Source organism: Macaca fascicularis, chromosome 9, assembly GCF_037993035.2.
Source record: "Macaca fascicularis isolate 582-1 chromosome 9, T2T-MFA8v1.1".
Classification (NCBI taxonomy): Eukaryota; Metazoa; Chordata; class Mammalia; order Primates; family Cercopithecidae; genus Macaca; species Macaca fascicularis.
Genome location: NC_088383.1, coordinates 23,101,953 through 23,246,131, shown reverse-complemented (window position 1 = coordinate 23,246,131; position 144,179 = coordinate 23,101,953). Strand labels below are relative to the sequence as shown.

Genomic DNA, 144,179 nt, shown 5'->3' with positions numbered 1-144,179 from the left:
TATTGGTCAAGATAAGGATGGGAGTGCTAATTTGGAATTTGCAATGTGCTGTTTAAAGCTTGAAACTTCTGGGGCTAGGCCCTGGGGCCAGCTTGTCTACACTGCTTAAGGATGTACAGATAGATGGCTTATACCAAATTTAAACAGTTATGTAACCTGGTTTTAGCTATGTAACCAGTGCACAGAATTTGTGCAAACTCTTTCCCAAATTCCCCTGAAATAAAGATACTTCTCACCTAGCATGCTGGTTCATGATTTAAAAAAAAAAAAAAAAAAAAGATTTCTATATGACACTCCATAGTCAAAGTGAAGTGCTGAGGATAATGACTAGTTTAAGCCCAGTCAGTATAAAGCCACTGGGAATAAGGTTTAGCCTCTTGACCGTAGTAGCCTGTGCTTCTCATGCTGGAGTCTTGCACATTACAACCTCCATATGCATCCAATTGAAGAAGAGAGAACATTTTGCCAAAACCCTCCACGTGGAAAGCCAGTGTGACTAGACAGACTATCTTTGATTTCATTATGGTCTGAGGTTTAGTCACCAAGCAGAGCAGCCAGCACAGGACCTGAGGGGGGATGAAAAGGTCTCCAGTGTATTTTCTGCCTCAAGAAATAGGGACTGTTCACTTTTGGGGACTTAACTGTTTTCTTCCGTGCTCCTAAAACTGGACACCACTCTAGTGAGGGAAGGGTATGAAGAGCCAGGATGGCACAAAGAAAAGGATAATTAATCAGGTCATTCCTTGGCACTCAGCCATAGGTTCCTTGGCAACATGGATCCTTCAGCTGTCGGCAATCAGCCTACAGGCATCTTTCAATTATCAACGCTATTGGAGGGGGCACTGATGTGGGTAATCCCAAACAGCAGATAATCCCTCCAAATCATTTAATTTATCTTTTGAATGATTTTCACATGTACACACATGATTTCTTCCTTCCTATTTATGTTTTGCTTAGGCCAAAAATAAAACTGATGTGCATTCTTTGAGCATACACCAATGAATGAGAAGGTTGGCTGAAGGACACTGGTTCTCAGATTAGACAATTTCCTTGGATCATCCACTCCTGGATAATCCAGGGTTTCATATATTGATTTCATAGACTCATAGCACTGGAAGGAACCAAGAGATCATTTCTTATTTCAAACCCTTTGTTTTGCAGATGAAGAAACTGAGTCACTGGCCTAAGACCATGTGGCTAAATATGTATCCAGCTGTCATTATTTTATCCACAAAACTTCTGCCATTGACTCTTCCTTTAACCAGTTGTTCCCAATGAGGGAAAACTCATAAGAACCCAGCTGTAGCTTCTGTTCAATCGCTTCTCATGGGCTGCATAGTAGGATGCTACAAAGCCAGGCCCCAGGCCAGTGGCCCCCACTCTGGCAGCTTATTAGAATCACCCAAGGAGCATTTTAAAATCCCTGGTCAATTAAATTAGAATCTGGAATGGGGGTTGGGTGATTAGTGGGTGAGACCCAGGTATTCAAAGTGCAATCTGCTGGGCACAGTGGCTCACGCCTGTAATCACAACACTTTGGGAGGCCGAGGTGGGAGGATTGCTTGAGCCCAGGAGTTTGAGACCAACCTGGGCAACATAACAAGACCCTGTCTTTACACACAAAAAATTTTTTTTTCTCTTTTTTTGAGACAGAGTCTCACTCTGTCGCCCTGGCTGGAGTGCAGTGGCGCGATCTTGGCTCACTGCAAGCTCTGCCTCTTGGGTTCACGCCATTCTTCTGCCTCAGCCTCCCAAGTAGCTGGGACTACAGGTGCCCGCCACCACAGCTGGCTAATTTTTTGTATTTTTAGTAGAGATGGGGTTTCACCATGTGAGCCAGGATGGTCTCGATCTCCTGACCTCGTGATCCACCCGCCTCGGCCTCCCAAAGTGCTGGGATTACAGGCGTGAGCCACCACGCCCGGCCACAAAAAAATTTTTTTAAGTAGCCAGGCATGGTGGTGTGTGCCTGTGGTCCCAGCTACTTGGGAGGCTAAGAGAGGAGGATCACTTGAGCCCAGGAGGTTGAAGCTGCTGTGAGCCATGATTGCACCACTGCACTCCAGTCTGGGTGACAAAGGGAGACCCTGTCTCAAAAACAAACAAACAAAAATACCAAAGTGCAAGCAAAGTCAAGAATCATTACCCTAAAGGCTGACTCCTTCCCCTACCAGCTGTATAGCCTCAGACAAATCCCCTTACCTCTCTGGGCCTCAGTTTTCTCTATAAAATGGGATAATGAGGGTGGTAGTTTAATATTTGCCTTACTGAGTTGTTGGGAGGATTAAATGGTTTTGTATATATATAGAAAACACTAAAACAGTTCCTAATACATAGAAGGTGTTATACGAATTTAGCTGTTATAATTAGTACCACTACTACTGCCAGGACTATTACATGAGGACCCTGTAGAAGAAGGAACATGCTGAGGGTTCTTGTTGAGACACTGGGCTAAATGGGGAATCATTTTTGGAAAGTTGGCTTGGGGCCTTGAGTTTTAAGTTGACTTCTCCACTCAACAAAATATCCTAGGAGAGGTGGAAAGAAATAAATCAGCTCCTGAAAACAGACTTACCCTTCAACTTGGTGAGGAAGGAGGAGTATTTTAGTGGGTTATATTTGAGTGATATCTGTGTTTTTTAAACATACTTTGTTATTTTTGTTTTTATTTTTTGTAAAGATGGGGTCTTGCCATATTGCCCAGGCTGGCCTCAAACCCATAGGCTGAAGTGAGCCTCCCACCCTGGCCTGCCAGAGTGCTGGGATTATAAGCAGTAGCCACCAGGCCCGACTGGATATCTGTGTCTTTTAAATTACCATAGCATTTGGCTATTGTTCACTTAATACTTACATCCATATTGATTATAAGCATGCAACCACTACCAACAGAGTCTGAATTTAAAGCATTGTCAATCTCCCCTTTGCATTATAGCACAGCCCCCTTTGAGCCTCTGTGACACACCTTACATTGGGATGAATGTAGATTCCTAGGCCCACTGTGGTGGGGAACACTTTTGATATCCGTTTACTTGTGGTTTTAAGGACTTTTGTATTATAACTTCACTGTGATGCCAGAAATTTTTTGATTCCCCATTGTTACGAACTAAATGCCTGTGTCCCCAACCCCACATTCATATGTTGAAATCCTAATCCCCAAGGTGATGATATTAGGTGGTGGGACTCTTAGGAGAAATTAGGTCATGAGGGTAGAGTCCTTATGAATGGGATTAGTGCCCTCATAAAAGGGACAGGAGAGCACTCTCTGCTCTGTACCATGTAAAAATATGATAAGAAAATATGATAAGAAAATGCCACCTGCAACCTGGAAGAGGCTTTCACCAGAACCCAACCATGCTGGCACCCTGATCGTGGATGTCCAGCCTCCAGAGCTGTGAGAAGTCAATTTCTGCTGTTTGTAAGTCACCCAGTCTATGGTATTCTGTTACTGCAGCCCAACTGAGACCCCCAATTTTATTTTATTAGCAATCTAATGAATTATAAATGATCCGTTACTGGCCTTCAGAAATTGACCTATTTACTATTGCTTAACAAAGTGGCAACCAATTTTGTTCTAAGGAAGCAGACACACTATACAATTAGTTTCAGGCTAAATAAAACAAACTCACATGCTTCTCACTAAACACTTATTAAAAAGATGCTAGCAAATGGGCTTCTTTCTAAATAGACAACTATCATTTTACAAAAAAAATGTTGAGACTAGTTATATTTAATAACACATAAGGCACGTTTGTATGCTATAAGATTTCAGAATTTACTTTATTTCTACTGGTAAAGAAATGATGTAGAAGTCAACTCGTGATTTTTATTTTTATTTATTTTTATTTTTTACTTTTTGACACAGGGTCTACTCTGTTGCCCAGGCTGGAGTACAGTCATGTGAACGTGGCTCACTGCAGCCTCAACCTCCTGGGCTCAGATGATTCTCTCACCTCAGCCTCCTGAGTAGCTGGGACTACAGGTGTGTGCTACCATGCCTGGCCAAATTTTTGTGTTTTTTCGTAGAGATGGAGATTCACCATGTTGCCCAGGCTGGTCTTGAATTCCTGGGCTCAAGTGATCTGCCTGCCTTGGCCTCCCAAAGTACTGGGATTACAGGCATGAGCCACTGTGTCTGGCCTGCAACTCATGATTTTAAATACCTCTTTTAACAGATAGGTTCCAAAGACCTCACTGTATATTTTTTTGTAAATTGTATTGAAGTATAACACACATATAGAAAAGTGAACCAATCATGAGTACACAGCTTGATGAATTTTCACAAAATGACAAATCCATGTAACGAATAACTTTATCAAAAAGCAGAGCATTACCAGAACCCCAGAATCGTATAATGCCTAGTCACTGCTCCCACATAATTATGATCCTGATTTCTAACACCATAGATGAGTTTACCTTCAAAAATTGTTTTTTATACTTTAATATAAACATCTTGATTTTATGTAAGTAGAATCATACACTATGGACTCTATTGTGTCCGGATTCTTTGCTCAGCATTGTAAGATCCATGTATATTATTGCATGTAGTTGTAGTTTTTTCATGTCATTACTGTGTCCCACATATAAATATGCCACAATTTATTCATTCTACTATAGATGAACTTATTGTTTCCAGTTTGAGGTTAATATGAATAGTGTTGCTATGAACATTCTAGTACATGTGTACATCTCTCCGTTGGCTATACACCTGGGAGTGGAATTGCTGGGCTTTGGGGTATATACATGTTCAGCTTTAGCAGATTCTCCCAGGTTTCCAAAGTGGTTGTACTACTTTTCCCTTCTATCAGCTGAGTGCAGTCATTCCAGTTGCTCCACATCCTCACCAGCCTTTGATATTATATACCTTTTTCACTGTAGACACTCTCCCACCGAACATTTTAAGAAAATAAAAAATAGACATTACATATCATGATACTGGAAAATGCTAAGCCTGTCCTCAGGACAGGACAGTCTTTCAGTCTGCAATAAAAGTGAGAAAAGGACCTGACTGGCATGACCACAGAGTTACTGTCTCCATAGCTTTTCCACGTTCCATGGCTGAGCTCCTTAGGCAGTAGGGAAAAGACGACCAGGAAAGAACATGGCCCTGGTTCTTGCCCAGGGTTCTCTCTTGACAACAGGAACTTGGTGATCCCTGGAACAGTTCATAGATATTTACTGAGCAGCTCCCATACTGGAATCTTGTCAGTAACCAAGCCTCTGCCCTCAAAGAGCTTACAGTAACCTCAATGCTTTGGAGGGGTGACTCTGGAAGCCAGGCTGGGCATGTCAAACTAGAATAGGGAGGAACTGAGGCCAGGAGGTGCTACAAAGTCCAGACACACAGAAGCAGGTGCCAGAAACAACAGGGCAAATTCCCAATGATCTCACCTACTCAACACCTCCCTGGAAGTGTTTCCTTTATTGAAAATTCAGACATCTTAAAGTTAGTTTACCTTTGGCTTTTTACCCTGGCTTCTAAATGCTGAGTTTCTGCTAAAGAGGTCCTTGGGGGTCTTGGGCCAGCAATCCTCCAACTCCTTGGCCTGTCACCTTCTTAGTTGTCTCTAGATATTTCTAGAGCATGGCTCCTCAGAAACAGTCTAAATGCTTACAAACTTTTGTCATTGGGGCTTGTTAAACAAAAATTCACCTTCCTAACACTACTAGTCACCCTCAGCTACCATAATCCCTGCCAGAATATGCCTGGGCTTTAGAGTCCAAGAGAAAGATCTTTTAGCTGCAAAATCCCAACTTCTCTAAGCCTCAGTTTCTTTGTTTGGTTCTGGAAGGATTAGATAACTTATGTAAAACACTTATTAGTGCCCCTGGCATATATTGGGCATGCAACAAATGGCAGATAATATTTTTAGCTATTACTTAACGTCTCACCTGTCAAGTCACATGGCAGCTTGAGTGGGGAGCGTCATCTCTGCTGAGATTGCACTGACACCATGAATATGGTCACATCAGGAAAACGTTCCTTCATTACTATAGGAATCAGGCAGGCACCCATGGCCTGGGGAAGGGGTGCAGAAAGTCATCTGGTTGTGTTTTTCTCTCTGAAAATTCTGTCCTCTAAAACCATCAGGTGTTTTGACTTGATCCCAGTATTATATGAATTTTCTTCCATGGGTTGTTAGTTTCTCCACTTGTTCTGCAGCAAGATCACATAGTAAAACCCCGAATACATAAACTTTTCTGGTTAATTTATCATTTTCCAAATTTAAATCTCATTTTTTTTAACCTTGACCCCAGTCTTTGGCATCATTCCTTTTCTCCCGTTTTTTTATGTAGTTTGAAGCCTGCAAATGTGTTCTCAAACATTTTTCTTAAATGGTTATTCAATAATCACATATGGTCAGTCCCAAAAGTGAGTTTAAAATATGCTGGCAAAGAGCTTTCAACTCCTGTCCTGAGCTGACACTTGAATGATTTGCTGAGATTTTCTAACAAATATTTATTAAATATCCACTTTAGTTAAGGAGTTGTGAAATCCCCAAAGATTAATGGAAGGCTGCTCTTTAAGGGTTCACACAGGCTCGCATCTGTGATCACAGCACTTGGGAAGGCTGAGAGGCAGAAAGATCTCTTGAGCCCAGGAGTTCAAGACTAGCCTGGACTAGATGGCAAAACCCAATCTCTCTACAAAAAAAATTTTTTTTTTTGAGACGGCGTCTCGCTCTGTCGCCCAGGCTGGAGTGCAGTGGCGCGATCTCGGCTCGCTGCAAGCTCCGCCTCCCGGGTTCACGCCATTCTCCTGACTCAGCCTCCCGAGTAGCTAGGACTACAGGCGCCCGCCATCACACCCAGCTAATTTTTCTATTTTTAGTAGAGACGGAGTTTCACCGTGTTAGCCAGGATGATCTCGACCTTGTGATCCGACCGCCTCGGCCTCCCAAAGTGCTGGGATTACAGGCGTGAGCCACCGCGCCCGGCCAAAAAAAATTTTTAAAATTAGCTGGGTGTGGTGGCACACACCTGTAGTACCAGCTACTTGGGAGGCTGAGGTGGGAGGATTGCTTGAGCCTAGGAATTTGAGGCAGCAGTGAGCTGTGCTAGTGCCACTGCACTCCAGCATGAATAACAAAGCAAGGCCCCATCTCTTTTTTAAGAAAAACAAAAACAAAAAAAAGGGGGAGGAGTGAGGTGTTCACAGTCTTGAGGAGAAAATGATTAATCAGAGTACAAGGGGGGAAATGGTATAAACCAGGGTAATAGGCATCCAACTCCCTGCTCCCCCTGCTTACAAGCTGTGTGACCTTGGGCAAGTGTCTTATTTTCTCTGAGCCCTTCTTTAATATTTCGTACAAATTGGAAATAGTAAAATTCTTCATGACTGTGTGTCAGGAAGGTTAAATGAAGCAACACCTGAAAAGCACTTAGCACATTAGCTGACAGAATAGCCATTCAATAAAGGTTGGGTCTTAACCTTCTACACCTGCTTCCCAGTTATACAGCAACATACACGTAGACATACATACACCTGAAAAATTCAGATATATTTAGAACTAAGAAATATTTTTAATTAATCTAAAAACTTAAAACGTTTACATATGACATTACTATTTCAACTAAATACACATTTAATGACAACCATCAATTACAAGGACTAAGGGACTCAGAACATTCATACTCTTGGGGGTAGGGGAGGCAGGGTACTGAGCCCACATCCTCAGACTCTACTGGACAAGTCTAAAAAAGAAAAACAAGTTTTGACACACAATCTTTAGGTTTGGGAAAATATTTATCATAAAAAAAGTAATGTTAAATTGAAAATACAAATGATAAAACATTTAATATTCTTTCTAAGTAACCCATGTTGTGTAAAGTGATTCAACGAAGCTTTTTTTTTCCCCCCCCAAAAGCACTGCCCATGTCAGTATCACCATACCTTGTTTAACCACACTGATAAGAACCCTTGGAAACCCACTGTTTAACTTACAGAACTTTGGACTTTGTGGAAGTGAACAAACTTCAAAATCTACTTATTGCTGACATTGTTGGTGATGGTTCTTAGAAACTATTTTTCCAAATTTGCTTTGCACCTAAGAACAACCTGCAATCAGTAATAATAATAAAATAAAGTAGCTTGCTAGTTGATATATTATTATATAGATATCACTTTGAAAAACAGATGTTCCTAATTGGATTTACTCGTATTTTTCTAAATTATGTCCCTTTGGGGAATATTTTAGCACATATATAAATACATTTTTAAAATTGCAGATAACCATACGTTCAACTTAAAAACTTTTTCACATTGAGGTGAGGAGTAATCATTTTAACTCTGTTATTAAAATACTATCAGAAAATGATTATTTTTTGTTTTTAAACAACACAAGAAAAATTTCAAGCACACATAACAATATTTATATAGTGACTCTTTGTATGCCCATCACTCAGCTGCAACAACCACCAATCCCAAAGCCAACCTTGCCTCATTCACACTGTTGTCCATTTCCTCCCTCCCTTATTATTTTGAAGCAAATTCTAGATATTGTATCATTTCACCTGTAAACATTTCATTACTTAACACTGAAATATGGCTACTCTCCTGTCAAAATAAGTATAACATCATCATCATGCTTAAAATAACTAATAGTCCTTCATGTTATCAAATATCCAGTCAATGTTTAAATTTCTCATTGTCTCATAATGTCATAATTTAATTTCTTAAAAATTAGATCCAAATAAAGTACATGCTTTGCAATTGATTGTTATGTCTTCTAAGTCTCTTTTTAATTAGATGCCATCTTCCATCTCTCTCTCTTCCCTCTTTGTAATTTATTTTTCAGAAAATTAGGTTGTTTGTCCTAATGAATTTCCCCTCTTCGGGTTCTGCTGATTGCATTTTGGGGTAGTGTTTAACATCTTTCTCTGCAGTCTATTTTCTGCAAACTGATCGTTGGAAGTTTTATATATATGTAAGATTTTTAAGGGTTTTTTCTTTGGCTTTTATCTCCTTTCATTCATTCAACTTTTACTGAATACCTACTATGTGTCTGTTACTGTGGGTTGCTATAAAAACAAAAATGCCTCAGAAGCTTAGATGAGTGAAGGAAATGCATGCAAACAGAATTATAATCAATGTGTTTGAAGTTTAAAATAGCTGCTAAAAGAGCCCTGAGAGGTAGCAACTAGCTTGCCTGAGGGAGTCAAGGGAGCCTTCACTGAAGAAGTGATTTTGAATTAGGCTTTGAAAAATAATGGGTAGGAGTTTTCCAGATGAGAACATAGGGAGAGAGGAAGAGAGGAAGTGCAGGCAATTTCCAGTCCAAGGGATCAGCACATGTGAAGGCAGAAAATCATGTAAGAAAATAAATACAGCTCACTGATCTAAGTAGAAACATTGACGGCAGTGCCCCTGGACTGGATGAAAAGAGCTTAAACTCTTTGGTTCCTGCCTCCTCAGTCTCTAGAGAAGTTTAAGGCTTTTAGAAAGAGTTGATCATCTCGTTCAAGGGGAGGAGGAGCAGTGTATGGAGAGGATTCCAAGAGCAGCAGAGAATGATAGCAGATGAGTGGTCAGGGAATCTGAGTACTCCATAACAGAGCTTCGGACAGAGCCCAGCTGGCCTGTTCCAGGACTGGGGTCTTTGGTATATCCAGTGACTGGCAAGTTTTACACATGCACTCAAAGGCAGCCTTTGGTAAGATGGTCAGGTGAGTAAAGTTCATTCTTGTTATTTCCTCAGCCCCCGCAGCACACTTCTCTCATTTTCCCTGCTCCTGCTCCCATCACCTCCACCCCCAACAGCAATGACCCTGAACAATATGAGGAAAGAATCTGATTCTGCAAATATGAGAAGATACCTGGGGGAAAAAGAAGGACGAAAGGGAAATGCAGGGTGGTGGGGCGGGAGCAGTGAGAGGAGTAGAAAGCTCCTGGAACAGCCCTCCTGGAACAATGCTCCCAACTACTGGTTGCTTCCTGAGATGATGCTCCCATTTCTCTCCTTCTCCAGTTGGCAAACTCCTACTCATCCTTCGAGGCCAGCTCAGGGGCCACTGTCCCTTATCCCTGTGACCTTTCACCTTGCTGGATAAATGCTCCCATCACCGTGCTCTCACTGCACATGTGCAAATCCCAATTCCCACATCCATCACTCTGTATTATAATCATCTACTTGTGCCCTCCCCATCTCCTCCACATGACTCCTTCAAATAAGATTGTGGTCCACTCCTCTCTAAGTCCCTGTGCCTACTCTAGTGATGGCACATCAAGATATTCTGTAAACATTTGTTTGTTTGACAAATTAAAAGTATTTACTAAAAGCGTTTGGCCTGCATCCTTTGCCACACTCCATCTCTTTTTTTTCCTCCCAGTTATAAGAGGGCATAGTAGATGGTGGTCTAGAAATAATGTCCTGACTTTGCTATTGTGGTGTCAGACCTAAAAGTAAGGAGCAGTATTACTTGTCATCTGGGGAAAACCGAGAGGGCCGGCCTCAAATGGCCTAATTGAAAGTCTTCTTCCCTCTCTGTTTCTGCAGATAAGGTCCCCTAGCCAATCTACCCTCCTCATCAGGTGTTCCTGCTTATCCCTGAGCGTTGGGTTTCCGTTCCCTGCCAGCCCATGGAATTGAAACAAGCCAATCACATCATCCTATAGGAAGCAGGGGGCATCCCACCCTCTTGTTACCACAAAGCCTGCCTCCCAAGCCCCTGCTTATTCATTCAGTTCCCGAGGACAACCTTCATTTGCTCTTGTGTGCCCTATCCCTCTCCTCCTGGCTATGAGTATATGTGACTAATAAGCTGCTGTCAATCCCAAGTGTCCAGTGTCAGGTGCTGTGTGTCTGGCCAACAGCATAACCTTAGGGTGAGAATCCCTTCCTCACCAATGTGGTAAATAGGAGGTGACTAAAACCGTTAGTGCCACAGGAATAGTAGTGATGGTGGGAAGTGGGAGCCAGCCCGGCAGGGATGTAAGAGACCTAGAAATTTTGGTTTGTCTCTGTCGTGAGTCTCATTTCGTGCTGGGCTTCTGAGGCCCTAAGGTAGTACTGGTGACCTGTACGTGATTGCCAATGTTGATTGGAAAAAAAAAAAAAAAAAAACTAGCAAAATGTGCATTTACCTAAGTAAAAAGTCTGCATGGGTAATGAATAATATCACATGTTGGGTAGTCCAGATATTTCAAAAAATGGCAGCCCGAGAGTGGAAATATCGCTTTTTTAAAGGTCTTTAATTGAAATATTTGGGCCCAGACTAAGCTAAATTTTGTAGGATTGCTGAGGTTAAACTCTAAGAGAGCCCTAAACTGATTTCTTTACATTCCACATTGTTTTTCCCTCTTTAATCCAACTTAAAGCAAGGGGAATCCGTTCGGTACCAAAGCTAACGGTAGCCAGCTGGGGTTATCCAAATAAGAGTAGATATTTTAGGCTTGAATTATTTCCATAATTGCACCACTTTCCACTTGGTAGTAGAGTTATTCTGCAACTGCATTTCATGTTTGTGAAGGAGCAGACTCCTCCCAGCCTGCAACTATGAGACAAAAGCCACAACTCTAAGATGCAAATCAGTGTCCCAGCCCTCATTTAATAAAATGCTTATTATATAATCGTTTTTAAGATATAGGTATTAGAAAAATGAGGAAGTAACAACAACCAAAACGAAAATGAAGAAAAACCCAATCTTCAGAAATGTATCAGAGCAATGTTCTCTTGAAAAAAACTTTCCCTGCTGAATCATTCATTTTTCAAATATGACTTTGTGTTAGAAAAAATTTCAGATTCCATCCAAAGTTCAAGTCCATTGTTCTCTAGGTAATTGCCACAGATCAGCAGGGTATTACTCTCTGATGTCCCAGCAGCAAATCATTCAGCTGACAGCATTTTAACATCTGTTGTAGACATTTTTTAAAAAGCATCTTTGGCATCCAAAGGAATTAAATACATCTGATAAATGTCTGAGACTTTGGACAAGGTTCAAAGTCATTTTTTCTGAGTGAAGAAAGTACACTAAAAAGAGAGTAAACTGTATTCACTTTTTCAAATTCCCTAAATACTAACATTTGCATTTTACTATGGGTTGCTATACTATTTATTATTTCAACTCTATCTTACTCTATAGAGCACATTACAAAAGCTAGCAATAATTCTTACCTTACAAGTCTGAAAGGTGGGTTTATTAATTTAGTAAAATCTACATAAATAACAACATTTCAATCGTTCCAGATCCCTCCTTGTCTTTTCCCATCAATACCCTCCTAGGACACCCAAGATGGCACTGCTGGCCACAGATGTGTGGCATAGGTGCTCTTTTTTTCCCATGGTTTTCTATTCTGTTTCTAAACATTGTTCCATTCACTTTTATTGTAGACACTGACTCATGGAATAGTTACAGGAATGTGTCCATAGTCTCTCAGAACTAGGAACAGAGCACAGAAATCTCTGTTCTTGACTGTTTGTACTGACCCCTGGAAATTCTGTGTTTCAGTGGGACACAGGCCAGGCATCCTTTTCCCTGATCCTGTTGAGGATGTGGAAGGAGTGACAGGAAGACTGTGGTCAGGAGTCTGGATTCCAATCCTGCTTTTATCACAAACTAGCAGAGTATCCTTTGGCAAGGTCCACTTTCTGAGCCTCACTTTCCTTATCTGTAGAATGAAGACATTGGACCACAGGATCATTTAAGGTCCCTTCAGATCTAACTTTTTATGTGTGGTAGATCATTTCTGATGGTGGTCCTGACAATCCTTCCTACCTCCTATTTCGTACCTTATTTTTAAAGGTATGCTTTACCTAAATAACTGCAATAAAATGCATACATTTTGACAAACATATACATTTGTATATATACTGCCACAATCAAGGTACAAAACACTTCTATCATGCCAAAAAGCTCCCTCATACCCTTTTGCTGGCAATCCCCATCCTCTAGCCTCAGGCCACCAGTGATCTGCTTTCTGTCACTATAGTTTGCCTTATCTAGAATTTCATATAAATAGCATAATATATGTGCTTTTTTGTGTCTGGCTTCTTTTACTTAGCCTAACCACATTCCTTTTGTAATGTGCCTGTACCATCCACCCATCAAGGGTAGAATCTATTTTCCAGTTCTTTGAATCCAGAATGGCCCTCTGACTTGCTTTGACCAACAGAATACAATGAAAGTAATGCTCTGTGATTCCTTCTACCCCTTGGTAAACCATTGCCATGTAAAAATGCCTGAGCTAGACTACTGAATCACTCAAGACCATGTGGAATGAGAGGGAGGCACATGGAGGAGAACCAAGGTCCAGACTTGTGGATTAGGCCAAACTTGGATCCTCCAGCCCCTTGAGATACCCCTAATCAAGACCACATGGAACAGATAAAAAGCCATCCTCCCTGACCCCCGCCTGAATTCCTAACCCAAAGAATTTTCAGCAATAAAATGCTCTTGTTTTAAGCCACTAAATTTTTGGGTGGCTCGTAAGAACCAAAGCTAAAATGATGAGTCTTCTATCCTGTCTTCCTTAAGGTCCAACAGAATCTCTTTCCGGCCCTAAGACTATTAGCTAACTATACAGGTGTTTTCCCTGAAATCTTTTCTACTTCTCTTTCTTTCCTTTTCCTATTTTTCCTCCCTCAGGTGTCATAAATTGCATTCAAATTCTTGTAACTGTTTCATGAACTTGAAAACTGAGCGTGTTTTTCTTCCATTTCACTTTACAGGGTTGAAGAGTATAAAATCTTTTCTCTCTTCCCTTCAGATCCAGTGTTCTGGCATTTGAATTACAGCATGTTCTAGACAAAAGGATAAAGAGTTTGGGAGCCAAGAACTCTCATTTTATACCTAATGAGCTGTAAGGTTCTAGGCAAGTTTGAAAGCTTCCTGCACCTGACTTTCTCCATGTAATCTCATGAGCTGGTAGAGGGAGCATAAACTGCAAAAACGGATGGGAAAATTAGTCAAAAGCAAAGTACTCTCTATTTCCATAACTCGGACAAGTTTTCTGCAATGATATCTGCATGCCCTTCATGTGTCAAGTTCTCTGTCACAGGCTTGAACATGCAAGATAAGGTTTGCCTATCACCAGGAAAACAAGATCAACACTATTTCTGCCTTATGCATTTTTGCTGGAAGTGAGATCTCTCTCTTCCACTCTCACTCGTGTGTGTGTTTTATGTTGCTATTCTCCACAAATGTTTTGTTGTGGGCTACTGTAAGACTCCTTATGGTCAGGCAAAATCTGGGCGAAACATTCTCATGGAGGGTGAAAGATGAGGTTTATATGAAAAAAAAATGCACAGGGCCTAAGACTTCTAGAAACTACCCCAACGTAAAAGAATTATGGTAGTCCTCTTTTCCCAAATACAATTTTAAATTTAAAAATCACACTAAACCATAAAATAAAGGTAAAGAAGCTCATTTCTAATTTGCACCTTTATAACTGCTTCAAAGCTTTGTTTGAAATCCCAAATAAAATATTTCCAATTTTTTCTCTCATTTGTTTCTTGCATGTCTTTGTTTCTGTTGGTCTGAGAACAGAGGATCTCAAAAAATGATCCCTGAACCAGCAGCATCAGTATCACCTGTGAACTTGTTTGAAATGCTAATTTGGGGGCTCTACCCTAAATCTACTGAATCATTAACTCAGCGGGTAGGGTCTAGCAATCTGTGTTGTAACAAGCCTTTCAGGCAATGCTGAAACACTGAAGTTTGAGAATCACTGCCGAGGACAGATACTTGGGCTGCCTGCTGCAGTTTGTCAAACTGGCTGTTCATTAGAATATCCTGGGAAGCTTTATAAAAATATCAGTGTTAGGACTCCAATGCCATAGATGCTAATTTATTTGGTCAGGGGTAGGCCAGGAAACCAGTATTTTTAAAGTCTCCTAAGTGATTCTAGTATGTCCACCAGCATTGAGAATCACTAGCATTTTAAGTAATCTGGCTGTGATTCCTAGGCTTGAGCAACCTGGGGGAAAAGTGAGGAGCTCAGCATGCTTCCTCGGTTTAGGCTGACGAGGATAAGCAGGGAAGTAGGGTTAGTTCACAAGAATGTTTAAGCAAGTCTGAAATAAAACACATTTAAATGTGAAATGTGGAAGGGGAAGAATTATAGTTAAGCCATAGTCTTCAGGGAACATTTGAGGCAGTGAGCATTTTAGACTGAATGACAGGAAATAAGTTTAGAGAAAACCGGTGGAAGAGAGTCAGAGATAATACAACTAAGATAAATTAGGTTTGAATATTCCTTATGGGGCTGTGCTGTGCACTAGAATCCCGTCATACATTTACATTCTAAGCCTCCAAGCTAACATTATTTACTCTTTAAAAAAATCCTGGAAAAGAAACCTCTATTTTTCAAAAAAAAAAAGTGTTTAATTTTGCTATTCTCCACATTTTTTGTTGTATATTACTATAAAATTGGTTATGGTCAACCAAAGTCTTGTGAAGGAAATATTCTCATGGAAGAGTGAAAGCTGATTTGATTATAATAGCTAGTAGTAGGATTTGGGAAGTAATTTTCACTTACACAACAGTCAACTGAAGAAAACCAGCAAGATCATTTTTAGGCTTTTTAAATATTACAGGCATAAAAAAGAAAATTTTAGAAGTGGATTCGTTCTGGTTAAAAGTTTTTTAAAAAAGGATCTGACTTTTAAATTGTATTTCATCATATATTTTTGGTATGTTCGTATCTCAGATGAGTTGAGGGATTGAAGAAATGAGTTTTTAAAAAATTAGTGAAGAAAGGGAACCAACTAGCAAAGAAGGTGGTTGTGGCAAATGCTAAAATAAGGAAAACAACATATTGAAAGGATGAAAGGGCCCTGGGAGTGGAACAATATGAAAGAGGGGATTTTTGTGTTTTGTTCACTGCTGTATCTACAGCATCTAGAACAATGCCTAGCACATGAAAAATGTTCAATAAATACAGTGTACTTGTTGAAAAAATAAATGACCTCCAAGGATACCTCCAGTTTTGTGTACCAGGATGCTATAATTACTGGGTGACTGAGGAATACACGAAATTTTTAACTTGTTTTTTATTTAGAGCTTTCCAACTGTACCGTGACAGGTGTTATAAATTTTCCCAGGCAATATGTGGCCTTTTCCTAACAAAAAGTTCCAAAGGAATGGAGATTGAGACTGGGGTAGTTTCTCAGAGGAGCTGGCTACCCTGATCCCCTTCACTCCAAAACAAAGTGTACTCCTCCCTCTCACTTCCCTCAAAACAAATCCACCACTTATAAATGTGCAACCTGTGGGGCCATTTTTGAAACAGGTAATAGGAGGATGTGGCCAATTTTCATCTGAAACACTCCCCAGATATGTCTCCAAGCACTATGTACACCACCATCTTGTAGGTGTTCTGAATGTCCCCAAGCCCCATGTTTTGCTCACGAGGCATGCCACCCTAACTCCCTGCTGCTGGAAATGAGAATATGTCTGAGGGTAACAGAGGAACAGTAATAAATGGCTTCCATTATATTCATAAATTTTTGATGGGTTGACCTCAGAGAACCAATCCCTCTAATGAAGTGGAAAGCATCCCAGAAGTGAGAGCTCACTTGTTTCACTTTCTTATTTGGAAAATGGAATGCTGGCGTGACTCCTTCTTAGCTAGTCCTAATGTATTACTGCTCCAAAACACAAAGAGCAGGTTCAAAGAGATAACTTTGCCTTGCATCATTCGCCTTTTGGTTTTATGCTTGTCTCACAATAACTTTAGATCATGTGCCCTGTTTCTTTTTTATCCACTGATTCAGCAAATATTTACAAAGCCCCCAGTACACTGCTAGGTACCGTGCTAGGCTCCAGGGAAGAAAAAAATTTCCTGCTCTCCAAAAGGAGATAAAAATCAAGTGGGCAGAGAAGCCAATAAACGTGTAAAATGCGTTATCATACCAGGAGGTTATAAATGCTACAAAGAGAAATAAAACAGGAGTATGGGAGATGGGCAGTAACAAAAAGCTCTAAATCCAAACTTTATTGCGCCGCTGTCAAAAAAAAAAAAAAATACTCTATGCTCCCCCCAACCCTGTTTTGTTTTTTGTTTCGTTTTTTGCCCTTGCAGCTTGCCTGCTCTAACAATAGATGCCTTTTAAATAGCAGTCACCCTGAGGGATGAGAAATGACCTAATGGGTCCAAAGGACACTATTTGGGTGGGGGCAGCACTGAAAGCCCAGACTTCACCGCTCTGCAATACCTGGAAGTAACAAAGCTGCACTTCTACCTCCTGAATCTATGAAAACAAAACTAAAATAAACAATAGAGCTTCACTGCTGACTCCAAGCCCCTTCCTTAGGTTCAGTTGCCTCCCGCTCCTCTGACCAGGCGCTTCCACTGGCTCTGCATTAAAATTCTAAGATTATGGGATCCCCAAACCAGCTTGCAGCCCCACAGCCCTCCCGCCTCCCTCAGGCCGGTGGTGCCGTCAGGGCCCGTGTCTGAGGCGCCCGGTGGATTCAGCAGAACAAACATCGTAAAACGATTATTTGCGAGAGGAGAAGACGATGTTGTGAGAACTTGGTCCCAGACACTGTCTCAAAGCAGCAGAAAAACCGCAGGAAACCTAAGGAGCACGACCCTGACGGCGACGGAGGGGGTGCGCGCGGACAGCACTGTCCCCTCCCGCCGACGCCAGAGCTCAAATCGGAACGAAGACGGAGAGGCCACAAATCCCGGCTTCTCCTTTCTTTCGCTAAGGCGGAGAAATCGCCCCGCGGTCCCTGGCGCGCCTCCCGCGGAAAGCGGGCGGTGACCATTCCGATAGGCCGCCCGCCGCGCTCCTTTTCCGCAGACAAAGCTGCCTCGAGGGCGCTCCACGGCCCCCGAGTCACCACGTTCCGTTCGGCAGAAGAAAGCAAAAGCGGCTGCTCCCTGACAGGCAGCCAGACAATAGCGACTGGCAGGCCGCTCCACGCCAGCATCTTTGTTTCCCTCGCGCCGGGAAACTGTCCCCAGATACCACAGAAACCAGAGACCGCTCTTCCTGCTCGGTCCTTTACAGCAGGCCGGAGCGCGGCGCCCACCTCCGTAGCGGGGAAGCGGCATGCTGAGCCCCGCGCCTCGCTGTGCCCTCTAGAGCGAGCGGAGGAAGCAGGCGAAAAGCCGCTGCGAGCGGTTGCTGCCTTGCCGACGTCTCTGCTCCTCCGGGCCCGGCGGCCTGGTCGCGAGGGAAGTAGCACCGGCCCCGCGCGGAAGGAAACGCGCAGCGTGATGCGGCTCAGCGCGCCTTTATAGAACTGCGCCTCCGGACACGCCGCGGTGGCTGCCGTCTGTCCGGGTAGTGTGTTGTCTGCATGTGGTCCATCGCTGCCCGCTGCGGCCTTGCCCTTGCGCCTCGGAGTAGCCGCCGCGGGCCTCTCTGGTGGGGCAAGGAGACCCAGAGGCCGTCCTGGTGGCGAGGGGATAGCGGCCCCGGCCTCTTGGGCCCTCAGCCTCGCGCCCGCCGAGCCCTCTGCCTGGGCTTGGGCGTGGAGCTTTCGACGCGCCTGCTTCCTGGGCTGTGCGTCTGCCCGAGCCGGTGCCTCTCGTTGACGCCAGGTCCCGTCTGTCCCCTCAGGCTTGACAGCGGGTGCTAGCAGGTCCAGGCCGACTGACCGGCGGAAGTCGGCCTTCAGCCCCGGTTCTCCCTCCCACGCCCACACGCCGGGCGCGCCTCAGTTTCTTCTATTGTGACAATAGAAACGAGATGATGCGGGTTAAAATTACCTAACGGCGCATAATGAGTTCTCCAGCGTCTAGCTTGTCCTACCATAGGATTAATACCCGAAACCACGTGGGTGGAGCTGAAAAACATGATGCTGTGTGGGGGGAAGAACCCAAAAAAGCTATGGTCGGCCTGATGCCATTTATAAGACATTCTAGAAGAAGCAACGGTAGCGATGCAAAGCAGTTACAAAGGAGTGGAACTGGACAGAATGGAATGCACAGGAGCGGGGGAACTTTGGGGCTGTGGTGGGACAATTTCATATCTTGATAGGAGTGGCGTCAACATGACGTATACAGTTGCCCAAGATCATCAAACCGTAGTTTCTAAATGGGTGCGGTTTATTAACATTCAAATTATAAGAAAAATCATTTCCTCAAAAGTTGGGGGGTGGGGGGAAGAGTTAAAGAAGGTCGTGGCTAGGTGATCGTTGAGGAATAAGGGAGAAAATCACCGTTTACAAAATCTGAGAGCTAAATCCGTGCTGTTTCTGAATTGAGAAGCAGTGAACACCAGCAGCAGGAATGGCTTAGGTCCAAGAAGGCTATGCCCTACCAGACCCGGTTGATGTGCCTCCCCGGATTTACTCGGTCCCACCGTCCACCTCCACGCCGGCCTGCAACTGTTGCTTAGGGTAGAGGCCTGGCCTCCAGTGCCATCTCCCGACAGCCTCCCCCAGATGAGGGTCATGCTTCAGCACTGCCTCCCTGACACAGAGGCTGTGATGATAGGATGCTCTCAGACTCAGGTGAGAAATTTGAAGGAACAGAATTCTTCCCTAGCAGTTAACCTGGAGGGATCAGGTGCTGCCCTCAGAAGACTGGGAGAGTTAGAGCCCCGTGAGGCATACTTTCCCCAAAGGGCACAGAAAGAATGAAGTAGCCAGCATAGAAACTCCTTTCCCTGCCATCCACACAGTCCCAAGGTATGCTGGTTCTACATGGTTTGTCTGGAAGCTGTCCTTGCATGTGAAGTTGTTTTCAGCTCAATAATGTACCACCTTGTATTTTTGCCTGCCTTCGCCTTTCCTTTCACCCTTAAAACCCTGGAATTGTACCTCCTAGTAAAATCAGCACTTAAACTTGGCCTCAGGCTCTGCCTTCATGTGAATCATTTAGCAGGCTTGGGCTTTAGATCTGTGCTTTTCTAAAAATTTTGCAACCACAATAACACAAAATTAGGATTTTTTTTTTTCTCTGTTTGGGCTCTGGTTTACTGTCCCATTAAAGTGCTTCTGTAAAAGGCAACCAATTGAGACCAATGCTGAATATATAAATTTTTATACGTGTGCCCCTATTTGAAGTTGCTAGAGATAATAAAAGTTTGGACTTCCATTTATTGGTTCCTAGTGGTGTTTATTCTCAAGAGTAAATTCCTAGATCATTAGGCACTTAAATGCTTTAAAAATTTGGAAACTTAAACCTGAGATGCATGCAAGTGCAAAACAAAATGCTTTCAAATCATGATCATAAAGCTGTTAGTCTGGGGGTCTACTTATGGTTTTGGTCATGTTCTAGCTTTCCTAAAGACATCAGGGGAGGATATGTTAAAGCCTTTTTAAGTGATTTCTGGTTCATAGTGCTTTGCGAAACAATTTTTCTTTGCATTATTTTCTATATTAAATACTTCAGTAAGTGTTTAATGATAACGGCCACTGGCTTTGTGGCCTACTGTTTATTGCAATTTTGTCAGGGCTTATTCTAGGCTTCCCTTCCACCTGGGCTTCCCAACCATCTGTAACTTGATCAACAGTAATTTGAGATGGGACTGGCCAGGGTCATATGTTAAATAGGACAGTTCCACTTTTCTGACCACAAAATCCTCCCCTTCCTGACCACTTAAAAACTGTTACATAATCTACAAATACATGGCTCTAATAAGTTCTGCTGCATACCTTGGCAAAGGTCACACCTGAAATCTACCTTTCTATTGGCACAATACATTTTATTAGAGATTATTTTTATTGCTTATAATTGTGGCCTATCAGAGCACTTAATTATTTTTAATAACACATTCTGCCTTCATCCACATCATCAATCTACTGAATTGGTTTTTGCAAGGAAAACCTGTCATTCTAGCATGTGAACAATTTTTAATATTTGTTTGAAAAATGTTTCATCTGAGGTTAATTTCTATTGGGAGCAAAAATGAAGCCAGACTGTATATATGATGTGTTTAAATACATTTTCACAAAAAGAAAAATATGAAGAATATCTTGGTTTACAGACATGCAATATCAGAAGGCATCCCAATAAACAAAAGTGAAAGCTCCTTTTTAAATCCTAGCACTTGATTATTTCCAAATATATAAGGGCAGATAATGTTCAGCAAACGTGCAGGTTTTACAAATTGGCTCCTTCAGAGTAGGTCATAAGCTTGCTACAATTGCATTCCCATTACTCAAACATTTTTAGAATTCTTTAGAAATTTGCCACAAGAGTCTGAGTCACATTCTTTTAAATGACATCATCAGTGATAGCAAATCTTCCTCCTCTGAGAGCAGATTTTTAGAAAAAATACCCAAGTCATTTGAAACCACACTGAGTTTAGTAACATCATTTGGCAGGGAAAAATTGAACTAGAAAGAGCAAAAATAAGTGAACTGATTAATGCTTTTTAAAAAATTAAACTCCAAGAAATGGAGGATTAGGGGAAAGTTTGGAGCAGAAATTAATGATTAGAAAACAAACAATGTTTTTGATCAATTCCAAAGGTAATTCTTTGGAAAAAGATCAAGAAAATGGAGAAATCGCTGATGAATCTATTAAAAAAAGAAAAGAAAAGAAAGAAAATATAAAGGAAAAAGGAGATATAAAGATATAGAGAACTTTTTTTTTTTTTTTGAGACGGAGTCTCACTCTGTCACCCAGATTGGAGTGCAGTCTCGCTCTGTCACCCAGGCTGGAGTGCAGTGGCATGATCTCGGTTCACAACAAGCTCCGCCTTCTGGGTTCACGCCATTCTCCTGCCTCAGCCTCCCAAGTAGCTGGGACTACAGGCGCCCGCCACCATACCCGGCTAATTTTTTGTATTTTTTAGTAGAGACGGAGTTCAACCGTGTTAGCCAGGATGGTCCCAATCTCCTGACCTCCTGATCCGCCAAAGAGACTTTTTATAAATTATGTGAGACTACTATATGAAATTAGCTATGTTCTAAACATTTTTTTCTGGAAAACCATAAATCACCCAAATTGAATCTAGGAGTAGAAAAAGTAAGTAGATCAAAGCTAGGGGAGAAATTTAAAAAGGCCTAAAGACTGAGAGAGGCTTTAGGCAAATTCTTGCAAATTTTGAAAGACATAAAATCCCCTTTCTAAATGAGTAAAGACACTAAAATTTAATTTTTTTTTTGTGAGTGAAACTCTTTTTTATTATAAAACCTATCAAAAATGGTATATGCCAAACATAACGGCTCATACCTGTAATCCCAGCACTTTGGGAAATTAAGGGGGGAAGATGGCTTGAGCCCAGGAGTTCCAAGAGACCCCATCTATACAAAAAGTAAAAAATTATCTGGGCCTGGTAGTAGGCTCCTGCAGTCCCAACTACTCGAAAAGATGAAGTGGGAGGATCATTTGAGCTCGACAGGTCAAGACTGCAGTGAGCCGTGATCTCATCACTGCACTCCAGCCTGGGTAACAGAGCAAGACCCTATCTCAAAAAAAAAGAAGATAAAGAAAGGACACTCAAAAAATAAAAGTTCACGTAAGAAACTCAATGCCAGAATTCACCCCAAAATACCAAAAAAAAACCCCAGCAAATTATATTCAATAATGTCAGTCATTTTAAACAATCAGGTAGATCTTATCCTAGAAATACCAGGATATTTCAATACTAGGAAAATAGTTTATATAAAAATACATTTAGGTTATATAAGAATAAAAACCTTATTGTCTCGATAAGTGATAAAAATATAGCACCTATTCCCAATTACAACAACTATATTTTTAAAAAACTTTTAGTAAATGTTAAACTGATAGCCAACATCATATCTTTTAATAAAATTTTATAAAAATAATAATGCTACTGGTAAGACAGTCAAATTAAGTTTACACCTTCTCTCCAAAGGCCTCCTGAGTAGCTGGGATTACAGGTGCACGCCACCATGCCCAGCTAATTTTTGTATTTTTAATAGAGATGGGGTTTCGCCATGTTGGCCAGGCTGGTCTTGAACTCCTGACCTCAGGTGATCCACCTGCCTGGCCTCCCAAATTCTGGGATTACAGTGAGCCACCACAGCTGGCCTGCTTTCTATTTTTTAATTTCATAAAGTACCTTGTACATCTTCCTACATCAGCACATACAGACCTTCCAAAATTTTTCATAGTAGTTGAGTACAGTTATATGAATGAACCATATTTTTCACTCACCTGTTAGGGACCATTTAGATGATTTTCTCATTTTCTGCGATTACATACAGTTAGAGCATCCTTGAATGTCTTTGTCTATTGATGCAGGTGTACTTGTTGGATTAATGCCTAGCAATGGAATTGCAGATCAATATTTGGATAGATACTTCCAAATTAATATTCGAAAGACTGGATTAATTTATAATTCCACTAAAAGTGTCTGCAAAAATGTTGATAATTGTTGAGGCTAGGTGAGAGGCACATTAGACTTTCATTTACTTTTGTGTGTATTTTTAAATTTCCATACTCAATGACAGACAGGCATTTTCATTAAAAGCAGGTATAAATATGCCTGCTTTCACCACTATTATTTAAAATTATGCGAAGTCATTCTGTAATAAGACAAACAGAAATACTAAGTAAAATATTGCAAAGCAGTAGACAAATTGCCTTTATTTGCAGATACTTTTTGCCTAGAAAACTTAAGAAACTTGATTGAAAATCTCTTATAAAATAATTATTAAAATCAATAACTTTCTACTGATCTAGCAATAACTTATTGGGAAATATAACTTTTTTGGGGTGTTGAAACCTGGGAACAAATATATTTCTTAAAAAGATTCTATTCACATATAAATAATATTGGCAAGAACTGAAAGGGATTTATACAAAGAAAAAGAGAAAAAATGAAATAAAAAAGGTTTGAATAGATTGAGAAATATGTTATGCTCCTAGACAAAGATATCTATCCCTTAATTTGCAATTGTAACTAAAATTCCAACAGGACATTTTTAGAAGTTGAAAAAATGTATTTCCATCTGGAGGAAAAAACAGAGTAGCAAGAATACTTCAAAAAGGAAGAATAATAACATGAGATTTACTCTACCACATGTTAATACATATTATAAAGCCATAATAATTACAGTAATATTGAACTACTGAAGAAAGATTGACAAATATTTCAGAACAGATAGCCCTGAAAGAAAACTCAATATTCCAATAAATGAAGCGTCACTAATGGGGAAGACATGGATTATTCAATAACTGGCACTAGGAAAACTGGCCAACCATTTGGAGAAAAAAAATCAGATTAAATGTTCACTTCATGCATTCTCCTGAAATACATTCCAGATAAAGAAATAAATGTGAAAACTGAACTAGAAAAGAACTAAAAAAACCAAAATCTAAATGGACAGCTAATTGATTTTTGGATGGAAAAGAACCACAAAACAATGGAAGAACTCACAGATTTATCTGAAATAATTATTTAAAGCATCTGTATACCAAAAATTATAACAATATCAAATAAGAAGTTGTGAAGTAGGAAGATATTTGTCATGACTATCGTAAAGTGGAGGAGTTAGTATTTACATCCAGGTCCTTAACAACCCTTCTGAAAGAAGAAATCCCAAAACATTTTGGGCAACAACAGCATCATTGAGCTTAAATTCAGAGAACCACTCTGAGAGGAGAGTTCATTTGGAAGAATCACTAACTTACTGAAGTTTTAGAATATTAGGTTTTTATTGTATATTTTGTTTCTTCTCACCTCATTTTCTGTGTTCAAAGTAACATTTGGAAATGCTATTTTCTCCAGTTTATTTTTCAAAAGCTTCCTAGAATATTATACTTCCTTATATCTTTTGGAAGAGGTTCAATTGATCTCATGACAACCCCAGGGATAGATACTCTTACTATTACCATTTTCCAGATTAGGAAGGATGTATTTTTGTGGCTTTAAGCATAAATAGGCGGCAAATTGAAAAAATTGACATAAACAAGTCATTCTATATAAAGTCATTAAAGGATAATCCAAGCCAAGTGAACACTATTTAGAGAAAGAGAGACAGCTGTTAAAAGTACCTGGCAATCCTCAAAAGACATGTGCTCAGCCAGGATCCCTACACCCGCCCTTATCCTTAGTTGTGACAGACCACGCCCAAGGGATATAGCCCAGCTTTCGCCTTGGGCTAGAGAGAGATGAACCTGTGAAGAAGTACACCGATATCAAGGGAGAAACACCGTCTGATCCCTGCACTTGTACTAGCACTTACTGGGGGCTTAAAACTGAAACTGTTCTAATCATGTTCTGACCTCATAATATGTATGAATCATCTCATGTCACCATCACCAAACAACCCCAGGATTTAAGTACATTTATGATCCCCATTTTCCACTTTATGAAACTGAAGTTCCACAGAAAAGTTACGTAGCTTGCTGAAGTTCACACGGCTAGCAAATGGTACAAGCTGTATTTGAGGGCTGGAGCGGAAGCTCCTTGGCTACGTGAAGCCAGTAGCTATGTACAAAGCCCTTTCATACACAAGAGCTCATTTGACCTTCACAACTTCTTCATGTTGAGGTCAGGAAATAGTCTCCCCAATTTACACTAAGACAACGGGAAGCTAGAAATGGGTTATTGGAATTAATCACCTTTTAAAACAATATCTGAAAGAGACAGACAGCAGGTCATGGATAGACGTGTGATAAGGAATGACTGGACAGAAAACAAGGCTTAAAAAGCTTGAATCACAGAAAAAAAAGTGCCCTAAACCTTATATAGATTAAACACAAGCTGCATGAAAGGCAAGGGAGCTGGGGAACAGGTAGGGGAAGGTTATCTTGAGCACAGCAAGAATGAAAAGCATACCAGTTCATGAGCCAGCAAGGGGTAGAATGATACTAGATAATAAACATTGAGAGAAATCACACCCATAGCATTTCCATTATTTAGAAGCTATCTAACTTCCTGAAATACTAACTCCTAGTCCATGTCACTGTTTATCTAAGAATCATGCTGTTAATTTATGTCTGTTTATTTACATGACCTTTGTTAGTTTAGATAACAATACCAGAAGTTGTGTACAAACCACTAAGATGAGGTTCCCACTGAACAATAGGATTTTCACCTAGCTTTTAAATACAATCATGGTAATAAAGTTTGTACAAATACTTTTAAAATTTGTTCACATAGAACTAAAACAACATCCGTTAACCTGTGAACTTGTTGCTTGTTTTTTCGATCACATTATTTTTTTATTCTGAAACACTGTGAGTACAAAGGAACTTCACAAGAAACATGCATGTTCTGAGAAACTTATAAAATGATTCATGCTAAATGCACTAGCACTCCATCTGTTTAAAAGTAGGAAAATAATCCTTTTGCTATGACTTATTACCTACTTATTTATCTGATTTTGTTTAAGTCCAGTTTGATGGGTATCAGAACAGATGCATATGTATTCTATACTTAGATGTATTCTATACTTAGTTCACAATGTTTAGTTCTTTGGAATTTAAAATCAATATGCATCATCAACTGTAAGGGAAACTATTTTATCTACAGTAAATTATAGCATTCTCCTCAAGTTTTATGAAATGTTACTTAGTAGCATAGGATTTATCATAAGAACATTGTTTCTGTAGTATTCATATTCAATTCAACATTTTCTAAATAAGTGTCTGTCTAAATCCTTTCTCAAAAGTGACCAAATTCCCTGTAATCAGCCCTTCTTGACCTTTCTTGTATGTGTTCTTTCCTTCTATAATTCCGTTCCATCAAAATCCTTCAGTGACCTGTAGCAACCAAACAGGTTTTCAGTATTTGATCTCAAATAGTTTTTTTAAAAAATCGGAGGATTGTTCAGACTGAAATATTTTGGCTATGCCTCCAGGGTAAAAAGTAAAAGGCACTCTTAATCCATGGTTATAACAACATTGTTCTAATTTTTTTTTTAATTGCCAGTGTTGGCATGAATGAAATATAGGATGACTCATCCAATGAAAATTTGAATGCTGGTGTAAAACCATAGAGAAAATTCAGGTGAGTTGAAGGAAAAAGAGATCAGGGACTTGTGAAGAAAATGCAGTCAGAAAATGAAAAGAGAGTCTCTATGAATGCAGGAAATCAAACTGCAACGCTAAAACTGCATTTTAGAGTTGAAACAGGTTTGAATTCTAATAGTTAAATCCTGCTAAAGGCTACTGACATATGACACCAGAATGGGAGAAAAGCCAAAGGGTGAAAAGTTTCTAAGCTGACTATTAAATAGATGTAACTCACTGACGAGCGTGCCCATGTGGGATTTTAATTACTCAGACATCTGTTTGGCAAAGTGTACTACTAAATAGGGATCAAATACAGAGATCAAATTACGTGGGGCAGGGAGTGGAGATGACATTCATGAGTCAGAAAGGAGAGCTATCGGCCAGGGAAAATCAATCCCAGCTTTACATCTCACCAACAGAGAAGCAATTATTTTAGATGTGGGGCTGGTTAGCATCCTAGGTCATGAATTTAATTAAATAACCCTCGAGTGGCAGAAAACAGAACAAACCACTGTATTTAACTGTCAGTAAGACATGCTGCAAATAAATGGTCCCAATTCCTCCTTTTCTCCTTCCCTCCTCCCACATAGATTTGTTGTAGTTTTTCTTAAATTCACAACTCTCTTCCCTTTCCTAATGTAGCCTTCTCAGTGGCATCCAATAAATTCATTTACATACATGGCTTGAATCAGAGGCAGGGTTTGTCTCCAAAATTCCCACAATGGGACACTTGGGAAGGGGCAGGAGGGGAGAAAGGCACGAATTAAATCACCATTTGAATTCCTTCCTTAGGTTCAATAAAAAGGCTAATAATTCACAGAAATATCCTGGGATCAAAGAGAAGATCCTGTGGCCTCGTTGGACATTAGTTGGTGCCTTGGAAGTTAGCAGAGGCAGGAGACACAAAAGAGTTCAAGTGGTTGGAACAAGAACTGTAGAAGTCATACCTAAGCACAGGAGAGGGGAAAGAGAGCATTCAATTGCTTTTGAAATGAATATTTAAAAACCAGCCTCACTCAGGGTGGCCCCTTGCAGTCTTCTGCTGAGTCAGCTCTCTGCTTGGCAGCCTCTTGTCCATAGCTGACTCAGCGCAGAAAGGTGATTGATTGCCTTAAGAGCCTTCCCCTGACCTCTCCACTCAGCTCTCCTTCCTCCACCCCACCATTCTTCCAGAGCCCAGCTCAGATTCACTGGTTTCCTCCAAAATGCCTTTCTTCCATTTGCAGATAACAAAAAACAGTTGGAAAGAATATAGGTAAAAGTGTAAATTTACTGGAAGGAAGAGTCTTACAAGGAAGAGTTGAACAACTTAACCTCCCTCAGGAAGAAGTGGCCCAGGGCAGTTCCCAGGACCTCAGAGGCTGAAATCTGCAAGTTCCTCCAAAGGGTTGGCTGCCATTAATGATGTAGCTACCAACTCCCAACCACTGTCTCTCTGCAAATCTAAAGTTCCTGGGAGAATCTGATTGGCACATATACACATGCACTCACATACACACACACACATGCACAAGCTGTTAAATAACCTCAGAAAATCATCTTACAATGTGGTTCATTCCTTCTAAACTGGTCTTTTTGCTACCATTTTAAAGTTCTAAGAAGAACTACTTCAGACACCGTTAACCTGAGTTGAGCGGGTGTGGAGGATGGTAGAGCCAGATTCCCATGCCCAATGAAAACAAAGTGGCAGCGGTCCTGACAGAGTAGATCTTGAAAACAGCCTTTTCTTACTTGGGCAAGCTACACTTTTAAAGTGTCTTGGCAAAATTCCTCTCAAGGGTTGCCAGTAACTAGGATGGCTCCTGGAACTTTGAAGCCTCATTCATTTATTCAATAATTATTTCTTGATCTCCTGCTGCACACTAGGCAACTATGCTAAGTGTTGTGCTGGATACAAAGATGAATCAAGCATGGTTCCCGTCCTCATGGTGCATAAACATAGACCTGCATCTCTTGTGTGAGCAACACTCAAGGGCTTCCAATAATAATTTTTCATATGAATACTGATTTTTAAATCCCCCCCTCCTTGGATGAGAAACCTAAAAATTGTGCCTGAACTGTGAGGCAAGGTCATTTGTTAAGGTTAAGATTTCACTCTTGGTATTCAGAGCCTTCATTAGACTACATCAGATGAGAACTGAGATGGCTTCACAATTAACCACAGCCAGGCATCATTTATTTTTACCATGTGACTTGGAGGGTATGATGGTGGTGGATATGGAATTACCTTTTGAAACATCACTGATGTTTCTTTCTCCTCTGAACCAAATAGATAACTGAGCATAAGTTAATTTTTAAAAATTCTAGCCATTTACCTTACCTTCATTTGAGAGCGTAGTTGGAAAGATGCTTGGTAGCTAAGCTCCCAGAGGTAATACAGGAGCTTCTAATTAGCAAGGACTGCTAAGGCCACAGAGAGTCTACCCGGGCTGTATATACTAAGTGTCTGAACTTCTGGTTTGGATTCACATCTGAGAAAATGTGATGTTCTGGTTTGGTTGGATTCCAGTTTGAACCAGTTGCCTATGTGTTCTCAAATTTGGGGTGGGGGTGCTCAAATTAAGGTGTCAATTTTAAGATTTAGCAAATTATTAAGACCATTCTGGTTGTGGGTTGAGGATTTAATTCATTTCATATTTGTGGGTAAGGATATAAAACGTGTGACCAAAAATCACAGCAGTTGGAGGACGGGTTTGTTGGCCCTTGGTCCTAAAAAGGAGACATGGGTGGAGCGCTAGAGTATTGTGGGCCACCCTTTGTGCTGCTCACATACACTTGCCGCTTGGGATAAGTTCATCCACCCAGTACTCGGCAATTCCAGGATTCTCATTGGCCTTTATTACTGGGAAACTTATAAGGTTAATCAGCAAATTATAGTCACTGCAGCTGCAATAGATCTCAAGCCTGAGGTAACTGACATTTCACCCTCTTCTCTACCCTGTCCTCATTCTAGAATTGCCTCAGCCATTGCCAGCAGCCATGCTGGTCTAGGCAGATTGTCTGATGGGGTGACCCAGACCCTTGTCTCCAAGATTGTGAGTCCCTGGTCCCCATGTCTATCCCAGCCATAGCTTCTGTTCTTGTCTGTTTAGTGTTAAAACTAGACATGAGAACATCAGGAAACATCCCATCATATCACCTGTGTGCCAAACATTCTTCCCTCTCTGTGTTCTGTGACAAAGTTCTACCTCCTCCTCATGATCAGGGTCAGTGGTCTTGCTAGTTTAGTGACTCTTTCTTCACTGGTCTCTTGGCATAAGAAGACTGAAGTGACTGAGTGGCAGCTGTAGTGTGAAGTACAATGGGACTGACTTTGTGTCCACTGATAAAGTATTACCCCAGTGAAAGCCAAGACCACTTGACCCACAGAATCTAAAGTTTTGGGGACAGGAAGCACAAACTCCCCAAATGTACCACTAGGAATGACCGTAAGCAGAGCCATGCCTACTTCCCCCTTCTTCCTATAGTTTCTAGACCTATGTATTCTACCTATTGGGGACATAGCACCATATAATGGCATTGATTTAGGGTGGTATCTCAACCTTGTAGGGGTATCTTCTCCAAGCTGGAGCCTCAGTTGCGTCTTTAAGAGGACAGTCCACTATTCTGTCATACCAGTGGCTCAGGAATGATGCAATATGTGTGATAGTACCAGTAGACTCTGATCCAAGGCAGTATCATATGGAATCTAATACCAGTGGATCAAGCATTCTTAAGTCGTTGGGTAGTGGTACTGGCTGATGTCCTATGGATAGGAAAGGCAAATTCATGCCAGAATATACAATAATCCCAATCAAGATGAATTCCTGCCCTTTCCAGGGTGGAAGAAGTTGAAGTCCACTTACCTCCAAATGTTTGGTTGGTCTCTTTGAGGGATACTACGTTGGGGTTTCTGTTATTGACAGGTTAGACATTTGGCAGCAGCAGTGGCAGTAGCTGGATCAGGTTTGGTGAATGAAGTCCATGCTGTTGGATCTATTCATAGCCACCATCCCTGCCAGCATGGCTACTCACTCCATTACTCATTCCATTTATGTGCCCATTGTGCCAGCACTACAGTAGCCAACGAGAGAGGCTGCTGCACGCATGGCTGAGACATGAATGTTGTTTAGTGCCTTTTGGTAGTGGCTGCTTTGATGTGCATTAACGTATGACACAAAGTTCTTCACACCTTATATCCATATCAGTCCTTCTGCTTCTAAGCCCCTGACCAAACAACCACCCCATCCCCCACTGTCCATGAGCCTGCACATATTCTTTACCTTGAACCACTCTTCTTTTCACACAAAGTGGATGACCAAGTGCATCCAGTGGAACTTTGCCCATTGGAAGGATTTCTCCTTCACCACCCTCTTTCAAGATCACCCTAAGTAGGGTTGTAGTGCAGCAGCATCCATTTTTGGCTTGCACTCTTATGCTGAGCCAGCCAGCTATGAATGAAGGTCAGCCCTTTTCCTCCTCCATCAGCTGGCCACAAGGGACACCTCCATGCAGTCATGGTTGTGAGCTGAGATAGTTGTGAACACCATAGTTATAAACACCAGTGCAATAGGAGTGGATGACATGTAGGTCTGGGCCATCAACTGCTACAACTTACTTGTGTCCTCTGACCCAACTTATGCCCAATCCTGTATCTACCACTTCCATTTTGTGATAAATTGCTGTCAGGCCCACCCAACTTTATAACTTGGTGGGTCTGATAGAGCCAGCTCATGATGAATATCTCAGGCTGCATAGTTACTTGATGTCTCATGGTCAGGTGCTTCATTTCAATCAGGGGTCTGCAAGAATTTCCTTTATTTATTTTTTTGAAATAGGGTCTCTCTCTGATGTCCAGACTAGAATGCAGTGGGGTGATCACGGCTTACTGCATCCTTGGCCTCCAGGTCCCAAGTGATCCTCCCACCTCAGCCTCCCAAGTAGCTAGGACTACAGACACACACCACTACACTCAACTATTTTTGTATTTTTTGTAGAGATGAGGTCTCTCTATGTTGCCCAAGCTGGTCTTGAACTCCTGGGCTCAAGCGATTCTCCTGCTTCAGCCTCCCAAAGTGCTGGGATTACAGGTGTGAGCTACCACAACCAGCCAAGAACTTTAGAATCATATATTGTTGTTTACTACAGATAACATGGCCTTCTCCAGCATCCTAGGGGGTCTATGCTGTGATTCTCTTATTGAGATTGATTACCAGCAACTATCCCGAGCATTCTTTCCCACCACAGATTCCTCTAATACGGGGTCTGTTGAGGGATATAGCAGGGCTTCTTGTACTGCTGTCTAGACCTGCCACAGAGCTCTATCATCTGGTAAAAGGGTTGGAACAATATTCTGAAGTGCTGGGGGAATAATTACTAAATATACTTGCTCAGGTGCTTTAGGTTCTGTTGGCATAAGGATCATCCTCTCCTTCAAAGAATGGGTCCCAGATCTGAGATCTGACTCAGGTTTGGAAACTGAGCTAGTGACTGACTTTTTACCTTGACAGCTGCCTTCAGCCTCATATTTATTTTTATTTTATAAATTGATACTTGTTGACTGCCCATTTATCTTGCTTCTAGGAAATTCTATTAAGCATTTTCACAGCTCTCTGTAGATTGGGCCCTGGGTGCCACATCAATCTTACCACTCATTGCAAAAACTGTGCACAGCTTGCTTCTGACAGTTAAGTCTTGCTACTTGGCCTCTGTTATTTCAGGATCCTATCATCCTTATTTCTATTAAGGATCCCAGTTCTGTAGCAGTGTCTCCTCCAATCAACCCTGGCATACAGAAGAGTGCCTCCACTAAGATTCTCAGTAACCCTCTTAACAATGCATTTCTTATCACTTTGGTAAATGGTATGTCCTCCCTGCCTTCACTTAAGAATGCAGTCAGCTAGTGGGTTTTCCATCCCCACACAGGCTATGCACTCCAGCATGCCCACCTCTCTGAGTCACTTGACACCTCTTCCAGTTGGCCCTGGCAATTATGGCATTTCCACTTCACTTACCATGGGCTGTTGCTTTCTCCAAGCTTCCAAGAGTCATCTTATCACCCTTGCCAGAGTGATAAATCCTGTGTCCTGGGAGACTGCTCCCATTATCAATAAACTCTCCTTTATCCAACTTTGGTCAGTCTTCTCCATGACTGTATAGCTATCTATGAAAATGAGCCAAATATTTCCTTTTGTGTGCAAAATGGTACTATAACATCCCTTCATTAAGGACTGTCTGGCTAGAAGAAAGGGACACCTGTTACATCCCAGCCCAGGTTCTGAGATGAAGAAAATGAAGCCCAGAAGTGTTGCTTTCTGGAGATCTGCCATCTTGCAGTGATGATACATGATTAATATAATATTTTTTATTCAATTTTTAAAGTCAAGATGAAAAGGCCATATGGGTTATTCCAAAATGTGCATTGGTTTTGCATATATACAATGTGGCTCCAAATTTGGTCTCGCATACAGTGTTTATAAATGCAAGAATAATGGCTTACTTAGCATCTCTGCTAACTTAGATTGCAGGTTTTATTGTAGAGCACACTTTTCTGTGGGGGAAGGGGGAAGTGAGGGAAGTAGTGGGCACAAATGTTTCCAGGTTTTGCAACAAAATGCTGATTCTTTTTATTGATATTAACTTTGACTCTTTGATTTTTTTAAATAAATTTCTTCATCCAGTAGCATTGTTTATCTGAAACTCTCTTCGAAATTCATTACAAAAGTGAGAAGAAGAGTAGCAAATATGATTTATCAAGCACTTATGTGCACGGTCACACAGGTTGTGTACTTCACAAGGGCACCAGCACTTCTAAGGGGGCACAGTTCACATATTAGACATCATGGATTTGCATATTTATAGAGAATTTTCCAGCAGATGGCAGTAAAGTGTGTTGCTCTAACAAAATAAGACTATTACAATAATTTCTGCCAGATGGAAATAAACTATCTTGAGGACTGGGCACCTTTTATATTTGTACAAAGATATATAGAGTAACAGTGGCACCATTTACTACATGCCGTGCCTTCTGCTTGCTCATCCTCACTTAATCCTCAGAATGTGATGAAGTGGGTGCTATTAGCAAATTGCCAAGGCCACTGACTGGGGTAGTAGTTTTGAGATTCTTATACGGGTCTACTAAGGCCTAGAGACTTGGGGAGACTTGCTGTGGTCAGAGCGAGCGTGACCTAAGGTCAACCAGGAGCCTAGAGGCCCTTACTCTCAGTCCAACCTGCTGCTAGTTCTCCTGTGTGCTCATCACAGTGCTGGGTGACACTGGGGACTGAGAACAGGGCACATTTCACTCATCTAAGTAAAAGGTCATCTTCAGTTAGTGAAGAAAAATATGGGAAAACGTTGACATTCCCTTTGGCACTTTACTCACTTGTTTGTATGACTTAAACTACACATGCAAACAGAAATATAAAAAACAGAACACTCAATATCGGTTACAATAGTTCATAGAGTTGGACTTCTTTATATCCAAAAATACTCTGAGTAAACATTTACTATCCGTAATGCATAAATTTTAGCAAGAGTGGGCCGGGCATGGTGACTCATGCCTGTAATCTCAGCACTTTGGGAGGCCAAGGCGGGCAGATCATGAGGTCAGGAGATCGAGACCATCCTGGCTAACACGGTGAAACCCTGTCTCTACTAAAAATACAAAAAATTAGCCAGGCGTAGTGGCGGGCGCCTGTAGTCCCAGCTACTCGTGAGGCTGAGGCAGGAGAATGGTGTGAACCGGGAAGGCGGAGCTTGCAGTGAGCCGAGATCACACCACTGCACTCCAGCCTGGGTAACAGAGGGAGACTCCGTCTCAAAAAAAATAAAAATAAAAAATAAAAAAACAAAATCAGCAAGACTGTATTACCACAAATTCTATATACGTGAGGAAATTTAGAGGCTTTATTTAATGTATAAATATCTATACCAAATCACTTTGCAATAATGATATATATTGGTATAATGTTCTTTATCCAGCATTCAGTTTAAATCTACTTTATAAAATGTATCAATAATGAATAAAAGAAGCCCATTTGTAAATATTTTGTATTGACCTCTAACTTAATCTCCAAGGAAATATTTTTTTCCTAAACCCATTAAAATTAAAAACACAGTGAAAACTCTTATCTTCCATGAAACAAGCAAACTGCGGTAACTTTTGGGTTTAATTTAAAAATAACATGTGTAGCATGAATACATTTTTCCAGAGTTTTTCTAGCTGTACAAAGGTTTGGAGAGCTATTTGGAATTATCTCACCTTGTTAATGACAATTCTGTTTTGGGTTGTGAGATCTGGAGTCATATTTTTGCTTCTTTATCCATTCATATACTGCCTAATTTTTTAAAAAATATTAACTTATTGATACCTACAAAACAATAAGACCCACCATTCTTTAAAGTAATATTACTGAATATGCATCTAATTTTATGGCCTACCAAGGCCTCATAAAAACAAAACAACATGAGTATTTATGTTACTAGAAAAATAAGAGCATGAACAAATCTAATTTTAAAAGTCAAAAGTATCTTAAACAACTGGTAAATGTAATAATTATAGGACAGCCATTTGATCCTTTTAATCTCCTGAAAGCTACAAATCATTTTTTAAACAGTGAATTCTGTGGCAGAATAAGCCACAGTGTACATAAACCTCAACATTTGGTAGCACCCATCTTAATCAAAGAATTGGCTGTTTGAAAACACAACAGAAAAATTCTTCATTCTTTCAAGGTTAGTTTCTAAACTTGACATCTGGGATGGGAGATGGGCCTCACCCAGGAATTTAAGGTCAGGGTTTATGTTAAGCAGGACTTCAAATCAAGTTTAGAAACAAGCAAACCTTTCATCCTTTCTTTAAGGAATAGGGTTTTCTTTGAGAGGGAAGGGGTTAGAAAAACAGGTCAATATCCTGCAAATATGGGGTTGTCATTTGTTTTTCCATACTACATTAAATATGCCTGTTTTGTGTTCAGTGTCTCGTGCCTATTCCACTGCCTCTGTCTGGGCAAATGTGTTTATATTGGAAAACTCCATGAGGGCAGGAAATGTAGGGGTTTTTTTTAAATCACAAATCATCTGGCTTGAACTACACTTATGTAAGATTGTATGGGACCTGGGGAATACTGCACAATTGCTGGCTAAAATATGTAATCTACCATTGACTATCAGGTTTTCCATTAATCACATGTCGAGTTTGTATAAAATGGGTTTGTTTATAACATTGTTATGTTCACCACTGCAGGTTATTTTCATAAGCTTCTTATGAGTAAGCTGAGCAACTATTATCACCCTTACTATAATACTTAACAGAGAGAGACTAGAACCTATGTTTTCAACATCTCTTTTCAGGTACCACTGATTTCACCTATTTCCACAACACATGAAAGGACTGAATCTATAATAATAAGGTCCCAAGTAATTCTATTCCTGAACTGACGTCCTAAAAATAGTTGTTCATATAAGTTGAGAATTCCTAAGAACAGGGAAATTTTAAATAAACTCCTGGGGTTGGGGGTGGGTAGGGAGCAATGGGACAGGGGTTTGTTTGCACAGGGAATTGAAATTGACAAAATTCACATGGGGGTGGAAAATATCAGTGGATATCATTAATAACAGGCATTATTTTTGCCCTATGACAAAGGAAAAAGATTTTGTTTATATATATATTTTTAAAATCTCACAACATACTTTTCAAAAAGTAAAGCTTCATTTTGTTTAAAGTGTTTTATGTCAAGAAACATTTCATAGCATAAATTTTCCACAATGCATATGGTCAGATTATAACACCCATCTGAACACTATTAAGTATTTTATTACTTATTTGTTTAGTACTATTTGATAAGTATGAAATTATCTATGAAGTGAAAAACTTCAACTAGGAAATTTGACATTCCAACAATATCTGAGGTGGTTTTTACCCAGATAAACTAATTTCTGTCATTACCAACACATCTAAGAATAGCCCTAATGAAGAAAGGTAAAAACTACTTTTATTTTCTCCAATTAAAAGATTCATAAGACAAGCTATGTAGGCATGAAGGAAAGAAAGGAAAGCTATAAAACTGGGAATACAAATTACATTTTCCTATTCAACAGGTCAAAGAAATTGCTGCAAGGAAACAAAATAGGCCCAAGAAAGTATTAAAAAAAATGAAATCACCAACAATCTTAGCCGGATATAAGGCAAAACGAAATGGGGTAATCTTGGGTATTATGAAGTTTTAAAAGATGCAACAAAGTTATGCACTATTAGGAAATAATGATAACAGAGATGAATCCAGAAAATACAAAAAACAAATAGGTAGCTCCTTTTGCATGAAAAATAACAAAAAAAAAAAAAGAAAGAGAGAGTCCAAGAAGGAAACCTGAAAACACAGTCAGACTGGAAACACCGTGGCCTAGGGGCTGTGGGGGTTACCACTCACCTCATCCAGGAGAGAGCAGCAGGAGTAATATCCCTTTAAAGCAAAAGACACACACACAGCAACTAATCAAGACCCATAAATCCAATCACATATTCCCCAAGGTCAGTAACACACTGGATAGGAAAAATGAAAAGGACAATTGTAATGCTGTTTTTATTTAAAATTTTATTGAAACCCTCTTTCACCCGTTTACCGCTTCCTAAGTGAAAATGCATGTTGAAGTCTGAGCCTGATGGTATTATCTTCAAATTATTCCTTAAATACCTGAAAATGTGACTTTTGAAACTCGGGAAAGTGAAGCTAGGACAAGGATCCATTTTACATGCCTGCTTCTTTGTTTATTCATGAGCAGAGCTAGACTAAGAAACCTTTCAATGAGAAGGAGAGCATGTATACAGGAGTATAACTCTTTATTCTGAATTCTACCCTCACTGGCCCCATGAAAGGTAAGGAACACTTTAGATAGGGTGGGGAAGGGATTTTGGAAAACTTGTGATAAAGACGAATAAATTCTTCCTAAACTTGGCAAAACCTAACAGGTTACCCACACAGTCTGTGTCTTAAGTTAATGCACTTATGTAACTAGCATCAGAGTCTCCTTCAAGTGCCCTGTATATGTCATCAGTTTCCTCTTTCAAAGATTTCTCTTCTGTATCCTACTATATAGTTAGCAAGGCCAGCTTTCCTTGCCTATGTCTATGACGAATTGGCTAGAATAATTTAGGGTTTTTGAATGCCATCTCTTATCTATATCTCATTGGAGGTGTCTGCATGTAATAAATGCCTTAAAACCCTTTAACGTGTTTTTAAAATCTACTTTTAGAGCAAGTCCTATGCATGCGAATGACCAGGAATAGTTCTTCATATATTCAAGCTACTAATGTTTAAAGTATTATATAAATTTAGAAAATATTATCTAAAGGTATTTCCCATTAAATAAATCTAGAATATACTTAGTTCAAATATTTAGGAAGATTTAATTACTGTTACTCATAACTACTCTGCTGTGAATTTGAGTATCAAAATATAACTTTGCTTAGTTATTAAGTGGTTGATAGCTGTCCACCCTCTGCAGAAGTGTATCTGAATATCCAGGGGAATAATACCTGAAAAAGAAAATACGCCATTAAATGCTTGTGAAATGATCAACACAGCAGGCACATAAGATGCAGTATAGGGGATTGATCTGAAATAATCCTGTGAGTGAAATCTCAAATACACTCTGAATAATTATGCTCCAGTAACACTTTGTGCATAAAGTTAGAGGCTATCCAGGAAGAGAATACGAATTCATAAAACTGTGTTAGAGAAGTAGCAAAACATTTAAGGGATATAAATGTAATGGCAAATGGGAACATTTTCCAAACAAGAATCTTCAATCCAGTGACAATATTTTATTACAGAAACTTCATTTTAATCATATCAAGTGGCCAATGTTGCTTTAAGGATCATAGCTAATAGACCTTTTTCATAAGTTAGACTACACAGTCTATTGTTACTAATCAACTTCTGCATTCTAACTGCCTTAGAGATCATTCTCAGCATGGGTTTTAATCAGATGTGGTCACCTAGGAAAACAAAAATTTCTGGGAGTATAATTCATATTGAAAAACTATTTAATAAAATATAATTTCATATTGAAAAACTATTTACAAATACTTGTATCATACAAACCTATGAAATTAATCATTTTTACTATCAATAGTTCTTGGGCATCTATAGTACTATACATTTACATTCATAAATTGAACATTTTATACAAGATTTAGTATAAAGTATTAAATATGTGGATCAATCATGAGATGCTTAATATGTCATGGAAATAATTTACATGCAGATAAATGAATGTCAAATAAAATTTAGCAGGCATTCTAGAATAATTTTTTAAAATTTATAAAGTATAATTCAAAAATTCTCAAATCACTCAAAATAGTTAAGCTTCTGAAGGCATTTTCTCCAGATAAAACCTAGTATTAGAGACTTGCTTTGCCTTTTGTTAGTTATCTTTATCTATGCCCAGATGCTTGACCTAAAAACTCATAATTTATATTACACTAAAATTCCTTCCACAATTTATCAAGTTAAGGTGGACCAAAAAAAAAAAAAATACAGCTGTATTTTCTTAGTAGTGTGCTTATAGGCATACATAAACAGATACTTATGTACACACCCAAAAAGCTACCTGAAAGAATGTTTCTCCTCTAACAGTCTCTAACTCTTGAAAAAATTGTCTTTTAACAGTGGGTTTCTTTGAAGTATTCTTACACTGAGAAATTCACAACTGTTTCTTCTCTGAGTTAGTAAACAATTTTAAAGCAGACTTTACCTTCCTAGGCCTTCAAATGTATCAGACACCAGATAATATGAATTCAAGAGGTAGATTTTTAAATATCTTTAAAATTTTAACATTTTAATTTAAATATTAATAATTTTTATATTTTAATGTAATAAATATTTAATTTACCATACTAATATATTAATATTTTATGTATTTAATAATATAGTATTCTTAGTATTGATATAATGATGTTATCATTGATATTAGATTAATAATAATTGTTATTACCATGTTAAATATGGGAGCCACCAACTACATGTAGACTGAATGGGAGCCACTAGCCACTGAGAACTAGAAAAATGGCTCGTATGGGCCGGGCGCAATGGCTCACACCTGTAGTCCCAGCACTTTGGGAGGCTGAGGAGGGTGGAACACCTGAGGTCAGGAGTTCGAGACCAGCCTGACCAACATGGCAAAACCCCATCTGTGCTAAAAATACAAAATTAGCTGGGAATGGTGGTGCATGCCTGTAATCCCAGCTACTCAGGAAACTGAGGCAGGAGAATCGCTTGAACCCCGGAGGTGGCAGTTGCAGTGAGCCGAGATCGCGCCATTGCACTCCAGCCTGGGCAACAAGAGTGAAACTCCATCTCAAAAATATAAATTAATTTTTTTTAAAAAAGGCTAGTATGTCTGTATTTGGATTATATAAAATTTGCAGTTGAAAAAATAGACTCACAAGTTGTTCCAAACATATCTAAAAGTTTTCCAATAACTGAATCAAGTGTCAGTTTTTAAATTTTAAATTCAGTATTAAAAAATCAGTTTAATAGACATACTAGCCATTTTTCTAGTCCTCAGTAGCCACATGTAGCCCTTTGGCTAAGCATTTTCTCATTTAATTCTAACTATATGAAATAGGTAATTATCTTTAATCACCTTGTATAGATGCGGGAACTGTGGCTAAAAGGGTTAACTATTACCTTCAAGGTAATAGTTAGTTATAGTAAGTAGTTATAACTGAGAGAGGAATTAAGGTCTGTTTGACACCTAAGCCTGAGCTCTTAGCATACTCCTTTGGAAAGAAAATGAGCCTCTAGATAAGACCAGGAAATTCCTTCCCTCTGGCCAGCAAACACGGCTATCCCAACTTACCTCTAAATGGCCTTTAAGAATGTAAGCGAATTGACCTTATCCTAGACCCACAGAGAATTGGGGTTATTATTATATTGTTATGATACCAGAAATATGCTGAATGGCAGACTGTGTCCATATCTCCCTCCCCAAATTAGATGTTGCCCCAAAGCTGCTTCCCCATCCCAGCTGAGGCAGAAATTTTGAAGAAAAATGAGTTCAAAAACACCCTATGGCTGTGGAGTGAGCCAGGCCCAGAACTTAGGTCTTCTAATGTCTAGTCCAGACCCCTTTCCTCTCATTTACCTACCTTTCTGTATTAAAAAAATTTAAAGATTACTAAATCAGAAGGCAATATGAAACAAATGTTTAGGTTAGTAACTGATGAATGTAAATGTACCAGTTGATAAACTGTCTTACAAAGGATAATTAATTCTAAAATAGTTGTCACCAAGTGATTCTCGAGAATTATGTAATTGTAAAAATAAAACTATTTTGAGATTATATTTGTCTATTTTCATAGAAGGACAACATTTCCAAGATGTCTATAAAATACCATTTTATAGAACCTAATGCTTTAAGACATAACTGAGGTTTTCCTACTTGCCCTGTGTGGGTAAAATATATATATATCAGAAATTTGAAAACATTAGTCAGGTAACCAAAGTTCTTTGTGATAATTAGCCAATTTTAAAAATAAAATCTCAGCCCACAGAACTGGAGCAGTTAAAAATTTACAATGGTATTTTGACAAGGCACTAGATTAATTTCTAATGTGATGGAGTTGGCTGTTTTTCCTGGTGCTCAATTAAAATATGCCTTCAAAAAAGTGGGAAAAAAACTTCTCTTCAACAAAGCACCTTACCATTGGTTGATTCTAATAGGTCATTCATTCTGGGGATGCTTTAGTTTTTTTTTTTTTTTTTTTTTCGCGTCTTTCTATAACTTTGTGACAAAATTGCATTGAAAATTACCTTAAACTTATATAAAATACCATTCTTCCTGAAGGGACATATATTCCATGTATAAAAATTAATTTTATTTTCTTCATAAAAGATTTTAATATTTCCTTCATTTAATGGTTTTACATTAAATGAATGTTATATAAACTTTTAAAATATATATTTGTGGCCAGGTACGGTATGGTGGCTCACGCCTATAATCCCAGCACTTTGGGAGACCAAGGTGGGTGGATCACAAGGTCAAAAGAGCTAGACCATCCTGGCCAACATGGTGAAACCCTGTTTCTACTAAAACTACAAAAAATTAGCTGGGAGTGGTGGCGCACACCTGTAGTCCCAGCTACTTGGGAGGCTGAGGCAGGAGAATAGCTTGAACCCAGGAGGCGGAGATCTCAGTGAGCCAAGATTGTGCTACTGCACTCCAGTTTGGAGACAGAGCGAGACTCCATCTCAAAAAAATAAATAAAAATAAATTTATATATTTAGACAAATTATACATGTTATGATATATCACTGCTTTGATGTATCATATATATTAATATTTCAAAACTGACTTATTGGAACTCTTTTGGTCAAGGAGTTCTCATAAACTTTCTAAAAGTGCATAAACTTGCAACTCTGGAAAGAATTTACTGGGTAAAAATATGTGGATAGAAAACAAATGTTAATCTTAAAATTGCTTTTGTGCTTTTAAAATTAATGTTACCATATGTATTAAACACTATTGATATTAAATAGGAAGAATTAACAGACATGTTACAACTTACGTAAGTATATGTTACAGCATGTAAGTTTTAAAAATTAGAATTTATATTTTCCAATATTAATCAAAGAAAATAAGAAATAAATGTAGGATTAGAAAACACAGATAAATATGTCTTTATCCTGCATGCGTTGGGGGCATTTTTAAAGATTCAGTTGTTTAAATCATTCTATCTTTTTTTGGTAACTTTGCTTTTATTTATTTTGAGTTTAGTGGAATAGTTCTCCTTTAGTTTTACAAGGACTGAGGCTTAGGCTGAATGCTCTGCAAATCAACTTCATTTAAAAATGAATCTTTTTATGAATCTTGAAAATAGCATCTTGCTATATTACTCTGAAATACCTGCATATCATAAACATTACTTTGGGGTTTTTTTGCATTTAGATAGTAACTTTTTTTTGTTACTCAACATCTGTTTAATATGCAGGGAACTATGAAAATCAGAATCTATAGGCCTTTTATAATCAGATATTCACAATTTAAAAACTGGTTACTTTGAACTCTATATTTGGGTACTCTTTAGTAAAGCATGTGTTAAATTAGTACAAAAATGTATTCGATGACATTCCAGTTTGAATTGGAAATGTGTGTGTCTGTCAGATCATTAATTAATTTGGCAGGGGGAAGAGATCAAGAGAGGAATAAAGGTACATATTGGCCTCACATCATATTTCAAAGTCCACATTTTGACACAGTGGATATAAAACCTAGATTTGAAGACAGAAAAACTATATTCTAATATTGAACATTTCAAAGTCCATTTTCCCTACCTCACTATTTCCTCTGGGTAACAATTGTTAATACTGTTGATGTATTCTTGAAGGAGAGAACCAGGTTCTGCTTTTATCTCTTGAACTTTTTTAAGGCCACCACTTGTTACGAAAAGTCGTCGAGCTTTGCTATCATGCGGCAGCACCTTGCAAAGTGAAGCACATAAAATGTCAGCTTTTCTTTTCCAAGTTAGATTATTACTATTGAGAAGCAATAATGTATGTAAGAAAATGTAAAAGAGAATTTATACCCAATATACCTAAAACATAATGAGCCAAATCTGCTGATGATTTGAAGTGAAATGTGCTCTTTTTAGAATGTGTTAATGTTTAGGCTAAAGAAATGAAATAAAGGCAATGAACATGGGCAAAGGCAACGGAGATCCACTCACAGATGTAAAATACAAAGCTTACACCATTCAAGGTCTCTCTGCTCCCTGAGAATTTAAAGGCAAGCTCCTTAACAAGGCACAAAGGGTCCTCTGGGACCCAGCTCCTAAATACCTCTCCAGCCACCACTACTCTCCGTCCTAAATATTGTTTCAGTAACATCACAGCATGCATGCTGTGCCATCTCTTGCCTTTGCCCATGCTGTTACCTCTTCCCAAAATGGCTTTCCACACTCCACAAACCTCTCCCGTTATGCTTGGTTAGCTCTTAGTCATCTTTTAAGACTTAGCTCAAGTGTCACCTCCTTTAAGAATCCTTCTCTGGAAGCCCCTATCCCCTTATCCCAGGATGAATTGAGTCCTTCTCTTCCGTCAGCATTCTGTCAAACCACCATCGGTGTGCTTACCACATAATACCTAAATACCACACAATATTTTAATTTTAATTTTTAATTATGCATTATATGTCTGTCACAATGTCACTGAAGGCAGAAACTATACTTGACTTCATTCATTCATTTCCCTCTAGCCTGGTACCTAACAGAGGTTTGACAAATGTTTAACAAATGAATAAATATACTAAAGTGTAGGCAGAGAAAGGAGACTGAAATGTTAGAGAGACAGAAGACCAGAAATGTAAGGAATCAATAAATCCAAGAGAAGGTTTCTTAAAGCAACCAATGAAAACTAAAAAACAAGTCATCACTGGATCTGACAGTGAAGAAAGGTGCTGAAGACTTGAGTAAAGGCAGCTGTGTGTGGAGGGGAAGTTGAGGAAGCCAGGTTATCAGCAGCTGAGGAAAGTGTTCCAAGTAAGAAAGTCAAGACGAACTTTAAAGTTTCAGAAAGAGAAAACAGAGGGAATCAGTAGACCAAGGTAGGATAGAACTAAAGGCTAAAGATGTTGCAGGTTTTGATCTTAGGATCAAGAAGACTTGAGCACGTTTGCATGTTGACAGGAAAAAGCCAGTGGAAATGAAGAAATTTATTATGAGAGACAAAAAAAAAAAAAAGACTGACCAGAGTAGGAAGGTCCTGGGGAAGGGGTGGGCTCACAATGTGGGAAGTCCTGCTCTCCTCCTTGGTCACTGCTACTATCCCTCTGACAGAAACACCCTTTTTTCCCATCTTGTTCCTTCTGCAAGGAGACCAGCTCCTTTTACTTGTCCTTCCTCCATTGAAGCCCTATCTAAACATTTCAGACTACATTCACTCATTCCTTCTTTTAAACAAGTTTATCTCCCACTCTAGTACATTGAAATGTTTTCTAATTGTTTTGTCTGCTCTCCTCAGCTACACTATAAAGTTCCCTGAAGAACAACTTAATCTTTTTTGTCTGTTCCCCAGTGCTCAACAGAGAGCTGGGTACATGTAGGCATTTAACAAATAATTAAAACCACAAAAGGATCTTGCTAATAGAACAATAATATAAATCAACGGACAATAAAAGATTGCACTAGTATGTATTTGTAAAAAATGTAATATTCCATAAATATATTGGTTTTACATATTTCATTTGGCCTGGAGAATTTTCATTACTCCCTATCTCTGTCCCTAGCCACTTCAGTACCTCTTCACCTTCTACCTTGCTTTATCATCTCTTTTTAGTGCTTTGGTATCTTTCGATTAAGAAAATATTCCTGAAGGCACATTGATAAGTGTATATGATACAGGTACTGTATTTATTTTATCTTGGGGCTAACTTCCACACATCCCACTGGTTTTACGTATTTTGAACTCTTAATGTAGGTTAGTGTTTACTTTCATAGCTACTTCAATAAAACCAGAATATCTCACTCACTAGCCTAAAAGATTAAACTACAAAATGAAACTTTCAGAAATAATGTCAATTACCCAGTTCAAGAACAGATGACTCTGTCTGTAGATGATCTATGCAGCCCCGACCCCTTATCACTCTTAGATGACCAAATTAGCTGGTCACTTTCTTAGCACCCAAAAGTACAAAAAAAAAAGAAAGAAAGAAAGAAAGAAAGAAAGAAAGAAAGAAAGAAAGAAAGAAAGAAAGAAAGAAAGAAAGAAAGAAAGAAAGAAAGAAAGAAAGAAAGAAAGAAAGTGATCAATTTCCCTTGCGGTAATTTAGTCTTTTCTCTGCATTATTTGGTTATTTAGTTGGTTTGTCAAGAGGGCATGCCATTATATCTCCCACATCCCATATAACTAAGAGGGGGAGGTTATTTTCTTGGAAGGAGGAAGAAAGGACATAGGTGTTTGATACACAGAACTGTATCCTGCCTGGGTGAGTGGCTTCAGCAATGTGAAACTTCTACTTTCCCGTGGCTCTGGCACTTGAGGGCCAGTTATACTGTTGGAGATCATGAACAGAGTTGAGAGAACTGAAGGCTGTTAGCAGACTCTATCTTTCAGATGAAGACCTAAAACTAGACAAACTTATCTGCAGGGACTACTTTAAAAGTTATAACAATACATAGTTTTTGTTCATTATTTGTAGAAACATAGTATATGAATAGTAATTTCTCATTTATATAGCATTATAACTGACTATTCAAATGAATTTGCCACCCCCCATTCATTTTTTTTTTTAATCTTTTAAATTAGCCTGACCTACTTGCACATTTTATTTCTTAAATACAACTCTTTGGTTGTTTTTGTTCTTTTGAGTGTTTAATATGTGCCTGGGATTGAGCTAAATGCTTAACATACGATAATATCTCATTTACTCTTTACAATGACCCTATGAAATAAGTACTCTAATTATTTACATTTTATGGGTAACCAAACTAAGGTTTAGAGAGGTCAATATTTTGTTAAAGAATTATAGAGCTGGTAAGTGGGAACTCCAGATACTCCAGTTCAGAACCTGAGCTCATAACCACCATGGGCTACTACTCGCACAGACCCCATTTTCCTAAGCCAAATTCACTGAGCATAATTTAGCCAGCTCTTGACAGCTTAGGGTCACCATCCTGACTGTCAGTGTCTGTGGTAATAGAGTCATTCTCTTTTATCCTTTGCTATTGGTAATCAGCTCTGCTGGCTGTGCCCACTTCTAGCAGCTTGACCTTTCTACCTTACTACCATTTACTATCATTTAATCTGCAACAATCTAAGAAATATGACAGCTATATTTGTTAAAATTGTTCATAAAATAAGTCAATATGCTCCAAATGACTGTCTGAGAACATCTCCAGTAAAGCACATGAACTTTGTGGAAGATGTTTCAGTGGCTCAGAAACCTTTTTCCTTTTCTCTTTATGATCTTTGCAGTACTCCCAGGTGAGTGAGATGAAAGACACTAGAAAGATTACTAAAAGTCACTTACCAATATAAATTATCTATATTATGAGATTTTTATTTTCTGGGAACAGTTAAAAAGACAGTAGAGGCTTTGAGGAAAATGTGAGGATGAAGAAAGTGTTTTATTTACATGTGAATTTTGTTAAGGTAACTTCCCTGTCCATACAGATTGGTGAGAGTTAAGCAGTAAAACCATGACCCCGTCTTACAGAAAAAGCTACTGACCCAACAGAAAAAAATAATAATAATAAGTTAACAAATCATTTTGATTTTCTTCCTCCCCTTAGAGGCTGGCATTTCTTACCTTACTGAACTGTCCAACCACATGCTTCAGAATATTGGGAGGAGCATCATATAGAAATGGTTCAAGGGCTGGTAAGTAAGTGCATTTTTGCAGGATACTCTTTATGGCTTTTTTACTCTTGAAATACAAAGCAGAATGTATATATAAGTAAGTAATCAATGAAACCTTGGCAAGAATTCAAGTCTCACATTACAGGAATTTGAAAATAAAATCAACTTCCTGGTCTAAGCTGCAGTTGTTTCATTTTTTTAAATTGCTGTCAAAAAAAAAAAAAAAACTCCTGCTTTGATTGGTTTTATCATAGAATATCCTACAAGTTGTCTTTGTGTTGAGCCTTAAAATGTAAAGTGTATTACTGAGCTCTTAAAATGCCTAGAAGAAAATTAAAATTATAAAGCGCAAAGTTACAGACTATAAATTAATATGTACTATATTAGAGTAAAAATTTGTATACAGGAAACAGAAAACTAATACATCCCATTTCTACTTGTCAACAAGTACAAGAAAATCATTTAGTTTTTTGAAGAATGTCATTACAGGCTTTCTATATTCTCCATGATTTCATGGCTTATACATAGGCAGTCAAAATGGCTACAGTGTGCATTATTCAATGAGCATTTGCAGAGGTGCTGCTATAGCTCGTGGGTAGACATTTCCCCATTCACAGAAGCAAAACAGATAGGATCTACTCAACTGCAGAGAAAAGATCTTCTCAACAGTAGGGAGTGTATCACCCACAAGCAGAAGAATACGTACCATATGTACCATTTCTACCCCCTCCTGCACTCCGTATTTCAAGGTGACATCATGTGGTGCTGACCCTTGCCACAAGTGGAGAAGGGCCCTGATGGGGCTGCTGCACATCATGGCAGCCAGCCCTCAGGCCATGGCTAGTTGTGGTTCATTTTCTTTGTCTTAAAGGCTGTCCCCTTCAGTTGGAAAGCTTCACAGTTGGGTTTGTCTCCAGCTATTTTCCACTAGAATTCCACATCTGCTTGACTGAGGTTTTGTGCTTCAGTGCTCCCTTATGGTTTTTCTCTTCACCTATTTTTTCTCTGAGGCCTTACCCAACCTGGTCTTCTGAGATCACCATATTGTTTTGCTGCTGAGTATTTTGCAATGCTCTTGAAATGTCAAGGAGCATTGTGATTTTCACATCATGAACTTTTTAATTGATAAATCGATTCAGCAAAACTTTATCACAGGTTTGTTATTAGTAAAGAATCTCTTGAATTTAAGGTTTCCTGGAGACCCAGGCTAAGTAGTCTTGCACAGCCTCTTATTGCTTGACACATTTATCCTCAAACACTGTTTTACAAATTAGATTAAATAAAACAAGGAATGTAAAATATGCAGCTCAGCTTTTTCCCACAAGTAGTATAATGTAAGTTGGAATTAAACTCTAAATTCCCAATATACTTGGGAACTATCTTAAATCATGGTAATCTTAGCAAGCTAACAAATTTAACTTCATGTTATCAGTGAAAACGTCCTTGAACAGTGTAGCAGAAATCACATACACTGTACAATAAAGACACCCTTATTCTAGTAGTTCTAAGTTGATGTGTTATTATTAATCAAGAACTGTAGAAAAGAGTCCGATGACCCTAGAAATTCACTGAGCTTTACTATCTTTCATGTGGAAGAAATATAATCAGCTTATGATTACATTCTTCTAGATAGAAATGTATATCACAATTCATAATCAGCTGTATTATCCAGCATGATAGAAATCCTAGTTACTTAAGACTTTGTTTACATGTCTATTTGACAATGAAAAGGAATGAAGTACTGACACACGCAACAACATGAACGAACCTCACAAATGTTACCCTTAGTGAAAGACACCAGGCACAAAAGTTCACATACTGCATAATTTCATTTATATGGATTGTCCAGAAAAGTCAAATTTAGAAAGACAGAAAGTAGATTATAGTTGTCTGGAGCTGGTAGGTATAATTGAGAGGAGGAAGAGGGAGTGACTACAAATGGGCATGAGGCTTCCTTCTGGGATGATGAAAATATTCTGAAATTTGATTGTGAAGATGGTTGCACAATTCTGTAAAGTTACTAAAAATCATTTAATTGTGTACCTAAAATGAGTGAATTTATGGTATGTAAATTATATCTCAATAAAGTTGTTAAAAAGACTTAAACTCAGCCGGGCACGGTGGCTCAGGCCTGGAATCCCAGCAGTTTGGGAGGCCAAGGGAGGTGGATCACCTGAGGTCAGGAGTTCGAGACCAGCCTGGCCAACATGGTGAAACCCTGTCTCTACTAAAAATACAAAAATTAGCCCGGTATGGTGGTGGGTGCCTATAGTCCCAGCTACTCAGGAGGCTGAGACTCTGTCTCAAAAAAAAAAAAAAAGACTTAAACTCCTTTCTTGAATTGCAAATGTTTTCTCCAAGTTTGTGTGGCTTGTCTTTTCATTTTCTTAATGTTAACTTTTTCTTTTTTAAAGACAGGATCTCACTTTGTTACCCGGGCTGCAGTGCAGTGTCAGGGTCATAGCTCACTGCAGCCTCAAATTCTTGGGCTCAAGTAATCCTCCTGCCTTAGCCTCCCAAGTAGCTGGGACTCCAGGGATGCACCACCACACTCTGCTAGTTTTGTTGTTTTTTCGTAGAGATAGAGTCTCACTATGTTGCCCATGCTGGTCTCAAAATGCCTCACCTCAAGTGATCCTCTTGCCTTGTCCTCCAAAGTGTTGGGATTATGGGCATAAGTCATGTGCCCAGGCTTAATGGTGTCTTTTGAAGCATAAGAGGTTTTTTTTATTTCAATGAAATATAATTTATCAATTTTTAAAATCACTTGTGTTTAGGTAAAATATCTAAAAAATAATTGCCTAACCTGAGGTCACACAAATTTATTCCTAGGTTTCTTCTAAGAGGTTATAGACTTAACATTTATATTTAGATCTATGATCCATTTTGAGATAACTCTGGTATATGGTATGAGATAGGGGTCCAAATTAATATTTTTACTTGAGAATACAATTGTCCCAGCACTTTTGTTGAAAAGACTATTCTTTCCACGTTAAATTGCCTTGGCATCTTTATGAAAAATCAGATGATAAAAAGGGTTTATTTCAGATTCTCAATTCAATTCCATTGATACATATGTCTTTCTGTAAGCAAGTACCACATTATCTTGATTACTATAAGCTTTGTGGTACATTTTGAAATTGGGCAGTGTTAAGTTCTTCTTTTTCAAGATTGTTTTGCTAGTCTGGGTTCTTTTCATTTCCACATGAATTTTCAGATAAGCTTCTCAATTTCTGGGGGGATAAAAAAGCCAGCTAGGATTTTGATAGATATTATGTTAAATATATAGATCAGTTTAGAGTATCGCCAGTTTAACAATATTGAATCTTCCAGTTCATGAACATGGAATGTCTCATAATTTATTTTTTAAGTTATGTTTTATAGTTTTCAGGGTACTAGTCTTAAACTTGTGTTAATTTGTATGTATTTAATTTTTGATGTTATTATGAATAAAATTATTTTCTTAATTTCATATTTGAATTGTTTGTTACCTGTATATGAAAATAAAATTGAGAGGCCAGCAGCAGTGGCTCACGCCTGTAATCCCATCCACTTTGGGGGGCCAAGGCAGGTGGATCATTTGAGCTCAGGAGTTCAAGACCAGCCTGGCCAACATGGCAAAACCCTGTTTCCACTAAACATACCAAAAAAATTAGCCAGGCATGGTGGTACATGCCTGTAATCCCAACTACTCAGGAGGCTGAGGCACAAGAATCACTTGAACCTGGGAGGTGGAGGTTGCAGTAAGCTGAGATTGCACCAGTGCACTCCAGCCTGGGCAGCAGCCCAGCCTGGGCAACACAGTGAGACCGTCTCAAAAAAGAAAATACAATTGATTTTTGTATATTGATCTTGTATCCCATGACTTTGTTGAACTCTTATTAGTTCTATGATTTGTGTGTGTGTGCACGTGTGTGTGTGTCTGTGTGTGTGAATTCCTTAGGATTTTCTACATACAAGATCATGTCACATGTTGGTTTTAAGATTCGTTATCTTCTAGAAGATACTCATTATGATTGGTTGTTTATGGCTGTGAGCAAAATAAAATAGCTCTTACAACTCCATACTATGAATTATACAGAAATTTTATGGGGCCAAAAAAACTATCCCAGCCAGGTGCGGTGGCTCACGTCTATTCCCAGCACTTTGGGAGGCCGAGGCGGGCGAATCACGAGGTCAGGAGATCGAGACCATCCTGGCTAACATGGTGAAACCCCGTCTCTACTAAAAATACAAAAAATTAGCCGGGCATGGTGGTGGGCACCTGTAGTCCCAGCTACTTGGGAGGCTGAGGCAGAAGAATGGCGTGAACCCAGAAGGCGGAGGTTTCAGTGAGCCAAGATTGCCCCACTGTACTCCAGCCTGGGTGACAGAGCGAGACTGTCTCAAAAACAAAAACAGCAGCAACAAAAAAAACCTCTTCTATTTACCTAACTCAGTAAATCAAGTAATATCTTACCTTGGACTAATGAATAACAGATTATAAATTTTGCTAATTGTCACTGCATTTAGTAGTTAATGTTTATCCTTAGACACAATATATGATGATGTCAGAGAAGGAATCCTGAGCTATATATTGAGGGCATTCTGAGGGTTTGAGCCTGGTTTCCTTATTAACTAGCATAGCATCTACAGTTCTAAATTCATTCATTTTTCTATCATTTCTAAAAACTGACTGTATCCTCCCCGATTCGGGCTATTGGAAAAACCACATAACAACACTATTTTTTACCTCTTAACACTACACATAAAAATAGCAATTAACAAAATAAAATTGACAATACTATGGGAAACCAACACAATTTAAACTGCTTTTCACTGAAAATTGGAAGAATATCAAAAATTACTCATTGTTGCTTTCCTTAATGGATTATTGATGTGGCTTGCTCCCAGTGTTAGAAAGTAAACCTTATCAACAGTATGGCCTGCTCTCTGTATTGGGGCCTGGTGGGTGGTGATTGGATCATGGGGGTGGCTTCTGATGCTTTAGCACCCTCCCCCTAGTGCTGTCTCATGGTAGAGTTTGTATTAGTCTTTTTTCATGCAGCTGATAAAGACATACCCGACATGGGGAAGAAAAAGAGGTTTAACTGGAGTTACAGTTCCACATGGCTGGGGAGGCCTCAGAATCATGGCAGGAGACAAAAGGCACTTCTTACATGGCAGTGGCAAGAGAAAATGAGAAAGATGCAACAGTGGAAACCCCTGATAAAACCATCAGATATCATGAGACTTAATCCCTACCACAAGAACAGTATGGGGGAAACCATCCCCATGATTCAAATTATCTCCCACTGGGTCCCTCCCACAACACATGGGAATTATGGGAGTACAATTCAAAATGAGATTTGGGTGGGGACACAGAGCCAAACCATATCAGAGTTCTCATGAGATCTGCTTGTTTAAAAGTGTGTAGCACCTCCACCTTCACTCCCTCTCTCCTGCTCCATGATGTGAAGACATTCTTATTTCCCCTTTGCCTTCTGCCATGATTATAAGTTTCATGAAGCCTCCCAGCCACGCTTCCTGTACAACATACAGAACTGTGAGTCAATTAAACTTCTTTTCTTTATCAATTACGCAGTCTCAGGTAGTTATTTACAGCAGTGTGAGAACAGGCTAATACAATTATCTTGAAAAACTCTTAAAAATTTTAAAAAATTCTTTTCAGAAAGTTATTTTTATTCTGAAAGCATTGTGGTCCAAAGAGTAACAGCTATTAAAATGAAGAGGAACATAGGAGTAAATCTTTATGACCTTTGGTTAGACAAAGCCTTCTTAGATACAACACAAAAAGCATATGCAACAACAACAAAAATCGATCAACTGAATTTAATTAAAATTTAAAACTTTTGTGCTGCAGACAATATCATCAAGAAAATAAGACAACCCATAGAATGTGAGAAAATACTTGTAAATCATACATCTGATAAGATCTTGCATCCAGAATATACAAAGAACTCTTATAACTCAATAATAAAAAGATAAATAACACAGTTTAAAATGAGCAAAGGGTCTGAATAGACATCTCTCTAAAGAAGATGTATGAACAGCCAATAAGCATATGAAAAGATTTTCAACATCATTAGCCATTTGACAAATGCAAATCAAAACCACAATGAGATACCAATTCAAACCCACTAGGATGGCTACAATCAAAAATAAAGATAATAACAAGAGTTGGCAAAGATGTACTACCTTGCTGGTAGTACACTGGAAAACAGTTGGGCAGTTTCTCCAGATGTTAAACAGAGTTATCCATTGACCCAGCAATTTCATCCCTGGGTAAATACCCAAGAGAAATGAAAACACACATCCACATGAAAACTTGTTACAATAATGTTCATAACAGCATTACTCATAATAGTCAAGAGTAGAAATAATCCAACATCCATCAGCTGGTAAATGGATAAACAAAATGTGACATGTTAATACAACAGAATATTGTATTGGCAATGGAAAGGAACAAAATACTGATATATGCCACAACATGGACGAACTGTGAAACTTCAACTAAGTAGTAAAGAAGCCAGGCACATGGCTAGGTGTGGTGGCTCACACCTCTTATCCCAGTGCTTTGGGAGGCCAAGGGAGGGACTGTTTGAGGCCAGGAGTTTAAGACCAGCCTGGGCAACACAGTGAGACCCTGTCTCTCCAAAAAAAGAAAAAATTAATTAGCCAGATGTGGCAGTACACACTTGTAGTCTTAGCTACTTGGGGGCCTAAGGCAGGAGGATCACTTGGGCCCAGGAGTTCAAGGCTGCAATGAGTTATGATTATGCCACTGCACTCCAGTCTGCAACAGAAAGAAACCCTATCTCTAAAAAGGTTATATATGTTTCCATTAAATGACATGTCCAAAAGAGGAAAATCCATAGAGACAGTAAATTAATGGTTGCCTGGGGCTAGGCAGAGGGGATACAGAATCACAACTAATGTGTAGCATTTCTTTTGTGGGGAATAAAAATATTCTAAAATTAGATAGTGGTGGTGGTTTCACAATTCTGTAAATATACCCAAAACCATTAAATGGTACACTCTAAATGGATAAAGGTAAGGCATGTGAACTATAGCTCAATAACGCTGCTAAAAAATGAAGGAGGAACGACTATTACCATAAGAACACAATAATTAAATAACTATCTTAAACATAGTTTTATAACTAGAATGAGCTGATTCAATGCCAAATTTCAATATGATGCCTCTAAATCCAAACAAATAAAGATATATTTGAATGAAAATTTTCAAAACATGTAGATAAGCTTATTAGAAAAAAAATTATTCTCCATTTTTATTAAGAGATTTGGAATAACATGGGAGCAAATAGTAAGAAAATCTATAGAATGTGAGAAAGTATTTGCAAATCATACATTTTATAAGAACTTGTACCCAGAATATACAAAGAACTCTTACAATTCAATAATAAAAAGATAAGTAACCCAATTTAAAATGAGCAAAGGGTCTTCTGAATAGTTATTTCTCCAAAGAAAACATAAGAGAAATTCCAAAAAACTGCTCGTTGGTTCTCCTGCATGGAAACCAATTAGAGAATGCTTACAGAAGCTGACATGCCTTTGGGACAAAATGAACTTCAACATGGGCTTATAATTTGAAAGCTGCCATAGAGTAACAAATGAGAAATACCATTAGACAGTTCTTGACACTCTTGGATACACTTTTCCCTACTGAGATGGTGTCAAATTGAACAGGCTTGAATGGACGTTTATTCTACACCCTTTAAAATAACAGCTGATAGAATTCAAGAGACCGTGGGGAAAGAAAAAAGAATGACCAAATCTCTACAATAATAAAATATTTGGATGGGCCTGAAGCCTTTAAAAGATTATTGATGGAATAATGATTGGTAACTTTTTAACTTACCACTAAGTGTATTTCCTGACAGTAATACTGTACTAAATATAGGCAGAAGGAAGTTAATTTCTATTAGTTAACCTAAAAATACCACTTGTTAAACAAAATGATATTTATCTTACTTCAAAAAGTGAACTTTTCAAATTTATTTTTCTCCAACGATATGCATACAATATAGTATCATAATAATTTATTAAAAAGCAAGTTATATAAGGTAGTAGCATATAAAAAGTACATACTCTCGCCTAAGGGACTATTTGCAAGGGCTTCTCAAGCTGAAATTACTACTGAGTCCACTATTAATGATTAATGCTCTAGCTCATATATCCCTTTACTTTATTTCCAAATCTTAAGAGGAAACTCAGGAGGGTGGCAGGAGAGGACGGAAGAGGAGAAGGAAAGGAAGAGCAGAAAAACAACAATGATAATGGGTTAAAGAAATACAAAGCCAAAAGAGGACTACATCTGTAGACTAACATTATATACATGTATACATGTATATCAGCTGTGCTTGGACAACTCAAAGCTGGGAATAGAGTTTTGGTTTCTCACCAGAAAGTTAAAGAGACCTGCTAAACTAGAAAAGACTTTATATTGTCAATCTTTCTCTCTTTACCAAGCATTGCCAAAGAATACACATGTGACAGACATATGAGGGAAGTTCTAAATCTATTAAATTATTGTTGGTCTAGAAAGCCTTATAAAAACTGAGAAAAAAATGTTAAATCTTAGAAACCAATTTCCCTCAAGGAATTAGTAGAGAAATAATATGCAAACATGACTAAATACACATAAATTTGCTTTTATAAAATTTACAAGTCAAATAGATAATTTGCTATACATAACTTTCAGAGTCCCTTAAGTGTATAGTTCAAGTAAACTTCCCATCTCATTATGCCATCTAAAGTTTCACCAAATTGTTTTCCTATTTGTTAGTTTACTGTTTTAATTAAAATGTAAATATAATTTAATTTACTGTTAAATTATTGTCTTTTCTGTGAACTTCCCTCAATCTAAGTCAATTTTACAAGCTGCTTTCAAAAACATACATGTTTTCCTAATAGGAACTATGCTGGAAAACATTTTATTTCTTTTTTTTAAATTCTAAAATCATTAAACAATCCATCCTTCTTCATATTCATGTTTTGTGAATCATTTTAGTAGTCAGTAATATTTCAGAAAATCTGCCTTTTAAAATGCATGATTTAAAAATATTTAATTTAGTGAGTCTTACAGACAATTTTTTAAAGAAACAAATACAAGACATATAATTAAAAGGTCAGGTGGCCTTGGAATTAAAGAGGCAAATTATGGGTTCAAAAATACCTGCTGACTAGTCATATGATACATTTGAAAGGTACCTTAAATTCTTTTGGATTCCACTTTTAAAAGTAAAATGAACTAGAGGTCTCTCTTGCAAATTCAAACTAAAAAATTCTATTATTCTTCAATTTCCACTTCATAAGTCAAAAGGAATGTAGAATGCAATAACCATTCATTTTACAAACAACTTTGTACCCACAGAGAACTTTCTCTAAAATATATCACTGATTTTTAGAGACAGGGTAACTCATTTTCAAAGAAGAGTGAAGTCAATTCTGATAAATTTGTATTTCTTGACTCATAAAAACAATATTGTCCATGATGAAAACAAAGAGATTTTAAATGACATATTTTTTAAATGAGCCAAAATCTTCATAAAACAGAATTAAGCACTTACTTTTACTTGGAGATCCTCAGAACTTTCTGTTGACATGTACAAAGAAAGCAGAACTGGCAAAGTATTTGTGACTGCAACAGCCCGTGCGTGTTCAGGAGTGTGTCTTCCGATCTGTCCTAAGGCCCAAGCAGCTGCAGCCTTAATATGATCTTCTGGTTCTTCTGACAAGCAGACTGACAACTGGGGTACACCCTGCAGCGTGGATCAAAAGAGCAAGTGTTATGAATCTACAGCAGGATTAAAGAGTCTTCCATGTCTCTCAAACATGAGAAGAAATCATTTCGGCCTTGATCTTTTTTTTCTTAAACGGTTCAATAAATGAGCACATCACAGGGGCTGTCATTTCTTAAGTCAATAAAATGACTAGAACTAAATTACCTTAATTATCTGTAACAATTCAACTAAACCAAGAATTTCTCTACTAGCTTTTATCCCCCAAATAGAGAGGTATTTAACCAAACAACAGATATCACAGACTAGGAAATACGCAAAGCCAGATTTTACTGTGACAAACTAAAAATGTTTAGAATTTTAAAATCTTTTATTTTCCTTTGTTAAAAAGTTAATTTAGAATCTTCAAAGAAATTCTTTTCACCAAATATAATAAACCTGATATAATAAGCCTGAGAATAAAATAAATCAGTAAGAATCCTATCTAAGTACCTTGTCAACGGAATATATTCACTAACACGTTTCCTGAAACAGTACATAAATAATTTTCCATCAATTATGGCCAACTTTTAAATTATAGTTCTTTCCACTTTAACATGATTGAATGTCAAAACAACAATGATTACTTTTGTTACACAGCTCATGCTTACATTTCGCATCTTAGGCTTCAACTTTATCTAAATAATAAAAACAGAATTAACTAAAGAGCCTCAAATATATTACATTTTGTATACCCAAGGAACAATTTTTAAAAATCAAATTCTAATTCCAAATTCTGTATAGGTGTGATTTGCTCACTAATTTGAGATTATGGTAATCACCTTAAATTTAGTACCACAAAAAAAGATCCCATGGTTATGCTACCATAGCAAAGGCCAGAATCATCATATATACTTTTATTCTTTGCTTTTTAATTTGGTTATTAAGACCAATTTCCTGAAGAGATCAGCTATATTTCTTCATTGGCTTCTTTCCTACAACTAAAAATGTATGTCTGCCAATATTAAAGGTCAGACCTGTCTCCAGAATGAAGCAACTTTCCAGAAAGTCCACATGTCCAGGATGTAACAAGACTGAAGAAGCAGGAGGAAAAGGAGACAGTGCCTCTACTCCATCCCCAAAGCTCTGACTTTTTGGCCTCAGTTGTTATGAATAACAAATAAGATAAGGAATGAAAATTTGCTTTAAAATTACTATTTAAATGTAAGGTATTATTGCTAGTCTTTATAATACCACACAGGAAAAGGAGAGAGTGCTACCATACTATGTGGCTTGCCTGAAACTGCTGGAGTTTCAGCAAGCAACACCTTGATCTCTATCTGAAAAACAAACCAGGTGGGAAAGGCCAGCAGTAACCTTAAACCAAAGAAGGGGAGAGCTTCCTGGTTAGTTTCAGGAAGACATATGGGAAGCAACAGCAATTGCTTCTTCTTTCATCATTCTTCCCATGCATAAGCTTCATGACTATCCACAAAAGAACCAGGGATCAAAATCCTAGTAACATCCTTACTGTGACCCTTCAGAAAGCACCACCATTGCTCTAGTCACTATCACAGTCTGTGGTAATAGAAGAACAAAAGGAAAAGAGCAGGATAAAAGGGAGTAAAGCAAAGAATTACCATGAAATAGGTAGAAAATAAAGATCTGAGGCTCCTTTTTATTCTGAGGATTAATAAGGGATAAAAAAAATCCACATTTCTGTTTAACATACAGCAGCAGGTTTTCTATGCTGATAAGAAACCCACGGCCCAGAGGGTCACCACACACACTGTAAGCACACAGGCTTTGAAGCATTCGTCCAGAGATCAATATTTATTCATTAGCACACATTTCATAAGCACCTACTATGTGCCAGGGCTGCACTAGATGAGGGGTTCTTACAAAGTTGTGAACTGAGATAAAGCAAAATCCCTAGAGCATGGAAACAAAAACACTGCTATCTGACACGTGCTCTGAATTGCCTAAATCTAAGAAGAGAAATAGTTCGTAAAAGCTGAAGAAGAGAAAGTGGATAAAAAGGGATGTCCAAGCCATTGTCATCTCCCACTCAGGTGGCAGGAAATGGAGGGGTATATAGACCTCCCAGAATACTGAAAATGACTACTGGGCATGGCATTTACAAATAGGTGTTTCTAACCAAGGTAAGATTTACATGTTTGTAGATATGTACAATTAATCCTTCAAGGCACAAATAATATTTAAATATAGATAATACTAATGCTCAAAAAAGTTGATATTCTGTTTACTCAGAAACACTGAGTAAAACTTTAAACTTCCCATAACCTTGCTAATAAAACTTGCTAATAAGCATTGAAACAATCAAAAGTTTTTTGCTCCAGTCAGTTATATCTTGCATTCTGTGGGAGAACATTAATCTGTGGTTCTCTCTTAGAATTTCTTACTGCAACTAGAGGAAAATGAAGCAAGAACAAACCTTAGAAATGATGACCGCCATTGCTAGGTTCTCAGAATGAGCTGCTACGTAACCAAGCATCATGATGCCAGGCAGCCGTGTGTTCCCTTTGCAGGACCCAATGCAGTCAATCACGGCAGCAACCCCTCCTGCGTTAACTACCAGCTGTGAAAGCTAAGAGATGGGAACAAGAGTTAGATCACCAGGACCGTACAATGGTCTTTAAATCAGTTTAATATTGCCACACTCTATTTAGTACCTAAAACCAACTGGTGAAATTGAATTATCCTTTAGTGAAATTATTATATTTATTAAAGAAATATACAAGTACACTAATCATGCTAGTTCAAATGCACAAATACACTCACTGTGAGAAGCTTTATTCTGTGGTTCAATTTTTCATGCATCAATGGCACAACTTTTATCCCAATTATAATGGATGTCAAAATTCCTCACCTAGACTCTAAGCCTAGGGCTAGTTCATAACTAACTACTGAAACCCCCAATCACAATGGGTGAGTATGAAGCAGATTAATCACTGAATGCTGAAAGACAATGTCAGACTTGAAATATTCTAACCTAATTATTTCTCCCTTGCTACTAATGATTACTAGCTGAGTGCACTTTAATTTTGAAAAATCTCAATCAAATAAAGATGTTAGATGAAATAAAGAATGAGGACTTAAAGTTTAATGAAATAAAAATTGGTTAGTCAAAATATACACAGAAAAAAGATACTTCAGAATCAATACAGGCCTGCTTTCTCTCTTTCTTTCCCATCTAGAACTCAGAGCAGGAAATCACCACGTAAGAGCAGCTACTGGAGTGGTAACAGTAGGCCAGGGGACCTTTGTGATTTCTCCCAACCTGGAGCTATAATAGTGTTCTCACTACTCCCAGCTGACATAAAATGGTAAGGATGGCAAAGTTCCATAGTCCTGACAATCTAGAAATGGAAAGTTTGAAATGACTAAAAACAGATTTCAAGCTCAAACTCAGCTAATATAACCCAGTGTTCTCGACCGGTGGCAATTTTGCTCCCTGAGGAACATACGGCAAAGTATGGAGACATTTTTTATTGCCACCACTTGTGGGGGAAGGGTGCTTTTGGCATCTAGTGTGCAGAGGCCAGGGATCCTGCTAAACATCCATCCTACAATGTGCAGGACCAGCCCCCCACAACAAGGAACTACCCAGTCCAAAACATCAGCAGTGCAGAAGACAAGAAATCCCAACCCATCTAGATCATGTGCCACAACCCCTAGGCCCTATAAACAAATTGATGTTTTATTTAAAAACTAAAACTATTACATATTATTGTGGCTTGAAGTTTCTTTTCACCTCGGGTGTATGTTTTGCAATCTCTCTAATTAAAGTAGAAGCATTTTTCTTCACGTATTCATCCTTGTCCTTCAGACAGGTAAGTACAACTGGAAAAATCTCTGCTTCAACAACCATTTCTGCCAGATCCACGGAATGTTTCGAAACCTGACTGAGAGCTGAAAGGATCTGATGCTGTGAAGCAAAAAAAAAACCAAAACAAAACACTATATAGCATCCACTACAGAGTTCAGATTTAAACAGTTTTATATATATTCAAATTCTTTTATAAAGGGAAAAAAATATACATGCCTAAACAACCTAAGACTTCTTAGTCTTGAGACATTCACATTCTAGTCTTATACCCAAGTTTTAAAAATTCCTAATTTCCAAATTAGTTCTTAATATTTTGAAACTCTATTACAGATGATTAAATAACATGACCTCTGGATGAATACCATTTCTTAATTATGCAATACTGAAATTGCTAATTTATGAGCAATGTGATCATTTAGTACAAAAATCATCAAGCAGAACAATATCTTTGACATGATGCTGATACAATTTCAAAGAATGTTCCATTGCTTAGTTAACATTAACAATTTTAAAACATTATAGGGTGTAACTATTAGAATATAAAAGTATAATTGGTGACTGTTGACTAAAAATCAGATTTTAGAAAGCTATAAAACAGGCTAAGATAAATATGGCAATTTCCATAAGAAACAATATTATGGTGGAGGGTTAAAAAATCTTTAGATCTTTTCCAAACCAAAGATTTAATCATTATGTGATTCTGTATTTTAATTATTAATGTTAACACTGTTGTTACTTCTGATCTTATACATAGTTTTCCCAATCATATCTTTGTTATCTAATCCTTATGGTATTATTTTCACATATTAAGAGACCAAATACATAATATATTCATATCTGTTTTCAATGATAATTTACTAATTATTTTTAGATGCAAAATATTCATGTGTACGCATTTCCATTTTCTTACATTATAAAAAGGCTGATATGCTTTTCAACCTTATTTTGAAATACCTTCAATTTAGCATCAGGGTTCAGGAGCATCTGGGCTAAGTGAGCAACAGCTCCTGCATCCACTACTGTCTGTGCTAACTCTGGAGAATGCTTTGCAATATCACTGAGGGCGGAAGCAGCAATCCTTTTCAAAGCAATTTCTGGCTCCTGGATACAGAGTACTAAAAGAGGAACAGCTCCCGCATCCACCACAGCTTGTGACAGTTCTGTGGGTCCAAGAAAAGTAATTAAGTGAGTATGGGTGACTGACCCTTGTGCAAGCCATTTTTCACCCTGACAGATACAGCAAAGAAAAAAGGGGAGGGTGTACTTCACTCTCTCGACATCTGCATTTCAAATCAGGCTTCCTGGTTTCATAAACCATGTGGACCAATCCTGAGCTGAAAAGAATACAGGTCAATAGATGGACCTCCATTTACATGAACACATTTGAGGTAGATTAGGCTGAAATGGCTTGTTATTCTTTTTTTTTTTTTTTTTTTAAGAGAGTAAGCAGATGTCAGCTGTTTAAGCTCTGACAATTCTGCACTTCTCAATAGACAAGCATTTTATGCATGGTTTACAATAACAGAGAAAATTTAAGTACCAAAAATTTACCAACCACACTAATTAGGCAATATTTTGTGCTATTTACGTGAGTAAACATTAACATGAATCTTGTGCCAATAATGTCAATTTTTAGATTCCTTTTATCTTGTAGTACTTTTAAAAGATTTTTTAAAACTTTCATACAAAATAGAAAGCTGCCTTTTCATTGTACATGTAAAAATACTTTCAAAAATGAGATCTACTACTAATCAATAAACTTTTATATATAAATGTTAATGTTTAGATACAATAATAAATTTATCTTACTCTTGTCAGAAATCAAGTACATATCTTTTGAATATACATGTTGATTTACTTGTATGTCCAAGAATAATAGCTTACAAAAATAGCACATTTTAAATTACAGATAATGGGAGACAGGCAAGCAGACCCATATAATATCATGGAAAAACTGCCGTTTGAGAAGCATAAAGCACCACATGCAGTTACAGATACTACTCACATTGTATTCATGGCCCCTCTTACTGAATCACAGACACCCATTTCTGGAATCTCTTCCTTTCAAAATATGTTCTTATTTTCCCAGATGTGTAGTGCCTTAGTTATATATAAATGTCTTAACTGTCAAGCTAAGAGCCCTATTTAGCATATCACTTAAAGTATTTAATTTGAAGATAATACAGTGTTTGATTTTTCAAAGTATTGGTAATATCACATCTTCTAAAAGAAAATGTTAGCAAATACAGGTTAGTGTCCAATATTTGCTTCCCTTAAATTATCATAATTATCTTAGAAGTCCCAATATTGTATAAACAGTTCATTCATTCTTTCATTAAACAAGTATTAATGGAGGGCTATTAAGTGACAGGCTCATTCAACTCGATGCCAATGACACACTTCTGCAAATTAACACTACATTCATTGGCAAAGGTATCTTTCAATTTTTAAAATTTGGTGTAAAAGCTAGTATACTATGGGAAGTTCTTAAGTAATCTCAAGAACGAGAGGTAGATGAGAGGAATACGTTTTGTTTTGCTTTGTTTTTAAAAAAGAAGACAATAGCCAACAGACTGCAGTATCAATCTAGCAATGTAACAGGTTCCTCAGAAACAGCCTCTGGGATGCTACTGCAATAGACTGAAGACCATGAAGACAGCAGGTGACATAGGTGATCACTATTTCTCTTCCCACACCACACCCCCACCCCCATCCAAAGGAAATGGGAAAAAAATATAAAATGTTATATTACATATAATTTCTAAATAAAATACTCATTTTCTGGTAATTAACATTCTGCTTAAGAATTCAACTCAATCCAAATTATACAGGTGTCATACAGTAATAATTTATACGTTCCTATTTAAGAACACCTGGAATATATATATAATGGGCTGAATATTTTGTTTTGATATATTTTCACTTTTATACGCAGTTTATAGGAGTAAAGAATATGTAGCAAACTACAACTGTTTAAAAGTACTATTAAAAACTCAAGATGCTTTTTAAAAAACATCTATTATCTACCTTTATAATTCCCATTCATTTGACTTGCTCCTTGAGTAATTCTTGAGTGCAATATCTTCCTTCCTTAGAATAACATAATGTTAATAAGAAAGCAAATTCTGTTCTTCTAACTTGTTACCCAAGTTTTCTATTCTCTCCAGAGTAGCAATGTTAAATGTGGGGACGGCTAAGGATGGCAGTGGAAAAAGATTTGCCATGAAGGTAATGAAGTTTCCAAGGACCTAAAGTGGGCCTAGCAATTTTGTACTTGCAATTTCATATAGTTTACATCCCCAAATGTATATGGTTCTACTGCTCTTGAGTAGCACACTTTTTGCTTAGAAGTATTGTTCTCCTAGCTTCAAACATATGTTAATATTAAATATCAGACAGTGAATGTATATACAGGAAATAATACAATAGGCCTAAATAATGTAGACTCTACATATTACACATCCAACAGGCTATTTCACTCTGCCTCTGTCACTACTCTTTTTCCCATTATTGTTTCCTCTGATGTTTCTATGCCAGCCACTGTTGGCGTCTACCCAATAGCCATTGTCAGCTAGGGCAGAGGCTTGTGAGCAAATCCTAGACCTAAGCAGAAGTCAGCCGGAAGCAACTGTGAAAGCTCCGTAAAAACTGAGATACACAGCAGAAAACACCATCTCTTCTTGTTGGATATGGTCATGCCTGCAAATAACATCTGGAACTCCTACATCCATCTTGCAACTATAATGGAAGAAATCACCAATATGCTGAGGATGGCTGAGTACAAAAATGAAAAACATCCAGGTACTCCATGACACTGTTCAGCTGCAAAACCAGCTTTGGAACTGCCCTTACTCTGAACTTCGTGTCATGTGAATTTAAAAAATGTCCTTATTGCTTAAGCCACTTGTAGTTTACATTCTACAACTTACAGCTAAAAACATCCTGATATAATTCCTTCCTCTCTTATGCTTGGTGTCTGTACATGGTTTTCTCTCCTCTTTCACTCACTGAGTGCTCGTTAAGTGCTTACTATGTGCTGCACATTTGGTTAGATCTTGGGGAAGGGGAATAAAAACATTGTTCTGTTCTAGAAAATCCTGCTCAGAGTGAATACATGAAGAGGCCACTACAAGTATAGAACACAGCCAGGAATCAGGTCTGTGGAGTGTTCAGGGGAAATGTATACAAAAGTATCATTTCAGGAAGTGCTTCCAACCAACCTTCCTTCTCCTCTTTTCTTTTTTTCTGTATTTTCTTTCTTTCTTTCTTTCTTTTTTTGAGATGGAGTCTTGCTCTGTTGCCCAGGCTGGAATGCAGTGGTGCGATCTTGGCTCACTGCAGCCTCCACCTTCTGGGTTCAAGCAATTCTCTGCCTCAGCCTCTTGAGTAGCTGGGATTACAGGCACCTGCCACCATGCCCAGCTAATTTTTTGTATTTTTAGTGGAGACAGGGTTTTGCCATCTTGGCCAGGCTGGTCTTGAACTCCTGACCTCGTGATCCACCTGCCTCGGTCTCCTAAAGTGCTGGGATTACAGGCATGAGCCACTGTGCCGTTTTTTCTGTATTTTCTACTCAAAAAAACCCAGCAGCAACCAAAACACATACAAAACTTCACACACCTAAAAATCACTTCCCATAGGAGAAATCTCATGAAGTTCATTTTAAACTCAAAAGTGGAAATGAGTTTTTAGATGTTCAATTATCACACTTATGAAATCAAAGATTGATGTGTACTGACTTAGATGCTCATAAAAGGTTGACCAAAAAAAGCAGTCAGCCAAGAAATTTATCTTCAGTCCCTGAAAATATCATTGCCTCATTTCAAATTTTAAGTAAATCTTCAAAAAATGTTTATATCTTCCATTATACAATAACATGTGACATATCCTAAACTGTTACATAACAAACAAGATTAAAAAGTGGTTATAACTGTGTCTAAAAATGCAAAGAGAAAAGGCTACATGTTATACCAACATGCTAACAGCATTTATACTGGGTTGATGGTACTATGGGTAGTATATTTTTTCTCTGTTTGCCAAATTTTCTTCAATGTGATTTTTTTAAAAATAAATACAAGCATGTCTCTCACCCATACATATAGCTACTGCTGGGCCTAACTGTACTAGCATCATTATTACAAAGAAAAAACAAATATAAAATTTTTAGCTTATTTTTTAATACAGCTGAAAGTTTTTTATTTTAAAAGATGGTAGAATGTATGTCCTCTTTAATAAGGCACACCTAAATAATACACATCATACATATCACACATCCAACAGGCTAGTTCATCCTGCCTCTATCACTATTTTTTTAAATAAATTATATGAAAAGAGTGTATAATTCTTCTTCTTGAAAGAATTAATAGTATATACTAGAAATAATATTCATTTACTTTTTCACCCTTACCCTGCTGCCTTAATTCATACCCTTATTAAAGTTAAAATATTACATTCTTAAAACATTAGGGGTTATTTACTTTTAACCTTTTTTTTTATATATATATACTTTAAGTTCTAGGGTACATGTGCACAACGTGCAGGTTTGTTACATATGTATACACGTGCCATGTTGGTGTGCTGCACCCATTAACTGGTCATTTACATTAGGTATATCTCCTATTGCTATCCCTCCCCCCTCCCCCCTCCCCACAATAGGACCCAGTGTGTGATGTTCCCCTTCCTGTGTCCAAGTGATCTCATTGTTCAGTTCCCACCTATGAGTGAGAAGATGTGGTATTTGGTTTTCTGTTCTTGCGATAGTTTGCTGAGAATGATGGTTTCCAGCTGTATCCATGTCCCTACAAAGGACATGAACTCATCCTTTTTTATGGCTGCATAGTAGTCCACGGTGTATATGTGCCACATTTTCTTAATCCAATCTGTCACTGATGGACATTTGGGTTGATTCCAAGTCTTTGCTATTGTGAATAGTGCCACAATAAACATATGTGTGCATGTGTCTTTATAGCAGCATGCCTTATAATCCTTTGGATATATCCCCAGTAATGGGATGGCTAGGTCAAATGGTATTTCTAGTTCTAGATCCTTGAGGAATCGCCACACTGTTTTCCACAATAGTTTAACTAAACTTTTTTTTTTTAAATGCTAACTGTCAGAGGAAACTATCCAATAGCACCTTCATTATTCACAAATAATAATTAAAGTTGTTTATTGCATATATGTAGACAAAAATGTACAGTCGCCAAATTTGATGATCAGTTGTTTTTAATAAAGGAATAACTAGTTTTATTTGGCTGAGGAATAGCTCATTTTGAGTGAAGAAACGGAGGCAGCCTCCTCTGTGGTACTGTGACAAGGGAGAAGGAAGTGTCATCTTTTCACACTTCTCTGCCTCCCTCTGTTTTTCCATAATTATTTCCAACAACATTTATGAGGGTTATGTGCATACCATTTTTTGATCAGTAATAACATATAAAAACTTGGGGTGACAAGACTTTGCTTCTCACACAGTTGCATTTTCTTAAGAATTTCATTCTGTGCTGCTCTTGGAATCTGGGTTTTTGGTTTGTTTGTTTTCTAAGCTTGCAGTGATCTGTCAGTAACAGGCACGAGAAGTGTTACAATTTAAGTGGATCAAAATCTTCAACTTAGAATAATCAAAAACCTCAGTATGACTTTAGGTTTAAGTTTAAAACAAAAAGAGAACGTAAATTAAAAGGAGGACTTTTAAGATCAACAACATTCATAAGATTAGCACAGTCTAAAGCTGCATGAGTGGAACATTAGAAATGACTCCATGTTGACTGGAAGGGAAGAGGGCAGACAGGAATGTCCCTTAGCATAGCATAAGTATGGTTGTTACTAGGTAAATCAGGCAAAAGTAATCTTGCTTTAACAGTGCCTCAGTGCCTCCAACCTCTCTCAATTACGTCATGGCTAGTTGTCTGTTTAGATCAGAAGTGGTCAATGCAAATGCCCACAGGGCCCGGGAAAGTAACTATAATAAATAAATGAAGCCAGAGGATGCTTAAAAATAAAAATAAAAATAAGGTCAGGGAACGGCAGAGCAGTAGTGAAGTGCAAAAGTCTAGGTACCATCTACAAGGGGCAGCAGTTTCTGAGTTTCAGCCCAGTGTCGCCATGTAGGAATATAGATATAGGCCTAATGTTGTCAGGCCTTTTTGTTTCGTTTTGTTTTTAGAACACTGTGTGAGACAACATGGTGCTGGCCATATAAAACACATCCCTCTGTGGGCCTGCTGCAGCCTGAACCACCCCATTACAACCACAGGCTTAAATCTTACAGCCTCTAAAACAGTCCGTGCGGGGCTTTCTGGGCATGGAAAGGTGATGTTCTTTCTACTCCTAATTTTTGAAGTCATGTTTGGGGTCACAGAGGAAAAACCACTATTGTGGTTACATAAGAAAATTCAGAGAATTCTGAGAAATTAATAAAAACCTAAAAGTTGACTCATAAGAAAGGATTACTCTAAACATGATACTTGAATAATTTTTCAGCTCATAATGGAGATGTGAGACAGAATTTGAGCAAACAAGTGATCATGAGGACTCATAAAAAGAATTCAAAATGAAGAGGTTCTCCAAAAAGAAAAAAGAAAAAAATAAGTATCCAGCACACTAATTAAAAAACTCCTCTGGAACTCTAATCTCTTTAAACTTTATTGCTTTTTAATTTTTTTCAAACACTGCTTTTAACTGTTTCTAAGCCCTACAAAAGTTATATTTTGTTTCATTAAAAAATACAAGAAAGTTATAAATTAATCATTTATTTGCAGTTAGGTGGCCCTATTTATCAGTTTGAAGATGGGCTGGGTTTTGCCATAAAAATATACAGCTATATCACTTCAAAGGCTTTTTGAAATAAAGCAGGTTAAAAACAAAAACAAAAACAAAAAAAAACCCTACATTTTGCCTGGGTACAGTGACTCACGCCACTTTGGGATCCTAGCACTTTGGGAACCTGAGGCAGGCAGATTGCTTGAAGCCAGGGGTTCAAAACCAGCTTGGGCAACAGCAAAACCCCATCTCTACAAAAAATACAAAAATTAGCCAGGCATGGTGGCAAGCACCTATAGTTCCAGCTACTTGGGAGGCTGAAGTGGAAGGACCCCTTGAACCCAGGAGGCAGAAGTTTCTGTGAGCCAAGATCATATCACTTCACTTCAGCCTGGGCAAAAGAGCAAGACCCTGTCTCAAAAAAAAAAAAAAAAAACCCTACATTTAAAATTGGCTGCCACTTATATGATATTAATGTTATGTTAATAATAATTCCTCATCCCATTCAACCAAATTTTTCATGATTGGGTAAAATTATAATAACAAATATGTTGCTGCAATTATCACAGCTGGTTACTTACTGGTAACTCCAGTATGATTTTGGCAATAGCACTTCCAAAGTAAAAGAAATCTGTTGGCCAGGCACAGTGCCTCACTCCTGTAGTCCCAGCACTTTGGGAGGCCAAGGTGGGAGGACTGCTTGCATCCAGAGGTTCAAGACTAGCACGGGAAACATATAGAGACCCTGTCTCAAAAAAAAAAAAAAATCAAAAATTAGCTGGACATGGTGGCACACGCCTGTAGTCTCAGCTACTCAGGAGCCTGAAGTGGGAGGATTGCTTGAGCCCATGAGGTAGAGGCTGCAGTGAGGTGTGATCATGCCACTGTACTCAGCCTAGGCAACAGAGCAAGACCCTGTCTCAAAAAAAAAGAAAAGAAAAATCTCTTTAGGTTTTGGTCTAACCCAGCTGTTTACAACTGGTTTAGTTATCTACTGCTATGTAACATCACACCAAATTTAGCAGCTTAAAACAGCAAACATTTATTATCTCATAGTTTCTGTAGGTCAAGAATCTAGGAGTGGCTTAGCTGCCAGGTTCAGGCTCAAGACCTATCACTAGGCTACAATCAAGAAGTCAACTGGGGCTGCAGTCAACTGAGGATGTGTGTCCAGGCACACTCGTGGGAAGGTTAAAGGGAATCTTTCCGCACCCTATGGGCCTCTACATAGGCTGCTCTTGATGAGGCTTCCCCCAAAGTGAGTGATTCAAAAGAGAAGACTGAAATGTCTTTTATAATCTAAGCCTGGACGTGGCATAGCATTGCCTCTGCTATAGTGCATTGGTGCAATGGGGGAGGGGACTACACAAGGATGTGAATAAGAGGAGGCAGGCATCATGGAGGCCACTACCACAAAAAGCTTTGTTCTACACCGACACATCTGCGAGACAACATCCCTCCATAGGCAACAGTGACTCACTAGAGCTATCATTCTCAGCTGAGAGATTGACATCTCCAATTGCAGGTGGAAGTGAGAAAAGCATAAAGGGAGAATTTGCATATTACTATGTAAAAGTCTCGAGTGATTTTTATTTTCACACACACACAAATGTCATTTTTCCTACTCTCACCCTTTTTTTTTTTTTTTTTTTTTACTCTCACCATTTCTATCTCGCTTCCCTCCACCCAATCATCGGAGCAATTAGTTTAACCCTAACACATGGATTGAGTGTTTGAGCGCTTAAGGGTTAACATAAATACATACATTTGCTTTAAAGGCAAAATAATTCTGGGTCCTTTAAAAAGTCAAGTGAGTCAAATAAGTCATTGATCTGAAGTTAACAGGGCTTTAGTAGGAAATTACAATCAGCTGGGAGGTAAGGCTGCTCTCAAAGGACTCAAGTAAAAAGCAGCTTCAAAACATGGTAAGAAAAAGTCAAGAAGTTGAGACCAGACAAAAGGAAAGTGAGAAAGAAAAAAAAAAAAAAGACTTGGTTATAGCCTTGAACAACAATAGGCTGAGGAAATTTGAAGTCATTTTAGCTCCCATCCCCACCACTAATTTAGCATCAGACTTTTAACAGCTGAGACCAAGCTGAACAGAGTAACTCAAAACTACAAGAGGGTCTGGAGTGTCCTGGTAAAGTAAAAAATAACTAAAATAATTGGAATTACATCTTTACAAAGTAATGCTTTTTGAATCTAGAAGTTATTTTATTTGTTTTCCACCTGCTTTATATAGCATTTGCAACCATAGTTGTGGTTTCACTCTACCTATAATTTTGCATTTTGCTTAAAAAAAAAAAAAAATCTGCCCAGACTTCACCACTATGCGATGTATGCATGTAAGAAATCTGTACTCATGACCAGGCGCACTGGCTCATGCCTGTAATCCCAGAACTTAGGGAGGCCGAAGTGGGCAGATCACCTGAGGTCAGGAGTTCAAGACTAACTTGGCCAACATGGTGAAACCCCATCTCTACTAAAAATACAAAAATTAGCCAGGCGTGGTGGCATGCACCTGCAATCTCAGCTACTCAAGAGGCTGAGGTGGGTGAATCGCTTGACCCCAGGAGGCGGAGGTTGCAGTGAGCTGAGATTGCACCACTGCACTCCAGCCTGGGCGACAGTCAGACTCTGTCTCAAAAAAAAACCAAAAAAACAAAAAACAAAGATCTGTACTTGTACCCTGTAAATATATAACAACTTTTAATTAATATACAAAAATAATTTTAAAAATAAATAATAGAAAAACAGTTTAAAAACCATGGAAAATGCACATGTTATTATTCAAACTTCAATGGTATGCACTCTTTGCTCCAGCCCAGTGCTAGGTAAGAAGTCCCTGTCTTCAAGGAGCACGATCTGATGAAGAAGGCTAGACAGCAAAAGGCCACAGGTATTCTGATGGGATTCTCTAGAACAGGCAAAGGAGAGAGAAAACAGAAAGAGGAAATAAAAATAAAACATTGGGAGGGTAATATGTTGATGTCATGTTTTTATAAATGTAGTCCCTGGTCAGCAGTGCTTGATGTGACTCCCCTGAGTGGTTCTCACACCCTCATGGGTTTCCACTGGCTACTTTTATTCCTGAGGATTCAGCTAATCCAACATTTTTAAGTTGCCTAATATCCCACTGAGCAAATATGCCATCATTTACTTAACCAGTTTCCCACTTGAGGACATTTAATTAATTTTTGGTTTGGTTTGGTTTTGTTGTTTGCTATTATATAGTATAATGAACCTTTTTTGCATTCAGATTACATATTAGTTATCTATTGTCATGTAACACACAACCCCAAACTGAGCAGCTTAAAACAACATCACTTATTATTTCAGAGTTTCTGTGGGTCAGGAACTCAGGAGCAGCTTAGCTAGGTGGTTGTGGCTCAGAATCACAAAGTTGCTGTCCAATTGTCAGCTGGGGCAGTCACCTGAAGGCCTACCTTGGGGAGGATCTGCTTCCAGCTCAATCCCATCATTGCTGGGAAGCCTCCGTTCCTTGCTGGCTGCTGGAAACCTCAGTTCTTCACCATGTGGACCTTTCCATAGGCTGCCTAAGTGTCCACATAACATGGTAGCCAGCTTCCCCTAGAGCAAGTGGCCCAAGAAAGATACGTGCCCAAGACAGAAGCACTGATTTTTTTTTTTTCTTTTTTTTATCCAGAGGCAGGATCTCACTCAGGACAGAGTGCAGTGGCACCATCATAGCTCACTGCAGCCGGAAACTCCTGGGCTCAAGTGACCCTCCTCATCCTCTCAAGTAGCTGCACACCACTACACTCAGTTAATTTTTTTGTTTTTTGTTTTTTTTTTTTTTGGAGATGAGATCTCGCTATGTTGCCCAGGCTGGTCTCAAACTCCCAGCCTTAGGCAATCCTCCCACCTTGGCCTCTCAAAGTGCTGGGACTATAGGCATAAGCCACTGTGCCTGGCCTCTTATCTTTTATAACCTGCTCTCAGGAAGTGACATACCATGACTTCTGCTGGTCACACAGACCAGCCCTGGTATAATGCAGGAGAAGTCTAAACAAGGGTCTGAAAACCAGGACATATGATCTGGGAGGCTGGCTACTACAGTCATACACACACATACACACATGTCCACAAGTATACACACATGCATGTATGTATACTTGTATACATGTATGTTTGTATACATGTATGTATAAACAAAAATAACACACGTCTTTTTAAGACCACAGGATTACCAGCACATTGCCTTTTAACAAGTATCTACAAAGCATAGACACAATAATTTCATGTGCTATCCAATAGAAATGTTATCCACATAACGTAATTTAAAACTCAAAATTAGCCACACTTTAAAGGTAAAAAGAAATAGGTGAAAATAATTTTAATATACTTTAACACAATATATCTGAAATATAATTTCAACATGCAATCAATGTTTTAAACATTTAGTGAGATATTTTACATTTTTTCACACTAAGCCTTGGAATCTAGGGTGTATGTTGCACTTACAGCATTTCTCAATTCAGCCACTACATTTTCATCAGAAATGCTCAGTAAGTATTTAAATTTCAAAAAGTTTACAGTTGAAAAGGTAGATTCACATATCCAAGTTGCTCCAATTATACCTACAAATTTTTAAATAAGTTGAGTATCAACTTTTAATTTTACATTAATTAAATGGCAATAAAATAAAAAATGTAGCTCCTTAATGTGCACTAGCCTCAGTTCAAGTGTGCAAAAGTCCCAGGTGAATAGAGGCTACCATACTGCTAACACTGTAGTGTGGGATCAAAGGGGATCTAGAGAAATGGTCTATGGCTAGTTATAGCACAGTGACACCAAAAACGCTAGAGGTCCTATCTTTGAAAATCCTTTGAGGTGGCGGGGCATGGTGGCTCACACCTATAATCCCAGGACTTTGGGAGGCCGAGGAGGGCAGATCACAATGTCAGGAGTTCAAGACGAGCCTGGCCAACATGGTGAAAACCCGTCTCTACTAAAAATGCAAAAATTAGCCAGGCGTAGTGGTGGGCGCCTGTAATCCCAGCTACTCGGGAGGCTGAGGCAGGAGAATCGCTTGAACCCAGGGGGGCGGAAGTTGCTGAGATGGCGCCATTGCACTCCAGCCTGGGCAACAAGAGCAAAACTCCGTCTCAAAAAAAAGAAAAAAGAAAATCCTTTGAGGCAATTAACTTATTCCACACTTTTAGAGCAAACTGGTTCATTCATCTAAAACCCTGATAAGAGCAAACCAAGCTCCAAAAATTAACTGTGCAAAATCAGTCAGCTAACATGATGAAAATACAGCTCCTATTTTCCTGTAGACTGTGGATTTAAAAATCTATGGGAAAATAAGATGATGAACATGTCTTATCTCAAGGTACAATTCTTATGCTAACCAAGTCCTGAGTTTCTAATAGCAAACTCTCTTGTAGACGTTTGTAAAACGCTCAACTGGAATACTTTCAAATTTCAATCAAGTACATTTTGCTTCATGTATTTCTAGAAATTCAAATGTAAATAAAAGTGGGTTCCTCCCCCCAGTATCAAAAATGCATTAGGCAGATTTACAGGCCAGTGACTGGAAAACAAACTAAGTTCAAGAAACAATAGAGAAACATGTCATGGTGCATTGTTCAAACTTGATTTATTTCCAAACCACCAGTATACAAAATATCCTTCTCTTTATCCACTCAGCACACATAGACTTGACATTTCTCCCACAGGTATTTGCATAAAGTCAAAAACAAAGATTTAAACTACAAGAATTGTAGGTGTTATCAGGTAGAGGAGGTATTTTGTAGGACAAAGCACTTTCCTTCCTCTTACTACTGCATGTATCACTTCCTCCTGTATTTCTAAGCCAAGGACTGTTCAGTTGTTATCTGGATGTAACAAAGTTCTTGAGAAAGTAAAGATTCCTCTTTTTGCCATTGTACAAAAAATGTAACCCGTAATTCATCTTTTTTTTTTTTTTTTTTGAGACAGGGTCTCGCTCTGTTGCCCAGGTTGGAGTTCAGTGGCACAATCATAGCTCACTGCAGCCTCAACCTCCTGGGCTCAAGTGATCCTCCCACTTCAGCCTCCCAAATAGTTGAGACCACAGGTGCACACCACAACATCTGGTGAATTTATTTTATTTTATTTTATTTTTACAGACAGGGTTTCACTATGTTTCACAGACCGGTCTTGAATTCCTGGGCTCAAGTGATCCTCCCATCTCAGCCTCCCAAAGTACTAGGATTACAGGCACGTGCCACTGTGCCCAGTTATAATTCATCTTTCATTTACTCTAATGTATAGTCACCCAATGCATTATATATGCTTTTTAATATAGTATTGTACCTTGTGTCAATGTTTGTCTAGATGACCTTCATGCTCATCTGTATTAATTTTTCTGCCTTAGATTATAAAGTCCCACACATGAGGTCTTAGTCAATTTATTTTACTTTATACAGTTGGAAAGATATGGGAACACAGACATAAATGCCTCAAGTACATTTTGATGATTACCATGATGATGACACTGTTAAATAAATGGATTGCTAGCCTCATATAAAAAGTTAGAGGCATGAGTAACTTAGGAATCTGAGCTTATATATTACATTTTGTTGCTCCAGATTCTAAGTTAAAAAAAAATTAGAAGATTTTATTAGCCAAGAGTTCCCAACTAAAAATATTACAAGAGGGGCCAGGCACATGGCTCAAGCCTGTAATCCCAGCACTTCAGGAGGCTGAGGCGGGTGGATCACAAGGTCAGGAGATCAAGACCGTCCTGGCTAACGGTGAAACCCCGTCTCTACTGAAAATACAAAAAATTAGCCGGGCGTGGTAGTGGGCACCTCTAGTCCCAGCTACTCGGGAGGCTGAGGCAGGAGAATGGCGTGAACCCAGGAGGTGGAGCTTGCAGTGAGCCGAGATCATGCCACTGCACTCCAGCCTGGGTGACAGAGCAAGACTCCATCTCAAAAAAAAAAAAAAAAAAAATTACAAGAAACAAAAATACAAAAGAATCACAACTTTTTTACCAGCACCACACAAACTGAACCCTAAAAATAACCAACCAATTAGGTAACTACCAAGTAAAACAAGGTTATAATTAATTAAAATGTTCTTTTGTTTAGCACATTTGTTCTTGATGCCCAAAGAACATAGAGGGATATTTATTTTCACTTTATACCTTTTTCACTAGCACCTAAAAAAATACAAATATATTTGTGAAAATAAGTGTTAGGATAAAAATAAATGAAATATATAATATATGTTATCCCACATACCTCATTTGCCTCTATGTTTGTGTTCCTCAACCCCCACAATAGAAAAAAAAAGATATAAAAAGAAAGATAAAGCAGCAAAATATGTTACTGGAACCAACCGAAATCTATAGGCGTCAGTAAAGATGGCTGTCTGCAGGCCTTTAAAACAATTTTTAATTACCAGGCTCTAGTCCCTTCTCCCCATCCATTCTCCCTCTAAGAAAAACCAAAGTCCTTAGCTGTTATCTCTGATATTTGTCACGAATATTTGGGTTTTTTAAAAGTTAATTACTTTGAAAATTGCTAAGACTAGATTTTGTGTTCTCACCGTAAATAAGTAGGTGAGATTTTTTAATTAATTGCTGCTTCCTAAGCCTGTTCCGCACATTTAAGCTATTGATATTTGTACATGGGTGGCATGAGAAGAATATTCACAAAAATTCTGAATTTTAAACTTTTCATTTTATCATTTAATCATTTGATATATGATAGAAAACAATCGGGCTGCCAGCTCATCTTGAGACCTTGCTTACATTATCTATCTAGTAAAGAGGATACAATCGACTCAATGTTTCCGTCATGTCCACATCAGCCAGCCCCTGCAAGCACTGCTCATCTCTGGCGCAGCAAGTTCATCTCTCAACTGCCACAGAGCTGGACAGAAATCAGGTCCACAAGAGAAGGAAGAGTCAACCAGGTGGAAAGCAGCCAACAGAGATTAGAAACAGAGGTATCTGGCAAGACTTTCAGATATTACAAGGAGCCAAAAAAGAATGATGAGATCTTGTACACTTTCCTCCCTCACAGTGTAAAATGCAAGAATCTCTGAAAGTGCTGAGCAGTTGCCAAGCAGTTCCAGCATAAACTGCTGTGTGACCAGAATAAATCCTTTAACCTCTCTACTTCAGTCTCATCATCTACATGACAATCATATCAATAATTTAAAAGTTGTAGAATGTCTAATCAAATGTATTCCTCTTTGCCAGGCTTGAGATAAGCCAAAGTTTACCAAAAAGAAACACCTTTTTTTTTTTTTTTTTTAGCTAAAGCTCCCAAAATAAACATTTAAAAATCATTTTTGAGCCCAAATGTGGAAGACCATTCACACAAAACACTTCCGCACACTTGCAGCCAGGCTGCTGCTCTCACCTCAGTCCCAAGTGCTCTCATTGTGGCCCCTGTCTCCACAGAAGGCCATTCATTGGAAGCACTCTCCACAGAGCCGCAGGACTTCAGTCACAATGCCTGAGGGAGGCTGCTGGGGACCAGGGGAGGAAGGCCTGGGACCTCCTGCAGCAGACTCCCTCACCCACCTCCAGCAGATGAGCCATCAGCTGAGGAAGCCCAGTGGCTGGGGAATCCCACCATCCCTCCTTCCTTGCCTATCACGCTTCCAGCTGGCACAGGCTCTCGAGGCACCCTTTCCAAAAGCAAGACTATTCCTTGGAAACAGTGACAGATTTCATATTGGTTGAATAAATAAATATGTTAATAGAATAACTATACAATATATCTATTTACAAAACTGCACTTGTGCCCCTTACACTTATACAAACTTTTTAAAGTTTAATGTATAAAGTGGGCATGGTAAGAGATTAACAACAATAGCTAATAATAAAAGAGAAGAATTATAACAATAGACTAAAAAAAGTTGTGTGAATGAGGAAACAAAAGAAGAATTCTGCAGAGTGGGAAAGGGTTACAAAAAGTAAGAAAAGAGAAAGCCAATCTGAGAAGAATTTTACCTCAGCTGTCACTAAGGAGCAGGAAAAACTAGAAAGAAATCACTTATTTATCTGCAAAGTCAGAGGTAAACATTGCCATGTGTATTCAATAACTGGTGATTCAATCATAAAATGTAATGATATGATTTGTACACAGTTGAAAAAAAAAAACCCACCATTCTGGTTGTCAGCCTGAAGTTCCCTTTGTTTATCTGTAAAATGCTTCAAAATCTATACATAGAAATAAGTTTTAGAAGTTGTATTTTTCAAATAAGGAAAAGTCAGGTAATGCCCATTGGCTTCTCTCTATAATTATTTTAATTGTGTTTCCTATACACAGAACTTTTTCCTTCTATTGCCTTTAAAGGTACACATTATTTCTTTTGCATCTCAATTTAAGGTTTATATTTCTTAAACTGTCTAACAAACAGTTTTCCACTAATATTTATTAATCTCAATATATTTTGCTTTTAGGAAATCATAAAGAAATTAGGTTATTTTCAAAAAACAAACAAAACAAAAGCCAGACGTGGTGGTTCATGCCTGTAATCCAGCACTTTAGGAGGCCAAGGCAGGCAGATTATGAGGTCAGGAGTTCGAGACCAGCCTGACCAACATGGTGAAACCCCGTCTCTACTAAAAATACAAAAATTAGCCGGGCATGGTGGGGCGCCCCTGTAATCCCAGCTACTCAGGAAGCTGAAGCAGGAGAATCCCTTGCACCTGGGAGACGGAGGTTGCAGTAAGCTGAGATCGCACCACTGCACTCCAGCATGGGTGACAGAGCAAGACTCTGTCTCAAAAAAAAAAAAAAAAAAAAAAAAAAAAAATCAGGTTATTTGGAGGTAAATCCTCCATTTTCATTGATATGGATGTGAGTGATGACTTTTATTATTTACTAGGCAACAATTCCCTTTCCTTCTGAGAAATCTATGCAATAATATCTTCTGGGAGCTTCTGGATCCCAGGCCCCTAACTACTGTGAAATATTGAAATTCCAGTGGAAATTCCATGTGGGAGCCAGAATATAGCAAGAATTTGGAATGGGACCCCTAAGACAGATCCTGTTTATGAACTATAATCATTTTGCCCCAGACTCAACAAAACGAAGGGGTGGAAATGTTATCTATGGGGCACCTGCTTCAGAGAGTATCTATACAGTTGTCCCTCAAAGCTCTTTTCCAACGCTCATGTTACAATCTGTAATGTGTCCCTCTGGCATAAAAAAAACTTACTAAATATACTCTTGTAGTTCCCCATGATAACTAGTTTTTGATTTAAAACCCTGCTGTAGTTTTCACAATCAACATGTACTAAACAATAGTCTTAAGGTAAACATATTTGGAAAATCAAAATCTAGATTTAAGAAAATAATAATTTGTAATTTAATTCTGAATAATTCTAAGCATGACAACAGTTGTCTTTTTCAACTTGCCTTTATACTGTTTTATTTCTATTTTGTCTGTAATAATGTCACCATTTTAAGAACCAAATTAAATATAACCATAGGAGAGCCTCTTCCTGTTTCTGTTTTGAAGTTTTTCTTCAATACTGTTTCAGGAAGTATTTAGTGAAGCTGTATGGTATAGTAGTTAACATAGGCTTTGGAGTCAGACAGACTCAAATTCCAGTTCCATCATTAATATAATTTTGGATATCCTTTCTAAAGTCCACTTTATTTCTCCATTTAACAGGGAGAGTAATACCTACCCAAGGGTAACTGCAATCAAAATGAGATAATGAGTCTGAAGCACACAGCACAGAGCCAGGCATATACTAATTACTCAATGCACAGTAGCTAATATTTTAGACATAGACACACACTGAAAATCTGGAACATGAAGAAAAAATTCCTTAATTTTACCACCTTAGGAAAACAAACACGATTTTTTTGTAATTACATCCACATAAAAACTTATTTTTACATTATTATAATTGTAATACACAATTTTATATCTTTTTTAACATTATAATCACTTTTCCATGTTACCATGTAGGTTCATAATTACCTTTTAAATTTGTTGCCTGAGATTTCATTAAGTTCCATAATTTATCCACTAAATTTCTGTCAAATATTTGAGGTGTTTACAAATCATGCTATAATAACATTTTCATGAACATAGCTTTCCCACCCTGTGGAATTCTTTCCTTAGGATGAATTCTCAAAGCAGGCTTCTTTAGGGTAGCCATGATCTATTTCACAACTTTAATAGTTTTGTCAAACTGCTCTCCACCAGTTTATACAATTTGTAGTTCCTCCACCAATGTGCACACATGTCATATTGTCCACTCTAACCTTCAGTATTAATACTAATATGTTACATGTACTGAGTATTTCCATATGCCAAGCACTGATCTAAGTGCTTTACATGTATCACATCATCATCCTCACAACAAATCTCCAATGTAACCACTATTAGTCATCCTCTTCCGCAGATGAGGAAGCTAAGGCTCAGAAAGTTTATAAGCCATGTCCAAGGTCACACAGCAACTAAATGGTAGTATCTAAACTAAACTCAGACCCTGTCTAATGCCACGGTGCTCTTAATCACCTGGCTATATTGCTGCTTTACTGTTCTGCCACCACCCCCCACTCATATAACAGGTTAAAAAGATCTTAATTGATGTTTTTATATACAATTTGTTGATTACTAGCAAAGTTGATCATTTTTACATATGTTTATTTTAAAACTGTATTTTCATCTTATGTTATTTGTTCATAAGCAACTTCTGTAAAGTGATGGGGAAAATTATGTTCCTCATGTACTTTTTACCAATTGGGTGCATCAACACAATCCTCTCACAAGAGGCCCAGGTCCCTTCTTTATGACCCCACTGAGCTGTCAGTTTATAGGAGAACATGCTCCTTCTCTTCTTCCTGCCCAGTATGAGTTGAATACCAATATTTTCCAGAAAGTTATGTCCATATCTCCTCAACATCACTCACTCGTGATACGTCTTCTGGTTGGTTTGGAACTCCCTATCATGAATGGGCAGGAAGACCAAATGACCCCAAGAGGGTGACTAACTAAAATAATTTTTTATTAGGTTGGTGGAAAAGTAATTGGGGATTTTGCCATTAATGGCAAAAACACTTTTGCACCAACCTAATAACTGAACCAATTTACCAAGGCCTTTGAGACTCAAGCCCACTCTCCCATCCCCTGCCACCCCTCTCTCCTTTTCTCCACCTCTTCAAATTTCCCTTCTGTGAGATAAAGACTGAAATATATAGGGTTTTTCTGTTTGTTTGTGAATATATGATCCAAACAACTTGGCCATCTTTCAAAATGTACTTCTCATCACATACAGAAACATCATTAAAACCCCATCTATGTTTTACTAAGCAAAACTGGATTTACCTAATAAATCTGAATTGTAATAATCCTATTTTAAAATATGCTCATGCATATTTTAAATTACCTGCATTATGTCTTGCAATATATCTAAGTGCCCAGGCTGCAGCCTCCTTGACTCCAGGGTCAAAATCTTCCAAGCATATGACCAGTGTATCCAGTGCTCCACAATCAACTATTGCCTGAGCTAGCTGGGGAGAATGTTTACCAACCGCTCGTAACACAAAGGCAGCTGCTTTCTTGTAGAAGCGCTACAAGGGTCAAACAGACAAAACTCAAAATGAATTGAGTACTTAGAAAACCAAAATCTAAAATAGACCAAAACTAGCATAAAAATAACATTAATGTAAATAAAGCTCAACAGCTTTTGAATATAAAAGATGAAAAACATCCTGCAAAATAATTTTGATTATTTGATGTGCCCTCATTGCTTCTGTTCAGTAACTAAACTGAAAACAAGGTATGTTTAACATTGTATTTCAAATGTTTTATCCTGAAGCATGCATTTGGAAATTGTATAAAATTATAAACATACTTTCCACAAATTCATAAAATAATGAGATTTTATGTATCTGCATTACACCAAAATGTATTGTTTGACCCTTGGGAACTCTTAGATTGTTAGCATGTGCAACTAAGCTCACTGTCAACTGACCAATTCATTTCCTTTACTTGCCCTCAGTCTTTAAGCATGGTAGGCCTTTCATGACCTCAACTAATCTTTCTGGTGTCCCCAATTATTCTGAAGTAACAACCATGTCCCAAAATGTGCTTACAATCATCAAATAAACATAAAGGCAAAACATTAATGACATATTTTAAAACTTTTCCTGGCAAACAAATCAGCCAAACAATGGGATATAAGTTATTTTCTCTAGAAATGCTTTTTTTTTTTAAGATAAAAGCAAATTACTTACCATTTTGTAAATTTTAAATACTGCTTCATATTTATATTTCCTATAGACACATTGTGTCTGACTAAGGAATGAGTAAATAAAACTAAAACACAAGACTAACATGTTTCTCTTCACATCGCTAAAAAAATTAAATATATAGGAAATATGTGGCTGTGACACTCACTATGGTTTTATGCTTAGCATAATGACACAGTGATGGTCTCCTCTTTCTGTTATTAATAAAACCCACTTAATCCCCTATTTTACATTCTAAGTTTCTATTTCTTCACAGTGACTACTAAAAAGTGACTAGTTGACTACAGCACCTGTTTTGAAAGCATTCTATTCACTTAGACTATAATATTGATACAATGAAAATTACAGGAGAAAAAAATACATCGAGTATATCTTAAACATAGTATACCTTAAAAATCAGTATATGTTGCTAATATAAGAAACATGCTATGTTAGTACTGATGTTTTTGATTTGACATATTTTCTTTAGTTTCTTAAATTATATAAGTAACCAAATTTCTACTAATTTACTATAAATATTACTGTAGAGCTTTGAAGTAGGTTTCCATAGATTATTTTCTTACAAATGTGGGGGAAAAAATGGTGATACATTTATTTTCATTACTTTACTTTAGCTAATTTGACTTTTTATAGTGCAGAATTATCAAATTTACAGACCATTTATGGGTATCAATAGTCACTATTAATTACAGTGCCTATAACTCACACTTTCTGATCTCATTCCCTCTTTCTCCTAATTTTCACTTCCCCCAAATTCCTAACACTCTTCTCTTCCATTCCTCATCAAAAGAAAGGCCAAAAAAAAAAAAAAGCAAAACCACAGGACTTTGTACCTCATAAAGAAGAGATTAAATCTCCTGTGAGAAATGACTTAAAGGCTGGAAGGTGAGGGAGACAGAAGCTGGTGCAAAGGCTTCGTGTTTTCACTGCCTCCTCACTTTTCTGCTCTAGTGTTTTGTCTCTCTACAACTAATTAACATTCATTCAACTTAGAAAACTTCTACTGAAAATCTTCTACGTGGGATACCAGAATACAGACTCTGCTCTCAAAAGAAAGAGCTAAGAGTCCAAGAGGAAGAAAGTCCAACAGTATTTGATGATAGAAGGAATACCCACAAGAAAAATAAAATTTCTGTAACTCCTTGTAGAGCTGTAACAGGCATTAGTTAAGTGACTCTCTGATCTATAAACATAAGGCAAATTTCTGCACCATTAGGATTTATTTTTATTCTGGCAAAATACACATAACATAAAATTTACCATTTTAACCATTTTAAAGTATACAAGTTAGTGGCATTTAGTGCATTCACAATGTTGTGCAACCATCACCACTGTCTAGTTCTAGACTATTATCATCACCCCAACAAGAAACTTCTTACAAATAAAGCAGTCACTTCCCATTCCCTTCTCCTTCCAGCCCCTGGCAACCACTAATCTGCTTCTGTCTCTATGGATTTGCATATTCTGGATAGTTCATATAAATGGAACCATACAATCTGTGGCCTTTTGTGTCTGGCTTCTTGCACTTAGCATAATGTTTTTATGGGTCATCCGTGGTGTAGCATTTATCAGTACTTTATTCCTTTTGTGACTAATAATCCATCATATGGATATACAACATTTTGTTTACCCATTCATCTGTTGATTGATTTAGGTTGCTTTCACCTTTTGGCTATTGTGGATGCTGCTGCTATGAACATTTGTGTGCAGGCTTTACTGAAGCATCTGTTTTCAATTCTTTTGGATATATAACTAGGAATAGAATTGCTGAGCCACGTGGTAAAAATGTTTCACTGACTGTGGACCTGCCAAAGTGTTTTCACAGTGGTTGCCCCCATTTTACATTCCTACCAGCAATGTATGAAAGTTCCAATTTCTCCATGTCTTCACCAACACTTGTTATTTTCTTTTTATTTTTTATTATGGCCACCCTAGAAGGTATGAAGTGATACCTCATTGTGGTTTTGATTTGCATTTCTTAATGACTAATGCTGTGGAGCATTAGTTTGTACATATTCTTCGGAGAAATGTCTATTTAATTCCTTTGCCTATTTTTCAATTGGCTTGTCTTTTTGTTACACAAATACGAATTTAATCCCAAAGATATGTCAAGAAAGCTCTATCCCTAGGTTATGATAAACTAACAGAATAGAATGAACAGTCCAAAACCTACCTACAAGTGGTCCTTAACTACTGTGGAAACCAAATAGCTGGCACTGTATAGAAATAGAAAGTGGTACCAGATAGGAGGGGGAAAAATGCGGCACTTTTAGGTAGTGCTTAACAGAGTTGACATGCCTATAACTTGGTAAAAAAAGATTTCTCAAACCTTCCATTACACATACTTATTCTCTTCCTCTTTTTGGTTGCTTCTCTAGCCCTTGCCTCAAGGCTGTCTCTCACTATTTCCCTTAACTTGGTTTCACCAGCATATAAGGATTGCTGAGATCAACTATTTGCCTAGGGTCTACATACTTCCTTAAGACAGATCCGATAGCATTGTTTAAAACTACCATATATAGAAATACTGCTTTATGTATAATTCCCCCCTAAAAAATCTGTTTTCTCTTTATATTATCAATAATAGATAAATGGTGGTTATTGGCATCAAAGCAAAATACCCTAAAAATACGATTACATGCAGCTCAGAGAATTGGAGATTTTGTTAACCCCCTAATAATTCTGATGCCTACAGGCTTGCAACTGTATCCAAACTGTCACATTTTTAAAGATCTAAAACAAAAAACATATAACTAGTTTTTTAAAATTCTTACATTCTGTTCTGCCAATGAATAAACAAGCTGTGGAAGAATGTCGCACTTCACAACAGCTTCTGCTAGGTCATCATTATAATTGGCCAGTCTCCCAAGAGCCAAAGCAGCAGTCTGTTGAATTGTTGGGACCACATCCAGAAGAAGAGTTCTCAGCAAAGACATTACACCTGAGTTAAATTATGAAAGAATAGAAATCAGAAAAATTAAAATTAAAAAGCAAAAATACAATTCAGCATATATGCAGACAGTAAAAATAAAGGGAAAAAATTAGTAAAAACAAAACTATTCACTAAAAACTAATGGAAATTTAGAAGTACCTAACTGGCCAAGACACAGAATAATACAAGCTATAATTAAACATGCAGTACAGCATGGAAATAAGAAAGGCTTTGGATTTAGGTAACAATCCCTGATTCAGCAAGTCCTGTCTATATTACCTGATAGGGTTATCATGAGGCATGCAGAGAAAGGTTGTAGACTATGCTATGATGTCTAGCACAAAAAAGATAGGGCTCCCCCCAGACTTTGCAAATCTTATCTTTCAAGGCTCATTTCAAGGCCTCACCTGCATATTACCTCCAAATAAATGTCTTGGAGATGAGGAAGCATATTACTAGTGCTCATCATATTCATCCAAGGGTTGAATGCATAGTAGGTATATCATCATCATCACCACAACAGCAACAAAGTAAAAGTAGCTTATATTTATCAAGGACTTATTATACATAAGCACTGTTCTAAGGACTTTTTTCTATAATAATTCATTTAGCTTTTATAACAAAACTATGAAGCAGGCCCTACTATTATGTCTATTTTACAGATAAGAAAATGGAAGCTAAGAAAGGTTGTCACACAACTAATGAATGGTGAAGCAAGGTTATATACTTCATACATTTTTCATTGATAATTGTTAAATAACACATATTGAAAACTGAGGAGGTGGGAAGAGAGATACCAATAGTATTTGTATTGTGGTCATTATACTGGATATTCCAGCTCTATTAACTTTGCCTTACTGTAAAATCTGCAAAAGAGTAAACTGCTATTTCTGTTTTAATGATGCTGTTTTAGTCTAAGATTACAAGAAAGGTAATGACAGAATTCAAACTATAACAAAGTACCCCTTGACTTTCTACACTTTAATTTACACCAGTCTAGTCAATTAGATATCATTAAATCTTTTCTTTAAAAACGTATCCCAGTTATACACAAAAGCAAATATTACCAGTATTCTTTTATAGTATTATATGCAGAAACATTTGAAATAGAACAAAAAGAAAACTTTTACAGTAACATCTAAACATTTGATCTTAGCCAAAGGCTGAGAAGCCATTATAGTAACACTTAGGATTAGACTAAAATAAAAGAGTACTAGCAAATAACGTAAGCAGAGAGCAGTGATGCTTATCACAGACACATTTAATGATGTGACCTATGGATTTTCCTAGTTTCCGGTTTTACTTAGTCATTAGTTTTGTGCCTAAGTTGACTAGGTTAGATCATCTTCTATCACCTTTGCAGGTGTGAATACCACGAAGGCTGGTTAGCACTGCAAGCACACAGAGGCCCCTGCCCACACTTGGGTCATAGCTCATGTTCAACAAATCCAGTGTTCATGGGTGTTGCTTATATATTATTATCTATACTGTTTGCTAGAGATAATTTCTGAAATATCTCACAACAAAAGTTTACAGCACAGAACAAGGTATTAGCATGACTACTCAATGTTATAACATAGGTTATTTCAGGAAAGGTGGATTTAAAACAATTGTCCATCTCTTTGTAGTTTGCTTTATTACTTGATTCATTGTTGTTGTTGGTTTTTTACTGGGTAAAATACAAATAAAACAAAAATTACCATTTTAACCATTTTTAAGTTTACAGTTCAGTGGAGTTAAGTACATCCACAATGTGTGACCATCACCACTAATTGCCAAACTGTTTTCCACAGCAGCTCAGCCACTTTACATTCCCATCAGTAAAGTACCAAGGTTCCAATTTCTCTACATCCTCACCAGCACTTGTAATTTTCCATTTAAAAAAAAAATAACAGCAGACTGGGCGCGGTGGCTCACACCTGTAATCCCAGCACTTTGGGAGGCCGAGGCGGGCGGATCACGAGGTCAGGAGATCGAGACCATCCTGGCTAACACAGTGAAACCCCGTCTCTACTAAAAATACAAAAATAATTAGCCGGGCATGGTGGCGGGCGCCTGCTGGCGGGCGCCTGCAGTCCCAGCTACTCGAGAGGCTGAGGCAGGAGAATGGCGTGAACCCAGGAGGTGGAGCTTGCAGTAAGCCGAGATTGTGCCACTGCACTCCAGCCTGGGTGACAGAGCTAGGCTCCATCTCAAAATAAATAAATAAATAAATAAATAACAGCCATCCGAATGTGGATGAGGTAGTGTCTCACTGTGATTTTGATTTGCATTTCCATAGCACTGATAATGTTGAGCATCTTATCTGCTCATTGGCCATTTGTACATCTTCTTTGAAGAAATGTCAGGCCAAGCCCTGTGACCATTTTTGAATTGGGCACAGGGTTTGGCCTGACATTGTGTTGTCATTATCATCGAGCATTACACGTTTTCATTTTTTGTTTTTTGTTTTTTTGTTTTTTTTTTTTTGAATCATAGCTTTGCTCTGTTGCCTAGGCTGTAGTGCAGTCGTGCAATCATGGCTCACTGCAGCCTCAACCTCTCAGGTTCAAGCAGTCCTCCCACTCAGCCTTACAAATAACTGAGTGCACCATACCTGGCTAATTTTTTTTTTTTTTTTTTTTTTTTTTTTTGAGACGGAGTCTCGCTCTGTCGCCCAGGCTGGAGTGCAGTGGCTGGATCTCAGCTCACTGCAAGCTCCGCCTCCCGGGTTCACGCCATTCTCCTGCCTCAGCCTCCCGAGTAGCTGGGACTACAGGCGCCCGCCACCTCGCCCGGCTAGTTTTTTGTATTTTTTAGTAGAGACGGGGTTTCACCGTGTTAGCCAGGATAGTCTCGATCTCCTGACCTCGTGATCCACCCGTCTTGGCCTCCCAAAGTGCTGGGATTACAGGCTTGAGCCACCGCGCCCGGCCGCGGCTAATTTTTTTTTATTTTTTGTAGAGATGGAGGTCTCACTATGTTGCCCAGGTTGGTCTCAAACTCCTGGGCTCAAGAGAACCTCCCATCTTGGCCTCCCACAGTGCTGGAATTACAGGCATGAGCCACTGTGCCTGGCCTTACTTCATATTTTTTATAACAAATATGCACTATTATAATTAAAATAAGTCAATACTCTAAAAAAGAAAATCTAAATTTGTTAACATATATTTAAAGTTTCATAATAAATGCATGAATGAGGTAAAAAAAAAAAAAGTATGCTTAGAATAGCTTTAAAGAATCACAATTAAGTTTCATGTTATTTTTTCCTGATTATTCTGGGCTTTTTATTTTGTTTTTGGGGATATATATATATATTTGCCCACTTGATATGTTTATGTAAAGGCAGAGGTTTATCATCTTTTGAAATTTTTCATATTGAATTATATTTTGAATTAAATCTAAAGAACTGTGAACACATATTAAGGATTTAAGAATGAATTAATTTACCTGGCATTCTAATACTTAATTATAAGTGTTTGTTATAGTATTTAATCTACCACAAATCTCCCAATTTTAAAACATTTTAGTTTATAATTAGGAAGTAAAATATTTTGCCCTCTCAAAAAGGTATTAACTATTCCATATACCCAAGGGAGTACTTGTTTTTTCTTTTGAGATGGAGTCTCACTTACTCTGTCACCCAGGCTGGTACCATCTTGGCCCACTGCAATCTCTGCCTCCCAGGTTCCAGTGATTCTTCTGCCTCGGCCTTTTAAGTAGCTGAGATTACAGGGATGCACCACCATGCCCAGCCAATTTTTGTATTTTTAGTAGAGACGGGGCTTCCCCATGTTGGCCAAGCTGGTCTCAAAACTCCTGAGCTCAAGTGATTTACCCACCTTGGCCTCCCAAAGTGCTGGGATACAGGCCTGAGCCCCCACACCTGGCTGGAATTCTCTTTATTATATATTTTCTCCATGTTTATATTGCATCTGGCTCATTAAATATTAATATAAGGCCAATAAAATGACTTATAATTCTCTTCCTTCTATTTCTGTATCCAATGTCAAAGTTAGGCTTATATGTGAAATGTTTCTGCTCTATTATAATTTTCCTATATTGTTTAGTTTAGACAGTAGCACAGTGAGAATTCTGAAAAATTTTTAAATCTACAAATTTATGTAAATAAAAGCTAAAGTGTCCATTTGAAATATCTGTTGGAATAACCTTATTCAATAAATGACTTTCAATAAGGCCATTTTTATTGGAGAAGAAAATAAATTCTCAAAAATAGTATCCCAAATTTCTAGTCCTTAAATTGCCTCTTAGTGTTTCATAATTATCAGTCCCCATATGCTTCTCTTCCTCTAAAGAGACATGTTTTTACCTCTTACACATATTAAACATGGAGACTTTGTTATTCTAACTACAAGTTCCTCTTAAAAATACAGATAAATATTCAAGGAAACTGCAAAAAAAATGGTGACAATGGAAGGAAGGAAGGAAGGAAGGAGGGAGGGAGGGAGGGAGGGAGGGAGGGAGGAAGGAAGGAAGGAAGGAAGGAAGGAAGGAAGGAAGGAAGGAAGGAAGGAAGGAAGGAAGGAAGGAAGGAATATAAAAAGAAATTTTTCTTACCTGCCTGTCCATTAGGTAGCCAGAAATCCATGGTGAGTGAATGCATGGAAATTTACAGTTCACAAATTAAAGTAGTCTGAATAGTTGCCACAATATCTGATAAACAAGGCCTCTAGTATGGAGCAAATGACATCACTGGGGTTCAGCTGAAGGACTCAACATATACTATGTAATATTATATTCAATACTAAAAATAATTCACATATCAAACTCAATTATCTATAAAAACAATTGTCTGCTCTATGAAAACTGATGAAAGTATGTGAAAATATTTTTGAAATTTAACTTAAAGATAAATCTTTACAATGCTCCTATACACATAATTTATAGCATTGAGTTCTTGTCTATTTTTCTTATTCTAGTGCTATACTGAAAACACTACTTTTGTTTTTGTTTTGTTTTGCTTTGTTTTGTTTTGTTTGAGACAAGGTTTTGCCATGTTGCCCTGGCTGGTCTTGAACTCCTGGACTCCCAAAGTATTGGGATTACAGGTGTGAGCCACCATACCTGGCCTGAAAACACTGCTTTTAATTCCCACATTGCAATCCAGTTATGAAAACAACAAAAACAAGAAGCCACTCAAAAACAAACAAACAAACAAATAGTCACACTGATCTTGTCCACAGTCATTCATTCAAAAAAGATATCAGGGCTAACCATGCAGCAAGCAATAGGAATAATATATGACTTAAGGTTTCTTGACACGTACTGTCAAGAAACCAATAGTCTAGTGAAGGAGATTATAAAATACCCTCAAAACAATCACAACTTTTTCATTTAATTTGTTATAACACAATGCAGGCCAAATTATTTTATTTTGCATACCAGTGACATATAGAAATCATCAGGAACAAAATGTCAAGTTTTTCCAATGACAAAAAATACCTCATTCATTCTTATATTTCAAGCATATAATTTATATACATATTAACTCAGTCTGCTGTTTTACAAAGACATTTAACATTGCAACTTTGTTCCTTTAAAAACAAGTATTGCCCCCAACAAGTTTACCTATGTAACAAATCTGCACATGTACCCCTGAACTCAAAATAAAAGTTAAATGAAAAATAAAACAAACAGTATCTGCAAACTGGGCCTTCAGTCCACTTATGTCATAGTAAAGTTATCTTGTTGCCCTGGTTACCTCTAACCTGCTTTGTTAATTTTTTTTATCGTGGCAAAATATACATAACAAAATTTATCAATTAAACCATTTTAAGTGTACAATTAAGTGGCATTGAGTACATTTACAGTGTTGTGCAACCACCACCACTATCCATGTCCAGAACTTTTTCATTATCCCTAACAGAAACTCCACACCCAGCTGGGTGCTGTGGCTCATACCTTTAATCCCAGCACTTCGGGAGGCTGAGGCAGGAGAATCACTTGAACCAGGGAGGTGGAGGTTGCAGTGGGCAGAGATGGTGCCACTGCACTCCAACCTGGGTGACAGAGTGAATGAGACTCCATCTCAAAAAAAACCAATCATAAAGTTATAAAATATGTTAGATATTTGTTACTATAAATTTTACAAAGCTTTAAAAATTCAAATTCCAATAATATGCTTCATTTTAATCTAAAGCTACATTCTATGCAACCACTTACTATGAAACTGCTACTACAGTTCATTCAAGTTTTACAACAAGTGATTTTTGCACAAAATTAACCAATTACACAGTAAAGGATTCACCTTTCACTGTCAATATTACCATCTGACTCAGGCATTCTTTCTGGGGTCCAATAAGAAAGAATATAATAGAAACTTCATGCTTTACAAACAGAAGGAAGCTTACATGACTGCCCATGTTGAGAGACAACAGAGTAAGGTGGTTAAAAGCATTAATCTAGAGGAAAACTAATTAGGTTTAAATCTGGACTCTGCCACTTCTTAGCTGAGGGATCTTGGCAAGACTACTTAACATCTCTGTGCCTCAGTTCCCTCAAATTCTAGGACTACTCACACAGTTATTGTAAGAATTAGATAAAATTTCTAGGCCGGGCGCAGTGGCTCAAGCCTGTAATCCCAGCACTTTGGGAGGCCGAGACGGGTGGATCACGAGGTCAGGAGATCGAGACCATCCTGGCTAACACAGTGAAACCCCATCTCTACTAAAAAATACAAAAAACTAGCCGGGCGAGGTGGCGGGCGCCTATAGTCCCTGCTACTCTGGAGGCTGAGGCAGGAGAATGGCGTGAACCCGGGAGGCGGAGCTTGCAGTGAGCTGAGATCCGGCCACTGCACTCCAGCCTGAGTGACAGAGCAAGACTCCGTCTCAAAAAAAAAAAAAAAAAATTTCTAAGGTGCTAGGAAGATTAGAACAAAATAAACACCATCAAGTGCTTGATAAATAAAAATGCTAAAGAAATCAGTTCCCTAAATTTACTATATTTTCATCAACATAATTTTATTATTAGTGAATGACTCATTAATTAATACCATCCATTGTAATGAAAAACTATTAAAAATTCAATGGCCCCTGGGGAATTCTTGAATTGGTTGATTTGGTTTCTTCCAGCCTTTGTTGATTATATACCTCTGGCCATTGTTCCTGCATTTGATTAAGAAATCACAGATTTTGGTATCACATATCTATTTGCCTTGTTTTCTTGAAATACTTCTTCAGACATAAAGTCAATTGTGATTTAGGGTGTTATCCCTTATAATACACAAAAAGTCCTGTAATTTATTTAAAGTGTCAGAATGAATCACAAAAAGTATGGCCTTTTTACATAGAATTCAACTGTAATAGTAAATAACTTAAGAAATAATTCCCCATGGGAAAGCAACACAGGGGAAATGACACTGAAGATGAGATCTGAAGGCTCTCAGGCAGACTTTACCTCCCTGCTGAAAAACTTGGAGGGGATGGAGAGAGGAAGGATCGAAGAGTATCGCACCCAGAAGGAACTATATAAACAAAGAGCAAAAACAGTTTGATACGTTGACAAAACTGAGAATGCAGTGTGACTATAGTGCAAGAAGGGAGACAGGAAGCTGGAGAAAGAAGGCTAAGAGATAAATAGAGACAAAAGTCCTGAAGTATCCAATAAACTATTTTAAGTATTTTGAACTTTATCTGAACATTGATGTCAGTGCAGTAACAGGATCAAAATCACAGTTTGTAAAGAAGGATCACTCTGATTACAGTGGGGAAAAAGGATGACAAGGGACAAGATGAGAGGCAGGGAAGACCACTTAGGAAACTATCATAGCTACCGAGCCAGATATGAAGATAGCCTGGAGAATGGTAATGGCAAAAGGAAAGGTGAAAGTGAAAGGTCTAAGGAGATATTCAGAAGACAAACTGATTATTGGAAAGGAATCAGTGGTATTTCCAAGTTTCTGCTTTGGTCAAAGGATGTACGGTTGTTGCCCACTGTTGAAGAAGCCTCCATAAATTCATACTGGCTTGAAACATAAAATGGGAGGAGTGAGGCAGCTAGGAGGTTTACTTGGGGTCAGATCAAATTTGGCTGTAGGCCCAACTAAGATTTTCTGATTTTATTTTAAGGGGAATGGAAAGTCACTGGGGAGCTTTACTGTTTGCCCCACTTACTCTCAGGGAAATTAATAAAAATGAAAACTTTGAATAATTCCAGGTCCACCATGTATAGCTGTGCAGGATGTGCACTGCACAAATCCAAGGAATGCCATTCACATAGATTGATATAAATGGCACCCCTGAAGTTGTGCAAAGCACAGCACAGCAGCCATCCTTGACACAGCATGTTATATGGTTCTCCAGTTTGTGTGAATAAATGTCTTATATCCCGAGTAAAATAATAAACCTCTCTAGGCCAGAGCTTATGTTTTAAACTTCTTTTCTATTCTTCAAGTGACCTAGCATAGGTAATTTGTAATTTGTTCTCAATATACAGCTAGCCCAACACTTGTGGTAATGGACCTAGAAACCTTCATCCACTTTGATTTTACTACTACAACCATTACATATTCTCCTGTTACAGTGTAAGTCTAATTATACTCACCAACCTTACTCTAATACATTTTTAAATATTTCTATAACAAATTATGATATTTATATGACAATTTTTACTGAACCAAGTTTCACAACACTGATGAATTGTATAACATGATCTCATTTCCTTCACTGGTCATTTTTTACTTAAAATTATTTGTGTTCCTCCCCTGCCTGTTTTTAGAATAAGAATTTTCAGGCCTTGATTTGGTTTCTTCCAGCCTTTATTGATTATCTACCTCTGGCCATTGTTTCTGCATTTGATTAAGAAATCACAGATTTTGGTATCACATATCTATTTGCCTTGTTTTCTTGAAATACTTCTTCAGATATAAAGTCAATTGTGATTTAGGGCATTATCCCTTATAACACACAAAAAGTCCTATAATTTATTTAAAGTGTCAGAGTGAATCACAAAAAGTATGGCCTTTTTACATAGAATTCAATTGTAATAGTAAATAATTCAAGAAACTATTATGAGCAAGAATAATCTATTTTCTCCTTTGAAATTTATTCTCATTAGCTATAGTATCTTCCAAGTTTTGTTTGGTGATTCAGTGTTGATTCAGTTGTTTGCGAGGAAAGGACTACCATACCTGATATATCATTTTGAGTGGGAAAGGCTGAGAGGAAGATGGGATGGGGACCAGCACATCATAAATTTATTCACTTATTTAGCAAACACTTATATAGCATTTCCCATGTACCAGGTACCTCTCTAAGAAATTTACAAATAGTAACCCATGTAACCCACATTACAATCCAGTGAGGTAGATGCTCTTCATGGCTCGAGTCTATGCTCTCCCGTTTCTCCTCCCTGCTGTCTATTACAGCCCATTTGCCAAGAAAAACTGGCCTATGAGCCAGGTTTGGAACGTATACCAAAGGGTATAGTCTGTTGAATTCATATTATTTCTACCATTAGCATTAATCATAACTGTCTTCCATTGGTACTGTATGAAACCAAAATTTAATTCATTTTTTCAGTGCAACTGTCTGACTCTTTTCTTTTTTTTTTTCGAGATGGAGTCTTACTCTGTCACCCAGGCTGGAGTGCAGTGGCACGATCTCAACTCACTACAACCTCCGCCTCCCAGGTGCCTCAGCCTCCCGAGTAGCTGGGATTATACGCGCCAACCACATCTGGCTAATTTTTGTATTTTTAGTAGAGATGGGGTTTTACCACGGTGGCCAGGCTGGTCTCGAACTCCTAACCTCAGGTGATCCACTCACCTTGGCCTCCCAAAATGCTGGGATTACAGGCGTGAGCCACCGCGCCTGGCCAGCTGTCTCTTGATTAGGTCCCAGCCATCACTATCTGTCTGTGAGATTCTCAACTGAGTGAGATTTAGAACATGAAAGCTATGCAAAGTTGGATTTGCATTATACTCTAGATAAAATGACTGGAACTTAACATATTTACAATTACATGAGGAAATATAAAATGGGCTTTTACTATACTTTTCAAATGAACGTGTTAGTTCCACATATCCAAATCTTTCTTTCCAGCTATCTCTCTCCTGAGCTCTAGCACTGTACATCACCATAGTCACTGACGCATGGATATCCCAGACACGCTTCAACCACTGAAGAGTAAAATCACCATTTCTCTCTGCTCTTTGCATCCTTTCTCTACAGATGAATGGTGCTAATGTGTCCAAGCAACCAGAAGTCCAGGAGTCATCTTGAAGTAATCTCTCACCTTACCTGCCCCAACCCCTACTCCTGAGTCACCGAGTCCTGCAGATGTTACCTCTTTAATATGTCTTATCCAACATGACTGCTATAGCAAAAATGAGCACCCACTCTCCTGATCCTGATTTAACCCCCTCCTATCTACTCTCCAAAACACTGCTAAAATTGCCTTTCTAAAACACAAAGTGGATCCCATGATTCTCCCAATTAAAACACTTCAATGGCTTTCCATCAATTTCAGGAGAAATCTAAACTTCATATGAGGCCCTTCATAATTAGGCTTGTTTCTTCTCCAACCATGACTGACTCTCCTCTCCTTGCCCTATTATCCTGAGCTCCAGTCATACTAAACATCGGCCTTTTCCATCGGCACAACCTTTTCTCTTGTCTTCGTGCCTTTACACATAATGGTCCCTCTACCTGAATGCCATTTCATCTGGCTAACTCGCAGGAAATTCAGCACAGTATCTGTGTGATTAGATACCTCCTCCTAGATGTCCCCCTTGAACGATATCCCTCATTCCCAAATCTTGAGTAAGGTGCCCTTCGAATAAACAATAATCTATTTATATGTCTCTCCATTAGCAAATAAGCCACTTAAGCACAGGGACTATGCCTCCTATTTTTGCAGGGTCAGCATCTAAACATCCATCTGGCACTTGGACACTCAATAAATGTTAATTGAATAATGAATAAACCAGCTGTGAAAATTAATGTGCAATTTTATCTCTTTTCTGGTAAATTTTAGTTAAAATAAAAGCAAAATCGGTAATATTGTGTTCACAGTTATTTTCTTTTTAGATACAAGAAGTCAGGTACGTACATAGCACTATTAACATAAATTCATAAAGCTTTAAGGAACTCAAGTGGATCATTCAAACTGTTTCCTCACCTAAAATCACCCCATATCATGTAGACAAAACTCTATTTTAATTTGAAAGTCTTTTTAGAAAGCTGCCAATGTTGAATTAGTCCTGTCTTCTTTTACTAATGTGTTTTCTCTTTTACAGTAAATACCTAATTACATCCATCTGTTTGCAGAAGACTGAAATCAGGAATGGGGCAGCAGAGAGAATAAACAGGACAGTACTAACAGGATTATCTGCTCCAAGAGTTTTCATGGGTAACATGTCAAGAGAAAATGTATGGAAAGCAATCAGTTTGAAAAATCTATCTTTAGATAGAATTAATGTTTTATTTTACTCACACTTCACTACTCTAAAATATTTGAAATAGTTTACTCCAAAATATTAATATATGTATACAAAGGTACGTACACAGTACCATCTCCCCTATGTAGTGGGGAGGAGAACTGATATTTTATCAGAAATGTAGGTTAAAGATAGCTGCTGTAACTGAGTTCTGAACAGAGCACTGTTTCCTGACAGCAAAAGTAAAAAGGAAAACATTTTGTGAAATAAAAATAAGCAGGAACGTTTTTCCTGAGATTTCATATCTAGCACCTATATATTATATATTATACCTATACCATGTAATACTTAATAAATATTTTGTTGCCGGGTGTGGTGGCTCACGCCTGCAATCCCAGCACTTTGGGAGGCCCAGGCGGGCAGATCACCTGAGGTCAGGAGTTCAAGACCAGACTGGTGAAACCCCATCTCTACTAAAAATACAAAAATTAGCCGGGTGTGGTGGCACATGCCTGTAATCCAAGCTACTAGGAAGGCTGAGGCAGGAGAATCACTTGAACCCGGGAGGTGGAGGTTGCAGTGAGCAGAGATTGCACCATTGCATTCCAGCCTGGGTGACAAGAGTGAAACTCCATCTCAAAAACATAAATATTTGTTGAATATATAATTATATCTTCATATTACAAATTTAACAAGATAGACAATGTCTTCACAGATTTATAGCAGCTACTGGAAAATCTAAGCATCTATTTCTTAAAATAATCCCTCAATTTTTTAAAAAAAGGGGGATATATTATTAAACTAAGTCTACAAAGACATTTATATGGGAAACTAATATAATCTAGCCTATGAATATACTTTAATAGTGATTCTAACTTGACACAGGTATAGAACACAGAATATTTAGAAAAGTGAATAGAGATCATTTCATTTAGACACATACACACGCGCGCACACATGTATCACTTGTTTCAGCAAGACTTTTAACAGAAACTGAATAAACAATAAATTTCAAATTGAGCCATCCTTATGAAAGAAAGCATGGAGTATATGGGAAAATCAAGATTTAACTTTGAAAATTAGGGAGGCCTGATTTGTATTCGCACAGGCCATTCCACCCACTACAAGACAAGGCCAAATTTTTTCTCAAGATGTAGCCCTGAATTTCTCCTAAGGCCAGTACAACCACTCAATAGACATCCCAAAGTTCTGCCCCCATGAACAAAAAGTACTTCACACAAAGCATGATTAAAAAGCAAGAAATGTTAAGTATATACTCACATCAATCAATCAACAAACACCAAGTGCCTCTCACTTCACTGTATTCTACCCCTGGGTATTCTCAAAAGTCCAGGAGAGCAGTCAGTGAGTCACAGGCAGCTGACGGCCCAGGGCTCTGAAAAATTCTCCTCTAGCCTGCACTTCATGCAGACAGGGTCTCAGTCCAAGGTAGTCTCTGCAGGACTACCTTGGTTCCCAACTTCCGGTGGATTACAAACTTTCCTCTGGGTGCATTTAAAGAGCTCCTGGTTTGATAAGATTCTAATTAGAAGCCCAAGGAAGCCTAAAGGCCCTCTGGAGTTCTGAGGCCAGCTTAAACACTAAATACTACTCCCACTCCCTCAAACCTGCAGGAATTTATCAATTAAAGTTAGCCTTCTGTATCTGGTCTCCACTCAAACTCCCACAATAGTCCTCAAGGAGACCTCCAAAGCCACCAAATTTCCCAGTTATTGGACGGCCATTGGTACTCAAATACCTAAAGACAGCACTTGTTTCAACAGTTAAAACCAAGGTTTATTAGGAATTCCTAGAATCACATAAAATAGTTTACTAATACATACAAGTTAAGGTAGAAAGAGCACAAAATGAGGCAGTATTAAAAATGAGTTCTAGTTCCAGTTTGGGCCCTAACTCACTTTGTGAAGAGAACAATTATCCAACCTGTGGATGTGAAAACAATTACTACTTCAAAAAACTTTTCTTCCTCATTCAGCTACTCCTTCCTTCATCCTATTTAATCATTTTGATTTTGCTATGCATGGAATTTATGCATAGCATAATGGGGTTAGTGGGGTTAGTAGGGAAAACAGAAATACTGGGAGCAAGGGTAGCATAAATCGAGCGATTTAATTTACTGTGAGGGTTCAGGCAAGATTTCCTTGAGGAATCAGCACCAAAACAGAGCCATAAAGACTGAGTAGAAATTAGTTAGTCAAATAAGTATAGGGAAAGATTCCAGGCAGAAGTGCAAAGGTCCTGAAACCTCATTCAAATGTAAAGTAGGATTATGGCATACCTAAATAACTTCAAAAACTTTTGAAAATATCAAAACTTTAATCTGTAAAATTTAACCTACGAAATTTGCTATTTGTAAGCCTCACCTTTCTTATAGGCTCATCTACAGCTTGGATTTTTTTTAATTGTCCATTTTTTTTCTAAGGAAACAATGAGAGCCTAACCCTGACTATTATTTTCTACTATGTACCAGTGCTTAGCTAACAAAACAGATCAATGCCCATGTAGGAACAGTGGTTTGGAACACTGAATAAAACTCTGACTTAAGCTTTTGTTTTTAGAACATATTGTTTGGTGCATACAAAATCAGAATGTGTATAGTTCCCTGGCATATTTTCCACTTAAGCATATGTAACAAACCTCTCTATCCCTATCTTTTAAAAAGAAGTTAGTGTTTTGAGTTAATTATCGTTCACATTCACAACTGCTAAGACTCTTTTCATAGCAAAAAAAAAAAAAAAAAAAAAAAAAAAGGTCAAACTTAAATAGCATGATTGGTTTAATTTTTTGTAGTTGCTTTGTTAATTTTCTTTTGTTTCAATATCCTTTGAAACAGCAGGTTTGTAAGAGGATCATAACACATGTACATATCAAGGTATGTCTTAAATACATGATAAATGCTTACTCAGGGTTTTTCCTTCTCATAGCATATTAAGGGGCACTAGATAGTTAATCTGGAGCTTTTATCCTGCTCCAGATACATGTAATCTAAAATTACTTTATGTCAACAACATATTTGACTTATTTTCTTGAATGCTGAACCCATTAAATTGACTCAGTCTGAAAATTAGCTTCATACAGGTGCACATGTAAAGTGTTATACAAACTTATTTATTCCTACTCTTCTGAAAATGTTCATAACTACTGATTTGCTGTGTTTTACTATAGGTTGTAATATGTGAAATTTTGAGTAATATTTTAAACTTTACCCCACTTATATAAATAGCTGGTTCAGGAAAAGTTTATTTTATACAGCTAAGTTTAAAAGTCATTTTCTTGGAGCTTTTATTAGTGTATTTCGAAAGACCTCCTAAACAGAACTAAAAGTGGCCTGGTATTCCAATAAGCCACAAAACATGTTTTTTATATTTTATAACTAACAAAACACTTCCAATTGCTGAAATTTTACATTTGGTAGAAGCAACAATGTATTGTCTCTACTATTACAGTCATGTGTTACTAATTATTCAGACGGGGAAGTATCAAAATTTGTTTTTAAATAGCTGCAAGAGGTAATGGTTCGAATACAGAATTTGAGAGTACATAAAGAAATTTTATAACAGACATTAAACTTTTTAATCGTTCATATGTGTTCTTTTAATTTAGAAGGAATAAAACCTCAGTGAGGAAAAAAAAAACACCTCAAGGTTATAGATGCTTTGTACACAGTTCTTTCTAGTAATAATTTTGCTTAGAAATCAAACTTAGTGCCCAGGCATGGTGGCTCACGCCTGTAATCCCAGCATTTTGGGAGGCTGACGCGGGTGGATCATTTGAGGTCAGGAGTTCAAGACCAGCCTGGCCAACATGGTGAAACCCCTTCTCTACTAAAAAAAAAAAAAAAAAAAAAAAATTAAATACAAAAATTAGCCAGGCGTGGTGGCACACACCCATAATCCCAGCTACTCGGGAGGCTGAGGCAGGAGAATCACTTGAGCCTGAGAGGCAAAGGTTGCACTGAGCCGTGATAGTGCCACTGCACTCCAGTCTGGGCGACAGAGTGAAATCCTGTCTCAAAAACAAACAAACAAAAAACAAAAAAAGAAAGAAATCAAACTTACTGTTTTGCAAATAACTCTGAAGAAAAGATCTTGCAACATACTTTGTCTGCTTTGGCAATTACTTTGGACATATTTAATAAGGCAAATTCTCTTATTAGCATATCAAAAACACAATAAAAAAGATCAGAGACTTGAAATAAATACTCCACTGACAATTTTCACCTTTAATATTCCTTTCACATAGAATAATTTGAAATATTCTTAATGAGGGAATTACTGGTTTGATCATGATGCCTATATGGAAAATATTTTTTATATTATCTTGGATCCATGATATATATTTACTTAGCATATTGGAGGGAAAAGTGAGAAAACAAACAAAATCTTCCTAGATATGTAGACAGTATGTCAAAGTCAGGAGTAAAATGCATTGGTATCTTAAGCTACCAAAATGAAGGCATTTGACTGAAAAAATGGTTGATCACAATGTAGAATTGATTTATACATACTGAGGCTCATTCTAAAGCACTTTTAAATCCATTGTAATTTTTTAAAAGAACAAAATCATTTGAATGGTTAATTGACTATTAAGAAAGAAAACTGGCCCGGCCGGGCAAGGTGGCTCACGCCTGTAATCCCAGCACTTTGGGAGACCAAGGTGGGTGGATCATGAGGTCAAGAGATCGAGACCATCCTGGCCAACATGGTGAAACCCTGTCTCTACTAAAAATACAAAAATTAGCTGGGCGTAGTGGTGCGCACCTGTGGTCCCAGCTACTCAGGAGGCTGAGGCAGGAAAATCGCTTGAACCTGGGAGGTGGAGGTTGTAGTGAGCCGAGATCATGCCACTGCACTCCAGCCTGGCAACAGAGCAAGACTCTGTCTCAAAGAAAAAAAAAAAGAAAGAAAGAAAAGTTTTCATAACAAAGCTTACAGGTTATTTTTTAATCAAAAGAATAAATACATTGAAATATTCATTGTCTCTAAAATTGCTAAAGGAATGCTTGAATTGAATCTAGATAACATGAAATATGTTAAAAGTAAGTTCCTCAGGAAAAGAAACATTTTAGCATGCTACCCAGATATTAGTCAAGTGCAGAGAATTTCAAAACATAAAGTTATATTCCTTTCATATTTGTCTTTCCTAAGCCAGACCATAAGTGTAGAATCTTATATCTAAGCCACTTACACTGTCAGTTTGGATTAAATTCCATTGTGAACTCTACATTGCACTCTTATGGGAGGAGCTAACCTGTCACTACTAACTAAAACATTATACTCCATATCTTAAATGTATACTTTAATATCTCAGTATTAAAATTTAAAAATAATAGCAATTATTTTGCTATTTTGAAGTTTTAGTTTGGCCCTATTCATATTGTCCAGAAAGTAAATCTTTGTTAAGTAGTAAGTGTCCATTCACAAAGGCCATTGAGAGTGACTGAGAGAAAAAACTTTAAAAGTTTACACTTTAAAATGTACTTTTAAATGCACTTCTAAAATGTAACATATTCTAATACCTTAGTCTGTGTTAGTCTGTGTACATGAAATACTGTGTGCCCGGTATTGTTCTGGGTACCTTGAGGAGTACGAGTGCACACACATACACACAGAATACAGAAAATTAACCCATATAAAACAACTATAGAACAAAGGATTATCAATTCTGAAATGACAAAATTTTAGAAATGGAGAACAGATTAGTGTTTGCCCAGGGTTAGGGACAGCAGGAGGTGTGTGTGGCTATAAAAGAGCAACAGAGAGGATCCTTGTGATTATGAAAGTGTTCTGTATCTTGACTGTGCTGGTGGTGGATACATATGGAATAAAATTCTATAGGACAAAACACACACACACACGAACAATTAAAAGGAGGAAACCTAAATCAGATCAATGAATTTTTATCAATGTCAATGTCCTCCTTGTGATATTGCACTACAGTTTTGAAAAATGTTACCATTGTGGGCAATTGAGTAAAGGGTACACGGGATCACTCTGTATTATCCCTCACAATTGTGAATCTACAATTATCTCAAACTAAAATGCTTTTAGATTATAAAATACACTTTATTGTAAATACATGCCCCCCAATAAAAACACACAAGGAATGAATGTCAAAAATCCTAGTGACAAAACGAAGTATCACATAGGTGCAGTAGTAATTCCCCTCAAAGAAACCCAGAGTAATCATTACACCTTAAGTATTCTTAATATCAATATGTTCTTAATTTTTAAAATTATGTGTTAAAGATCACATCCTATAAACTGAAGATTTCTCATGACACAGTAGTGATAAAAAGCTACCTTACAGTTCAGATGATGGTAGAATCATCCAAAAAAAAAAAAAAAGAAGAAGAAGAAGAAGAAGAAGAAGAAGAAGAAGAAGAAGAACCATCTTTCTCTTATCAGTTTGTGTTATGAGATAAGAAGATCTCTCCCTTTCTCTCCCCCTCTCACATCTGCAAGAGTTCGGACTGAGGACTACAATGAACGCGCCACAAGGATTTCGCAAAGTCTGATCTCTGTCTACTTTGAATTTCTTAGAAAAAATTTAAGCATATCATTCCTTTTTCACTAAAGCAAGACGAGAAATCACGTGTAAACCACTGGAATTGCTTTGCGGTGAGGAAGTCGAAGGTGATCAAAGGCAGGGTGACACGCAAAATGGCACTTGGATATAATGGGTCTCATTAGGGTAGAGTCCCATTCACGTAAAATGACTTCCAGGCAATTCCTAGGGCCTCGACTTTCAACCTGACACTTGCCTGTGTGCAATGAAGACGGAAATAGTGACATCGGGTACCTCCCACACCCATCTGGAAGCTTCACCCTCTCGGCCTGAACCCCAAAGACCCGCAGAAAAGAATGGATGCTTTTGCGAACTCCCGTTCCCACCCTGCGGCTCCCCCAAGAGCTCCACGGGCAGGGGAGCGGGGCGGAGGCGTCGGGGACTCCATGCGCAGGGCGAGGCCGGTGATAGGGGGCGACGCGGGTTCGGGCTCCAGGCTCACCCGCGTTCTGCAGCGTCTCGATGTTTTGGGGTCTGGTCGCCAGCTCCGCCACCATCTGCACGAACTGGGTCCTGGCCTTCTGATATTGCTCAAACACTGCGGGAGAGAGAGTCGGTGGACCCCGCCGCACCCGGGTTTCCTAGCTGCCAGCCCGTCAAGGCGCCTGCCCACCCCGGCCCTACCTTGCAGCACCTGCCTCTGACTCATGACGCCCCCGCCACGGTCTCCCCTCCTTGAGCTCTGCGGGGAAGCAGCTAAGCCTGCGAGTCAGCCCAGAGGGCAATCTTGGCGACGACTCGGCCTCCGACGGGAGCCTCTTCTCTGTGTACTAGCGTCTCCCGGGCAACCTACCGGAACCGGAATGCGGCCGTCTTGCGGCAACGGCCAGTCCCGGGCGTGACGTCATGGCCGCGGTGCCTGTGCTCACTGCGCGGGGCGCAACGCTAAGACGCCCGAGCTCGAGGACTCGGACTGCAGGGACTCTCAGCGCGCCAGGCTCACGGAACCGCTGGGACGTCGCGCGCCGTCGAGTGTCCCTCCACCGCCTGGAGGTCGGAGCTCTTTACAAAGCGACCCCAGATCGGCGAGGTGTTCTGACTGCGGCATGGGTCGGGACCGAGCGCCGGGAGAGCCCCACGCGCCAAGAGAGCCTGGTTCGAGTGCGGCCAGACGAGTAAACTGCAGCCCTGGAGTTGTCTGAGCTTCGACGGTCCCAAGAAATCTCACACGTGACATTGTAGAATCCGATCAAAACAAGAATGTCAATGCAAAACTTAAGATGCATTGACATTTAACACTGCACTGACAGTAAAACACTGATTTATGAATCGGTGTTTTCCTTTGTAACCCGCTGTTATATACCTGGCATTCCTGGTTTCAAGATTCCTGGAGGAGCATGAGAACTATGTTCATGCACTTAATTACACAATACTAATGCATTTAAAGAGCACTCAGAGACTCAATGAAGAAAGCAGATGAGGAAAGGATGTGATAAATGTCCTGTCTTCCCTGGCTTTCTCCTTATGACTACTAATTTTGCTGTTTCCTCACTTTTATGTGATTTGTAAACATTTGGTCTTAGTCTTTTAAATTTAGGCTTCGTTATGTTGATGAATGACATCTCCAACAGAAAAGGAGAGAGAACCTTTACCTGGAAAACCAGACTTCCCTATCTTACTTAACTTGAACCCTCTACCCAGTGTCTTTTAACAAAATTGAAGTACTTAGTCTATCACTGGTTTCTAGCTTGTCTCTGAAAACTATATGCCAGTTGTTTCAATGACAGTTGTCAACTTTAAATGTTCCTCCATCAGAAACTACAATTTCACCAGATGTCAAGTGGATACATAGCCGCAGATGCTGCTAAGTAGTGCCAAGACAGGAAACCCCTTGATACTTCTTCAACAGAAGGGGGCATGCAAACTTAGCTGGTTCTATATTTGGAATGAGTCCTCTATAATAATCTTTGAGATCTCACCCTGACCTGAGCTCTTTGATGAAGTCCTGATATTTTGTGGAGCTCCAAATAGTTGGGGAATTGACCAGCAATCAGAGAGAAGAATAAGTGTGTTTAGTCGGGTCCCTAATACCCGCAAAGAGCAGGTACATGTCTTCTGCTTCTGCAGCTCAAAAGCCAGTGATGGCCATAATCTTTTTACTTAACTCAAAGTCGTAAGTTTTACAGTGATATCTATATTTCCCTATGGGAATATGTCCTTTAAAATTAAAGTTGTGCGTTCCCATTTAGAGACACGGGAGGAAACAGTTGAGTAAATAATTAAGATTGCAAATAAGCCTTGTAATTTTCAGTTCCTTGTTGAATGATGAAAAAAAAAATCCCCTTAAAACTAAAAGTTTTTATATTTGGTTTCAGTCCTTAAACAAACAATTCTAACTCTTAAGCTACGCCAACTGCCATTTTTAGCAATTGCTTTACTCTTTGCTTTCTATTTTAAAAGTGTTAAGAGCTCAATAGAGGGAGAAGTCTAAACCTATAAACATAACACAGTATGGGATGCTACTAAGTTCTTTGAAAACATACGTTCAAAAGCTATGTAAATTAGAGTCTGAGTATCTGTTATTAACAATATATTTAAGTTAAATTGTATTGTTCCTGATAAAACATAATATAGGATGCCTACTTCATATCTGAAATTGGACATATTAAAGAAGCTAGATCTTTGCTCTTTATTCTAGTTTCCTTCTTAAAAAATCTTAAAAACTAAATGGAGAAATGTATGTAACACAGAGTGTTTATAATATGCATATAAGTGAAATTATCAGTAATTCAAGCATAAAATATGGCAGATTACTTTTACTGATAAGAAAACAATCTGTATTTTCTGACCCATTTTTCAATGTACTGACTCTAAAACAAAATACTATTCTGTTTTCTAAAGTTAAATGAATGTCCCATGATCACATACACACTTCTAAACTAACAGTTAAGCAATGAAAAAGAAAACAATTCAAAGGGATACTTCGGTATTTTAAAAAGTATTACAGGAAGATTACTGTTCTTAAAGTACCAGCTGACTTTAGAGATACACAATGCAACTGGCACATAAGAGTATACATTTGATTGAGAATGAACCATTAGCTGAACAACTTGCAAAAAAAAGTGTTTCCATGATAGGTTTGTTTGGAAGCCTTTGGCTACTTTTGTAAAAAGCTCATCATAATATGTAACTTCAAAATCACTTTTTCAAATAATTCTTCCTTTATGAAAATGAGACTGAAAATGACAAAATAAAGCCAGTTTTAAAATCCTGTTCTCTTTGCATATCTCCTTTGAGAATTCAGAAAATCCCACTATCGTGGGAATATATGCTACACATGCCTAAAAGCTTTGCTAATTTTACCATCCATGTATTTTTTCCTCAGTTCCTAGCTGAATTTTAAAATTTAAACATTTATATATGCTAATTAGATATTAACATCTGCATTTTAAAACTGTCATTGAGTTGGATCAAGTGTTTATATATATTCTTCATCAAGCCTAACATACATTCATTATCAATGTGTGTCAAACACCTTGCTAATAAAAGAATGTGCCTTTCTTCCAGGACATGAAGTCTAGTAGGAGATAGACATCACTTCATTCTACCAGCATATACCACAGCCTGCATTCATTCAATGGGCATGTACTGCAGTCTGCCACTATTTTAAGGGCTGTAATTGCTCTAACTGCTATTAGTGTTTTGGGGGCAAAGATGAGGGACTTATAGTAAAGTAGGCGAAGAAGTGAGCATATCTAAAACATCATTTAAATAATAAAAGGCTTCTTGTTTTTAATAAAAATTAACTGAGTTCTGTGCAGCTATGAAATTTCCCTCCCCTAAAATATTTTCCCCAAAATCATTGTTAGCATTTAAGAAGGCATTCAACTGGCAATTGCATGTAATTACTGAAGTTATGAGACTACATTAATCATTTTGCAAACACTAAATTTAAAATAACTAAAATAACTCCATAGTTACATACAGGAATTAAAAATAAAGGCATTACTTAGTCCATAACCAAGTTAGTGGAACAGAAATATTACCTATAATGATGAAAGTAAATATGACTGTCTTAAATGGTGCATCGCGCCTATTTTGGGAAATAATGTCAGGATTTTAGGTCTGAGCCGACCATCCAGTTATTTCATCAAGTTTGTCAGCAGAGCAGAAGAGATTTGTACACTTGCATCCGGGAAGGGAAGATTAACATTTCTATGCATGTTTTGTGTTGATGCCTTACTCCCTATTCTTGGCTTTTCAAACCTTTAAAGTCAACTCTTTGCATTTTAAAGTTTTTCTTTTTAGCGTTAAGGTCAATGTCAAGATGACAGTGGTTTAACTGGCCCCAAATTCCTCAATATATACCTGTACCTGTCTTCCTTTCCAGTAATTCAGAGGATGAAGAGATGGAACTAATCTTTTCCACTTTCAAAGAAATCCGTGATTAGGGGGATTCCATACACGAATAATTTTGCTTCCCCAAAAGGCACCAGGTAGTGCAAAGTGATTAATACTAAAAATGGGTGCTTTCAATGTTAAGTCCGAAATGCAGCATGCCGTTTTCTAAGGCAATGGTGACATTCCTAAAAACAAATTATTGGAGCTTGATGTGTGAGTGTGATATAAATATCTTCCGTTTAGACTTGGGTGCGTTTTAGGTAATTCAAAACTGACCAAAGCCTGCATAACGAGCTGGAAAACACTAAGCGCCCTGCTCCAGATGCCGGTCAGCCCTCCCTCTCAATACCTCCCACCCCTTTAAAATGTTGGCGTTGTTGGACTTGTGTCACAGAAGGTCCGTACTATCCTCTCCACCCTTCAATCAGTGCAAGACACAGCAAAGATGGAAAGTGCCACATAAGAAACGACTCTAGAGAGCCCACCAAGCCCGCGTCCGGGCCACGCATTCCCCAGACGTGGGTCCCGCGAGGATTGCGCCGCGGCTGGCCGCCCGCCCCAAGCCGAAGCCGGATGCTGGCGGGTCCCCAAGCGGAGTGTCCACCGGGTCCGCGCTCCCCGGCGCTGGCAGGCAGCCGCGTCCAATGTGGACAGGAGTGTCGGGGCGACGGCAAGGGAAAAACGTGGTCCTCCCCGGCTTCTTTGGCTTTTTGCATTCTTCCCAAGTTTCTCCAACTCCAACGAGCAGCCTCGCTGTGTCTGCGAAGTTTCTAACGGGGGAGGCGGCGCTGGGAGCCGGCCCGGAGCGCGGGCGGGGGCCTCGTGGGTGTCGCGGGAGGAAGGGGCGGAGGCGCGCGGCCCCAGGGCGCGAGTGCGGAAGCGCCTAGCGGGCCGGGTCGGGGGTTCCCTCCCGCGGGGCCTCCCGGCGCGGACCCGGCCGCGGCGGCCGAGGTGCGGGCGGTAGAGGGGGCAGGCACCGATTCTCCCGGCCTGGGCTGGGAAAGGCGCGGCGGGCAGCTGGCGAGGAAGGAGGCCTCTGTCCTTTCGCTTTGCTTCCCGGGCCGGGCCTCTAGCTGCAGCCGCACTGCCGCGCGGGGGCCGGGGCGGAGGTCCGTGCCGGAGCCTCCCGGAGGGGCGGCTGCCCCGCGGGCGGGGGAACGGTGCGGCCAACTCGCGGGGGCCAGCCCGGAGCTGGCGGAGACCTGAACCCGGGGACCCAGGCCCCGCGGCGGTGGCGCTGCCAGAAAACTCGCTGCTGCCGCACCGGTCGGCCTACTTCGCCCCGGCTGTCCGCGCCCGGGACTTAGAAGAGCGCCCTGGCCGGGAAAGGTGGGGAAGGGCTTCGGGCTCTCTCTTGCTGGAGTGGGGTGCGGCACCGCCTTACACCGGCGGGTCCCCTAGGACCCCGCGGCGGAGGCCGGATCCCAGAGGCGGGATAGGAGCCAATAGCTGATATAGACAAAAAATAAAAAGCAGCTGCACCTCATTGCGCATGTGCGAGCCTCGATTTTTTTTTTTTAATTTTTTGACGTCATTTCGCGATATCAAGTCCCAAGCCAAAATGTCTTGTGCATTGGTTACTCTGAAGAATAATGGACTGTATGTTCTGACTCCTGGAAATAACTGCAAAAGTACCGAGGGATGGTTTTCAAGGTTTCTGAAACCTTTGAAAAAAAAAAAAGTGTCTCCAGTTTAACCACTCTATCTGTCCGTTTCTCCCCTAGAGATGATCTGAGCGGAGAGTGAGCTCCGCTAAAACGTAGGCTAAATTCGAGAACACGGCGGCACTACATCTCTCATTCTTTCAGAGGAGATGCTTGCACTACAGTTTGAACCCTTGCTTTTTGACATTTCAGAGAAAACATCTAAATATTGCTAAAGCTGGATTACTTTACCTCCTACTCCAATATTACCTAATTTTTTTACAGTGAAAAAATAAAAGTTCCTATGTGAACAATATAAAAGATTAACAACTTATATGAAGAAAATACTAATAATTTTCCCAAAACTAAGACAAATCTGGTCTTAAGGAATTGAATTATAAAGAAATGCTTTTTATTCAAAGAATGCTTTTTTTTTTTTTTTTTTTTTTTTTTTGCCCTGGTGAAATAATATGCAATTGCTTATTTTACTTATAAGTCAAGGGTAACAGTCTTGGAAATTTACAAGCAAAACTGGACGTATGCAAGTAATTTCAATATGTATATGGTCATTTCCCAAAGAGAAACAATTTACTAATAAATTCCTGGCTTAAAGAGTGTCTTGCAATACTAAAAACACACAATGGGTAAATGAAAATAGAGATCTCTTGTAGCCCAATTGAATAGAAAAACATTGAATTTTTTAAAAATGTGGTTTATGTATAATGCCTTAAATGTATGGCAAAAGTTTAAGAAAGAAACCAAATAACTGAATCAGTTCTCTTCCTGGGAAAGGATATTCCCAGAACCCACTACAGACCATGATAATAGACTTTTGTTGCACTAGAGTCTCTTTTTAGGTTTAGAGAGGCTATATAAATTGTGTATATTAAAGTTCAGGAAAATGCAGTTTCCTAAGTCTTTTAAAGGTTGCTTGCAGAATTGAATGACAAGCTTACTTTATTGTCATGAATTTCCTAAAAAGTGTTATCCAAACTGATAAGCATTTCAATAAGAATTATTTGAGCAGAGTGATCACTTGGTGAAAGTGAGGGGAGTTCCACTGAATCTAGTAACTTCCATCTCCTTAGAAAATGATGGGACAGTTTGAGAAAAACCCAAATGAAAATGTCTTAAGAAAACTGTCATGAGGCATATTTAGAAAGAAACAGCTGGTAAACACATTTTCCCAAGCTTACTGTAACTGAGTTCTTCAGTTTACCCTAGAAAACCTGTAATGTATCATGTTCAAAACAAAAACACTCTCCTGAGGTAATTACTGATAACACTAATTTGTCTGATTCATGAACAGCTATTAATAAAAGCTTCTGAAATATCACTGTATCTTCTCAGTACAATTTACTCATAAGTTTTTTGAAAGTGTACTTGCCGAACTTAGGAGTTTTGTTGAGAAGGCTGGAAAGAAGTCAAAAATTGAGTGGTAATAAGATTCTATAGAAATGTAACCGATTCCAATAAAAAGTCCTCTGTATGGAAGTACATTATGGAAATGACGTGGTTGTCAGACCTAATTGCTTGGCTTTTGAGTCCTCAGAGAAGAAATTCTACAGCCTTAGGGGTGTAGCCTCAAAAGCAGCAGCGTTCCTGGTTTCAGTTTAAATAAAACAATGAAATCCATCATTATTCAAGTCAATAGCGATAATTCACATGAATATGAATGCACTTTGATCTTATCCTTCAATTCATTGAAAGACAGTCGTAATGAAAAAGGGAGATAATCTCTTTAACTTGGTCCAAAGCAAGTTGTTGGAGCTTTTCTTTCTTGAAAGACCGTAGAAAGGAACTTTTCACTAAAGCCTTGCTTTCCTATTTTTAAGATGGTGATGGGGGTGGTTTGGCAAGCTACAGGTCGTTATGCTCCCTCTAGGAACCAAGCAGTGCTTTCTTCTTTTAGGTAAACTGTCTTATTTAATGAACTTGATATTTCGTGAAGCTTAAAGGTGAACCTCTTTTAATAATATATCTAAGAGTCATTTCAGGAGGCAATAATTTGAGTTTACCATCACTTGTGAGTGAAACATACTATTTTCAGTATGCTTAGAGCTTATTTAAATTAAAGAGGATATTCCAAGGTCTTAATAGATTTGCAATATCCAACGCTAGATCCTTAAGCATTCCTGTCCAACTGTAAAGACAGTTAATGCCATGTCTGTGCTATAAGAAAGTATGAAAGCACTTTAAAATTGCGCCTTACTTGTGGCTATTCAACCAAATTTTCAGACACTAGATGAGAAATTAGCAGTTTCAAGTTCTTATGTACAATTTATCATTCTCCTTAGAATCCTGGAAACATCTGTCAGATATTTTAACATACAGTATATGGTATTTGAAATATAATGAAGTCAAACACTCATTAATGAGAGTATCTGATAATGCTACCAGCTTGGAAATTGTTTAGCTTTTCATTGAGTTCATTAAAGATATCCAAGCTTTGTGCTAGTTATCAGTAAGCTAGGGTTTTTTCCTAATAAGAGTTGTTGAGACTTCTCAAATTCCCTGGAAGTCAAACAAATATTTGTTATGTTCAAAGGACTCTGAAGCTTACAAAGATGAATAAGGCAGGTGCTTATCCTCAGGGAGCTTTAAACTTGGAAATTTCAGCACATTTGTGATTTACAAGAAATTTTAACCCATTAAGACCACTCAGCTAACAACGGCTATTCAAAGCCGGGACAATTATTAAGAGCGAAGAAACTTGGCAATGCACATATTTCCAGAGTTATCCTAGTAGCTAAATAAAAGACTTAGCTGGATACTTTAAGGACTTTTCTTCAATAAAACCTGCTTAAAACATTAACAAGAGTTCTCTTGTTATAAAATGTTAAATTGGTGTCCTAGAGCCACAGAAAAAGTAGATCCCTCAAGGGTTAATGCCAGTCGTTTTCTTTATGTTTCAAACCACGCAGTCCACACTGCCAAGGGTTGATGCGGATCATTCAATGAAATGGAGAAAAAAAAAAAAGTGTTCCATCCACTAATGAAAACTAGTATCCAGATGCAACAGTTAAGCCAACGCAAATGGTTACATTCTGGATTTCATGCAAAATATTCGTGGTAGACGAAGAAGAAAGATTGCAGCGGGTGCTTGCGACTGTGGCTCTAACCCAGAGGAAAGCCACTGTTACCAAGCGCAGACGCAACCATGAGCTCTTCTTTGTGTCGATGTTATTAGAAAGGGAGTGGGCGTTTGACTTCTTTCTTTGGCACCACCCTTATTGCTGATGTCAAGAAAAGCTCTCTAATTGGCCACTGAAAAAGAATTTCTGATCAACTCCGCGAAGAGAGCACCTGGGGCTGGGACTCAGCGACGCGCCCGGATTTGGGGGCCTCAGGTGCCCGCTGCTCGCGGCGCGCGCCGCACTGTGCGCTCCCAGCCGCCCCTATTGTCTGCGGTGGGGGCAGGGCCCAGCCGGGGGCGCTGGCTTTTGAGCAGAGCTGAGGATTTTGGAGGCTGAGGACCGGAGGTGGGGGCGAGAGGTGTCACCGAAGGCAACCCCCAGGGTTTCAAATGCTCGAGCCCGAGGTGTAGGAGGAGGCAGAGGTACCAGCGGCTGCGGCGGCGGCCCTGGCTGCGAATCGCCGTCGTGTGGTTGCTACTGGCAACCGAGCCTCTGCCGAGCGCGCAGCCCCGCAGCCCCTGGAACGAAGGTGGCGAGGGAAACGGCTGCGGCGCCGCGGCCGCGCCGGCTTGCCCTCCCAGCCCCACCCCAGGGCTCTCGCTCCCGCCCGCGTCCCGCAGCCCCTCCGGGCCTTGACCGCAGCTGTGCGGCAACGAGGGCCGAAGGGCTCTCGGGTTCGGGGCGTCGCTGTCTTGTAAGCGTCAAGTGACTGGCGCCCTCCGCGAAGGCAACATGGCAGCTCGGGCTCCAAGAATGGGGATCCCTGCGGTCGCCTGCGGGGCGGGGGTGGCGGCCTCCCATCTCTAGGCCGAGAGTGAGCCCTTCCCGCGCCCCCAACTCCCAGCCGGGCCGAGCCAAGGGAACCGCGCGCGTGGCCTCGCCTCGCCTTCGCCCCTCGGCCCTTTGTTCTCCACTGGGCGGGCGCCTCACTCTTCGGGGGCTTTTCATTAAAACCTCGAAGCCTCGGCCACCCGAGGTGGTGACATCGGCCCTGCTACCACTCAACAGAAATGCCTGGCATTCCCCGTCCCCGGGGGGACCGGGCAGAGCAGGAGGCGCTGGGGCGGGATCCCAACCGACCCTCCCTGCGGAGCCGCCTCTCGTCGGGTCGGTTCCTTCCCGCCAGGTCTGAGCTCGCCGTTTCCCCTCCTCACCTCGGAGAGGGGTGAGGCTGGAGACCGGGGAAGGGACACGCGGGGCCAAAAGACAATGCCTGTCACACCCACTACCCCAAGGAAATGAGATTCTCCCCGCGGGGGAGAGAAAAGCTGCTGGCTCAGAGTCGTCCCAGTCTCGAAAAATCGGGGTGCCAAGCGCGCCTTTAGGTCTGCGCTGGACTCCATCAGGCTTTGGCGCGGGCAGAAGCCGGGGGAGGGCACCTCACAGAAAGGACCCCCGGCGCTCCCCGGGTCTCGGGCCGCGGCGGCTGCACCACCCGGGGGACGACCCGCGCCCCGGAGCCGTCCACCCGGAGCGCCGAGGGGGGGGTCGACGCCCGCGGAGGAGGAAGGCCAGGGGGAAATTTGCATTTCGTAAAACCGCGGTTAAGAAATGTCGATGCCACGTAGACAAGCCAGTTGTGACGTTCAGCACAACGTGCTACTGAACTACCGAGATCCGCCACCAAATGGCGGCTCCGGCAGCCTGCTGCACTGATAAAGAGGACTCGCCCGCCGTCGCCCATTTTAGGCCGCTTTCACTTCTCCGCTGATTCCCCAATCCCTTTCCCCAAGTCATCCCTTCCTCTCCCGGTTTTAGGGCGCACGGGGAGCTCTCTTATCCGAGAAGCCTCTGTGCTCTGGGGATCCGGCAGGCGCGGGCTCTGCAGGAAGCCGCCGCGTCCCGGCAGCTTTCGGAGGCGATGTCCCAGCCTCGGCCCACCCGCTCCTCTGCCAGGCCGGAGGAGTCGGCACTCCTAGGGTCGCCTTGTCCGGGGACCTATTTTGGCGTCGCCTTCGCGTTCCGAGATAAGAGCCTTTGCCCAGATCTTGAGATTCCCGCCGCGCAGCCACCCCTCCTCAGCCCTGTCACCCGATCAAGGCTCTTTCCCAGGGGATTCGAGTGTGTTCTATTAAACGAGCCCAGCGGGAGGACCCTCTCCCCTAGGCCTTTCCAGTCACAGGCATGAAGTCGCTTTCGGGAACCTTCAGGGTGGCCACTTTATAACTTAATGATTTTATTTAAAATCATTCAACAAAACCCCAAACTCCAAGGACACCTCGTTCCTTAAGGAGAAAGGGCATTGATAGGACTCGAAGAGGGAGGAGGACAAAGAAAGGTGATTATCGGGCCTGGCTCCTGGTAGGGCGCGCTCCCGTGGGCTCTGTCCGCGAAGCCGCTGCCTCCCCGAGTGCGGGTCGTTTTCCTGCCCGCGCTGAGCTCGGGGGACAGAGACCCGTCGCTGCGCCTCGGCCCGCCGCTGTGGAGGGCTTCGGCGGGAAGGGGGAGCACCTCCGGAGGCGGCGCGCACCCGGCTGTAACCGCCGCTCGCCACGGGGTCCAACTTTGGAGAGCGACGTCGTTCCCCCGCCCCTCAAGCCCCTTAGGGCCTGACAATCTCGCTTTCAAATTTGGCGGGATCCGAGTCCGCAGAGCCGAGGGCGGCGCGAGGCGAGGAGCGCACGCGCAAAATGGCCTCCCGGTGCCCCGCGGCCTTGGCTCGCGCGCCCAGCAGGGCCGAACCGGGGTGGCGCAGTTCCGAGCAGGGGACTGGGTTGTAGCTCTTTCCCCTACTCTGTGAGATGCTAATTAGAAAATAAGGAAAAAGAGAGGGGCGGTTGCTTCTTTAAGGTATCTTTTTGATAAAGGTCTCCCTTACCAGGGAGGCAGCGCTTGTGAGAAGAAGTCAGGTGATTTCCTCCAGGCCAGTGTACTGTGCCCTTTCCACCGGGCACTAGAACCTAAGAAACCTGTTTTTTTGGAATGCCGTGGGGGTTTCCCACCCTAATCACCCTCGCCTGGGCTTTATGGTCCACGCCGTGCGGTGCGCCCCTCTCTCTGGCTTAGTTGAAAGATCTTCCACTCCTGAGGACTTCGGACCTGTGACTTGGGCTCCTGGACCGACTTCTCCACCTGCACTAACCTCGGTGTCCGTCTCGGCCACCATCCCATTCCTGGCATCCCACTTTCCGACGCGCTTCCCTATCACCCGGGTCTGCAGCCTCTTCTCTCAACTTGAGTTCCGGCTAATTTAGGACAGAGTTGGAGATCTCCAAATCCGCACCAACGTTGAAATCACGTCCACGGTGAAGTTTGCATTCCATGATGACCCGACAATTAGAGCAAGAAGTAGCATTTTACTGAAGGGTAGGGAACAACACCTGCTACTTTTGAAAGTAACTTCGAATTGTCTCGGAAGGGACATTGTTAAAGGCTAGGGGCTGAAGAATGAGAGTAGTTTTAACTCCTTTGTTGGAAGTTTTTATGAAGCTCTTACTATTTATTTGGAGGGCTAAAGCGACTTCCGAATGAGTTTTCCACTTGAACTTCTCCAGAACACTTCTCACAAGAGTTCTACAGAGGAGCCTTTCCAGTGATAAATATGACATGACTTCTGATGTCGTCGACTTGATGAAGACAGAGTTGATAGTGAAGTTCTTCATGTGAGACCTCTAGAAATTGCACACTAAGAAAAAGAAACTGGTGCAAATAAAGGAAATCCGTTTCAAGAACCAAAAGAAGAAAAAACGTTAAAAAAAAAATTAACTGCGGAAACAGGAAACACTCAACTGTGTAAACATTTTCGGAGACTTTCATAATCAAAACTGGGCGATCTTGAGATTTGCAGGGAGATCGGCTGGCTCAAGGTCTTCGCGGTGGGTATTTCCAAATCTGATTCGCTGCAAGGCTGTAATATGTGGATATCTCCTTCTATTCCTTGTAAAGAACTGGAGACGTCTCCTCGCTCTGAATTCTGTAGTGCTAATTTACCTCAAGGGCATTTATTTTTTTTTTTTGAGGAGTCATAATTTTTTTAGAGCAACCTTCCAAAGTATTACCTGTGTTGGTGTTCATTTTGTACATGAAGAAACATCCTCAAGTGAAATGCTGTATCTCAAGAGCTTTAAGTTGGAGCTGGGTTCAGTGATTTTTGCACCACATTAGTGTCTTCAAGGCATAGACGGTTTTTGAAAAGGGTTTAATTAGTATACTGTTAGATGCAGCACAGATCTAAAATGATGTCTAGGCGTTTTTCATATAATTTGATCAAGACTCTTTTGTTTTGGATAAAACGCAATGAAGACTGTGTGGGGAAAACAGCCAAAGTATTTTAAAAATCTTATGGAGCCTCCATTCCAACTACGTTAAATTAAATCAGAATTTCCAACTATCATTCTTCATGCATTAGGAAGAAAAAGATCTCATTTATCAAACCTTTAAAATACAAAGAGAAATGGAAAAATTAACAATTGCTTCACCCCAGGATTTTAAGAGACTGGATTCCATGTGCAGATTGTTTCTAAAAGTAAATCCTATCCCCTCAAAAGATACCACAAAATAAAGTATTTTAAAATACCAAACGTCCTCCTTTCGTGTTGGTCAATGTAAGGCGCATTTCACATGGGTATTTAAGTTCCTATTGTTTTCGTAACAAAACCTTAATAGGCCCATACAATGAGTGTAACAAGATTTCACAAATTAACTGCACCTTCAAAATATTCAGAAAAGAGGAAAGGATGAAGGAAAGTCCCTAGCAGCTTATTCTGCCAGTTGCATTTTCCCTCCAGAGGTCCAAATAGTATCAGAAATGGATATGGAAATAGCAATATGGTTGGCAGGTTAAGACAACTGAAGGGCAGTTGTTTTTTCAATGCAGTGCAATTAACGGCCGGCAATTTTAAAAGCAAAAAGTACTTGTAAAGTGGTATGCATGTGTAAACCAAGATAGATCACTATTTACACAACAGCAACCAGCCTCATTTTTCTCTTTGCATTTAAGCTAAAAATCTGTAAAATCAATTTAGGCATTTTCTCTGAAACATTTTGTTAGCACTAACTTTGTGTTCTAGAATATTTTCAGAAGCAAAAGTCAAACTTAAAGCTGACTTTTCCTGTACCCTGCTTTGGCTACTAAAAGTTACAAAGTTAGCAGCTTTTGATATGGGTTTTCATAAGGTTGAAATTTTCTAACATATTAATTTAGCAAACGTTTTTAATCTTAATTGTCAAACTGTAATAGCTGCTTATTTAAGAATACAAAACATCTTTCATTCATAGAAAAAATTTTGGCTGAAATGTACTTTTAAGCTTATGCCATTTTCTAATTGAGGAGAAAAAAATCTTTTCAACTAAGTAACATTTTCACATATGGCTAAATAGTGCTAAGTAAGCCATAACTGCAGTATCTGATTAATAAGCAATTTCAAAAATCCATCATAAAGCGATTGAGATGTAAAGTTTGAATTCCATGTTGATCTTATAACTTGGTTTTATGTAAATCAAATGACAGTCCACTAGCATTTAAAGTTTTTAGCCTTTTAAAAATATTTTCATTCTTTATATAAATGATCATCCAAAGTAAAAATATCACGACACTTCCATTAACTTTTGTCTTAAACATCATGAAAAACTTAGAGCCTAGAAAATGAGTTAAATTCACCAAAATTGGCAAACATTGGTAACTTTTACTTCAAAGATTGTAAATAAACAGATACATCTTTCAATGGGCTTTCAAGCAGTTTTACAACAAAGCACGTACTTCTTAGCAACATCACTATAAGACAGCAATGTACTCTCTTTAATGTTTACCTGTTGTAATCCTCTATAGGGTTTCCAAAACTTCTGCACATTGTGCTTTTCATATCAAATTTTTATTAAAGATCTTAGCTATTTTCTAAATGAATATCCTTTTTATTGGATTTTTTCCAATTACAAATGAAATTTCATTTTACATCTATAATTAGAAACAACACTTACAATGGGACTGTACAAATTTAGGTCAAAATAAAAATATATGTATTTTGTGACTTCATAAAACATCCTTTACTATATCTTTAAAGAAAGCAGAAGTAACAGCAATATATGTAAAAGTAATGATTTAATGACTATAAGCAAGACAAAGCAATAGAATTGTGCTTCTTTTGCAGACTGGGGACAATGAAATGTTTAGCTACAATTTTCCCATACAAACATGAAACAATATTCATATAGAATAAACACCCTCACAAATAACTGATGGGTGATGAACACACACCAAGTTCGACCAAAGCAAAAAACAAATTGAAAATTGTTGGGTGGGGTTATTCATATTTTAAATTCAACATGCTTGCTCTATTTAAAAATACCTGTAGAAGCTTATAATAAATAGCTTCTACTTCCAGACATAGCAGAGAAGGCATATTCCATTGTTAACTGTAAAAGCAACTCTTAAATTTGAAATTCCTGCTATACCACATATTAAAATAACTTTAAGATAAAAAGCCTTCTTTCAGCAACTTGCTGGTTTATTTAAAAAATTGTTTTAGAATTACAGTGATCAATATGCATTTTTAAAATACAATATTAATTCCATCATAGCCAATGGAAAATTAACACGCTAAAGTTAAAGGTTTTTCTTTACTGCAGCAATTTTTAAAGTAAACATGTATTATTGGAGAAAAGTATATAAAGAAAAGTATAGAAAGTATAGAAAGATGTGCCAATTGCTTCTAATGGAACAGACTTCAGAATTAGATATCCACATTAAAAATATTATTTGCTGGTAAGCAACGCTAAACATAGGTTATGGGTATCTGCAAAGGTCGAACCAGTTGGGAGAATTTTAACAATCATTTCTGAATGCATGAAACACAATATTTCTTTATAGCATTTATAAATATATCATACAATACTGTTTCCTGTTATGTCATATACCAATATGGCATTGTACAACAAGCATAATGCCATCTGATTCTTACAAAAGCGAATCATTTAAACAAGTCAGTAAAATAAACGGTAGTACCCGCTTTTAGGCATACAGATTGTAAAACTGAAGTTCACTTTTCTTTGATCGGTTTTGCGTAGCAACAGAGAAGTATAAATCAAACAGGAATCAAAATGGCTAAATATGCAAGAAATCGTTATTCACAGTGACATGGCTACATAGAATGCATTATTCTATGCATATTCTTTCCGTTGGTTGAATTTCAAGATAAAAAGCACTTGTTTTCTACAGGTTCACAAAACAGCATAATAACAAGAACAATCAAGGAGAATGTAATGTAGGCGTTAGTTGAGATTAACAAACTATGGCCCAATGCTTATGTCCACTGCAGAGTATTTCCAAATCCAAACAATGGTTACAGAAACCATTTCCCATCTTTCCTAACACAGAGAAAAAGTCTTGCCTGCTTTCCAAGAAACCAATTCTTTGTAACAACAATCTTTCAATTAACGTCCATAGGAGTATCACATGTAGTCCATCTTTTATAGCCAAATTTAATGTCACTACAAAAGAAAGCAAATTGGACGATAGTCACATGTATTAGCATCTATAAAGCTGTAATGGCATGAAGATATCTATATAAATCAGGGGTTTAAAATTTTTTTCCTTAACAGTCTCAGGTATCAACCAGAAGAAGTTGCTGATGACCCATTTACTGATGATTTTCGAGGTCTATTGGCAAAAGAAGATTGGTGGTTACCGCTGGGGCTGTTGCTGGTTCCATTCATAGTACTGGAAATGTGAGGAAACTGTGGATGAGGAGACTGCACTGGAGTACTGGGGCTAGGCAAACAAGAAGAGGTGGAGGGAATACCTCCTGCTGGGCTGTTGGCCTTGTCACTCCCAGAGTCACTTTCCAGTTCTCCAGCATTTGTCAGTCCATCTCTCTGATGACTGATCTTCATTCTTTTACAAGTAGGTCGAACTCTGTATTTCAAAGGAAGTGGACCATTCTACAAAGTTAAAAGGAAAAAAATTACTCTTAATTATTTAAATATAGTTTACCATCATAATCTAACAACAGACATGCTACTTACCCTTCTCCAGGTATAAATGTAGGCAATATCCATTAGTGTATAATAATCCTTTAAAGGTTCCTCCTCATACATGACATCAATCTAGTGAAAAATATTTTTATTAGGTAACAAAAGAACAAAGGTAAATCTACATTTTTTATCATTTAAATATAATCCAAAAGTGCTTTAAAAAGCACATTCTCTAAACATTTTAACAAAGAAAGACTCCTTCTGAAACTTCAAATGAGGAAAAAAATATTTCTAGAGAGTGTTAAGGGATTTGTTTTCATAGCATAAAAGAGAACGCATACCAAATGTTTTAAGATAAATTTCAACTTTAGCACTAACTTTTTTTTCCTATTGCTTTTTTGGGTTCAAAATTCAAAGTGAAAAATGTAATTAAAACTGTAAAATCTATATAAAATGCAAGAAGAATATAAAAGTAGATACCTGGAAAGTATTAGGTATGTCCATTTTACTTCTGAGAAACTTTCTTAAGTGCATCACAGTCATTGCTGCTGGGCATCGTAAATATCTTTTATCATTCACCTAAAAGTACATTTAGAAAAGTAACTTTTTTCAGTTACTTTCAGATACGAAGTTTCAATTTGATTGCTTTAATATGATAAAAGATACTAGTATCAAACAAAATTGGAGGTGACCAACCTCTCAACTAATTACTTTGAGTTTACTATCATTATAAATACTAAATGAACAGATTCCTAATATAATAAGCAAACTTCAAGCATACCAAAGTATTAACTGTGAACTATTTAAAATATTTTGTGAGACTAACAATCATACATAAAATAAATTCTAATTATTAAATATCACATGTAGACGTTTCTTAAACATTAAACATGACCATTTTCTTCTATTTAACAGCCGAATATTCTAAAGGGCAACACAATCCCTGATAAAATCTGGAATCCAAACAATGTTTCTTCTATGTTTTTGTAACATGAAACATACCTCCTCCTTAGATTTCTCTTTGTCTTTGTTTACTTTCCGATCCAATCTAAGAAACAGAACATTTATTAGTGAAATAATCTAATAAAACATTACCATAAAATAGATTGCCTAAAGATTTTACCTGTTCTGGTCAAAGAATTCAATGGATAAGCTTATTATCTCATCATCAGTTATAATTCTCTTATCTTCATCTGCAACCTCTCCTCTATCTTCATTAGAGCCATTGGCAGCTATAATGATATAGTGAAATGTAATTTTTAAAAATTAGATACCTAATATATTTTATATATAAGAGGATGGAAGTGGTTAAGTCAATTTCAATAATTTTAATTCCTAGATAAGCTCTCCCCACAAATAAAATGTCTTCCCTCCCCTAAAAGGTTTACCATCAGCAGAAGGATGAGCTGCATAAAAATCCCTTCTTCTCTTCATTTCATCTGAATGGGGAAAAAAAGATGTAAACATTTGGCATAACACAAAGAACTAATGAATAATCTCTTTAAATTCACTTTCTAAGCAAGTTACTCACTTTTGAAAAGCCCTGGAACTAATTTGTATACAATATCTTGAAGAGTTTTATCTGACCTGAAAAAGAATTAAAATAGAAAACTATGAATTAAGATGGCAAGAACTAAAAATGTTCGTATGTTTCTGCAGTCTTTTTTCATGCTATAGTATTTTACTTTATTGTGATGCTGTCTATAACTATATTGATAAGATAAAAATTAACTGAGAATAAAAGTTCTCTGTATATAGCACACTTTTTAAATCAGTAGAAAAATATTTTATATTCACTAATAAATTCCTCACATTTGCTAAGTCAAGAGAAGTGTGCCTTTCAAGTTACTAAATTAAGCTAATATGAATAGAGAATGAAGAGGAGAGAATGGAAGCCCTTTTAAATATTTATTCTTGCCTGTCATGAAGTCCATAAAGCAATGCAAAAAAGATTAACTAATTCAATTTGTAAAGGACAGTTAGAAAAAAAAATCTTAAAATCACTTGTCTACTACTAAACTTTGTCTAAACTTGGTCACCATTAACATGGCAAGAAATTAAACGGCTACCCTCCACAAAGCACACACATATTAGGTATGTATTCAAGAGTAAATTTTCTGTGAAGAAATAAAGAGGGTAGCCTTCAGTAAATTATACAACTTCAATAACAATTACAAACAAGGAATTTAAACAGTTTCCTACCTTATATTCAGTAGTGGTCTGGTTTTGTGAACTTGGACATCACAAATAGGACAATACTTGCTGGTCTCCAGGTAACGAACAATACACGTTTTACAGACTAGAAGTAGAACATGTAAAGTTTTTTTATGTTTAGAAATGAGTGGATAAAGCATTGGTGTCAGAAACCGAGAACTAGTAGAAACAAGGAGGTAAATGCCGAAAAGCATTTCCAACTAAATAAACTAATTCATACCCTGAGAACACATACACTGCATGCTTGTAATACAATACATATTAACAAAAAGTCATTATATGCAAGAGAAGAATATGACTTCACTTTGAACCAACATTCCCACAGATTGCAGGAATCATTAACAGTTTTCAAATTTCAGGTCGAACTGTAAAATACACATGATACAAAAGAGAACTAAAGCTTGGTACTTACAGGAATGTAGACATTCTATTATGGTTGTGGCATCAATGAAGTACCCTCCACAAAGCACACACATCAGGTGGGGATTTAGCTCAGTGATCTTGATTCTCGTTGTTCGATGCATTTCTGCTTGATAAAAAATCCTGCAAGACACAGAAATAATAGCCATAATTCACAGAACAAGAATGGAGATCATCTAGTAATCACACACCCTGAAACACTGAATTCAGAAAACCCATTTAACACTGTACAGCTGGGCTGTCCCAACGTTTCTACAGAAGGAATTTACTCATCAGATCGGAATCACTTCTACCAAACTGATGAAAAAGGATCCAACTAACGTTACTTCTGGTCTTTCAGATCATTCCTGTAGGAAGAAGAAAAGGTCTGGGGTGGGGGCTGGGAGCTGAGCGTATTAGGGTCTCTTTCTTCCATTTGTCCTCCAGCCCAGCAGCCCCAAGGCTGCTGCAGACGCCACACAATCCCCGCGGATATTTACCAACCACTAGGGCTTGTCCCAGCTCTCCAAATTTATTATAAAACTTCCTCAAGAATCTGCAAGCGAAAATCCCGGGGTTCCGGTTGTTTTAGACGGTTCCAGCAAGCAGAACCTGGCACGTTTTTACGCGACGCGCAGGGAAAACAATTCTGCCCTCCCTGCATCCCTGGCATTTCCGGAGCCGGGTGCCGGGGCCGCAGGAGGAGCACCTCCAGTCGGCCTGGGCCGGGGCCTGAGCGCGGCGGACGCCCGGGGGCCGGGATGCGAGGGGCGGATCCGGCGGCGCCCGGGGCTCCATCTCGCTCCGGATTCGGAACTCGCCTCGGTCGGGGTTTCCATAGCAACTTACACTTACACTTGGCATCCGGCCACCGCTGCAACTCCGCGCGGAGCCCGGCCCGAGCCCCGAGCCTCGGCGGGCGTGCGGGGCGGCGGGCGGGGGAGGGGCGGCGCGCCGCGGGGGCGGGGCCGGCGCGGGGGCGGGGTGGGTGCGGCGACGCCGGGGGGGCGGGGCGGCCCCACGAGGCCACGGCGCTGGGGAGCTGGGGAGCGGGGACTGGGGACCAAGTCCTGGGCGGCGGGGACCCGGGAGCCTGCGGCAGCGCCCGCGAAAGGAAAATGCAAACCGCACTCCCGGCCATTTCGGACACTCCGGGAGCCTCTTTCCACGTCGACTTGGTGCGCAGAGCTGGTTTCAGATCTCGACTCCCTCGGTCTGTCCTGTCTGCAATCACTAGGTCAGAAATTTCACGAAAGGATTTTTTGAGAATTGCCAACTGTGCACTTAGCCCGAAACCGTCAGGGCTCAAATTGCAGAGATGTTTATTGAACCGAACCTCTTTAAAACTTCTTTCTCTAATGTGACGCTCTCCTGTATATCAAATGAGCGATACAAAGTTTTGGAAAGGCTGAAAACTGAAATCTGTTTTACAAGAAGAAAAGGGGGCAAAGCCCAGTGTTTTATTTGAACAAACTATGCTGGGGGCAAGAAAAAGTACTTTAATCAGTACGATAGTGACAACATGTACAGAACCATGTGACCAGCCCATTCCCAACGCTAAATCAACAGCTTGTCAACCCATAGCAGCGACAGAAGAGAAAAACAAATGTAAACCCCCCCATACGATGAAATGATATTCCCAACAGGTATCTCTATTACAGGAAAGTCACAATGGGGAACTGTCAGCAACAATACACCAGCCGACAGTCAGGGAAGTCAATTACTTCGTGTAGTATTCTTAAAAAATAAACTTCAACCCCCCTCCTTCATTCATTTCAGAACCTGATACAAGACTAAGCTTTCAGACCTCACTGAAGTACACTTTTAAATCTTCCTTGAATGGAAATCCAGGACCTTTTGAAACTTGCAGTAAGATGTACCTGCGGTTTTAATTCCTAAGGTGTATTAATGCAGTGAAGGGAAACACCAATCAACACAGCTCAATGGCTGAAATTAAGAGCTAACCTCAAGAAAATGGTAAAAAACAAAACAAAGCCTCTCTTATGAAAGTGACCACAGTGGCAACTGGCGACCTCTACCAGAAAACTTCTGGTGTGACGACTCAGTTATCTTTGGATTACTTGTTTTGGAGAATACTGTCAACATGTTAACATAAATCTAAGCGGGGCATAGAGGAGTTGCAGGTAGAGCAATGTCCCTAAAGAGTAGCAATATTTATATCAAATTGTACTTGGTAAATTAAAGAACAGCCTTCTTGGTGCTTAAAGAAAATTCTCCTTCTGAAACCACAGGATCTTTCCTAGAAAGATAGTGAGGTAATACTTCTGTTTGCCTGTGAAAGCATACTGCACTAAAAAACCACTGATCACAAAGTTCATGAAGGGGCTCCAATAAAAATAGCTGCCTTTATTTCTCCTCTACCTTGCAGAAAACCAACGCCACACAAACACAAGTATTAACAAGGAGAACAATCAAACCTCAGTGGAGGGTTATCTACCGGTTTGCTTTCAGCATTTAAGTCACATGTACTTGACCAAAAGTCTTTCAAATTCATCTTAAATCTTAATTCACAGAATTCCTCTACCTCAGTTCAGAAAAATTTGGTCACAATCCTGTCACCATTTATAATGCTAATAAATATCACTGTTACTTATATAAAAATCAGTTCTTTATGTTTTTATACTATTTGAAAGTAGTGGCAACCTAAGGAAGACGTCCAAAGTGTTTGACGTGCCTTGATAATATTTGAGAAACAATCTCTTCCACCACAGAAGTGAAAACCTTCCAGGTTCCAACCTAGAAAGTGCCAGTTAAGCAAGCAAAAATGCACCAAACATATTATGGTAAAAATACTCAACCGTTAAAACTTGCCATTGTAACACACTCAATTGGGGCTGTCAGTTTTTAGGTGGAGGCCTAACACCAGGAATGTCAAAATGAAGGAAAACAGAAGCAAGTTCTAGTGTTAACCATCAACTTGCCTATTGCAATCTAAGAAATGCAAATGAACTCCATAGCCCCAGTTGGGGTTCACAGCCCAACATAAGCATGGGTAAAGTTGGGGTTAATTTGACTCCTGGAGAGAAATTTGCCTATCTGCACACTTAACATACATCCAAGAAATTAGTGATAGAGTATTAATGGACTTATCATGTACAGTTAAATGCTTAATTTTCTTACAAAAGCTTTAAGTGTATACATGCATACACAGTGACTTGTATATGGCTTTAAAGATACTTTTACTAGGCATAAGACTCACACAAGTAGGTTATTTCATGATGTATGGAATTAACTCAAATCTAAAAAATTATAATTTTGTTTACAAAATCAACCCCAAGGATTTCTGATCAGTCTACTTAAAACTCAAATGTTAACATATAGAGTCTCATAACTTGTTATATACTGTCAATAATTTGCATCCTTAAGTATCAACTCTTTCGTGGAGCTTATAATGTGTTTCCAGAACATGGGAGTTAAGGTTCCTATAAAATATACGTTGAACTACTCATAATGTTGTACACACCACCAACCTACACTTGCATTTGGATAAATATGCTCGGAATTTTGCCCACATTAAGGGAAGGGGTTAATACATACTTCTCTTTCATATATTGAACCGTGACCACTAAGCCCACTAAATCCTTTTACTGCAATTGGTAATGATCAAAGTCTCTCTACTTGTTTACTTCCAATTATTAACTGTAAATCTCTGGGAAAAAGATCATGCCATATTGCTGTCAAGCCCAAATGACTGCGTAAACATATGCAATCAACTTTTTAGTGCTCCTTTCTAAAGCATCCCTTTGCCAAATGACCTATGCTGACATTTAGCAAAACCTATAAAAGGTAGTGGACTGGAGTCATGATGCTGAGTGCATCCCTTCTACGTAGAAGTCGAGAGAAAAGTTGCAGTCTCCAAAAGGGGAAAAAAGAAAAAGGAGAGAAAGAAGTAGTGAGAAAGGAAGCCTCCAGCAAGGCTAACGTCCAGTCACCATCTTCACTCCACAAAAAGCTCCAAATTTGAAATGCCCACTTCCCAGGGAGCACCTCCCAAGTGATGTTTAGAGCGCTTATCCAAGACTCCCAACACACAACACCTTGAAAACTTTAGCATTTTAAACACAAATGCAGGAGACCTTGGAAACAACTGGGAACCGCCATCTTACCAGCCATCCAATCTCACACAAGTGTCCCCCCAACTTAAGTTAATAACATTTTTGTCGGGGCTCTCTCCAGCCTAACACCGACCTTGGCGGGTTGGCCGCCTCCCACGCAACCCGTCCCTATAAAATGGGGGCGTTCTCTGGGGGCTGGAGCCCCTCCAGAGCCCTTTCTTCGGGAGAGGAGGGAAGCCACTTGACCCAAGCAGCTCCCGATTTCAGGATCCCGTCCCCGTTTCATCCAAATCTACCTCTCAACAAAGGGCGCTGCGGCCGGGAGAGCCGCCGAGGCTGGAAATACGAGTGCTCCTCTTGGGGGCCATGTGCGTCGCGAGGGTGCGGAGGGGCGCCCGGGGTAGCGGGGAACTAAAACGTGGGGCCGCGCGCGGCGCGCCGGGGCTGAGCGGGCGGCGGCGGCTGGAGCGGCGCCGAGCCCTGCTGGCGGCGGCGGCGTGGCGCGGGCTGCGGGTCGGTCCCGGCGCCGCGGGAGTCGGCGGGCGGCGGCGGGCGCGCGCTCGCGGGCGCGGGGCGGGCTGCGCGCGGGGCCGGCGGGCGCGAGGCGGGCGGCGCGGGGCGCGGGGCCGGGCGCCCACGCTGTCAGCGCCCTCCCGGCGGCGCGGCCGGGGCACGGGGGGGGCTCCCCTTCCACCCGCGGCCGCCCCGAGCCCCGCGCGGCCCCCGCCGGCCCCCAGCCCAGTCCCGGGGGCGCCTCGCCTCCTACGTACCCGGAAAGAGCAGCCGGCGCGAGGCGATCGAAGCGGGCGGAAAAGACAATGAAAGTTAAAAGTCGTTCAGCAGAAAATGAATGCGAGCCAAGCGGCCATCTTGAAGCGAGCTGCAGACGCCGCTGTCAATGGGCAACCAGCGCGGCCCCGAGCAGCCGCGGCCGCCGCGCTCGCCTCATGCCGCCTCCGACCGGCCTCCTCCTGCTCCGGCGCCTCGGCCTCCTCCGGCGCCTCGGCCTCCTCCTCCTCCGCCTCCGCCTCGACCTCCAACGCCTCCTCCTCCGGGGCCTCCTCCTCCTCCTCCTCCTCCTCCTCCTCCTCCTCCTCCTCGGCCGCCGCCGCCTCCTCCCGCTCCGCACTCGGGGGAGGGCGCGCGCGGAGGGGGCGCGATCGGTTTTATTCTGCGGGGCTGGGAGGTGCTGCTAAGCCGGAGCGGGGCTCCCGCGCCCACATCCCCATTGTCTCGCCCCGATCTCTGCCTCTCATACTACGATTATTTCATAGTTGCTGTGGGGGAGGCGGGCGGGCGGGGGGCGCCGTGTGTGCGCGTGCGAGCGGGGGGAGGGGAGGAGGGGGAGGGGAGGGTGGAAAAAAATGCACCGCTGAAGGCAGAGTGGAAACTGACACCGGCTCCAAAATGGCTCGGAGTCCGCCCGCCCCCTCCCCCCGCCGCCCCCCCAGCGGGTCACGTGCTCCCCTCATTCCTTAAGGGCGGCCTGGGAATTAGTGTCGGTGTAGTCAGGCCCGTGGCCGCCCCCTCCCCTCTGCGCCGCGCGCCCGGCCCCCTCCCTCGCCCCGCGCCGCGGCGGTGGAGACATTTCTCCACAGCGCCACACGCGCCGCCTTGCTCCGCGCGGCCGCCACTCCGGCCCCGCACGCCGCGCAGTCCACCCCGCCCCCCGTTCTTTCTTTCTCCCGGCCGCCCGCCTCCTCCCGGGGCGCATACGTCCCCCGGCCGCCGTCCCCCGGCCGGCCCCGCGGGCTGCGGCCCAGGCTCAGGCGCCGCGGCGCGGAACCTGCGCCCGAGTTGGGCTCGCAGAAACAACAGCGCCCGCCCTTGCCCGCCCGCCCGCGGCCGCGCCGGCCTCTTCCCCGCCCGCCGGCGGCCGAGGCGGGGCGCGCGCGGGCGACGGCTGGCTCCGGGCAGGGGCTCCGCGCCGGGCCAGGACCCGGCGGCCGAGGGTCGGGATGTGGGCGAGCCCTCGGGCGCAGGTAACGGGCCGCGCAGCCGCCCGCGCCCGCCCCCGCCCCCAGAGTCCCGAAGCAGGGTTCTGCGACAGACCCGGGGGGATCGCATCCTTTCCTCCTTGTTTAACTTTAATCCTGAGAAAAGGCTATCGTTAAAAGTTCACACTACTCCTATCTAGCTTCACACAAAGTAATAATTAACACACGAATTCAGATCCAAACAAAATATCATCACTCTTTGTGGAAAACAACACCTTATTTATTCAGGGTGTAATACTGTCTACTTCCTTTCAGAAGACTTGAAAAAGATCAAAATAGAATAAATGGACAGTTAGTACTAAACGATTCAATACTTGGGCAGTATCTTTCCCTCTTAACCTTTTCACACGTGTTTTTTAAAGTGTCAAAATTGATGAATGGTATAAATTCAAAAGGAAAATTCTTTTCTACTGAAAAGAACATCCAGCTCGCACAAACGGTGGTTCAGCTCAAGGCAAGGCGTTTCTGGTTTTCCTCTGCACTCGGGCGGATCGTTAACTTCCCCAAGTTACAACTGAGTTGCTCTTTCCAGGCTTTTCGAAGCATCTTTAAGTTTCCCCACCAAGTCCTAAAAGACGTGTATACAATACCACGTTTTTAGGATAAAACATGGAAAGAAGTATCCAAGTTCAAGAAAGATGCAAGAAAAAAAGTCAGGACACATCTTCCAAACAAGTTTAAAATTCAACAAGATTTTAACCTTTGACAAACTACTATCGGTCAAAAAGAAGCGTTTCCTCAGAAATATCTCATGTTCAAATCGGTTATTTGCCCTCACACTGAAACATGATTTCTAACCGAATCCTTAACCGCCCAGGTACATCTGAATTTTCTCAAGTTATCTAACAAAGGTTGTGCTGTATATACATTTTCTGAAAGTTTAAAGTTTGATTCACAGTTACATTAAAACGGCTCTGCAGAAGATGCCTTTGAAAAATTCAATTTCACTTAAATTTCCAGTAATGATCTTCATTTTTTAAGAGCTATGAAATAAATTCGTTGCCATATCCACTAATCAATGTAGTTTTGAATTTCCCCAGTCTTAAATGGGCAATAAAAACAGTTTTAGAATGTTATGTATACTTCCCCCTTTATAAAAAGTCATTAAAACCACGGTTTCAAAATCCAATTTTGACAGTTTAATTCAATTTCTGAAAGCAAAGACATTTTCAAAGCCATGTCTTAATTTTGCTTTATCTTATTGGACCAAACTCATCATGAAGAAATTTACACTAACACTACAGAAGTTTATTTTAACCAGCAAAAACAGCAAATACAGACCAATTCTCTATTAATAACATCTTAATTTCAACAGTGAAGCCTATGTTAAAATACTACTTTTGATGCCCCTTTCCCATTAAATCCTTAACCAATCTTCATTATCTGCTGACAGATGGTTAATTTTATTTTGAACTGTCCAAGAGTATAACTCTCAAGTAAACATTTATAAAAAGACAGGCATATTTATAGATCCTAATACTGTACCTGTAATTGTTCCATGCTGCAACTAAAACTAATCTCTGGGTAGGATGGGGAATCAGTGTTCTAGGGCAGGGAAAAAAAACACGCAACAAAAAACGCTGTTTATTTAAATCAATGAAATTGTAAATTTCATTACACATTTCATTATTGGGTAAGACTTATCTATAAATACCTGTATACTTAAGGTCACCAAATATGCAGGTCTGTGCATCTTATGAAGTTGATTGGTCTAAAATAACACAACAAACACGTAACAGCCTTTAACTCTGTGTTTTAAGAAGTTCCCTGATCCGCCCTAGAGAAGTTGGTTAAACTTTACCTTTATCTGATATTCCAAGCGCCAAGAAACATCCGTTATATGAGGGAGAGATCTACCTATGCTGAAAGATGCAATGATAATTTTGTACATAGTCTCTACAGAAGAACTTTTCAGTTATTTACTAAGAATGGCTCTACTTTCCACCCCCAACTCCATTTTAATCCATTCTCAATTTAAACCATTGTTAAACTTTACTTTTAAATTCTGAATGGTAAAAAAGCATTTGAAAATCATCTCAATAAACTTTATCTTTAAAAACATTAGCTTAACTTCAATTGTTTGACGTGCCCTTTGGCTCTTTTTCTTTGGGTCAAGATCCCGAAGATCTTGTTTCACACCAACACTCTCCATTCATACCTGCAAGTGAAAAGTGCCTCAGCTTGACACCTTACACAGTACCTACCTTCCCAGTAGGATTTCTAGGGAATTCTTATTATTCTGGAGAGGAAAAAGAAAGAGAGAAAAAAAACAGATCTTTACAAATAGAGTAAAAGAAAAATAGTCACTGTTAATTAAAAATTTTAAAGTAACCTGATATTCCGTGCAAAACAGTTCTATTCGCTCTCTGTCAAATTTACAGTCTTCTAGATAAGTGCTAGAAGAAAAGAAAAAAGCCAAAGTTCTGTCTCCATTTTTAAAACTGAAATTGAAATCATAAAGGTAGCATTTGAAAATAAATGGATATTTAAATAAATCCTGTACCTTAGAGTTGACTTGTCAGCTCGGTGCTTTCCTGCCTCTAGTATGTAAGTTGCAGCTGCTGCATGACAATGTTTTAAAACCACTGGGTCGATATGTTTCAAGTCTGGATGATCTAAAATAAATTAACTTCCAGTGATGCCTATGATAATAAATTCTTTATAGTCATGTTCCTAAAAAGAATATTTTAATTTGGGTTTAAAAACCCTTTAACAAGATAAAAAAAATTCAACTATAAGGACAGTCATAATTATAAGTAAATGAGATGAGCAACAAGGTCAAGTGAAAAACAATAAAAAAAACACATCAAGAACTCTACTATTACTGGTTTCAATTAACTTACTTTGCCTTAATATTTTTACTATTAAAAATATTATAGCCCCCAAAGAAAATATTACAATGCAATGGTCATTCTAACACTGGGGTAAATTCAAAGGAAAAACAAGATAAATATTTTACGTGGTGTCAATTTTAGAATAAACTTCCGTCCTAAAAATGACGAGCTTAGGGTAACTGGCTCCATGAACAACACATCAAGGGGGTAGAAGGTAAGGCATGAGTTCAGAATATAAAATACAAATTTCAAAATTATAGTAGTACTTTCAGGGTTTGACAGTTATCCTTTTTTTTTTTTTTTTTTTTTTTTGAGATTAACCCAGGTGGTGGTTACTATTTTCGTTTAAAGAACTTCCACTTTCATACTTTTTGTACAAGTGTTTAGTTCATGAAACTACAGAAAAAAAACAAAAATTTGAATTGTTGGGATATTTATATTTAAGAAAATCATCTAAAAGCGATCTGTCTTAAAATATGTCTTCAATCCAGACTGACACTGCACCTCCGCAGTCACTGACCAGATCGCTTAAAAGACACTCGCATCCTGGTAACTGGGGCGGAACAAAGTATTGTGCATCATAGTTTAAGGTTCTAGGTGTAGAACCTGAGTAAAACATGCTGAACTAGAGCGCTGGAGTGATCACAGCAACTTGAGGTATGCTCTAAGTTGGCAAATGTCAACACTATCTGACCTAGTAATTACTTTGGAAACAGACCCTTTAAAACCTTTGCTAGCCTAGCCCTGGAAGCTTGAATTGCAGGGAGCTCCCCAGATGAAGTCCAACTGTCAAAACAGCCGCAGCCTCAGACAAGGCTAAACACCTTAGATGTTTAGGCCACAAACAAGATTTGAACACGGGCTTTACAAAAGAACAAAGAGACTGGGAGGGAAACCGGGCCAGGAACGTGGAGCTGGCTCTATGCAGGTGCCAAGCGGGGCCAAAACAATGCTCAGGGTCTGCTCCGAGTCCTAGCAGAGCCACGTCCCCAACACTCCGTCCGGAGCGAAGGGCAAAGCCCGGAGACTTCCTCTTCCCGGGGCTTTCCCCTTCTCGCTCCGCCGGCTCCTCTTCTTCGAGCGCCCCTCCACCCCGGCGGATCCAGCTCCGAGCCGAGCCGAGCGGCTTACCTAACACGGCCTCGTCCGCCTGGGCGTCCAGCAGGCTCTGGAAAGCCGCCCGGAGGAGAAGCGTGAAGGCGTTGGAGTCGAAGGAGCCGGGATCCGCCAGCATCTGGAAGCCTTTCTGCACAGACTCGGAGAGCTCCATTGTGAGCGCGCCGTGACCTTCGACACGCACACCACGTGACACGCGCCGCGCGCTCAGCTGATGCGGCCGCGCGCGCACGCGGCTCGGGGCGGCTGGCGGCGGCGCGGGCTGCGGGGCGTCCCCGCCCGCCTCCGCGTCCGCGCGCAAGTCCCGCGCCCCCAGCAGCCGCCTGCCGCCTCCCACCGTTTCGGTCCAGCCTTTCCTTGTCCAGCGCAGGCCGCGGGATCTGCCGAGCCTTGGCGAGAAGGGCGGCCTCGGGCGCTTTGTGGACGCGCTGGGCGCTTTCTCCTTGGCTCAGCGCTTACCTCGGACGGTCACCAGCTCGGTTCCCTGAGAGATCCCGGGGAGACGGCGGACGGTGTCGGGATCCCGGCCCCCGCCTCCCGCAAACTGCGCCCTCCCCGCTCCTCGCTCTGCGCGAATCCTGCGGGGAGCTCCGATCTCAGGCAACTGGATTTTGTTTGTTTTTGTGGGTTTTTGTTTGTTTTGTTTGTTTTTTAGCTCACCAGCTTAACCTCGCAGCACTGCCCTTTTATGAGACTGTAAGACATCTAATTATGTGATTCTTGCTTATTTTTACTTTTTCTTTGTCATTTCTGGAATACGGCAGTAGAGTCCTTCGTGCATGGGGGGTGTGTACACATGCACACATACATAGAGTTCCTGTATGCACTACACTCCAGCAATCGGATTATGAACAGATTTGACAGGATTATTAACAATTTTATATGCCGCTGCAAATAAATGCCAACTGCCATACACATTTTGTGCTACTCTACTCACTACATCTGTGGGTCCAGTTTTAGTTGCTGTATAGAATCTGCATAAATATGTTTTTATTAAACAGCTACCTTAGTAAAGTACAGTTAGGAATGGCAAGATCTTTATTAGAAGTGAATTACTGTTTAGGATGCTCATACCTTTAAAGATTCGAATACTGTATAAAGTTTAACTTCCTCTCTATTTCTACGAAGTTGGTTTAGAGAACAAGAATGATTCTTTAAAAAACCCGTGAAGCAAAGTAGTTAGGCATTTTTAATCAAGAGAACTTGAAAAGTTAAAAAATACAAGTTCTTGAAGGGTGGAGGGAAGGGATGCGGAACAACAAAGATGTTTTAGTCTTCAGGAGCGATTATTTGCTACATTAGACCCAAAGTGAAATATTCTTTTATTTTTCTAACTTAGATGTCTATTTTAAAAATTTTTTGATGGATATAGTCGCCATTTATCTTGGCACCAATACATAAAGAGTACCTCATTTCACAACAGGATGCAAATGGAGTAACAGCATCAGTAACAAATTGAGTAACTCTACTCAGCCCTCCTTTGAAAGCTTTAAAAGGCACGTGCAGTGGCTGTTCACTCGGTGAGAATATAGTAGCAGTGAAGGATTTAAAAGTCTCCCTAGAGTCTTTATGAAACAAACACCTATTAATCATGTTCATCTTTTCTTCCCATCACTCATCTTCTTCCTAATTTGTTTCTCATCAGTAATAAAATGTCAGTTGAAAAACTTCATGATATCTGATTACATAGAGAATAAATAGGACAGAGTTGTGTAAATGTTCAACAATATTAACATCCAAGCTTATTACGTTTATTACACATGTATTTATGACCTAGTGTAACACTGATTATTAATACTAATAGATTTGAGTTGATAACTCTTAATACTCAATTTTAGTGTCAAAAAACAGTATTAATCATGGGGATAGATTTTAAAATATTATTTTAAAAGAGAAAAATAAACACAAGTGGTTGTGAATTTGTGGGCATAAAAGTTAGGAAATTCACAAGTATTGTTTCCATAATAGCTGTCATGTTACTCTGTTGCCCATGTATGAGTACTTTCTCTTAGGATGTTTTGTCCTCTTAGGCCTAAGTATATTCATGTGTTAGGCCTAAATGATGGGCACATTTTAAGCTCGCACAAAAATTTTCACCATAGTGTGTTCTAATGCTAGAAAAACTGAATTTTCCTACTACAGTTATATTTATTTAAACTTCCTTTGAAGGAGGCACAGGATTGAGTGTTTCAAACATGTGTGTCTTTGACAAGCCATTGAAATACATGGAAGTATGATTATCAAAAGGCATGACTACCCAGATGTAGACTCTCTTGGTTGCAGCCATAAAAATCAATGCGTTTTATATTAGAAAAACTACATATGAATATATTCTGAAAGTATGAAAAATACTGTTTAAAATTTTGCTTTACTCACTGAAAACAGCATTGGAACTTTGACTAAACTGCAGGCTCAAAGCCAGTAAACTAACTTTGGCCCCAAAAAGTTCTTTAAAAGAACAATTATGTGCAACTGAAAATAAGAAAATACAGATGTAGCCATCTTCACATGAATAATATATCTTGCCTTCTAAACTGCAAATATTAGGTAGACAATGCTGATAAATTTATTTTTCTTTTTGAGAATCTAGAAATCATTTGAAGAACTAGAAGTTACCCTTTTAAACAATGTTTTAAAGTTTCAAGTACATTGTATCCTTTGAACTGGTTAATTTTTTTTAGAAACAAACTTAATATTGGCCCCTTTATTGTGATTACAATTAAATAAGCTAGGGCTTTTGCAGGATCTATGTGGTCAGCTTTTCCCACAGGCCTCATTGCTGCATTTGTTAGTGTTATGAATTTAAATATTTTCTTTTTTAGATTGTATAAGTACTTTTGCTCTTGTGCAAAGAACGCTGAAGGAAGATACTCCTTTAGATTGAAGAGTTCATGGAACTCCATGGGGAGAAAAAAAATTTTAATAAGTTTAAGTGCCATTGAGACAAAGACTAGTTTTAACTGGCTTATATATTTATTATATATTCTAGTGGAGATCTGTTTTATCTGTTTTATTCTCTGTAGCCTACTCATATGCTACAGAGAAAAAAGTTTAAAACACTTTTAAAACTACCTATAAATAAGAAACCATTCTCTCTGTGTTCCCTAACACCAGTGCTTTGATGGTTACTTTAAACTTTGAGATATTTGTTAATGATATAGGCTTTACTGTTTTAAAGCTATTTTAACCACAAATGGACAGTTGGAAGGAGTATTTAACTGAGTTATATATGACACTTGAGAGTATAAGTCAAAAACTGTTTCAGTGAAATTTATAAAACCTATCTACATTCTTTTATTAAATAACTTGGCAAGGCACAGATTGTGACTTGGAATTTGAATGGTCAAGTTTTTGCACATTCATGATCACAGAGTTGAGTGGTCTCAAACTGCATTTTGTATCACACTGTCAAACACCAAATTGAGTATTCAGAGGGAACAGCAAAGCTTTTATTTTCAATTTAAACATGTAATCCAATCCCTAATTATTTCTAAATGGTCATTGCTGCAATAATTTATAGGGACAAATATAACCTTTTCTCACATTGTATAGCTTAATTTGCATATGTGGATTTTAAAATGTGTGAGGGAAATGAAATACTAAGTACATTAAATAAACTGGAACCACAGGGATTAAAATTAATGATACAATGTTCCCTAAAACAGTTAGCTAACGTATGCTTATGGTTTTGCACAAGTGTTTTGTATTTTTCCCCTAAAACTTTTTTGAATACATTTATATTAAGTAGTAAATAGTATAATTTCTATTTAATATTGTCATCATTTAGTACCATTTTATTTTATTTATTTTTTTTATTTATTTTAGTAGAGACAGGGTTTTGCCATGTTGGCCAGGCTGCTCTTGAACTCCTGACCTCAGGTGATCTGCCCGCCTCTGCCTCCCAAAGTGCTGGTATTACAGGCGTGAGCCACAGTGTCCGGCTGGTACCATTTTAACTATTTCATTTTCATAAGTTGTATCTGGGAAATATAAAACATAAAACTTCAAAATATAAGAAAAATTAAATATTTTAAATCTAAGTTTTAAAAGGTCAAATTATCATGCTACTAAGAAATTGAGTTTATTATATAAGATCTCACAACATTTCCTGAAATTTTTTCTTTTCTTTTTTTTTTTTTTTTTTTTTTTGGAGACAGAGTCTTACTCTATCACCCCGGCTGGAGTGCAATGGCATAATCTCAGCTCACGGAACCTTTGTCTCCTGGGTTCAAGTAATTCTCATGCCTCAGCCTCTCAAGTAGCTGGGATTTCAGGTGTATGCAACCACACCCAGCTAATTTTTGTATTTTCAGTAGAAACAGGATTTTGCCATGTTGGCCAGGCTGGTCTCAAACTCCTAACCTCAAGTAATCCACCCACCTTGGCCTAGAAAACCATAATTTTGTTAAACTTTGCAAATAAGAAATTCTATAGTCAAAATGTTGACAAAGAAAATACTATTTAATTTCTAAAGTGAAATTTGGGAGCTGTCATCAGTGTTGTCATGCCATGATTTTGTTAGCTACTTGAGTGAGTATAAGATAATGGCAAAATTAAAGGAGCAGACGTAAGAATGAAATTATACTTTAAATATCAAATCTTTGTATCTAACCAGTCCATAGTTTTAAAAGGATTTTGTGCATATTGGAAAAGTCATGTCTACTCTTTAGGACTTCAGTGTAGCATGTTGAAATGTACTTTAGGAAGTTTGATCCCTTATTTTTAAGCAAAGCAGTTAATGTCACATGGGGAATATCTGAGTTGTAAAGACCAAAATTATGAAGTCTTCATCTAAGAAGAAATGAGAAATTGATTTGTAAAAAAGAAATGAAAATAAACAAATATAATTTGGCAAAAGATGAAGGCAGATTTTTAAGTTAAAGGTAAGGAAGTTAGGAAGAAATGAAAGAAAGCAATCATACTCCATATAACATTTAATGAGGAAAGAACAGGTTGTATTATGTGTCTGAGAATTTCTCTGCACAGACAAATAAAAAATAATTTTCCTTTAAATTCAGTAAGTGATTTAAATGATTCACTTATCTTTTGTATGGATTATAAAAAGCAAGTTCAATTCTTAAATCACATAATTTCTGTCTTCACCAGTTAATTTATATGAAAATTAGCAACTGGCCAATCATCTAATAAATTCCATCAAATAGACCATTTAGATAATAAGCACAGTTACCTCCTCACCAGCAAGTTGATTCTTTTTTTTTTCTCTACCAAAATTATAAACATCACCACTTCAGTTTTCTATATCATTGATCTGGTATCAGCCAGGATGACCCATGGCTTAGCTGTAGGAGGGTAAAGTGAAGAAGAGACATGAAACAAGTCGACACTGATGAATATATCTAATTCTTCCATGTGTACACAGACTGTCCTTTAAATTGTTTTATATTTTTAAAAAGAGAGAGGGAGGGAAGGAGGGGAGAAAGAGAAGGGAAAGAGGAAGACGAAGGAAGAGAGAAAGGACCTGAGAAGTGTCACAGAAAGCTTATTTAGTGTTTGTTTTCTTTGACACAATCCAAGATTCTTTTAGCTACAATGAATTCAACTAAGCTTCATAGTAAGGCTTGAAAAAGACCGAAAGATCATCTGTTATGTCCAGAATCTAATCAGTTTCAAGATGTCCTACATTTAGACTACAACAGCAGAGAATGTCTAACAGAGTCTCTTCCTTTTTTAGGTCTGAATTTGGAATCTCTGTGTTTTTTCATACCTTAGAAATTGGAGTTTTGGTTGGTTTCATGAATTCCAGCAAAAAATGGAACAAATGGGCCTATGCTGTGGGATATTATTGTTGAAAGCCAGTAACTTTTTAAAGTTTGTATTTTGAGAACATGCTTTTTACATGTTAAACTGTGTACAAATAATTATCTTTTGTTTAAGGAACTATAATTTTACAAAGAAAAATGAAAACAAAAATAAAAGTTTTTGTAGATTAAAACTCAGGTAACAGTACACTTGCTTATAAACTAAAAAATGTAACTATATTCACTTGTCAAATGAAGCATTTTAGGATGGAAGTTATGTGTATAAGAAGGGATGATTTGCATTAAATACATTATAAACAGTTAAGGAGACTATATAGCTAAAGTACTTTTAACTCATTTAAAGTAAGCATTTAAACCAAAGTTAATATTTCAAAAGAGCTTACATGGCAATGAAAACCTAGATAAGAGTTTTAATATTTTTAATTGTGTACAATATTTAAAATAATACTGGTTAAGAATTTAACATTTTATTATGGTTGTTATATTCAACAGAATATCCCCCTTTTCAAATTAAATATAGACTTGAAGCCATTTTATGGATAAGTCAGTCTGAAAACTACATTTTGAAAAATCTTAGTAGAATAATTGTGTTCAACTTTTTCACATTTGTTACATAGCTAGAACTATTCAGAAAATACTTTGAATTGTTTATACATATCTGATTTTTACAACGTGGTGAATGTTTAGAAAGTAATTTTACAGAGTTTTGAGAAAACAAGCACCTAAAAAAATAAATTAAACTTTTCCACTGTGTTTCTTCCCATATGCTCAGTTTTTTTTTTCCTGAACTTTTGTTTCATTATTTTATTAAGCTTAAAACATAAATGTTTTTCTCTCTCAAATGTTATTTTCAAAATTAATTTTCTTTGTGTAAGCATTTTAATCTATATTTTATGAAAGGGGATGGGGAGGCAAGTTTTATAAAATCTTTTTAATGTAACAAAACACCAAGAAAATAATGACTAGCAACAGGTGAAAGGGAGAATTGTGTTTATATAGTCAGTTTAGTCCATGTAATGAGAAACTTGGACCTGAATTACTGGCGTAATTACTCAACTTTCTTTTCTTTTTTTCTTTTTTCTTTTCTTTTTTTAAATGCTAACAGAAATAGGACGGATCATTTAGAGCAACAGTATTCTAAATCAAAACTCATCGGATAATTGGCAACTTTTATTTGACTTTTAGTGCTCTATAAATTACGACCAAAAACTGAGGAGAAATTTTGTAAAGAATTACAATGTAGATGGAAATAATGTGGGTAAACAAGGCCCTAAGAAAACTGAATTTTCAAATGGTTTTCTTAAAATTTGAAAATGACAGAAAATTTAAAATTCGGCCTAACTATAATATATAGGTGAGTAGTTGATAGAACTATAAGAAAACTTTTATTGTTGCTAAACAATAATTTAATTAGAATGTTTATGAATTGAAATAAAAAACAGTTTTATAAGACCAAAAGTATCAATAAAGACATACATATTTTGTTTTATAAGTTTCAATGGCAATATACATTGTTCTTTATAAAGAACTTTCAACAGTGTATACTGGAAATGTTGGAAAATAATTGATTTTGCACTTGTCAATTATAATAGAAGGAAAATAATATTCTTACATATATGTTTTTATATACTTTTGAAAGTTGCCTTATTTTTGTAACAAGGTGAACATAAATAAAAATATAAAATACAGATGTTTAGAAGTCAGTTTAACCAATGATTAAAGTGCTTCTAGAAACCTAAAAGAGCATTTGCAAACAAATACTTTCAAATTAATTTTAATTTCATTTTGGTTTTATTCTGTTTCTAAAAGTTGCTAGGATCAATATTTGTTTGTAAAAACTGTGACATCCATGATGACAAATGTTCAAACTGAGTCATAATGATAGTCTGTTATATTAAAATCAAGAGTCACTACAGGAGAGTAGTCATTTTGCAAACATCCTGTCGTGTTAACAGGAGTTGGGGGAAAGCATATGTCATAAAGTAACAGACTTAAATCTTTAGCTAAGTAAGCTTTAAGTATCTGTCCATTGCCATAAATAGTATAAAGACAATCTAATTGTGTTTGCATAAGCTTTTTCTCTTAGCTTCCTTTTATGGTATTAAAGTTTAAGAAAAGTATAAAGATAAAAACTTGGCTAGATTTAAACATATTCAATGTGATTCCTAACATGGTTTAAAAAAAAAAAACCTTTACATAGAACTGTCATCAGATCCTCAGGCATAGTTATATGTTAGCCAAAAATTTTAAATCATTCCAGCTAAATATAATAATAGGAGAGTAGCCAATACTTCTTTGAGTATTATAAGAATATTGCACCATTCTTTGAATAAAAATAGTCATTATTCTTTTTTCTTTAAGATATCTCAATAATTATATGAATGATAATTTTGGAAAATATAAGGGGTTAAGTGGCAAATTTAAGTATCAGGGTTTATCTTTCGTTTCAAGTGGAATATCAATTTTTCTAAAAACATACTCATTTATAACAAGATTTATTGAAAAGAAATATCAAAAAACTCTTTTGGGGGGAGCATTTATCCAGTAATGTACTCAATTTTATTTAATAGGGAGATTTTAATAACTTTGTTTAACAAGCTGTTTTTTATCTTAATAACTGTAAGGATTACTATAAAGTTATATAAATAAGTTATAATACCTTCTGAAAGTATACTGAAGTTGATAGGATTTTTAATATGAGTTATAAAAAAAAGCACCATAGGTTGTAAGTTCTTTACTTTTTTACTTTGTTATTCTTATAAAGAGTCCTTTATTAGACAAGTACCTGGTACATAATAGATAGTCAAGAATATTTGTTCAATGAATGAAGGCAGTATAGTGCATGGAGTAGAGGAAATGGGGCTTATGCCCACATCCCACTTGCTTCCGGTTCTATGACCTTGGACTAAAGACTTATTTTCTCTAAGTCTAATTTTCCTAAAGTGTACAGTGGAAATAATAATGGCATCTCTTTCACATGGCTCTTGGAAAGTATTAAGACCTAAGGCACATGCACCATTATTGGTATTTATTTGGTAATTATAACCAAATTGTGTAATTCTATAATTGTGAGTTTTTACTGGTGCAGGTGTGCATGTGATGTAACCATTTGAGGACCCCAAGCGCATAAGCCTCTATTTAGAAAATGAAAATGAAAACCTTCTGGGGGCTGCCTGGTACTTCTTCACTATCAGGAACTGTAAAGTGAACCTGACAGAGCTCTTATAATAACAGCAGTCATATGATGCCCTCAAAGGCCTTGATGACAGTAATTATCCTCTCACCTCTTGGTCCCCCAGGAATCTTAGAGCCCACCAGGGTTCATTATGGTCAGCCTACTTGTAAACATCCCTCTCTTTAGAAGGTGTAGTGGGCCATTCCATTCCCTCTCTTTTCACTGGTTCTTCCTCCAGTTTTTCTTGAATCATTTCCTTTGGTAAGCAGCTCTTTAGAAAATCTCAGGGAACAAAATCGAGATGTCTTTGTATTTTTCTCTGGCACATCCTTTGTCTGGGTTCAGGAGTTGCTGTCTCACACTGTCGTCTGAGTGATTCATAACTTGTGGCACTTTTGACTCTGCTTGAAACATCTATCTACAAAGAGCCCAGAGTCTATAAGGCATTGATAAGATTGGCCAAATTAAAAAAAACAAAAAAAAACAAAAAACAGTAAGAACCCTCATTTACCATGGAATGGAGGCACATGATTTGGAATGTAGAGGTTTAAACTCTACAACTCCAAAATGTTGAACAGTTCAGTGAGTTCTGGCAAAGGTATGCAGTCGTGTAACCGCACTACACTCAAGATGTAGAGTGTCACCATAATCCCAGCAAATTTCCCTGTTCCTATGTTCCTATTTGCAGTGATTATACTTGCCCCACCCCTGACCCCAGGAGACTACTGATCTACTTCATCTCACCGTAGTTTTGCCTTTTCCGGAACATGATACAAATAGATTCATGCAGTATGTAGTCTTTTGTGTCTGTTTTGTTTTTTGGTTTTTTTTTTTTTTTTTTTTTGAGACGGAGTTTCGCTCTTGTTGCTGAGGCTGGAGTGCAATGGCGTGATATCAGCTCACCGCAACCTCCGCCTCCCAGGTTCAAGCGATTCTCCTGCCTCAGCCTCCCGAGTAGCTGGGATTACAGGTATGTGCCACCACACCTGACTAATTTTGTTTATTTAGTAGAGACATGGTTTCTCCATGTGGGTCAGGCTGGTCTCGATCTCCCAACCTCAGGCGATCTGCCCACCTCGGCCTCCCAAAGTACTGGGATTATAGGCCTGAGCCACCACGCTCAGGTGGTTTTTTACCTAGCACAACATTTTTGAGATTCTCCCTGTTGGTATATCAGCAATTCATTTCTTCTTATTGCTGAATAGTATTCCATTGTAGGGACATACCAGTTTGTTTTTCCATTCACCAGTTGATGGACATGTGGATTGTTTCCAGCTTTTTGGCAATTATGAATAAAGCCTCTATAAAGATTTGTGTGCTAGTTTTGTTTAGACATAATGTTTTTATTTCTCTTAAATAAATTCCAAAGTGTGGGATTGCTGGGTTATATGATGTGTATATGTTTAACTTTACAAGAAGCTGCCAAACTATTTTCCATAGTAGCTACACTGTATATATTCCCCCCAGTATTGTATGGGACTTTCAGTTGCTTCACATCCTCTTTCGTATATGGTATTATCAGTTACTTTTATTTTAGACATTTTGATAGGTATATATAGTTTGTTATTGTGGTTTTAATTTGCATTCCCCTAATGACTAATATGTTGAGCATCTTTTTATGTGCCTATTTCTCATCCAAACATCTTCACCAATTAAGTGTCTATTCAAATATTTTGTCCAGTTTTTAATATGGTGGTTTTCTTATTATTGAGTTCTGAGAGTCCTTTATGTATTCTAGAGACTTGTCCTTTATCAGATATGTATTCGCAAATATTTTTGTAGATATTTCATGGATTGTCTTTTCATTTGAGTGTCACTCAAAGAGCAGAAATTTTAAGTCCAACTTTTTTTTAAATGAATCATGCTTTTGGTATTGTATTTAAAAATATCATTCCCTAACCAATGTCACAAAGATTTTCTCCTATGTTTTCTTCTAGAAGTTTTATATTTTACACTTTAGATTTATTTTGAGTCAATTTTTATGTATGGTGTGAAATATGAATTAAGTTGTTATTCTGTGTGTTTGCATATGGATGTTCAATTATTTTGCCCTATTTTTTGAAGAAACTATCTGATCTCCACTGAATTACCTTTGTACTTTTTGCAAATTTCAACTGACCATATGTTGTGGGTCTATTTCTGGATCTTCTATTCTGTTTCATTTATCTATTCATCAGCCCTTTTGCCAATACCACGTAGTGTTAATTATGGTAGATTTATAGTAAGTCTTAAAATTAGATAACGTGAATCTTCTTTGTACTTCTTTTTCAAAGTTGTATTGGCAATTCCATTTTGTTTGCTTTTCCACATATATTTTAGAATCATCTTGTTGATTTCTTTGTTTTTTTTTTTTTTTTGTGATGGTCTCACTCTGTCACCCAGACTGGCTCACCACAACCTCTGCCTCCTAGGCTCAAGCGATTCTCCTGCCTCAGCCTCTCGAGTAGCTTGGATTACAGGTGTGTGCCACTACTGCCTGGCTAATTTTTATATTTTTAGTATAGATGTGGTTTCACTATATTGGTCAGGCTGGTCTTGAACTCCTGACCTCAAATGATCCACCTCCCTCAGCCTCCCAAAGTGCCAGGATTATAGCCGTGAGCCACTATGCTTGGCCCCATCTTGTTGATTTCTACCAAAAAAAAAAAAAAAAAAAAAAGCCTACTGGGATTTTGATTGGAATCACATTTAATCTATAAATCATTTTGGAGGTGAAATGACAACAATATTGAGTCTTACAATATGTAAACATGGTATATTTCCACTTTTATTTACATCTTTGATTTCTCTCTTTGATGTTTTATAGTTGAGCATGCAGATTTCATATTTTGTTAGATGTATACCTAAATATTTTACACTTTTGGTGCCATTTGAAATGATACTTTAAAATGTTTCA

At 38.8% G+C, this 144,179-nt stretch overlaps 3 protein-coding genes across 12 annotated transcripts; all 3 read right to left on the bottom strand.

Annotated features, from left to right (window-relative positions):
- Nucleotides 1–37,387: 37,387 nt before the first annotated feature.
- SPAG6 (sperm associated antigen 6) lies at nucleotides 37,388–103,435 on the bottom strand. Of its 7 annotated transcripts, XM_045399680.2 has the most exons (11): nucleotides 103,288–103,435; nucleotides 103,106–103,201; nucleotides 84,538–84,704; nucleotides 80,899–81,082; nucleotides 61,716–61,921; nucleotides 60,687–60,860; nucleotides 59,367–59,519; nucleotides 56,762–56,953; nucleotides 47,120–47,236; nucleotides 43,150–43,295; nucleotides 37,388–38,348 (listed from the first exon to the last, which is right to left on the bottom strand). In XM_045399680.2, the coding sequence occupies exons 1-11, from the start codon at nucleotides 103,310–103,312 to the stop codon at nucleotides 38,279–38,281; spliced, it is 1,530 nt and encodes a 509-aa protein (XP_045255615.1). In that variant the 5' UTR covers nucleotides 103,313–103,435; the 3' UTR covers nucleotides 37,388–38,278. The 7 variants fall into 7 exon arrangements, with proteins under 7 accessions (XP_045255615.1, XP_005564848.1, XP_065376481.1 ...); XM_005564791.4 differs by lacking the exon at nucleotides 43,150–43,295; XM_065520409.1 differs by lacking the exon at nucleotides 47,120–47,236.
- Nucleotides 103,436–117,388: 13,953 nt separating this feature from the next.
- BMI1 (BMI1 proto-oncogene, polycomb ring finger) lies at nucleotides 117,389–127,455 on the bottom strand. Of its 4 annotated transcripts, none has more exons than XM_045399678.3 (10): nucleotides 127,152–127,455; nucleotides 122,319–122,449; nucleotides 121,895–121,991; nucleotides 121,224–121,279; nucleotides 121,081–121,131; nucleotides 120,816–120,924; nucleotides 120,695–120,740; nucleotides 120,173–120,271; nucleotides 119,744–119,824; nucleotides 117,389–119,659 (listed from the first exon to the last, which is right to left on the bottom strand). In XM_045399678.3, the coding sequence occupies exons 2-10, from the start codon at nucleotides 122,428–122,430 to the stop codon at nucleotides 119,330–119,332; spliced, it is 981 nt and encodes a 326-aa protein (XP_045255613.1). In that variant the 5' UTR covers nucleotides 122,431–122,449; nucleotides 127,152–127,455; the 3' UTR covers nucleotides 117,389–119,329. The 4 variants fall into 4 exon arrangements, with proteins under 4 accessions (XP_045255613.1, XP_005564841.1, XP_015311127.1 ...); XM_005564784.5 differs by lacking the exon at nucleotides 127,152–127,455 and adding an exon at nucleotides 126,678–126,949; XM_015455641.4 differs by lacking the exon at nucleotides 127,152–127,455 and adding an exon at nucleotides 123,155–123,261.
- A 1,121-nt stretch (nucleotides 127,456–128,576) lies between these two features.
- On the bottom strand, nucleotides 128,577–132,512 carry COMMD3 (COMM domain containing 3). Its single transcript, XM_005564786.4, has 8 exons — nucleotides 132,344–132,512; nucleotides 130,882–130,993; nucleotides 130,711–130,774; nucleotides 130,583–130,617; nucleotides 130,180–130,240; nucleotides 130,033–130,089; nucleotides 129,864–129,923; nucleotides 128,577–128,946 (listed from the first exon to the last, which is right to left on the bottom strand). The coding sequence occupies exons 1-8, from the start codon at nucleotides 132,480–132,482 to the stop codon at nucleotides 128,887–128,889; spliced, it is 588 nt and encodes a 195-aa protein (XP_005564843.1). The 5' UTR covers nucleotides 132,483–132,512; the 3' UTR covers nucleotides 128,577–128,886.
- Nucleotides 132,513–144,179: the final 11,667 nt, after the last annotated feature.

Bases quoted from the DNA above. Each gene is read 5' to 3' on its own strand.
- SPAG6 (XM_045399680.2), bottom strand. From the start codon at position 103,312: ATGAGTCAGAGGCAGGTGCTGCAAG. The intron at 103,202-103,287 runs GTAGGGCCGGGG...TCTCTCCCGCAG, and splicing joins TCAGAGGCAGGTGCTGCAAG to TGTTTGAGCAATATCAGAAG. The intron at 43,296-47,119 runs GTAAGAAATGCC...TCACTTTGCAAG, and splicing joins TGGTTGGACAGTTCAGTAAG to GTGCTGCCGCATGATAGCAA.
- BMI1 (XM_045399678.3), bottom strand. From the start codon at position 122,430: ATGCATCGAACAACGAGAATCAAGATCACTGAGCTAAATCCCCACCTG. The intron at 121,132-121,223 runs GTGAGTAACTTG...TTCCCCATTCAG, and splicing joins AGTTCCAGGGCTTTTCAAAA to ATGAAATGAAGAGAAGAAGG. The intron at 119,825-120,172 runs GTATCTACTTTT...ATTTTTCACTAG, and splicing joins ACATACCTAATACTTTCCAG to ATTGATGTCATGTATGAGGA.
- COMMD3 (XM_005564786.4), bottom strand. From the start codon at position 132,482: ATGGAGCTCTCCGAGTCTGTGCAGAAAGGCTTCCAGATGCTGGCGGAT. The intron at 130,994-132,343 runs GTAAGCCGCTCG...AATTTATTTTAG, and splicing joins GGCGGACGAGGCCGTGTTAG to ATCATCCAGACTTGAAACAT. The intron at 129,924-130,032 runs GTATTTATAGAT...TCCCTGCCCTAG, and splicing joins TGGTGACCTTAAGTATACAG to AACACTGATTCCCCATCCTA.